This window comes from Phacochoerus africanus, chromosome 3 (genome assembly GCF_016906955.1).
Source record: "Phacochoerus africanus isolate WHEZ1 chromosome 3, ROS_Pafr_v1, whole genome shotgun sequence".
NCBI lineage: Eukaryota > Metazoa > Chordata > Mammalia > Artiodactyla > Suidae > Phacochoerus > Phacochoerus africanus.
In genome coordinates, this window is record NC_062546.1 from 102,935,421 (window position 1) to 103,063,223 (window position 127,803).

General features: G+C 41.6%; 1 protein-coding gene and 1 long non-coding RNA gene across 3 annotated transcripts; one reads left to right on the forward strand and one right to left on the reverse strand.

Moving 5' to 3' along the window:
- Positions 1-32,054: 32,054 nt before the first annotated feature.
- LOC125123072 (uncharacterized) lies at positions 32,055-49,062 on the reverse strand. Its single transcript, XR_007133970.1, has 3 exons — positions 48,979-49,062; positions 34,928-35,025; positions 32,055-32,756 (listed from the first exon to the last, which is right to left on the reverse strand). It is a non-coding gene; the product is annotated as an uncharacterized LOC125123072 (long non-coding RNA).
- A 225-nt stretch (positions 49,063-49,287) lies between these two features.
- Positions 49,288-101,457, forward strand: AGPAT5 (1-acylglycerol-3-phosphate O-acyltransferase 5). 2 transcript variants are annotated; one of them, XM_047772252.1, is made up of 8 exons: positions 49,288-49,416; positions 61,827-61,896; positions 68,063-68,178; positions 71,281-71,370; positions 81,235-81,325; positions 91,325-91,486; positions 97,574-97,697; positions 98,901-101,457. In XM_047772252.1, exons 1-8 carry the CDS (start codon positions 49,369-49,371, stop codon positions 99,124-99,126), a joined length of 927 nt encoding a protein of 308 aa, XP_047628208.1. In that variant the 5' UTR covers positions 49,288-49,368; the 3' UTR covers positions 99,127-101,457. The 2 variants fall into 2 exon arrangements, with proteins under 2 accessions (XP_047628208.1, XP_047628207.1); XM_047772251.1 differs by having other exon boundaries at positions 49,345-49,781.
- The last annotated feature ends 26,346 nt before the right edge of the window (positions 101,458-127,803 follow it).

Here is a 127,803-nt window from a genome sequence, read left to right on the forward strand (position 1 = left end):
AAACCCAATTAGTAACCATGAGGATGTGGGTTCGATCTCTGACCTTGTTCAGTAGGTTGGGGATTTGGCATTGCCATGAGCTGTGGTGTAGTTCGCAGACTCGGCTGGGATCCTGCATTGCTGTGGCTGTGGCTGTGGCTGTGGCTGTGGCTGGCAGCTGTAGCTTTGATTCAACCCCTAGCCTGGCAACTTCCATAGGCCATGGGCACAGCCCTAAAAAAAACCAAAAAAGTGAGACTACGTCAAATGAAAAAGCTTCTTCAGCAATGAAAGCCATCAACAAAATGAAATGACAACCTTCTTAATAGGATAAAATATTTGCAAATAATTTATCTGATTAAGGGCTAATATCCAAAATATATAAAGAACTGATAGAACTTAGCTGCAAAAAACAGTGATTATAATATGGGCTGAGGATCTGAGTAGACATTTTCCCAAAAGAGACATAAATATGGCAAACTGATACATGTATCATTAATCATCAAGGAAATGTAAATCAAAAGTACAAGGAGCTATTATTTTACAATCATCAGAATGCCTATTATGAAAAAGACAAAAATATCAACTATTGGTGAGGATGTGGAGAAAAGGAAGCATTTGTGCCCAGTTGGTGGGCATGTATACTAGTGCAGCCTCTATGGAAAACAGTATGGAAGGGCCTCAAAAAACTGAAACTACCAGGGAGTTCTCTTGTGGTGCAGCAAGTTGAGGATCCAGCATTGTCACTGCAGTGGCTTGGGTTGTTGCCACAGTGTGGGTTTGATCCTCTGGCCCAGGAACTTCCACATGCTGCGGACATGGAAAAAAAAAAATTAAACTACTATATTATCCAGCAATGCACTTCTGTGTATTTATCCAAAGAAAGTGAAAATACTAACTCAAAAGTACGTATGCTCCCCCAGGTTCATTGCAGCATTATTTATAATGGCCAGATATGGAAATTAAGTGTTAATAAATGGACTGATAAAGATGCAGTATATATACATATTCACTGGATGATTGTTCAACCATAAAAAAGAATGAAATCTTGCCATTTCCAACAATATGGATGGACTCTGAGGGCATGACGTTAGGTGCAATAAAGTCAGAGAAAGACAAACATGTGAAATCTTAAGAAAAAAAGTACACAGAGAACAGGGAACAGATTGGTAGTTGCCAGAGGTGGGGGTGGGAGAAATGGAGGAAGTGTTTTCTCTTTTTAGTTTAAATAAACTGGAAAAAATGACTTTAGAAAGCTAAGCTATGATGTTAGAAGTTAGGCTAGTGGTTATTGTGTGGAGGCAGTAAATGAAAGCAATTGAGGGCTGGTAATTCTGCCTTATTTTCTGGGTATTGATTTACACAGAATTGGTTAGTTTGTGGAAACTTACCAGCTGTATGCTTATGATGTGTGTACTTTTCCGTACGTATATTCTAACTCAGAAAAAATTGTTCAGTGCTGAAAAAAATAACAGAATCTTCTGGTTGGTGAACACATGGAGGTGCTGAGAGGGTGGTACCCCTAGAAAGGGCGTGCAAGCTCTACACTCCCTCCCCCAGACCTGGCCCTGTGCAATGATTCCTTATGGCACCCCCAGAATTGTATCCTTTGTGTTGAGTGAGTCATCTAGCCCAGCCGGAGACACAGTAAGTTCAGGATGTCAGAGGCTAGGCTGCCTCCCTTGCCAGGGCAATACAGATGTATGGATATGATGACAAGGCCCAGAGGGACCTCCTCAGTGCTGAGGTGTTGACCCAACATGAAGCTAAGTGACAACAAAAAAATTCTCTTTCTCCAAAGTGCAGTCTAAATACTCTTTGCTGGCAAAGACAATACTGTTTCTAGAACCTTCTCCCCATGAAAAGAAAACTTAGAGAGCTTCAAAAGCACCTAGTGGAGGTTTGATGATCTGCATGTTTAAAGTCTAATGGTGGTTTCTCAGAAAGCTAAACAGAAAACTACCATAGAACCCAGCAATCCCACTCCTGGGCATATATCCTGACTAACTATCATTCAAAAAGATACATGGGAGTTCCCATTGTGGCTCAGTGGTTAATGAATCCGACTAGGAACCAAGAGGTTGCGGGTTTGATTCCTGGTTTCGCTCAGTGGGTTAAGGATCTGGTGTTGCTGTGAGCTGTGATGTAGGTCACAGACACAGCTTGGCTCCTGCGTTGCTGTGGCTCTGGCATAGGCCGGTGACTACAGCTCTGATTAGACCCCTAGCCTGGGAACCTCCATATACTGTGGGTGTAGCCCTGGAAGAGACAAAAAAAAAAAAAAAAAGATACATGCACTCCTGTGTTCACTGCAGCACTATTCACAATAGCCAAGACATGGAAACAACCTAAATGTCCATTGACAGATGAATGGATTAAGAAGATGTGATACATGTATACAATGGAATATTGCTCAGCCATAAAAAGGAATGAAATAATGTCATTTGCAGCAACATAGATGGAACTAGAGATTCTCACACTAAGTGAAGTAAGTCAGGAAGAGTAAGACAAACACCATATGCTTTCACTTGCATGTGAAATCTTAAATACAGCACAAACGAACCTATCTGCAGGGCATAGAGAACAGACTTGTGGTTGCCAAGGGAGAGGGGGAGGGAGTGGGATGGACGGGAGTATGGAGTAGATGCAAACTATTACATTTAAAATGGATAAGCAATGAGGTTCTGCTATATAGCATGGGGAATTAGATCTAGTCTCTTGGGATAGAACATGATGGAAGACAATATGAGAAAAAATCATATATACATATGACTGGGTCACTATGCTGTACAGTAGAAACTGATACAACACTATGAATCAACTATAATTTTAAAAATCAAAGAATTGCTAACATCTGAAAAAAAAAAAAAAAAGAAAGTCTAGTAGGAAAAAAAAGGACTAATGGTGGAATTGGGAGAGAGACCCAAATCTTTCCTACATCCATGGAGCAGCACCTTCAGATACAAACTTGGACCTGAATGGCACCATCCAGCATCCAAGGAGCCATCTTTGATTCAAGATGGCAATTGTAAGGGGGTCTGGACCCCACTTCTCCCAGAGATACACTGAATCTACAGCTACATATGGAACAGTTTCCTCTGGAAAAAAGCCTACAAAGTTGCTGAGCAATGACTACACACTGAGCAAATGAGAAGAAAACAGCAATGAATAGAGTAGGAGAGGCTGAGACATGATCTTGCCACAAACCCGTACCCCAGCATGGAAATCCACAGCTGGGAGGGAGCTCATCACCCTAAACTTCTCCATGCAGAGCAATGGGTTTGATCCTCACATCAGACCCCCCAACTTTTTCTTTTTTGGCCACACCAGCAGCAGTATATGATAGTTCCCAGGCTAGGGGTTGAATGGGAGCTGCAGCTGCCAGCCTATACCACAGCCACAGCAACATCAGATCTGAGCTGCCTCTATGACCTATGCTGCAGCTTGTGCATCCTTAACCCACTGAGCAAGGCCAGGGATCGAACCCACATCCTCATTGATACTAGTCAGGTTCTTAACCTGCTGAGCCACAATGGGAACTCTAGGCCCTCCAACTTTTAAGATCTAGTGCTGAGAAATAAGCCCCCCAAACCTCCAATTTTGAAAAACCAAAGGAGCTGCCATCCATGAGACCCACAGGCTATAACAATCTGAAAAATGGCCCTTATTAAGGGCCCAGCACAGAAGTAGCCAATCATACTCAGGCTTTATGTGAAAAATGCTCACTTGCTGGCCTTAAAGCACTGCCTTGAGTGGCAGGCATCTAACTTAATGTACATCTAAAGGCCTGCAGGGGTACCAGGAACAGAGGTTAGCAGGGACCATCTACACCTGCCATCTTTCCCCCCTCCCCCAAACTCAAGCTTCTTTTCCCCCCACCTGATATTTGCCATCTTTATACTGCCCCTCTCCCATGCTCCATTGTTTTAAAATTCTAGGCCTTTGTTTTTGTTCCCCCCATGCCAGCAGGCATCAGGCACCATCTTTGCTCCCTCACTGGGCAGCACCCCAGAGCACAAGCATCTTCCCAGTGTTGGGGAAACTTTCACTCACATCCATGACCCTGATTTTATGTCTGGTGCTACAGTTTTGTAAAACGCCTTGATTTTTCTGGCTCTGGAGGTCAGGGGGGCTTGCATTACTGGGTTCCACTGGACTGTAACAATCAGAGAGACAGTTCTTGGCAGGCTACCCACCCCATAGGCACTGCACAGACAGCAGACTGAAACACGTCAACTAGTCTTTCTGAGAAAGAGGCCTATTTGTTTGTGTAGGAGCTCCGGCCTGGGGGGCAGGCTGCTGGCTAGGCATACACCTAGGGGCCCACAGGGTTGCCCTCAGGAAATGGGGCCAGCGATGCAAACTTCCTACTCTCCCTCTGCCTCACCCCCAACTTCCAGCATCCCAGAAAGGAACTTATACCCTTGCGTAACACTATGGTTTTTGTGACCACCACCAGGGGACAGCTCTACATCACCTGGCTCTTGTGACCAAGTGACTCATGGGTATAGGTCCCACAGGACTGTAACTGATGAAGAACAGGTTCTCAAACAGCTACCAGACTCAGGGCACAGCAAGAGAAACAGACCCAAGAGCTCATTCTTTCTTATTCAGCCATAAAAAAGATCAAAACAATGTCTCTTAAAGCAACATGTATGGACCTAGAGATGACCATACTAAATGATGTAAGTCAGAGAGAGAAAGACAAATATGATATCACATATGTGGAATCTAATAAAAATGATACAAAGAATTTGTTTACAAAACAAACTCACAGATTTCAAAATCAAACTTATGGTTATCAAAGGGGAAACATGGGGGAGGATAAATTAGGAGTTTGGAACTGATGTATACACAATGCTATATGTAAAATAGATAACCATTAAGGACCTCCTGTAAAGCACAGGGAAATCTCAATATTCAGTAATAACCTAAATGGGAAAAGAATCTGAAAAAGAATGGATATATGTACAACTGACTTTGCTGTACACCTGAAACTAACAACATTGTAAGTCTCCTATACTAAATAAAAAAATAACCTAAATAAAATAAAATAAAGGGACGCAGGAACTCAATCTTTGGGACTGAGAGACCAATTCATTTATCATCTTAGCTGCAGCCTGAGGGGCTGGCTTAAAATGAAACACACATCCTGGGCTGACTGTAATCCTTTTGAGAGCCCAGAGGGTGGTCACCTTTTTCTCCCTTCACCATGCTGTAGAGCACCAGTATCTCTTAGATGGCAGCTCTTACAAGTGTTTGGTGTCCCAGTTTCTGCAGCTACCCCCCAGGTGATGTCCCTTGATCACTTAGTTCTGGTGGCCAGGGAGGATTGCTCCTGGATGCCATGAGATTGTCACAGTTAGAGAGAAAATTTGGAGAAGGCTACCACCCTGAGGCCAATGCAGGTCAGCAGCAGACTGAAACACACTCCCAGTGTTTCAGTGAAAGTGGCCTATTTGCTTATTGTGGAGCTCCTGCCTACAGGGCAGGCTCTAGCTTTGGCACACATGCAGGGCCCTATAGAGGAACTCTCAGGAAATATAGGCTGGTGGACACCATCTTTGAGCTCTTCCTCTGTTTTGCTATAGCCCACTGGCATGTCCTAGGGGAGTGTTTATACACACTTGATTTTTGCGATGGTCCTCCAGATCACCTTGGTCTAATGACCAGTGGCACTAACACTTGCAGATCCAAGGACTGTGTATGTTTGCTTACTTTAAAAGCTGCTGCAAGTGGGTCTGGCTTCCAATCAGCCTGAATCCAGGAGCTGATGGAGCTTCTCCCCTCTGGGACACTGGCAGGTCTCAACACACCCTCAACAAGTGGGAGCTATTCCAAATAAAATAGACTACTTCCATAACAAATAAGGTCTGGGAGACAACCAAGAGGTAGTGAACATGGTTGAACAATAGGTTTCACTCCCTAAACGATGACACTCCTCCAAAACTGAGAGAGATGTCCATTTCATCTAACCCAAAGAAATCAATGCTGAGTTTCAAGTAAAGTGAAGAAATGAAAGATGATATTCCAAACAAAAGATTCAGATGAAACTGAACTTTAGTAATTTCCTTGATAAGAAGTTCAATGTCATGGTCATAAAGATGCTCAATAAACTTGGGAGAAGATTGGATGAATAGAGAACTTTGACAAAGAGACAGAGAATATGTGAATGTACTTAACAGAAGTCACAGTGATGGAGAACACAATAACTGGACTGAAAAATACCCCAGAGGAGTTTAAAAACAAACTAGATTAGGCAGAAAAAAAGACTCAACTATTAGATAAAGCAGTGGCGCTCACACAACCATAGCAGAAAAAAGGATGAAAAAGAGTGAAACATGGGATAGAAGTGTACTAACATTCCCATTACAGGGGTCCCAGTAGGAGAAGAGAGAAAAAGGGGGCAGAAATGATTTTTGAAGAAATAATGGCTGAAAACTTGTCTAACCTGGGAAAGGAAATAGACATCCAGATCCAGGAAGTCCAGAGAATTTCAAATGAAAGGAACAATGACACATCATAATAAAAATGTCAAAAAGTTAAAAACAAAGAGAATATTAAAAGCGGTAAGAGAAGAACTTGCTATACACAAGGGAATGCCCATAGGACTATAAGCAGATTTTTCAACAGAAACTTTGACTATGTTCACTCTCATGCGGCCTGCAAAGTGCTGAAAGAAAACCAAAAACCAAAACTTTCGACCAAGAATACTCTATCCAGCAAAGTTATCATACAGAACTGAAGGTGAGATAAAGAGTTTTCCACACAAGCAATAGTTGAACACCACTGGATCATCCTTACAAGAAATGTTAAAGGAACCCCTGTAAGCTAAAAAGAAATGGCATTAAAGGGGTAACAAGAAAACACATGAGTGTATAAATCTTACTGGCAATTTAAAGTACATAAAGAGGAAGTGGTTTCAGAGTGCCCTTCATGGCTTAGTGGTTAATGAACCCAACAAGGATCCATGAAGATGTGGGTTCAATCCCTGGCCTCAGTCAGTGGGTTAAGGATCCAGCATTGCCATGGGCTCTGCTGTGGCTGTGGCATAGGCCAGCAGCTGTAGCTCTGATTCGACCCCTAGCCTAGGAACTTCCATATGTTGTACCTGCAGCCCTAAAAATAAAACAGCAACAACAATAAAGACAATAAAAAAAGAAATATGTTTGTATATGGGGAAATTGGGGAAAACAAGTCCTATAAAAATGATTTCAGCTCTACAGAGAAACAAATATTACCCTTCCAAGTTTTTTTAAGATTTAATGGTGCCTGTCCCTCTTGCTGAGCAGGAGATGGTGAATTATGTCATCCACGCTATGATGAATTTTATTTCCCTCAGGTATAGCCAACTGTAGTGCCACTTCACCCTGAAATATTTCCCTTCAAGTTTCTGAGAGAAGGGAGAATGTCCTGATGTTTGAAGCTTCACAAATGATTATTTGAAAAATAAAATCTTTCCAGGCAATTGTCCAAACCCAAGATCTTAAATTGAAATGCTCATTTTGAGAATTTCTCGTGTAATTCCCCATTTGGATTGGAGGTAGAGAGATCTTTTCTTGCCTAATCATGGGACAAAGGGTAATGGATGCTTCTGAAATTCCAGACCAAGTTAGAATCAAGGACACTTAGCAAAGATGAGTGGTACTACTATGGCTCTCAGGAAGAGGCAGAACGGCAAGACCTAGCTTTGTTTATTCGATCAGTGAATCCATTCTGTAAGGTTATGTTCATTACAGTGCTTTGTCACTAATCAGATCAGAGAAACAATTAACGTGATTGCCAATATTACTTTTCATAATGAACCACACAATATATATACACAGTTACAATGAATAATTGTTGGATGTAAAATACCATGAACTATAGTTACAATTTGTTTTTCAATGATGGAGCTAATAAACAATGCAAATAAAAAATTTCACAATCCTTAAAAAATATAAAATAGAAGTATAGAATACATTTAAACTTATGTTGTTAATTAGCTTAAAATAGGCTCTTATAAATATAAGTTGTTATACATAAGCCTCATCGTAACCACAGGCAAAAAACTATAAGAGGTACACAAAAGATTGTGAGAAAAGTATCAATACATACTACTAAACAAGACCATCAAACCACAAAGGAAGAGAGCAAAAGAGAGGAATTACAGAACAGTCAGAAAACAATTAAAATGCTAAGTAACTACCTATCGATAATTACTTCAAATGTAAATGAATAAATTCCTAAAAGTGTAGCTGAATGGTTAAAAAAACAAGACCCATCTATATGTTGCCATCAAGAGATTCCCTTCAGCTTTAAGCACACACACACACACACACACACACAGAAAGTAAAGGGATGGGGAAAGATATTCCATACAAAGGGAAACCAAAAGAGAGCTAAGTAGCTTTACATAAAAAGGGATAGTAATATGAGACAAAGGAGGACAGTTCATAATGATAAAGCAATCATTCCAACAAGAAGGTAGAACATTTGTAAAGATTTATATGCTCAAAGGAGCACATAAATATATAAAATATTAACAGAAACAAGGAGACAAATAGCAAAGCAATAATAGTTCAGAAATTTAATATCCCACATGTATTAATGGACAAATTTTCCAGGCAGAAAATCAATAAGGAAACATTGGCCTTAAATGATATGTTAGACCACATACTTAAAGACATACAGAACATTTCATCCAAAATCAATAGAATATGCATTCTTATCAAGTGCATATGGCATATTTTCCAAAGTAAGTCATGTTAAGCCACAAAAAAATCTTAATAAATGAAGAAGATTAAAATCAGATACAGCATTTTTATGACCATAATAGTATAAAACTACAAATTACAATAAGAAAACTGGAAAATTCACAAATATGTGGAGATTACACAATATTCTATGAATGACCAATGGGTCAATGAAGAAACAAAGAAGTTAAAACATACCTGAGGAGTTCCCATTGTGGTGCAGCAGAAAAGAATCTGACTGGGAACCATGAGGTTGCAGGTTCAATCCTGGGCCTGGCTTAGCGGGCTAAGGATCTGGCATTGCCATGAGCTGTGGCATAGGTTGAAGATGCAGCTTGGATCTCATGTTGCGATACCTGTGATGTAGGCTGGCAGCTGTAGCTCCAATTGGACACCTAGCCTAGGAACCTCTACATGCCATGGGTGCAGCCCTAAAAAGCAAGCAAACAAACAAAAAACCCCCATACTTTGAGGAAATAAAACTAAGGTAGTTTTAAAAGGAAACACAAGCAATAAATGCTTACATCTAAAAACAATTTAAGTTTTTTTTTGTCTTTTGTCTTTTGAGGACCATACCTGCGGCATATGGAGGTTCCCAGGCTAGGGGTCTAATCAGAGGTGCACCTGCCATCCTACGCCACAGCCATAGCAACATGGGATCCAAGCTGTGTCTTCAACCTACACCACAGCTCACTGCAATGCCAGATCCTCAACCCACTGAGTGAGGCCAGGGATCAAACCCGCAACCTCATGGTTCCTAGTCAAATTCATTTCCGCTGTGTCATGGGAACTCCAAAAACAACTTAACTTTAAAAGTCAAAACCTGGAAGAAGAATGACAAAGAGAGCCCAAAATTAAAAGGAAGGAAATAAAGAACATAAATGAGTTAAAATTAGACTAAAGAGACAATTAAAAAGATCAAGAAACTAATTTTAAAAAATAAGCAAAATTGAAAACCTTTAGCAAAACTCATAAAAAAAAGAGAGGAAACTCAAAAAATCAGACATGAAAGTGGAAACATTAGGACTAGACTGCTATGTACAACCACAGGACAACAAATTGGACAACCTAGAAAAATGCATCAATTCCTAAAAACAGAGAATTATCAAGTCTGATTCATAAAAAAATAGAAAATCTGAATAATTACTAGTTAAGAGATTCAATTTGTAATGAAAATCTTCCAACAAACAAAAGTAAAGACCCAGACAGCTTCACTGGTGAATTCTAACAGCTATTAAAGAATGAAGGCCAATCCTTATCAACCTCATGCGAAATATTTAAGAGAAGGAAATGTTTCCAAATTCATTTGATGAGGTAAACATTACCTTGATACCAGAACTAGACAACACTAGACAAGAAAATTATAGGCCAATATCCATGATGAACCTAGATGCAAAAAAATCAACAAAATATTAGCAAACTGAGTTACAAAACATTAAAAGGATCTTACACAAAGATTGACATTTCTTCCCAAATTCAAAGATGGTTCAACACTTGCAGAAATCAATCAAGGTGAAATGCCACATTAACAAAATCAAGGATTAAAATCTTATGATCTCAATAGCTGCAAAAAAAAAAGAATCTGGCAAAATTCAAGATTCATTCGTGATAAAAACTCTCAACAAAGTGGGTATAGAGAGACTGTACCTCAACAAGATAAAGATAATACATAACAAAACCATCATATTATACTGAACAGTGAAAAGCTGAAAGCTTTTCCTCTAAGACTAGCAATAAGTCAAGATGTTCACTCTTTACACTTTGATTCAACATAGCTGGAAGTCCTAGCAATAGCAAATAGGTAAGAAAAGGAAATAAAGTCATTCAAATTGGAAAGGAAGAAGTAAAATTATCACTATTATAGATGATCTCACATCATATATATATAATTCTAAAGATTTCATCAAATAACTGTTAGAACAAACAAATTCAGTACAATTGCAGGATTCTAATATACAAACCTATTGCAGTGCAATATACTAATAACAAAGTATCAGAAAGAGGAGTGAAAAAAACAACTCCATAATTACATCAAATAGAATGTCTAGGAATAAATTTAACTAAGGATGTGAAAGACCTGTACACTGATAAAGATATTAATGTAAGATATTGAAGCAGACACAAATAAGTGGAAAGATATTGCTTACTCAGGGCCTGGAAGAATACTGTTAGAATATCCACAGTACCCAAGCAAAAAACAGATATAATGCTATCCCTATCAAAATTACAATGTCATTTTTCACAGAAATGAAACAAACAATTCTAAAATTTGTATAGAACCACAAGAGTTCCTAAATAGCCAAAGCAATCCTGAGAAAGGAAACAAAGATGGAGGAATCAAGCTTCCTGATCTCACATTTACAAAGTTAGAGTAATTGTACTGGGATAAAAATAGACACTGAGATCAATGGAACAGAGAGTCCAGAAATAAACCCACTCATACATTGTCAATTAACTTAAGACAAAGGAGCCAAGAATATACAATGGGGAAAGGACAGTCTGTTCAATAAATCGCAATGAGAAAACTGAACAGCCACATGCAAAAGAATGAAACTCCACAAGAATTAACTCAAAATGGATTAATGACTTGAATGCAAGACTTGAAATCATAAAACTCCAAGAAGAAAGGTTCTTGACATTAGCCTTGCTGATATATTTTTTTAATTGATGCCAAAAGCAAAGGCAACAAAAGCAAAAATAAACAAAAGGGGAGTTCCCCGTCATGGCTCAGTGGTTAATGAATTGGACCAGGAACCATGAGGTTTCAGGTTCGATCCCTGGCCTTGCTCATTGGGTTGGGGATCCGGCGTTGCTGTGAACCATGGTGTAGGTCGCAAACGCAGCTTGGATCCCTCATGGCTGTGGCTCTGGTGTAGGCTGGCGGCTGCAGCTCCGATTCGACCCCTAGCCTGGGAACCTCCATATGCCGCGGGTGCAGCCCTAGAAAAGCCAAAAAAAAAAAAAAAAAGGCAGAGGATCTAAAGACTTTTTTTTAACAATGCACAGATGAGCAACAAGCAAATGAAAATATTCTAAACATCATAATCATCAGGGAAATACAAAACTACAATAAGATATCACCTCACCTCTGTTAGAATGTCTATCATCCAAAAAACAGGAGATAGCAAGTGTTGGTGAGGATGTGGATGAGCAGGAACACTTGTTGATGGGAATGTGAGTTGGTGCAGCCACTGTGAAAAAGTGCATGAAATATCCTCAGAAAAAATTAAAAATTCAACTACTATATGATCCAGCAACTCCACCTCTGGGTATTTATTGAATAATTGGCACAACATTGTAAATCAACTCGAATTTTTAAAAATCTGTAACAAATCATGACATTGTACACCTGACACTAATTTTATATGTCAACTATATCAGAGTAAAAAATAAAAGGTTAACTTCAGATTTCCGTGTGGTATCTCCAGAACGACTCTAGGACGAATGAATCCAGTGCCTTTTAAAACTATCCCCCCTTTTATTCCCTACTATTTCTTTTTTCAGGTAATAGTTTGTGGATTGGTGACTTTTTTTGTTGTTAAAGATTTCTTCTCTCGAAAAATACATTCTTCATTCTAACGACATGAATAGCTTACACATATACTCCCCCAGCCCATATAGGTCTGAAGCTATTCTCTACTTGCGCATGAAGTCCTACTTTATAAACTTGTTAGAAATTCAAAGCATAAGTAAAATGACAGTCTCTGTAATTGATTTTAAGCAGAATGATTTAATTTTGAGCTCATGGACTCTTTATTCACCTATAATTTACACCATGAACTTTGCTGATGTCCATTTTTCAGCTTCTGATCTTCCTTCTAACTGAGCTTCATTCTCCCCTGTGGGGGTAAATGTTTCCTTTATGTTGTGTTTTTCTGGTGATTTTATGCTATGTGGCAGATAATCAATTTCACCCAGCATACTTAGGAGCAAAGGTATCTCTCTACACTGGGGGAGGGGAGGGAGGCAAGGAGTGGTCCTTCAGTCATGCCTTATTTTGAGACAAGTCCAAATGCAAAAGGTTTTTTTTTTTTTTAACCAGCTTATTTATTTATAGTTTTTTTTTTTTTTTTCAGGGCCATACCCACAACATAGCCTGGAGATTCCCAGGCTAGGGGTTGAATCAGAGCTATAGCTGCCAGCCTATGCCACAGCAACTGCCAGATCCAAGCCGTGTCTGTGACCTACACTACAGCTCACGGCAATGCCAGATCCTTAACCTACTGAGCGAGGCCAGGGATCAAACCCACAACCTCATGGTTCCTAGTCGGATTTATTTCTGCTGCACCATGACGGGAACTCCGCAGAAAGTTTTAAAATGAATGTCAGAGGACTATCCAGGCAGTAAATAATGTATAAATAATGACAAATAGGAGAATGAAAGGAAAACCTTTGTCATCTGAGCATCCACTCCAGAAGATATCATGCCTTAGTATTAAGTATTTTAATTTACCGGTGAACTCCAAGTATGGAAAACATCTTCTTTCCAGAAAGTGGTAACTGATTTGTGTATATGCTCCAGGGTACACTGTCACTCAGACTGCCCATCACTCAAGACCAGGTACAGATGAGGGAATCAGGAACTCATTATCAGTATCCTGATGTAACTTTTAACCCATGGCTGTTAGGCACATACATTAAAAAATTACATATATTATGGTTGATTTACATTATTCTAGGCACACACTTTTATTTTATTTTATTTTATTTTAATTTTTAGGCCCACACCCACAGCATGTTTAGGTTCCCAGGCTAGGGGTCCAATTGGAGCTGTAGCCACCTGCCTACACCACAGCAATGCAGGATCCCAGCTGCATCTGCAACCTACACCTCAGCTCACTGGCAATGCTGGATCCTTAACCGACTGAGCAAGGCCAGGGATCAAACCTGTATCCTCATGGATACTAGTCAGATTTGTTAACTACTGAGCCATGGCAGGAACTCCCTAGGCACATGCATTTTAAAACAATGTGATTAAATACTAACAGATAACTGAAAGTTAAAATTATAGATATTCATTTTCTTAACCTTAATTTAGAGGTAGTTTGCATATGTGTGTTCTTTTTGTTGTTGTTGTTGGAATTACTTGAGTCTTTTGTTCATGCTATAAAGCCCAATTTGTTTCTAGAATCAAGGCCTCCAAATAAATAGGAAATCTGTCTTCTAAAAAGATAGCAAGGTGGTAAACATTCCAATTATAAGGCAATTGTTAGAGTGATTTTTTCAAAAAAGCTCAACTATGTACTGTTGATAAGAGACATACTCTAAATATAAAGGCACAGATTGAAATGAAAAGATTTATGAAGATCAGAAAACATGAAGCAAAAGAAAACTGCCATGTCTTTATTAGGCAAGATAGACTTTAAGTCAACTTCCAGAGAGAGAGAGAGATGTCAGAGTAACTAAAGGAGTAAATTCAATGGGTAGATGACAGTTATTTTGACTGCAACTAATACTGTAGCTTCAAGGTATAGAAAACAAAAATGAGAAATAGACACATCTGCAACCATAACTGGACATTTTTACACACATCTCTTATTAAATCATGAATCAAGGAAGAAAAAGAATCAGCTTGGAGATAGACTATTTGACCTGATACCTTTGTTAACCTGATGGACATACATGGAACACGATATCCAACAACTATGGAAGACACATTATTTTTATCATTACTTGGAACATTTATCTAGATATCAGATTATATATCACACCATAAAGTAAATTACAACAGATTCAGAAGATCAATATCATATAGCACATTTTATATGACATAGTAATTAAGATGGAAATCAACAAAAGAAAATAGCTAGAAAATTTCTAAATGGAAATTAAGTAACACAGTTCTAAATTATCCTGGGTGATGAGTGATGTCATTAAGATGGCAGAGTAGGAGATCCCACCTCCATCCTCCTACAAGGAACTGCAATTAGACACAATCCACAAATGAAAATGGCTCTGGAAGAGCTCAGGGATCTACTTAAAAGCTTCATCAAGACAGTGGAGCAAAAACCCTGAGAATAACTGCACAGAAGGGCAATAAGAACAGTTTCACTGGCCTGCATCACCCCATGCCTCAGGCTGTCACCGCTCAGCGCCAAGAGGAGCTCCTGGACTGGGAAGATTCCCCTCTCCAGGAAAGAGAGAGCTGAGTGAGCCACCAGCTTCCTAGATTTGCAGGCCCCTCATGAAGGTCCTGCTTTAGCCTCACGACCTAGAGACTGGCGCAGCCAAGAGGCCTGGAGATGGCCTGGAACAAGGAAGAAGGGAGGGAGTTCTGTTATCAGCCATGTGACATAAGGCATGGAGTTCCCTGCTCTGCAGAAACCCAGTAACTTTCAGTGGCCAGTGGACTCTCTGAAGAGTCCACTGCTCACAGGTTCCCCCATTCTTAGGCTCCAGGTGCCTGAGCTGACCCAGCTAGTGCCACACACCACTAGCCTCAATTTTTGTCATCAGCACTCACCATTATGCACATGTCTACACCTGGCTCCTCCTGCTATGGGGGTGCACACCAACAGCCCAGGCCCCTGAAGCTGCTTTTGTACCTGCAGGTGACCCTGGGCCTTGTCTCTGGACCAGGTCCTCCCCACTGCATATGTGCCAACAGCCCATCCTTGCCACGACAAGGCACCTGCAACTATGCCCCACAGTCGAGCATGCGCACATTGATGCTGCCCGCCTGGCTCCCAAACCACTGGACCCGGAGGTGTCACTGAAACCTCCCCCTTCCCCTACCCAGTGCCTCTGCAGGTACAGCAGACGCCCTATAGCTCTCCATGCCAAGACTCACACAGTTGTTGATGTCATGGACCCCAGTAGCCTGAGCCACTGAGACACCATGTTCACCCCCCAACACAGAGCTGTTGCATGCCTTCCCACTTGTGTCCTGCACCACTAGACACTGGGCCACAGGATGCCAAGGCATGTTGCCACCCACAGAAGGTCTTTCCTTACTAAACTCAGTCCATAACTGAAAGAGGTGACAGCTTCTGGAAGAGGTGACAGCTTCTTCAAATATGCAGACATCTGTGGAAGGCTACAGGGCTCACGAGAGAAACATGACACCAAGGCCCAAAGACACAATAAACCAGCAACTGACCCCCTCAAAAATGGACATGCACATTGATTTAATGAAGCTCAGAAAGCTACAAGATAAAATAGGTAATTCATCTAAATTTTGAAAAACATAGGAATAATAAAAATTTAACAAACAGAAAACAAAACAACTACACAAATTTTGGAGACCAAGAAGGATCTTGTTAGAGGAGGAGGAGCAGCTACATTTGGACCACACCGCCTCTCCTCCAGACTGTTGCAACACTGTGCTCAGAGGGCATCCTTGGCCTGAGGGTTCCCCAGTGGGAAAGAGAAAGCCTGAGTTGGACATCTGGCTTTGTGGGTTGCTGCTCCCCAGGAAGCCTGTTCAGGTCTCACCTCTCAGGGATCATGGGGTGCCCAGTGGGGCTTGACTACTAGAGATCAGATTGTGACAGAAGGGGATGAGCTTTATAGCAAGCGGCTCTCAGGTCTTCAGAGAACAAGGACCTATTCACTGCATCCAAGTAATCATCTCAGCCAGCAGCTTTGCACATCCACTGAGCCAAGATGGTCTGGCCAGGGACCTTAGCTTCTGCCTGACTAAAGACCCCAAATGGCTAACCTTGCCAGCCTTGGAGTCTGTCCTGCTGACTTTCCTGGCAGGGAAACATAACTCACAGCCCCATTCACTGCTGAGTATACCCTCCCTGTCCTGCATAACCAGGAGGTCTGGTTGGAGCACCTGAGAGGCTGTATACCCCAGTGTGCTCAAACTAAGAACCTGACCAGCATCTCTGCAGAGTAGCAAAGCCAAGGCAGTGGCCCTGTCTGGCAAGGGACCCTGGAGCACAGTTCTGCCTGATCTGAGACATTAAACAATGGGCACCGCCAGCCTTGGAGCATGTTCACGGGCACTGTTGTCTTGGGATCTGTTCTATACTCCCACCCACCCCAGGCAGGAAAGTTCATTCATGGCCCAGCTTATTGCTCACCTCTGTCCCCAGACCTGCCTGACATGGAAACCTAACCAGTGCACCCAGGAAGCTGAGGAGCCTATCCTTCAGCCCCCATTTAAAGTAGCAAATGAACAGAGACCAGCCAGCAGCTATGCCTGTCGGCAGAGCAAAGCTGATAGACCCATCTGGTCAGGGAACTCAGTGTGCAGCTCACCCACATCCAAGTCCCCAAACAATGAGCCATGCTGACCTTGGGGCTTATTCTGCCACCCTCCCTCCCAAAACTGTGGCACTAATTCATATTCTGCCTATTGGTGAGTTTTAGCACGCAGCCTCACCCAACCAGGAAGCCTGACCAGAGAATCCAGGCAACTGCAAAGCCCCGCCTATAGATCTGTGTGGGCAGAGAACCAAACCAGCAGTGCTACCCAGCTGTTCACAGGCAGCACCCCCCCCACCCCCCACTGGACCACAGAGCTCAGGCAGCAGCTTCACCTAAAAATTGATCCCAATATCAAGCCTCACATGCCCAAGGATACTACCAGCTGACCAGTCAAAAAACATGCACAGAGTGGACCGGCGAAGAACTGTCTCTGCCAGAGTAAACCTGTGTATCTGGAAGAGATCAATTATTCAAATGCTTAGACACCAATGTAAGGAATCAAGAAACACACACAGAAATATCAGGTCAAGGTGACACCACCAAATTAAACTAACAATGCTCCTATCACTAGCCCTAAGGAAATGGAGATCTATGAACTATCTGACAAATAACTCAGGATAAACGTCTGAAAAAAAGGTTAATGAAATACAATAGACACATACAAATAAAAGAAATTAAACAGTGCATGAACAAAATAAGAAGTTTAACAATGAAATAGAAACAAAATCAAAATGAGAAATTCTAGTGGTGGAGTTCGCATCATGGCGCAACAGAGACAAATCCAACTAGGGACTGTGAGGTTGCAGGTTTGATCCTTGGCCTCGCTCAGTGGGTTAAGAATCTGGTGTTACCATGAGCTGTGGTGCAGGTTGCAGATACAGCTTGGATCTGGTGCAGGCCGGCAGCTGCAGCTCTGATTAAACCCCTAGCCTGGGAAACTCCGTATGCCAAGGGTGCAGCCCCCAAAAAAAAGAAATTCTAGTGATGAAGAATTCAATAACCAATAGAGAGCTTCAAGAGAAGATTCAACCAAGCAGGAAACAGAATTGAACGAGAATGTATGTCATGTAAATTTGTTTAGTCAGAAGAGCAAAATGAAAAAAAATAGAGTGAAGAAAGCCTATGGAGGAGTTCCCATTGTGGCACAGTGGTTAACGAATCTGACTAGAAACCATGAGGTTGCGGATCCGATCCCTGGCCTTGCTTAGTGGGTTAAGGACCCGACAGTGCCGTGAGCTGTGGTGTAGGTCACAGACGTGGCTCGGATCCTGCATTGCTGTGGCTCTGGCATAGGCCAGCAGCTACAGCTCCAATTTGACCCCAGCCTGGGAACCTCCATGTGCCGCGGGAGCGGCCCTAGAAAAGGCAAAAAGACAAAAAAAAAAGAAAGACAGATAGAAAGATAGCCTATGGAGAGAATAAGAGAAAAGAGCAGAAAGCATATTTAAAGCAATCATGGATGTTGGAAAACATCCCAAACCTGGGGGGAGAAATGGACATCCAGATACATCTAGCCTAGAAGATACCAAATAAACTATACCTGAAAAGGGCTACGACAAACTGATGGAGTTTATTACCACTAGACCTGCTTTACAAAAAATGTTAAAGGGAGTTCAACAAACAGAAATAAAAGGAAACTAATTAACATAATAAAATATGAATTTAGGTATAAAACTCACCAATAAAAAACGGAGTTCCCATCGTGGCTCAGTGGTAACGAACCTGACTAGTATCCATGAGGATGAGGGTTCAATCCCTGACCTTGCTCAGTAGGTTAAGGACCAGCATTGCCATGAGCTGTGGTATAGATCACAGACTCAGCTCAAATCTGGCACTGCTGTGGCTATGGCGTAGGCAGGCAGCTATAGCTCTGATTCCACCCCATATGCCACAGGTGCAGTCCTAAAAAGACAAAAAAAAAAAACCAAAAAAACAAGAAACCAAAAAAACACCTCTCTGATAAAGTTATAGATTCAAAGTCAGATTCTCTAATATTGTAATGGTAGTGTGTAATTTAATTACAACTGTTAAAGTAAAATACTATGTCAAAAATAACCATAATTACAATGATTTGTTACTGAACATGTAATATAAAATTTGTAAATTGTAATGTCAATAATCTAAAATGTGGGGGGAAGAGGGAGTAAAATGTTAAGTTTAGAAATGCTATAAAAGGTAGTTGTTAATTGCTTAAAATTAGGATGTTATAAATATATTTTAGGAATCCTCATTGGTAACAACAAAGGAAAAAATCCATAGTAATCGCACAAAAGTTTACAATAAAGAAGTCAAGAATACCACTACAAAAGGTTGTCAAATAACAAAACACTGAAAGAAGTAACAATACATATTATAAAACATTGGGAAATCAATTAATAACATGGCAATACTACATCTATATCTTTCAATAATTATGTTAAAAATAAGTGAATTAATTGAGTTCCCATTGTGGTGCAGTGGAAACGAACCCAACTAGGAACCATGAGGTTGCGGGTTCGATCCCTGGCCTCGCTCAGTGGGTTAAGGATCCGGTTTTACCACGAGCTGTGGTATAGTTGGCAGATATGGCTCGGATCTGGCATTGCTGTGGCTGTGGAGTAGGCTGGAAGCTGTAGCTCCAATTAGACCCCCAGCCTGGGACCCTCCATATGCCATAAGTGTGGCCCTAAAAAAAAAACCAAAAAATAAAAATAAAAAAATAAAAACATAAGTGAATTAAATCCTTCAAACAAAAGACATAGAATGACTGAATAAATAAACAAGAATCAACAATATGCTGCCTACAAGAGATTCACTTTAAAGACATATATAGACGAGACTGAAGGGATGATATTTTAAGCAAATGATAACCAAAAGAAAGCAGGAGTAGCTATATGTATCAGAGAAAATAGACTTCAAGACAAAAATGTTAAGAATGGATAAAGAAAGTCTTTATATAAAGGGACTGATACATTAAGAAGATACAACATATACATGCACCCAACATTGGGGAATCAAACTATATTAAGCAAATACTAAAATATCTAAAGAGAGAAATAGGTATATTATGCCATATATATCATATACATATATATCTTTCCATATACATATATATATATATATCATTCCATCCAACAGCAGCAGGATACACACTCTTCCTGTAAAGTGCATAGACTATTCTCTAGAACAGATCATTATGATAGGAGACACAAATCTCAGCAAATTTAAGAAAACTGAAATCATACCAAGTACATTTTCTGACCTCAATAGTACAAACTGGAAATCAACAATGAAAGAACTGGACCGTTCACAAGTAAGAGGAGATTAAACAACAAACTCTTGAATAACCAATAGATAAAAGAAGCAATTACGAGGGAAATTAAAAAGTATCTCAAGACAAAGAAAAATGGAAACACAACATGCCAAAACTTATGGGATGCAGAAAAAGCAGTTCTAAGAGGGAATTTCATAGCTGTAAACACCCACCTCAAGAAAACAGAAAGAGGAATTCCTATTGTGGCTCAGTGGCTCACAAGCCCAATTAGTATCCATGAGGACATGAGTTCGATCCCTGGCCTTTTTCAGTGGATTAAGGATCCAGCATTACTGTGAGCTGTAGGTTGCAGACTAGGGTTGGATCCTGCATTGCTGTGGCTGTGGTGTAGGCCAGCAGCTACAGCTCTGATTCCACCCCTAGCCTGGGAACTACCATATGCGGCCCTAAAAAGCAAAAAATTTAGAAAAATTTAAAAAAAGAAAAGAAAATAGAAATATCTCCAATAAACAACCTAACTTTACACTAAAAGGAGCTAGAAAAGAACTAACAAAGCCCAAAGTTAGTAGAAGGAAATAATGAAAATCAGAGCAGGGATAAATGAAATAGACCAGAAAAACAATTCAAAAAAGATTTTTTAAAAACCTAAGAGCTGATTCTTTAAAAAAATTAATAACCCTTTAGCTAATCTAACCAAGAAAAAAAAAAAGGGAGAATAACATCAACATAACGGCAGTGAGATGCTTTTTCCCCTTCTTTGATTTATACCTAATTGTCCATCCATATCTGAAGAAAAGTGCTTCTGCACAGTACCAAAGGCTACTCAGAAGACTAACACCCATCCATCTAAAAGTGGGTATATAGGACCTTGCAGGGGACTAGAGACCCAAGGGAGTTGGAGAGTCTGCCCCCTCCCTACTTGCCACAACTGGGGAAAAGGTACCTGGAGAGTGCAACTGGGAGACAGAGAATTGTGGAAGTTCTGTCAGCCTGGTGGAGACCTGGCAGGCCATCAAATGGGACAGAAGTGAGTTTGGAAGAGAGGAGAGGGAGGAACATGACCAGGTGACCCCTTACCCAGAGCAACCTTGCACCATGGTAGGCTTTTGATGAGGAGATAGAGAGTACAAGTAATGAGTGGCAGACTGTGTGCCTCTGATGGTTGCAGCTGGAGGTACCCGTCTCTCTTCAGCAGCACCCAGAACCTAAGACCTCTGTGACTAGGGGAAGGGAGAGGGAAAAAAAGGCAACAGACAAGAATATTGAAGAGCACTGAAGGAATAATATTCCTGCTCTCTGCTTTGGGATTTCATCAGCAGGACTGCCCATGGACTTCTAAGACTCTGCCTCCTCAACAAGGACCCCTCTGCTGGGCCATAGGCACATCTAAAGACCCGGGGCTAAGCCCACACCTATCCCCTCTCTGCCACAAGCTCTTTTTGCATCCTCATGCATATAGTTGCAAGAGCCAGCACCAGTAGGAGAAAATAAAAATTAAGCTCCAACACCATGTTCTGGAGAGTTTTCTAATTGCCAGCCTGTTGAACTGTAAGAGCCAAAGTAAACAATTCTTTAACTAAGAAAAATGTTTGCTATGGCAAATGTGATAACAGAGGTAAACTGTGCCAAACACTGTGAAAAAACATAGTATTATGTTACCATAAAAAGAAAATGATAATTCTATAGTAACTGAACCAAAAGGCACAGAATGTCAAGATCTAACTGGTATTCAAACTAGCTATTATGAATGAATTTAACAAGTTACAAGAAACTCAGAAACACAACTCAATGAATTAAAAAATAAATAACCAAAGACATTAAAATTATAAAAATAAACCAACAGAGGTTCCCATGTGGCTCAGCGGGTTACAAACCTGACATAGTGTCCCTGAGGATGCAGGTTCAAACCCTGACCTCGTTCAGTGGGTTAAGGATCTGGCATTGCCGTAAGCTGCAGCATAGGTCGTAGATGTGGCTGGGATCTAGTGTTGCTGTGGGCTGTTACGTAGGTTGCAGATTTGGCTTGGATCTGGTGTTGCTGTGGCTGGCAGCTGTAGCTCCAATTTGACCCCTATCCGCAGGTATATCCCTTAAAAAAAAAAATTCTGGAGCTGAAGAAATCAATGAATGAAGACTGCATTAGACAGCATATTATTAAGGCGGACCAGATGGGAAAAAAATAAGAGATTTGGAGGTTGGGAATTTAGAAGTGATTCAGTTGGAAGAAAAATATAACTAAACATTTTTTTTTAAAGAAAACCTGTGAGAGTAATTGGATTCAATCAGAAAAGCAAATATAAGAATAATTGATGTACCAGAAGGAGAAGGTGGGCAAAGAGCTTGTTGTTGTGGCTCTGGTGTAGGCCAGCAGCTACAGTTCCAATTAGACCCCTAGCCTGGGAACCTCCATATGCTGCAGGTGCAGCCCTAGAAAAGAAAAAAAAAAAAGTCTACCACTTTTATGGCACAGCAAGAATCAACAGACCCAGGTGCTCAGTCTTCCTGTGAAAGAAGCTTATTAACTTATCATCAGAGATGCATTAATTAATTAAACACATATCTAACTATAATCCTTCCCAGACACCTCAGAGGGCTGCTGCTATCTTGACACTCTCTCACAGAGCACCAAAGGATCACCCAAAGGGGAGCATATCCACCAATATGGCGCCCTGGCTTTTATGTCTGTTGCCCTAGTCTGTACAACTGATACCCAGAGGATGCCCCAGCATCTTTTGGCTCTCTTGGCAAGCAGGGCTTGTGGCCCTGGCTCCCATGGGACTGTCACAATCTGAGAGAGAGTTCTTGGCAGCCACCACCAAGGCACTGCACAAGGGCACTGCATAAAAACCAGACTGAAACACATCCTCAGTCTCTCTTTAAAAGAGGCCTATTTGCTTATCTTGGAGCCTCTGAATATGAGATAGGCCTCCAGTTTGACACATCTAGGGCATGTGCTCTCAGGGGCTGTGGACCACTGAATGCCACCTATGCACTATCCCTCACACAGCTCATTGGAATACCCCAGACCAGAGCTCTGATTTTTGTGACTGCTGCCCAGCGGGCACTTCTAGTTCACCAGGCACTGGTGGCCAGAGTTGTGGTCCCATAGTACTGTATATATCTGCATATTTAAAAAAAAAAAACTGCTGCCACATGGTCTGGCTTACAATCAGCCTGAATCTGGTGCTGAGATCCTGGGATCTTGGCACAACCTCATATGAAAATGAAATATAGTGAACCATTAAAAATATAAGAGTTGGAGTTCCTGCTGTGGCACAATGGGATCAGGTGTGCCTCTGTAATACCAAGGATGCAGGTTTGATCCCTGGCTTGGCACAGTGGGTTAAAGGATCTGGCATTGCTACAGCTACAGCATGGATCATAACTGACTCCAATCTGATCCCTGGCCTGGCTAAAAAAATAATAAATAAATAATAAATATTGAGCAAAGAAAAGGTTTGATAGACAATCAAGAGTGATGGTATTTTTGAATGACAAATTGTATCATTTACATGAGGCTACTCTTGAGACTTGGAGAGGTAGCTGTTTTCTCTAATGTGCAGAAACCAAAACAGAGAGTCAAGAAAATGAAGAAACACAGAGTGTGTTCCAAGCAAAAGAACATGATAAAATCTCATTAGAGAAAAAAAAGCTTAATGAAATGGAGATAAATTTATCTGATAAAGAGTTCAAAATAATGGTCATAGAGATGCTCAAATTTTGGAGAAGAATGGATGACCACAGTGAGAACTTCAACAAAAAGAAAATATAAGAAAGTACAAAACAGATGTCAAAGAGCTGAAAAATATAACTATACTGAAAAATATATTAGAGGGGTTTAGCAGCAGACTAGAGGATGCAGAAGGAAAGATCAGTGAACTCAAAGACAAGGTAGTGGAAATCAATCAGAGCAACAAGAAGAATGAAAAAAAGTGAAGATGGCTTAACGGACTTTTGAGAGAAGATCAAATGGATCAACCTTGTTGGGGTCCCACAAGGACAAGAGAGAAAGAGGCAGAAAACTTACTTGAAAATATGATGGATGAAAACTTTCCTAACCTGGAAAAGGAAATACATCCAGACCAAGGAAGCCTACAGAATTTCAAATAAGATAAACCCAGTGAGACCCATATCAAGACACATTATAATTAAACTATCAAAGTTAAAGACAAGGAGATAATCAAGAGAAAAACAATTTGTTACATACAAGAAAACTCCTTCTAAACATATAGTAAACTTCAGAATAATCCAATGTATTAAAGGTGATAGATTAATGATTTACAAAGCTAGTATGAAGGTTAAAAGACAAAAGTAGTAAAAATAACTATAACTAGAATAATTTGTTATTGAAAAACAGGATAAAAATATATGAATTATGACATTAAAATGAAAGGAGCAAGTCAAAATGTAGAGCTTTCAGAGCATTGAAACAAGTTATTATTGATTTAAAAAATAAGTTTTTATATGTAAACTCTTGGTTACCAAAAACCAAAAGCCAATGTAGATACACAAACAATAAAGGAATTTAAGCATACTGCCAAAGAACATGACCAAATCACAGATAAATAGAGCAAGAGAAGACAGGAACAGAGAGAAACTATAAAACAACCAGAAAATAATTAAAATGGTAATCTGTACATAACTATAAATAATTATTTTAAATGTAAATGGATGAAATCCTCCTATCAAAAGACATAGAGTGGCTAAATGGGTTAAAAATAAAAAACAAGACTCTCTACACTGACTGCAAGAGACTTCAAATGTAAGAACATACAAACTGAAAATAAAGACAGAAAAAGATATTCCATTCAAATGGAAACCAGAACATAGCTGAGGTAGCTATGCTTATATCAAATAAAATAAACTTTCAAATAAAAACTATAATAAAAGACAAAGAAGGGCATTACAAAATAATACAAGGGTTAATCCAATAAGAGGATTATAACTGTGTAAATATTATGTACCAAAGAGAGGAGCATCTAAATATATAAAGCAAATATTAACATACCAGAAGGCAGAAACAGATAGTAATACACTAATAATGGTGAGTTTAATGCCCCACTTTCATCAGTGGAGAGATTATTCATACAGAAAGTCAATAAGAAACATTGGCCCTTGGGATCCTGCTGCGTAGCACTGGGAACTCTGTGTAGTCACTTATGATGGAACACCTAATGTGAGAAAAAAGAATGTATACATGTATGTGTAACTGGGTCACCATGCTGTACAGTAGAAAAAATATATATAAATAAATGATTAAAAAAAAAAAAAGAAACATTGGCCTTAAATGACACAATAAAGCAGATGACTTACAGATAAAGAACAGCCCATCCAAAATGAGTAGAATACACATTCTTCTCAAGTGCACATGGGACATTCTTCAGGATAGAGCATATGTTTGGCAACAAAGCAGTCTTTTTTTTTTTTTTGCTTTTTAGTGCTGTCCCCACAGCATATGGAGGTTCCCAGGCTAGGGGTTGAATCAGAGCTACAGCTGCAGGCCTACGCCACAGCCACAGCAACGCCAGATCTGAGCTGCTCTGTGACCTACTCCACAGCTCACAGCAACGCCAGATCCTTAACCCATGGAGCAAGGCCAGGGATCGAACCAGCAACTTCATGGTTCCTAGTTGGATTCGTTTCCACTGTGCCATGACAGGAACTACCAACAAACCAGTCTTAATACATGTAAGAAGAGTGATATATCAAGAATCTCTTCTAACTACAATGGTATAAAACTGGAAATCAATTATGAAAAGAAACAGGAAAATTCACAAGTATGTGATTATACAACAAGCTCCTAAATCTCCAATGGGCCAAAGAAGAATCAAAAGAAAAATTTAAAAATACCCTGAGACAAATTAAAAGAGAAATACAGCATTCCAAAACTTTTGCAGGCAGTCATTCTAAGATGAATGTTCATAGCAAAAATACCTACATCAAGAAACAATTTGAAGTAATTTTATACTTTAAGACCAAAGAAAAAAGATTAAACAAAACCCGAAATTAAAAGAAATAAAGATTAGAGAAGACATGAATGAAACAGTTTTTAAAAAGACAATAGAGGAGTTTCTGTTGTGGCTCAGCAGTAACAAACTTGACTAGTAACCATGAGGATGTGGGTTCGATCCCTGGCCTTGCTCATGGGGTTAAGGATCTAGCATTGCCATAAGCTGTGGTGTACGCTGCAGACGCTGCTCAGATCTGGCATTGCTGTGGCTACAGTGTAGGCTGGCAGCTACAGCTCTGTTTTGACCCCTAGCCTGGGAACCTCTATATGCTGTGGGTGTGGCCTTAAAAAGACACACACACACACACACACAAGAAAGGAGAAAAAATAGAAAAGATAAATGAAACTGAGAGCTTGTTCCTTGAAAAGATAAAATTGACAAAAAACTAAGAAAAAAGGGAGAACTCAAGTAAAAAAAAAAATTGGACATAATACAGGAAATGTTACTACTGGTAACACAGAAATGCAAAAGATTTTAGAGACTACTATAAACAATTATGTAAACACATTTGAGATCTAGAAGAAACAGAAAAACTCCTAGAAATATACAACTTACCAAGACTAAATTAGAAAGTAATAGAAAACATGACTATCACTAGTAAAGATATTGAATCAGTAACAAAACCTCCCGACAAAATACAGCTTTTAGGAGTTCCCATCATGGCCCGGTGGAATCCGACTAGGAACCATGAGGTTGTGGGTTCAATCCTTGGCCTTGCTCCCAGTGGGTTAAAGATCTGACATTGCCGTGAGCTGTGGTATAGGTCACAGAGGTGGCTCGGATCTGTCCTTGTCGTGGCTCCGTTGTAGGCTGGCAGCAATAGCTCCGATTAGACTCCTAGCCTGGGAACCTCCATATGCCGCAGGTATGGCCCTAAAAGGACAAAAGACAAAAATAATAATAATAATAATAATACAGCCTTCACTTGTGAATTCTACCAAATATTTTAAAAAGGATTAATACCAATCTTCTTAAATTTATCCAAAAAACAGAAGAGAAAGGGACACTTCTAAACACATTTTCAAGGCCATTATAACCCGGATACCAAAACCAGACAAGGATGACATAGCAAATTTCAAGGCCAATATCCCTGATAAACAAAGTTGGTAAAATCCTCAACAAAATATTACGAAAATTAACTCAACAATACATTAAGAGGATCACACCATGATCAGTGTGATTTATTTGAGGGATGCAAAGATGGTTCAATACCTGTGAAATCAATGTGACATACCACTTCATTAACAAAATGAAGGATAAAAATTCTAAGATCAACATGATTTAGAAGATGAATGTAAAGTGATACAATCACTATGGAAAACAGTAAGGAGTTTTCCTCAAAAAAATTAAAAATAGAACTACCACATGATCCAGCAACTCCATTTCTAGGTTTTTACTGAACAAAAACACAAACACTAATTTGAAAAGATACATGTCCCCTTATGCTCACTGCATTATTTGTAATAGCCAAGATATGGAAGCAACTTAAAGTGTCCATCAATAGATGAGTGGATAAATATGTATATATGTATATGCACATATACAATGCAATATTACACAGCCATGAAAATGAAATTGTCACTTTCAATGACATGGATGGATCTAGAGGGTATTATGTTAAGTGAAGTAAGTCAGAGAAAGACAAATACTGTATGATTTCACTTACATGTAGAATCTAAAAAACAAAAGAGGTAAACAAAACAGAAACAGACTCAAACAGATGGTTTCCAGAGAGGAGTTCAGTGAAATAAGTGAGGGAGATTAAGAGGTAAAAACTTCTAGTTACAAAATAAATGAGTCATGGGGTTATAATGTATGGGTAGAATATAGTCAACAATAATATAAAAATGTTTGTACGGGGACAGCTGGTAACTAATTGTGATAATTTTGCAGTGTATAGAGATACCAAATCACCATGTTGTACACTAGAGAAAAGTCACATGATCATTTTAATAGTTGCAGAAAAGCATTTGACAAAATTCAACATCCATTTATAATAATGAGTCTTGACAAGTAGGTACTGAGGGACTGTAACATAATAAATCCATACATTAAAAACCCATAGCTAACACCATACATAATGGTGAAATGCTGAAAGCTTTTCCTCTAAGATCAGGAATAAGACAAGGATGCCCACTCCCACCACTCCTATTCATCATAGTACTGGAAGTCCTATCCAGAGAAATAAGGTAAGAAAAAAAAAATAATAAAATGCATCAGAATTGGTAAGAAAGAATTTAAAATCTCTATTTATTATACACATATACATATGACATACACACACAAACACAATTAAAATAAATCTAACCAACTTGGTGAAAGATGTATACACTGAAAACTCTAAGACACTGATAAAAGAATTGGAAGACACAAATAAATGGAAAGGTATCCTGTATTCATGGACTGGAAGAACACTGTTGTAATGTCTGTACTGCCTCCAAGCCATTTATAGATTCAATGCCATTCCTACTAAGATTTCAATGCCATTGTTTTCTATGGAAATTGGAAAAAAAAAAAAAGTCCTAAAATAGAGAGCCACAAAGGTTACACCCTGTATAGCCAAAGCTATCTTGAGAAAGAATAACACAGCTTCAGACATCACATTTCCTAACTTCAAATTATGATAAAAATCTATAGTTATCATTTATGTGGAAAGGTTCCTTTGTGCCATATATTAGATTCCAGGGGTAAATAGATGCAGAATGTTACCTTTGGAATGGATTAGCAATGGGATCCTGCTGTGTAGCACTGGGAACTCTGTCTAGTCAGTTATGATGGAACATGTAATGTGAGAAACAAGAATGTATACATGTATGTGTAACTGGGTCACCATGCTGTGAAGTACAAAATATATATATATATGTATATATATATATGAAGAAATTAAAAAAAAATCTATAGTTATCAGAGTTCCTATTGTGGTTCAGTGGGTTAAGAACACAACAAGTATCCATGAAGATACGGGTTTGATCCCTGGCCTTGCTCAGTGGGTTAACAATCCAGTGTACCGTCAGCTGTGGTGTAGGTCACCAACATGTCTCAGATTCCATGTTGCTGTGGCATAGGCATGCACCTGTAGCTCTGATTCTACTCCTAGCCTGGGAACTTCCATATGCCACAGATGCGGCCCTAAAAAGGGGCAAAAAAAATTTATTAAAAAAATCTATAGTTATCTAAACAGTATGTACTACCATAAAAACTGACATATAAACCAATGGTACAGAATTGAGAGCCCAGAAACAAACACTTGCATATATGATTAATATTTGACAATGGTGCCAAGAATTCTAAATAGAACAAAGACAGTCTCTTTAATGAGTGGTGCTGGAGAAATTCGATATTTTAATACAAAAGAATGAAACTAGGAGTTCCCATCATGGCTCAGCAGTTCATAAACCCAACTAGTATCCATGAGAATGCAGGTTCCATCCTGGCCTTACTCAGTGGGTTAAGGATCCCACGTGTGTGTGAGCTGTGGTGTAGTTCGCAGACACAGCTTGGTTCTGGCATTGCCGTGCTGTAGGCCAGCAGCTGCAGCTCTGATTCAACACCTAGCCTGGGAACATCCATGTGCCGCAGGTGTGGCCCTAAAAAGGCGGAAAAAAAAAATCATGAAAAAAGAATGAAACTTGAACCCTATCCTATACTATTCATAAAAATTAACTCCAAATGGATTAAAGAGTTAAGTGTAAGATTTGAAACCATAAATCTTTTAAGAAAAAATTAGAGATTTTTAACATGGGAGTTGGCAATGATTTTTTGCGTATGATACCTAAAGCACAGCAACTAAATAACAAAATAAACAAGTGAGACCTCATCAACCTAAAAAGCTTCTGTATAGCAAGAAGTGATTAACAAAATGAAAAGAGTTCCTACAGAATGAGATAAACTATTTGCAAACAACACATTTCATAGGGGGTTAATAACAAAAATACATAAGAAATTCATACAACTCAATAACAAAACAAAAAATGATCCAATTAAAAATGGGCATAGGACTCAAACAGATGTTTTCCCAAAGAAAATATTCTAATGGCCAAGAGGTACATGAAAATATGCTCAGCACCCCTAAGTATTTGGGAAGTCCAAATCAAAACCAGAGGTATTACCTCAGAACTGTTGGATGACTATCTCCAAAAAGATAAGAGACAACTAACTAAAGCAGAAACATAGATCAATGGAACAGGATAGAAAGCCCAGAAATATACCGATGACTTCTTGTCAACTAATCTATGACAAAGGAGATAAGAATATACAATGGAGAAAAGATAGTCTTCAGTAAGCGGTGCTGCAAAACTGGACAGCTACATGTAAAAGAATGAAATTAGAATACTCTCTAACACAGTACCCAAAAATAAACTCAAAATGCATTAAAGACCTAAATATAAGACTGGATACTTACAAAACTCTTAGAGGAAAACATAGGCAGAACACTCTTTGACATAAATCACAGCAGTATATTTTTCGATCCACCTCCTAGAGTAATGATTAAATGAAAATAAACAAATGGAACCTAATTAAACCTAAAAGCTTTTAAACAGCAAAGGAAACCATAAAAAAAGGACAACCCATAGAATAGAAGAAAATATTTTCAAATGAAACTACCAACAAGGGATTAATCTCCAAAATATACAAACATCTCATGCAACTCAATATAAAAAAAAAACCCAATTAAAAAATAGGAAGATCTAAATAGACATTTCTCCAAAGAAGACAGATGGCAAAAAAAAAAAACACATAAAAAGATGCTCAATGTTGCAAACTATTAGAGAAATGCAAATCAAAACTACAGTGAGCTACACCAGTCAGAATGGTCATCATCAAAGAGTCTACAAACAATAAACATTGGAGAGGATTAGGAGAAAGAGAACCCTGCTACACTGTTGGTGTGGATGTCAACTTGCACAGCCACTTTGGAAAACAGTATGGAGGATTACTCAAAAAACTATAAAATAGAACTATGATATGATCCAGCAATCCCACTCCTGGGCATCTACTCAGAGAAAATCATAATTCAAAAAACATAGATGCACCCTAATGTTCATTGCAGCATTATTTACAATAGCCAAGACATGGAAGCAGGAGTTCCTGTCATGGCTCAGTGGCTAACAAGCCAACTGGCATCCATGAGGACATGGGTTTGATCCCTGTCTCGCTCAGTGGGTTAAGGATCCAGCATTGCAGTGAGCTGTGGTGTAGGTCACCGACGCAGCTGGGATCTGGCATTGATGTGGCTGTGGCACACACTGGCAGCTGTAGCTCTGATTAGACCCCCTAGCCTGAAAACCTCCACCTGGTTCTGGTGTGGCCCCAAAAAAGCGAAAAAAAAAAAAAAAAAAGGAGAAAGGAATGGATAAAGAAGATGTGGTAAATATACACAATGAAATATTACTCACCCATAAAAAGGAAATAATGCCATTGCAGCAATGTGGATGGATGGACCTAGAGATTGTCATAAGAGAAATAAGTCAAAGAAAGACAAACACCATATGATATCACTTACATGTGGAAACTAAAAAAAGGATAAAAATGAACTCATTTGCAGAACAGAAACCGATTCACAGACTTTTCCTTTGTAAAGGGAACAGATGTGGGGGAGGGATGGATTGTGGGGTTGGGATTGGTATATGCACACTACTGTATATGGAATGAATGGTCAACAAGGATGTTCTGTATAGCATAAGGAACTCTACCCAATATTCTGTGACAACATATATGGGAAAAGAATATGAAAAAGAATAGATGTATGTATATGTATAACTGAATCACACTTTTGTAAATAGCAGAAATGATCACAACATTGTAAATCAACTATACTTTAATAAAACTTTAAAAAATAGAAAAAAAGACATAATTGAGATCATAAAGATAAGAGATACATGCTAGTAAGAATATGGAGAAAAGGGAACATTTGTTTTCTACTTGGGGGAATGTAAATTGGGACAGCCACTACGGAGGACAAAATATGCAGTTTCCTTAAAAAATTATTCTGGTTAAAAATGGTCATATAGGAGACTTCTGAACTCCCCTTCTCCCATGGACAGACTGAATTTATAGCTGCAAATGAGAAGAATTTCCTCTGAAAGACATCCAGCTGAGCAATTCCTACTCATTGAGCAAATGAGAAAACCACCCACATTGAAATAGGTAGGAGGGGCTGAAACACAGTCTCAGCACAAACCCCACCCCCTAGCACGATGACATACATTCAGGAGGAACAACTCCCAGCTTCTCCCTGAAGAGGGAAGGGTTTGAACTCAAAACCTAGCACCCCAACTTTTAAACTTCCACCCAAGATACAGGCCCCCAAACACCTAGCACTAACGGCCACCAGGGCTTGCATCCACAAGACCCACAAAGTATAAGAAACAATGGGCTCATAGGACTCACGGTGGCCATCCCCCTCAAGGCACAGCACAGAATCAGCAGGCTGACATGCCCATCTCAGACTTTCCATGATATAGGCCTATTTGTGTATCTTAAAATCTTCAGTCTGATGGTCAGGCTTCTAGTTTAACACACATGTAGGGGCTGACTGGGATCTTCTCTGCAGGCCAGCAAGGTTGGTTGGCCCCATCTTTCCATTCTCCTTCTGCCCCATGCCAGGTCACCAGTACTTCCCTGAAAGGAGATGTGTGTATGTCTGATTCTCTGACTTCTTCACCTGCCACCCTGGGGTCACATTCCCTGGCTCTGGTGGCCAACAGAGCCTATACCCACCAGTCCCTAACAAACCAACCATTCTCAACGGGGTATTCCCCACAGCTCAGGCCAGGGGGGTAGGGAACAGAAATGCCCATTTCTAGGTCTTTCCCTAAAAGAGGTCTATTTGCATTCTTTAAAAGTTGTTGTTGCCGTGAGCTGTGGTGTAAGTTGCAGATGCGGCTCCAATCCCGCATTGCTATGGCTCTGACAGAGGCCAGCAGCTACAGCTCTGATTCGTCCCCTAGCCTGGGAACCTCCATATGCCATGGGAGCGGCCAAAGAAATGGCAAAAAGACAAAAGATAATAATAAAAAAATAAAAGTTGTTGCCTAAGAGTATGGCTTCTAATCAGCCTGCATTCATGTGGACAGAGAGCCTCTCCTTTGGGACACTGATGGTTCTTAGTGTGTGCTCAACTACTGGGAGCCAAAACCAACCACTACACCCCCTCACCCACACACAGGTGGAGGCTTGGTCAATCACAATGTTATGAAAGACTCAAGAGGTAAGGTTGGGTTGAAGGGTAAGTTTCACCTCTTAGACAAGACCACTCCCTTGAGGAAAGGTGGCTGTTTATCTAATGCACAGAAACCAAAACAAGAGTCAAGAAAATGAAAGAACCAGGAATATGTTCCAAACAAAAGAATAAGATAAAACTCCAGACACAGTACTTAATGAAGAAGAGATGAGTGATTTACCTGATAAAGAAATGGCCTAAGCCACACATTACTACATTGCAATAGAAAAAAAACGCCAATTTGCAGAATGAGAATGTCCCCACCAGAAGAACAAAATATCTACGATGTCTATGTGCAGGGTGCCTACTCTGGCTGCTCCCAATCTGGCAGCACAGAGGAATTTGGAGAAGGGATCCTCCCCCACCATAGGTCTGTGCCTCCATCTCTCAGGAACCAAAGGACCTCTGATTTTGACCAGAGTTTTAGAAAGTCTCTCACTAAAAAGATTAGCTTCTGAAAGAATTCTAACTTTGAGGACTCAACCTACTTCAGATATCAGATGGCAAATAGATGTCAAACCATCCCCTCGATAGACCTTAATCTTCTCAAGGTCACCAAAGCTGGTTAAAGCCTCCAGCTTCCAATAACATCCTTTTTTTCTCTGGGTTAGGATTAGCTTTGGCCATGATTTTCATACACACATGCATTCAGCAATGGCTCTAGAAGCTCCAAGGTCCCAGTTCTTTCCATCAATTCCCGTCATATATCCCTAAGTAGCTTTCCAAGCTTTAGGCATCATTTTTCATTCCATCACCCAGGAGAGAAGGGAAGCACCCCTTCCTTATAAGACACTTCCCAGAGATCTCACAACACCTCTGTTTCTATTTCATTGACCAAAATGTAGTCAGCATGGCCAAACCTGGCCACAGGGGTAAGTTAGGAAAGGCAGTCATTGAGGTGCATGGCAGTCTTCCCAGATTAATTTTGGATTCTTCCAACAGAGAAGGGAATCTCTGCCTCTACTTCCAGTTTGAAAATAAATGTTTCCAGGCCTGTCAGTATATGCCAGAAGTTGCCAGCTGCCACTGCCTCTGTGTGTGTGGGGAGGGGGGGGGTGTCTTTCCTCTTCCAGGGTGTGGGAGAAGAAGAATGGCTGTCTACATTAGCAATGTCTAAATCACAGTTTAGCTGGCTTAAGTGCCCAGTGATACCTGGATTTGGCAAGACCATTATAAGGGCCTTCTAGGAGTTCCCTGGTGGCTCAGTGGGTTAAAGATCTGGTCTTGCAGCTGTGGCACAGATTCGATCCCTGGCCAGGGAACCTCTGCATGCCACAGGTATGATGGTGGTGGGGGGGAACTCCAACCAAAACAAGCCTTTTATCAGTCACCTCCTGTGCTGTGCATAGTAATTGTAATCTATGTATATTAAAGGCAATTGTTGCTGATGTTACTTGTTACATGTTTATTATTGTTACATATTATTGTTATTCTCTGGTATTAAATGTAAAGCTGACTTGTTCTTCTCTGTACCATGAGCACAGAAAGCTGAGTGCTCATTTCAGGATAAGACTGTGGCCTCTCCCTGAAGAGGTTGGCATGGCACTGACCTCACCTTTCCATCACATACCCATTTCTCCTCAATGTTCTCTTTGGACTGCTTATTTATTCTGCAGGCATCATTGTAAGTTACTGAAGCGTTTACTTGCAACAATCCGAAACCTACAACTAACAAAAACAAGTTATCACCATATGTCAAGCTTAAGTATTTCACAAAGACAAAATCAGAAAGGAAGAGTCACAACTGAAGGGTGCTGCCAAGATCCCGAGTCACACCTAAAGCAGTTTGTGGGAGAAACAGGTGCTGGATATTACTATCTGCAGACCAGCTGCTGCTTGCAGGGTGGCTGGAAAGCAGATGTAGGTCAGGCCAGGACTTCGTGGCTGCCGCACTTGAATGGTACTTGGCACAGCCTTGGAGCAAGTGTGGCCTGACTGTGAAAAGACTTGGAGACCACGAAGTGAGTGTGATTTTAACCTTAGAAGAGAGAAGCCGTTGAAGGGTTTTCAGAGGAAGAAAAGCAAGATCAGAAAGGTGGCACTGGCAGCAGCATGGCAAGGATGTGAACTAGAACAATGGCCCAGGTGAGAGGAGTTCAAGGGCTCAGTGAAGTCTATAGTACCAGTGGGGAAGAAAGGATAAGTCAAAAAAGCATCTATGAAAGAAAGGAATTTAAACAAAGAAAGGAGTCCAAGCAGTTGGGTAATATATAGGATGGGATATGTGAAGATGAAGCCAAGAAAAGGTTCAAGGGCAACTTCAAGTCCTGTAATACCAAATAGAAGATTCAGGGAGAAGAGCAAGGTGTGGTGTTGGAGATACTTTCTGTTAAGAACATTTAAAATTCTTGCAGAAGTTCCAGGCTCAGGTGTCAAGAAAGCAGATTTTGGAACTCCTGACATGGCATAGCAGAAATGAATACAACTAGGAACCATGAGGTTTCGGGTTCAATCTCTGGCATTGCTCCGTGCATTAAGGATCCGGCCTTGCTGTGAGCTGTGGTATAGGTTTCAGACATGGCTTGATCCTGTGTTGCTGTGGCTGTGGAGTAGGCCAGCAGCTGTAGCTCCAATTAGACCCCTAGCCTGGGACCCTCCATATGCTGCGGGTGCAGCCTGAAAAAGCAAAAAAAAAAAAAAAGCAAGCAGATTTTTGTTTAACGCTTATAGCTCAGGATAAGTCATTTATAGCTTTGGGGGTTGTTAGCAAATAGTAGATTAGTAGATTAGCCAAACTCATAGATTGGAAACAGATTCACTCAAGGACATCTGGGGAACCGGATGGCTGAATGCAGCGGGGGTGTATTTGGTAGGCAAGGACTGATCATAGCCTTAAAATTGCTGAGTGAAGGACTGAACATCTAACATATGGGGCAACAATGGTCTGGACAGAAGCTACAAAGAGGAAGAAACAGCCTCAAAGCACCTTCTCTGGTAAGAAAAACACCAAGAGTATTTCAACAAATTGCAGTAACTTATGGTAGGTTCCCCCTCCCTAGAGGCGTGCTCAGGGTAGGGTTGAAAGACAAGGGCATTTACCATGCCCTGGGAGAGGGGGAGGGGCAAGGTCTGGGGGTGCTTTCAGCAGCAAGGAAACTTGAGCTAGAGCTCAGTGGGCTCTAGTTGCAGAGAATTTTCTCCAGTTACAGAGAAAGAACATTCCAGCAGGAATGACAGTGCTTACGAAATGCCAAGGCACCAAACGGCCTGGCTGTTTTAGACAATGTGTGTGGCTTGCGTGACTTTAGAAGACAGCAAGCAATGGACTCTAGTGGTAAAAAAGCATATCTGTACTGGGCAGGGAAGGGCTTCACAGTCATCCCAAAGGGCAGGAGAGCATATATCCCACAACAGATGTAAGGAGTCTTAGCAAGGTTGTTCTAAAACCAAGAATGCAAGCCTACTCAGTGTATTAGATAGAAGGGAATTTGGCATGAAAAATCAAAGAACTGATTCCAATAACTGAAGCCAGTTGCTGGAAGTCAGCTGGAACTCACAGGAGAGACAGTGGGCAGCTGTGCCTTCCTTCTCCTCCACATCCCCCTTTCTTTGGGGGCACATGGGTGGTGCAAGCTGCCTTTGTCTCTTGGCAAGCTCATTCTTTCAGAGCATCAGCACATGCTTGGGGTTTCCATGGCACCAATTAGGACAGCAATTGCATAAGACTTCTATGCTCTAGTATTTAGTCCTGTCTGTATCTGATGATCTTCACTACCTTGGATCCCCAACAGCAGAAGCTAGAGAGAGGGATTCCCTTGGACAAAGCTGATTCTATGGATCTGCCTCACTTAGGAGTGCCTCTGGGGAACACTGCCAAAGAAGGGAACATGGATTAGGAAAGCACCCCCTATATTTCTACATGGTGGCAGTGTGCTAGGGCTATCCAATAAATCCTGGAGAAAAAAAGTGGCCCATTTTCCTGGAGTGCAAATTTCCTCTTTAATTCATTCAACTTTTCATTATTTCTACATCCTGGATCAATGCTTAGCAAATAAGAGTAAAAAATGAAAAATCCTATCTCTCCAGGAGCCTACATATAGCAAAGGGGAGATAGATAATGCATATTATATCACATAGAAATAAATGTAATATATAATAGTATAAGGAGGAAATAGATTAAGATTAGTTTTGGTTGCAATTAGCAAAAACGTAAAACAAGCTCAAACGAGTTAAAAGTTTTGTTTTGTTGCTTTCAAGAAGTCTTGAGGTAGTAAGTCCAATGTTGATATGATGTTCCATAGCATCAGGAATTCAAGTTATTTTCATATGATTTTTCTGCCTTGTGTGCCTGCCAACTAGGCCACTGGAACTCCAGTCATTACATATGATTTCACCCAAAAAGAAGGCACAGAATGCATCCCATACCCAACATACACCACTTTCTTTTACATTTCATTGGCTAGTCAGACCATCTAGGTGCAAGAAAAGCTGGGAAACAGTATTTTAGGGAGCCATGTGCTTAGGTAAAAATTAAGGATCTAATTATTATAAAATGGAAGTGTAGCTATTGGAGAAAACTAGCAGTGTCTGTTGCAAGGCCAGCAGTAACAAATGGGCACACATGCCTTTTACAATGGTTAAGGAACAGTCTCTTTGGTAACATTTGATAGAGGCTGAGAAAGAAGTGAGGAGAGGAACATTCCAGATTCTGGGAAGGCCTGTCGTGCTCAATGCATAGGAAGGACAGCAACAGGTCAGGATGACTGACTCTTCAAAATGACCAGAGTAACTTAAAGATCAAGCAAAACCAGTTCATTACTGCAGTAAGAATATCATCTAGGTGGGAGAAGAGAGGGCGTTTATGGGGCTCGGAGGTCTGGGTTTGAGTGGTTTTAGGGGAGATCTTTCCATGTGGGGACCTAACTGGGACTGGGCAGTTTGTGGTAGGAGCGCCCGATGGTGGACCCAGCTGGGCGAGGGCTTCTCTCAGCTCAGACCCATGGAGCGACCCACTGTCCTGAGAGGATTTGCCCAGGTGAGCCAGCTGCTGCTATAAGAAGCGGCTGGCCAGGCGGCCTATCATCTACGTCAGTGGGATTTCCAGAGATTTCCAAAGACAACAGGTTACTGGTTTACCACCTTATCTTCCTGGGACAAAAGGAATAAAGTCATGTTGAAGAAGGGTTGGTCCTGACCAGTTGCTGCCCAGCTGAAGCTGGGAGTCTGAGGCCAAGGCTTGGAGCAGGGGATGGGGAGGGGTGTCCGTGAGGCCTGGGGAGGAGGGCAAGGCGGGACTTGATTCAGATTTTACTCTGAGATGGGAGTGCAGTTGACCCCCCCCCTTTTTTTAGGGCCACATACACGGCATATGGAAGTTCCCAGGCTAGGGGTCCTATCAGAGCTACAGCTGCCGGCCTACGCCACAGCCACAGCAATGCCAGATCCGAGCCGTGTCTGCTACCCACACCAAAGCTCGTGGCAGAGCTGGATCCTTAGCCCACTGAGCCAGGCCAGGGATCGAACCCGAAACCTCATGGTTCCTAGTGGGACTCGTTTCCGCTGTGTCAGGACGGGAACTCTGAGTTGACCATTGAACAGCACAAGTGTAAACTGCAGAGGTCCACTTATTCCTGGACTTTTTTCAGTGGTCAATACCACAGCACTGGAGGAACCACCTATACGTTATAGACGGATTTCATTGGCATGGGGCTTCAGTGCTCTTCCCCCAAGTTGTTGGAGGGCCAAATGTCTCAAGCAGAGGATTAACAGATGGATTTAAACACGGTCCTACTGCATAGCACAGAGAACTATATTCAATGTCCTACGATAAACCATAATGGAAAAGGATATTTAAAAGTTGTATATTACTTAAACATGTTCGTTGCTGTACTGCAGAAATCAACACAACATTGTAAATCAACTATACTTCAATTTAAAAAAGCAACACAGAAGGATCACCTTGGCTGCTGCACTCATTTGCTCAGGCTGCCCTAACAAAACTCCACAGACTGAAGGTTTAGATAATAGAAATTGTCCCTCTTTTCTGGGGGCTAGACATCCCCAATCAAGGTGTCTTCAGGGTTTTTGCCAAGGCCCGGGAGGCAGGATCTGTCCCAGGCCCCCTCCTTGGCTTTGGGGACCACATTTCCGGTCTTTCTTCACATCGTCCTTTTTTGTGTTCTGTCCCAATTTCCCCTTCTTACAAGGAGGCCAGCTGTATTAGATGAAGCTCACCCTAAGGACCTCATTTTATCCTAATCACCGCTTTAAGACCTATCTCCAAATAATGTCACGTCCCAAGGTGCAGGGGGTAGTAGGACTTAGTGAATTTTGAAGGGGACAGAGTTTACTCTTAACAGCTGCTGTGCAGGCGATACAGGGGGCTCAGGGGCGAAAAATGGGGAGGAGGGCTACTGCATTTGAACATGCGAGGGAGGATAGCACCTCCTCAGGTGAGAAGGGGAACAGTTCTGAGTGAATGTGATGGTGAAACTAATAGTTTGCAGAGGGATTGGCTGTGGGATGGGGAAGAGTCAAGAATGATGCTTTTAGCCACTGATAGATTAGAACTGCTGCTCCCAGAGCACCTTCCTTCCTGCCTCAGGACCTTTGCACTTGTTTCCTCAGCCCCAAATTCTCTCATCTTCCTTATGCTCACCATTCCAATTTTAGCTTAAATGCCCCCTACCAAGAGGGGCACTTCCTTACCTTGTGATTAAAGGGGCCACACCACAACTCCATCACCCTGTTTTAGTTCTGTGCCTGCCCTTCTTACTTGACCACCTCTCATCACTGCTATGGGAATGACACCGGGACAGGGATCTGATTTGCCTTAGCCATGGCTGTAAAACCAGCTCTTAGACCAGGGCCTGGCCTGTAGCAAGCACTCGGTAAGTGATTGAAGGACCTAGCGCCCAATGGACGTGGCAGCCAGGGTGCAGGGACATAGAACCCCCTTGAGGTTTCCCGCCTGGAGAACTAGGGAGATGAGTAACCCACCTCAGTCTGGCTTTGATAGTCTTGCTCATTTACTGGGAAGCTGAGAGGTGTGCTGCTGAAGCCAGTCAGCTGGGATGCACACCCTAGATTTCGAAGGCTGGTTGTCTTTCTCTGCTCTGCCTTCAGGCTGAGGCTTTCTGGCTGTAGAGTTCCAACTTCATCCCAATATTGAGTCACCAGCCAAAAGAAATGGAGGAGCATTTCTGGGAGCTCCTTTGGCAGAGTGAGCCGCTTTGTTTCCAGACCCCCACCTCCATCTCCACTAGAGTCTCAGAAGCCCTAAGGGAGTTGGTTCATCCCCCAAACTCATTTTTGTGGCAACAGAAGCAGGGCTACTGTGATTGTCCTAGACCAGTGGTTCAGGAACTCTTCACCTGAGGGGTTTTTTAAACCCACGTGATACCTACTCCTATTAACTACATTGGAGATTAAAGTAACAAGTTTAAAATATTCAGTAATTCCTTTTAGAAAATAGTAAGCCCATTATGTACTCTTTAATGAAAAAAATTTCAGAAAGACTTAGGCACTGTTTGTTGTTGTTGTTGTTTTGTCTCCTTTTGCCTTTTCTGGGGCTGCTCCCAAGGCATATGGAGGTTCCCAGGCTAGGTGTCTAATTGGAGCTGTAGCTTCTGGCCTATGCCAGAGCCATAGCAATACAGGATTGAGCTATGTCTGCGACCCACACCACAGCTCATGGCAACGTCGGATCCTTAACCTTCTGAGCAAGGTCAGGGATCGAACCTGCAACCTCATGGTTCCTAGTTGGATCCATTAACCACTGAGCCACGACAGGACTCCAGATTTTTTTTTTTTTTTTTTTTGGTTAAATCTTAGTCTGGCTTGATTGAATACAGTCAGATTCTCTGCATTCAATCTGTTACCCCCGCTTTTTTTGGTTGAAGCAGATGAAGAAAATCCAGCCTCAATCAGATATATGATTGGAAAAGGAAGGAGTTTAACCGTCTTCAGATAATATGATTTCATCATAGTAAAACTCAAGAAACTGGTAGTTTCTTAAAGGTTATTAGCAATGTGGAGTTTGACATATGAAGTTTTTGTACCCTGCTACATTAAAATCCATTGATCTTGCACTTTGAAATAACCACTGACCCATGATTTTTAGACTCCAAACAATGATTTACAAAATACTGATCCACTGACCTAGGCAGATCTTCTAAGTGATGACATACAATATTGAAAAATCAGATGACATACAATATTGAAAAATCAGAATGGTTCGTATCAGCACAGAACACAAAGAAGTACATGTATTGGGAACATGTCAAGTTCATGAGAACAAATTCTAATTTTCATTTAAAGATCCTTGCGTTTTATTATCAGCAGTATTATCAATTCTTTTTCTTAAAGTGACAGATTCCTTTTGTTTGTCTGAGAAAGTATCTACCAGAATAACCATAGCTTATTATTATTTCAAATAAGAATTATGTTCTATAAGAATTATGCTCTATAAAAAAAAAGTAGCTGAGCTCACAAATCAGTTTTCCTCCAGAGAATGACTGCACAATCTGGGCGCATGTGTGTTTCATGCATACTCACCATACAGTCACACAGAATGTTATGATGATGTGTTCCCAGAGGTCAGAATTTAATAGAATTAATGTTTATTGCTTCATCAAGAAAGCTATGTAAAACGAGTGTTTTCTGCCACGAGTCTGTGATAATGAACACGTAGCCACCAGGCACTCTGGTATACCACTGCCTTGATGTTAAGGTGCTAGCAGGCTTACCCACCATGGTCATGGCAAAAGCGGTATTTAACAGAATTAATTTTTTTTATTGCTTTGTTAAGGATTTTAAGTGAAACAAGTGTTTTTCACCTTGAGTCCATGATGATGGGCATATGGCTACCATGTGCTCTCGTGTCACTGCCTTGATGCTAAGGCACTGGCAGGCTTACCCACCATCGTCATGGCAAATTTAAAGCAAATAACATTTCACTGTCATCATGAAACTATTTTTGACTTCAGACCACCCCAAAATAGTCTTGGGGAGCTTCAAAGGTCAAAGTCCACACTTTAAGCCACTGCCTTGAAAGGATCACAGCCTGACTGGGGAGAGCAGAGAATCAACTTCCCCCAGAGCACAGGAACTATGTTGGGGAGGAAAGGCTATCAGGTGTAAATGGAAATCTTAGGGATGGGGGAGCGGCGGATGAAAAAATATCCACTAACACAAGCACACTAACTAGAAAGTTATTACAACCATAACCCCCAAGTCAGATTTGAGACAGATATGAGTAAGAATTCCATATTTAGTTCAGTATTTAAAAGTGTTGTTTAAATCTTTTAGAACAAGACTACCTTCTTGGTTAAGTTTGACTAGTAAACATTAAATAAAAAAATCCAAGCTTGAATGGGGGCTGACCAAACAGAGGTAAAGTACTGGGCCACAGTTCTAAGTTGTCAGTGAAGAGAAGGTATTCCTGTTCCAGATCCTTCCATTCTTTCACACCCAGTTTCCCTTGGCTTCTAAGGGCACTACGTTCAGATAGCACCATCCTGTTACCATATAGGGTAGTCAGTTTACACAGCAGCTGATTAGATTACAGCATTAATTACACGCCACACCCGAGTTCCTGTGGGATCAACTAGGATGCCCTAGGGGCCTCAGACACAGTCAGACCTCAAAGCATTCAGCAGGAATGTTCTGCAGTTAACAAAATTTTAAGTTTGACACAATTAATGTTACTCAACTCTGCTCTGTTAGATTGCTCTGTGGAAATTTCAAAACCTCTTGAGAATTAATACTTTATTTTAGCATCATGCCAAGTAAAATTTAGTGAAGATTATAAAATTATTATCCTGTATTTTTTCTAGTATGCTCATTTTTACTTTTTTAGATTAACTGGTATGCTTCAATCCTCCTTTCTGGCTTTTTTGGTGTAAGTGGTCATGTTTGTTTACATTTTCCCCTAATACGCAGGTGTACCAACACTTTTTTTTTTTTTTTAGATAAATTCCCTCTTTCCCCTCAGATTTTAAATGCCACTTTCATGAGACACAACACAAAATACACATACACAGTACCTGGGTTTCTGGACTCACTGAGCCATCTGCTTCCTTACTAGCAACATACTTTTACGATAGTTTTACCGTGTGTTGTGGTACCTTGGAAAAATCCCTCAGTGTTTTAGTTTCCTATTGTTGCCATACACATTACCACATACTTAGGAACTTAAAAAATCAATATAGCTTACGGTTCAGAGGTCAGAAGTCCACAACGGGTCTCACTGGAGGAGCTAAGGTACCAAAAGCAGGGCTGTGTCTTTCTCCTGGGGCACTGGGGACAGTTGCACCCTCGACTTTGCTGGGCTCTCCTGCCTGCCCTGCTTCCTTGGCCCCGGCCCCTTCCTCCAGCTTGGAAGCAGGAGGGTGAGAGGAGCTTTCCTTAGGCACCACACTGCCCTCCTTCCCTGCTGCCTCTTCCACTTTTAAGGGCCCTGGCGACTACACTAGGCCTACCAGGACAAGCCAGGCTCTTGCTTTAAGGTGATCTGATTAGCAATCCCAATTCCACCTGTGCCCTGTATGCACCTTTGCCATGCAAATTAGTAATCATAGGTTCTAGAAATTATACGGAGGTCTTTGGATGGACAGCATTCCATCTGCCATATTCAGGATTCCACCTTCTCAAACATTTTTTGAGTAGTTTTGCTACATGAATTTTAGAAGGTATTGGATGAGGTCCCACTGTACTCTCCCTCACTTCTCCCCCATCAAAAAACAAACATATTTAACGTTTGAGTATGTGTTAAAGTCAGCATGTGATGCTGAATATTTTATTCATCCTAATCATCAAGGATAAAGTTTCCATTTACCATGTGAGAGGAAGGACAATTACTTTCCTACAGAAAATATAAAATGGTTTTCATATCAAAAGAAAGGTATACTTTTATCACCAATCTACAATTGTTACCTGAGAATATTTTACTTTTGTGGTTAGGTCAGCTTGCATTTATATGGTCAACAAAAATTTTTTCTCATTATAAATAAATATTCATGTTCAAATCCCATTTTCTGCTTGTAACCATGTGTTCTTAAAGGGCTTTCCACTGGAGTTCCCGTCGTGGCGCAGTCGTTAACGAATCCGGCTATGAACCATGAGGTTGCGGGTTCGGTCTCTGCCCTTGTTCAGTGGGTTAACGATCCGGTGTTGCCGAGAGCTGTGGTGTAGGTTGCAGACGCGGCACGGATCCAGCGTTGCTGTGGCTCTGGCATAGGCCAGTGGCTACAGCTCCGATTTGACCCCTAGCCTGGGAACCTCCATATGCCGCGAGAGCAGCCCAAAGAAATAGCAAAAAGACAAAAAAAAAAAAAAAAAGGGGGGGCTTTCCACTGCACCAGCTGAGGCAGGTCTATGCCCCACAGCACCTGTTTCCACCCCACCTTAGATTAAACCAAATTCTACCTGGTTACCCAAGCCTGAAGCTGGGAGGCATTCTTCACCCTGCCCTCCCCTACCTTATCACCAAGGTCAAGTGACTCCCATGGATCTCACCTTCCAGCTATCTCCTGCCAAAGTCACCTCTTTTGCTTATTTTTCTCCTTTATTTATGTTCGTCTGTGTGTAAGTAAATCCCACTGCCCACCCCAGGCAGCAAGGGTCATGACCTCAGGGCCTTTACCTGTTCTTTATCTCTGACACCCAGCAGGTGGGATCTGTAACACTGGATACATATTTGCTGAATCCATACTTCTTTATAAAAACTTGCAACAATACAGGAAGTCCAGCTGACTTTTATCTGATTATACTTCCCCTTCCCTGAGAAAACCACTCATCAGTAGTTTCTAGATATTTACATTTAGAAATATACTGCCATGAGCTGTGGTGTAGGCCAGCAGCTGTAGCCCTGATTCAACCCCTAGCCTGGGAACCTCCATGTGCTGCAGGTGTGGCCCTAAAAGCAAAAAACAAAACAAAAAAGAGAAATATATTGTTTTATTTACAGAAATGGGAAAATAGGGTATCTATTATCCAGCAACTTGCCTTTTCACGTAACGTGGAGATCTATGACAATACACATGGGTTTACATGTTCCGTTTTAACTGCCGCAAAGCACTTCACGTCTCAGCTTTGGGTACTTACGTATCCACTGTGCTACTGACATTCATTTAAGGAGATTTATTGATTCAAGGTACTGTCCATTTTTAGTCAATACTGCCCAATTCCCCCCCAAAAAGGCTGTCCATGGTAAGTCATTTCTTGTCCCGATATGATACATAGTCACTACCAAAGTCTAAACCACCACTATCTCTAGCTGGGGGTTTAGCAACAATCTCTAAAGTGCCTCCAACACACTCTTCACATTGCCTGAAATAATCTTTTTTTTTTTTAAATCAAATTTTATCATGTCACTTCCCTCTGTAAAATATTTCAGTGGCTTATCAGGATCTTTGGGATAGAGTCTTCCCTTTCCTGACTCAACCCCCATTATCCCTGGCTCCTCCCCCAACCACTTACTTTCTCTACCAGTAACATTCAAGTTGGGCCATGGGTATCCCTGATAATAGGAATGAGGAGATTTAAGGGACTCAATTGTCAGACGCTCAGCTTTCCTAAGTTTCTCAGGTCTGCCTGAGAAGACTCCTGGAGTCCAGACCTACCTTGCATTTCACAATGGCCCCACCCACTGGCCCACCCCAGTCTTACTAGCCATCTGCACAGAGGTGAGAAGGTGTGATAAACTCAGGGCACCAAAGGATAATCTGACAATTTCTCTTAATTAAAGAACCCATAAGACAGGTGTTTCCAATAAAACTTTACCTTTGTTTACATCAATTATCAGCTTATGTGATATACATTCATTAAATTGTATATTGCTCACAATAGTCATAGCTCATTCCAGAAGAAATTTAACTCTTAGGACCTTGATGACAAAGTGTGATCAATATAAGACTTGGAAATATAAAATATATTCCATTAAGATAAACTATGTGGTGGAAAGGAATGAAAACATGTTTTCAAGGAGACAAAGGATCAATGTAAAATCCTAATTGATAAAAATCTTAAGTATTGTTTTTTTGGCTGTGCCCTGGCCAGGAAGTTCCTGGGCCAGGAATCAAACCCAAGCCACAATAGCAACCCAAGCCACTGCAGTGACAACGTTGGATCCTTAAATCACTGGACCAGAGGGGAACTCCAAATCCTAAGTATTTTTTTTAAATGGAGGATGGTGGTATTAAATTACTATGGTATTTATAACCCGTAGAGACCATTTAAAAGACTTCTGTAAACACTTTATTTTAAAATTTTATCTACAACTATCAGAACTTATTTCTTTTGTAACTAATTAAACTTAGGATAAAAATAATTTTAGGAATTCCTCTCCTGGCACAGTGGAAATGAATCCAACTAGGAACCATGAGGTTGCAGATTCGATCCCTGGCCTCGTTCAGTGGGTTAAGGATCTGGCATTGCCGTGAGCTGTGGTGTAGGTCGCAGATGCAGCTGGGATCTGGCATTGCTGTGACTGTGGCGTAGGCTGGCAGCAATAGCTCCCATTAGACCCCTAGCCTGGGAACCTCCATATGCTACAGGTGCAGTCCTCAAAGGATAATAATAATAACAATAATTTTAGGCATTAGCTTAAAAATGTGTGAAGGAACTCCCATATGTGGCAGGTGTGGCCCTAAAAAGAAAAAAAAACAATTAAAATGTGTGAGGAAAATACACAACATACTTTTAGGAGGCATACGAGTAACAAAGACCATTGTGGCTCATTACCTTGCTCCACACAGGTCTCTTAGCCCTGAGAGCCTGTGGGCTCCTAGCTTCGGTCTTTCAGATGCACTTGGAAGGCTTGTCCTTACCACCTCCAGCTCTAGCATACCTAATTCCACCCTCAAGTTTCATTTCAAATATCACCCTACCTTAGAAGCCTTCTATGTGCCCAGACTAGATGAGCTCTCCTTAGTAGGTATGGAGTAACACCATGCAGTTCCCCTTTTCTTCAATATCATCCCACAGCTAACTGTTGGCTGAATGCAATCATCTTTTTACTGCTACACTCCGGTGCCACTGTTTGCAGACTAGGTTACGTGTGCACTTTGAAAGGAACTGTTTCAGTAGAGTGGAGGAAAAGGAAGTAAGATGGCAAGGGGTTCAAAATGTATGAGGTAAGGAAGTAGAGGCAGAGTGTGGGCTGATTATAGTTAAGAGGAGGGCAGGCAGAAAGGGTAAATCTGTGATTGTAGGTAGGGACAGAGCAAAGGGGTAACTATAGGTAGGGGCTGGGTTTGGATATAAGCAGGAAACAAGAGTGGCTCAAGTTCTCAGTGTCTGCATGCCAGAACATGGCACAAAACTTCACAACCTTCAGTAACTCACAGAAGGCAACATATTACACATATCACACATTCACCAGCTTCATGTGTACAGGTCAAAACCGGAACACTCAATCAACTTTCTCTTCAAACATTTTTCTAACCATAGAGATGTCTGGTCTCAATGAAAGGAAGTGTGAGCAGCATGGGCTGTACATACTGTCCACACCCAGGACTTTTCCCCTCCCAAATGAAATCAGTTCTCACAGCACAGGCATTCATTACTTTCTGCAGAAAGAGAGGAATCCCTGTTGACAACCTTTCAACATGTGTCCAGTTGGCAATTTATCTGTTCAAATACTTGTTCCTTGAGCAATCTCTATTCGCTTGGTTTTGTTCCTCAAGGTCACATGACATCATGTCAATCATGTACAGATAGTCAAAAAAAGTAGCCACCATCCTAGCCCTGATTAGAATGTTCCACTAATATATATGCCTTCCTGCATAAAATTACACCATGGGCTTGCATTCAAAAAAAAAATTTTTTTTTTTTTTTACTTAAACCATACTCACTGTAGCCAAAGTGCAGTAGGATTAACAGGGCCTCTGGGTCTGCTGTTTTTGTTTGTTTTGTTTAATTAGAGTATAGTGGGATTTTAAAAGTTTCTTCAGTTTCTGTTGTGGATCTGTTTTACATCAACAAAACAACTGCCCTGACTCCCTAGATTTTTGTTAAGGTCACAAAAGTAGGTCAGTTCTTTATGCCACATGTCCACACAAGCACTTTCAAGGACTACACAAAAAAACAAAGTTCCTCATAAACTATCAAAAAGAAGTCAAAGAGCCAGGCCCTGAGGACGTCAAGCAAGAGTGAACTTGGTAAGTTCTGATAAAACTGTGTAGAGTACCTTGTAAAAAGGATGCCCAGCTATGCGTAAACTTAGAGTGATGGAAGGATGGGGCCTGATTCAGAAGCACCCTAAGGGTGAGTGCAGGGATGGAGCGGGAGTCCTGTGCACCTGCTGCAGAGGAGGAAGCCTGGAAGGAGGTGTGGGGTGGAGTGAGGTAGAGAGGAAGACACCTTTAAAAAGAAGGTAAGCCTGGTCTGATGACCCAAGGCTGGCGCTCAGACAGCGCTTATGTCACTAGTGAAAGGGCCCGGATCATGTCCCGTCAGCCTTCCCACAGCAGGCCTGACAGGAGACCTCTTAGCGGGGAAGCCAAGGTCTGCAGCACCCCGTGTCACCTAAGTCGCTTTGAGAGCGCATTCCGGGGCACAGGGACCCTCAGGTACGGAAGCAGGAGGTGGAGCGTTCCCTCAGGCCAACCAGCACCCAGAATCCGACCGGGGTAGGGGAGGGGGGCGCAGAGCCGCCCACTCCCCTCAACCAGCACCCACCTTCACCCTGCTCCGCCGGGCAGTTGCCACCTCCCATCCTGCCTCGGGGCATGCGCAGTAGCCAGAGCCGGGCAGTCCACGCTTTCGGGCGGCAGTTGCGCTTCAACCGTCAGCCGCAATCGACCAATCCAGAGACGAGTTCTTGCCGCAGAGCCCTCCCCGCCCCCGACAGGGGACTATGGTAACGGGAAGCCAATCAGGAGGAACTTTGTTGGCGCGAAGTCCCGCCCCCGGCAGGGGCAGAGGGTGACGGGCGAGGGTCATGGGGTGTAAGTGATCCTGAGCAACCCTGTGCCCTAGGGCCGCGACATCCCCTTGTCCCGCGGCCGCTACCAACGTGCCGGGACCCTCACTCGCCCGTCCGTTCAACCTCCGGCGGCGGCACGGCCCATGAGGCTGGGGGCGGAGGCCGGATCCGGCGCGGGCTGGGTGTTTCAGGTGCGGCCGGCGGCCTGGGGAGGTGAGGGGGCGGTGGCTGGGCCGGGCCCGGCCCGGTGATTGGCCGCCGCTGAGGGCAGCGGGGCGACCCGAGGCTGCCCGGCTGGGAGGAGCCCGCAGAGCATTCCGCGCGCGGAGCTGGGAAGATGCTGCTGTCCCTGGTGCTCCACATGTACTCGATGCGCTGCGTGCTACCGGGCGCCGTGCTCCTGGGCACAGCCCCCACCTATGTGCTGGCCTGGGGGGCCTGGCGGCTGCTCTCTGCCTTCCTGCCTTCCCGCTTCTACCAGGCGGTGGACGACCGGCTCTACTGCATCTATCAGAGCATGGTGCTCTTCTTCTTCGAGAACTACACTGGGGTGCAGGTGAGGCACTGCCTGCCCTATGCGCGCCCTCCTTCCACACCTGCCGCCCCCTCCCTTGATCTTGATTCCTTCGGGGGCTCAGGCGTATCTTCCAGCTTGGAACCACCCAGCGTTCCCAGTTCGTGTAGGATTGTTCCGCCTTGTCGGACAGGTCGGCCCCCGGAACACGTGCTATGACCCATCCTCCCACTGTGGGGGAAATTTGATGTTCTTTAGTGTTTGGCCGGACGCTTCCTTGCAGGTACTCAGTAGGTAGTCTCAGTAGCGTTGTTTTGAGGCTACAATTGGAATCAGCCGTCCGCTCTTCCCCTCCTTTAACTGTCTTGGTGCTTAGCGAGGTAGCTGCAGATGAACATTTAAGTAGGGCGAGCAGTTGACAGTTTCTGGCATTTGGTCTAAGGCGTTTATGTTGGAACTCAAAAGTGCGCTTTTAAAAATTGGAGACCATCTCTTGAAACAGACTGATGTTACTATTTGAACAAGAAGTACAACTTTGTTTTGTATTCTTCCCCAGTGTAAGTGAAAGCTGGGGAAGGAAATTAATACTTTTGTTACAGTAGAAGCCTTACGGTAGATAAAGTTCTTGCAAACTTTGACTAGGCTTAAATGTGTGGCTGATCTTTTGTATGATTACTTCGTTTCTTTCTTTGTAGAGATTGGATTTGTAGACTAACTTTGTAAAACAAACAAAAGTAGAAGGCCCTTTTAACTTTAGTTATTTGAAGTCTTTTACACAAAAATGTCAGTTGTGAATTTTCCTTTTATTTCTCAATTTGGAAAAAAAAAGAGCTTGATTCTTGGTTATTCCTTATATCCAGTTAGTACTTATTTTTCCCTTTTCTTGGTGGGGGTGGGGTCGAGTGACTGGGATGGCATTGTTTTGTCTTTTTGTCACCCCCACCCCCACCCCGCCGGCCGCACCCCAGCAGCTGCTTTCACCCTGTTGTCCTCCAGCTCCTATTTTGAATTTGCAGTTGCTTTGCAGAATTAGATCCTGGATAACTCTGAATTTGCCCCAGTTGGAGGTTTGGGGGAAGAGAACTAGGGGAAGGCAGGGCCTCCATTTAAATCAGTATCTGTGTTTCCTAGGAAAGAAAGAAAGACCTCTCTTCCAGATAATGGTTTCCTGGTAAATTGACTTTTACAAAGAGCCTCCTTTAAAACTTTAATCAATTCAGACCAGTCATTTGCACACTCTGTTCTTACTTCATCCCTTTTGTCTAAATGTGGGTTTTTATCATACTAAGTATTTAATTTCACATCATACAACAGCTGACCTGGGCTAAGATACAGATTCAGAACATATGACACAGTCATTTACTTCTTAGAAAAATAATTCTACTTTTGGTGGGTCATTTTATTTTAGTTGAAAGCATATAACATGTCCCATGCAATAAAACACATATACCATTGGACAGATTTGTGTTTAGCAAATTTCTTATCTTAAAATAACTATTATAAAATATAGGTGTTTCTGAAATTGTATATCCTACCTTACAGTACAGTATAGACTTCCAGGTTATGATCTGAGCTCTCAGCACAAGGTTTTTAAAAAGTTTAATCTCTTGATCACTGGGCACTCAGTTCTAGGATTCCTAACAAACTTCATCAAGGGACCTGAATTAAATAAAACTTTGAATTATGCTTGAGAACCATCAGACATCCTTTTATAAATACATGAAGAACCAGTATCCAGTAATAATGAGGATTTGTTTTCCTTTGTTTATTCAAAAAAAAATTTTTTTTTTGGTTGCTCTTCCCCTCCTATTGTAATATAACAAAATTGATCATTGATCTTTGCAGGCCAAAATGTCTGGTGATATGAAACATGTCTGCTCATTAATACCTTCTAAGTATTTTGTCACCACTTTCTCCCTGCCTGGTAACAACCGATTTACTTTAAAATATGTTTTACACTAAGAGCTCTGCTGCTATCCCCTCTTCCCCAAATGCTAACACACAATACATTGTAGCAATCAAATATGAAATGTCATATAAAATAAATTCAGTTTTATTTAGTTTTTCAGTTGAGCTGCTCTAAGTATAAAATAGTTCAGATAACACTAGAAGCAAGATAGAATTTAAGTCAACCATTTAATGTTTATATAATGTGTTCAGTTAGAATACTCTTAACCTCTCTAATCATACATTTACTTGAAAGATTGTTTCAAGTTCCTCAGAAACCCTCTAGACCTTTGTATCTAGAGGCGGTTTATAACTGATTCTTTCTTTTGGTAGCACTGTTTCCTCAAAAATATTCCTAAACTCTTAATTAGTTAAATTTGTATTCTGTATCTTGCCGTAAAAGCAAACATGTTTATTTAGAATCAGAGAAGGGACCACATAAGGCCAACCCCCTTCCCTTTTTAAATCACATCTGGATTCTTTCTGCATTTCTGCTACAATGTCAGGAGTCTTCTCAAATATCAGTAGTCCTAAATAGAATGTAAACTGTTGCTGTATTCTTTATTTTTTTCCTTCTTATTATTCATGTGAAGACCTTTAAAGAAGATTGCTTCCTTCAGTTTAGCTGGGAGTAACAGAGCCAGGCAGATTTGGATGTGCCTCTGCCTTTGCTTAAGTAGAATGACACAAAACAAACCTTTGACAGAGGAAGTTAAACATTTCTCAATCAAGTATGATTCTAGTTTAATGCAATTTTAGTCTGGAATAGACCTAAGAAAATCTTAGCGAAGTGTAATTCGTTTTTAGTACTTTCTATAAAAATAAATCTTGGACTGTGAGCAAGACAGTTATTTTTGGATGCATCTGAGTAAGATTTTTTAAAGTATTTTTCTGTTATAAGTTACAGGTGCAATAAAATATCCAAACACTGCCAAAATATTTTGATAAAGTTAAGTTTTCCCTTCCCTACATACACCTTTCCCAGGCATACAACATTTTGGTGTGTATGACTTTAGATTTCTGCCAAGAGCTTTTACATAGATGTATGAATTGTGGGAAGACTGTCTTCATTAAATTAACTTTTGGATGTGTTTAATAGTAGCACTAAATATACCCATAACCTCTGTGCCATTATGATGAAAAGCAAAAGAAAATATGACTCTATACACAACTTACTTTCCCTTTTTCAGTTATTTTCTAATTTTGTAGAAGTCAGTACACTGAGAAATGGCTCTTCTTAATGGAATTATAAGTTAATTTTTCCTTTGATATTTTTCTCATTTTAGTATGGTTTCTAAAACAGAGTATTAACATTCATAGTCAGGTAACCCAAAACTAAGTAGTGACATCTTAGAACCCTCTCTTAATTCATTCATCTGATACTCAAGTGTGCCCCACACTCCAGGTCTTGTGCTGGACTCTGTGGGATAGAGAGGAATAAAAAAACATGGACAAGGTCCCTGCCCTTATGGAGCTCACATTCTAGTGGGACACAGACCTACACACATAATAAGACAGTTAAAATGTACTGTACTCTGTGACTTTGTTAACCTGGTTGGGGGTTTGGGGAAACTTCCCTTATGTGTTGAGCTCTGCAGAAGGCCAGTTTGGGAAGTATATTAGTAGTGTAGGTGAGAGTAGACAGACAGGGTAGTGAAAAGAGTGGGCATGCAGAGAACAGAAGGCATCCCAGATGTGTTTTAGAGGTAGCTGCTAGGGCTTTGCAATTGGATATGGTGTGGAAAGGAGGGGTGGGGTTCGCAGTGGACCTGGCATTTAGTGAGTATCGCCTTGTGCCAGGTCCTGCCATGTCTTCCCATTTTACAAGAGAGAGAACTAGGGCATGTGGAGTTCACAGTGGTAGTAGGCAAGCCGGGATTTAGTCCAAGGCAGTCTTGCTATAGGGTCCATTTTCCAAAGATACTACTAGGTGGCATGGTTATGTTGGTTGAAATAATATCCCCTCTCTCAAGTTATTCATATTATTCATACCAGGAAAAACACTGGCAAACAATCACACTAGAGGATAATGCTGAAAGTGGAGTGTTTGTATTTATTAGCTTTGTAACACAAAGATAATGTGACTTTTCTGGGTTATTCCAGAAGGCTGTCTCAATTGTTAGGAACCACTCTGAGTGTTTACTTCAAGCAGGAGTAACATGTGTGTCTAGGGAAAAGAGATTCTCAATTGATAAGTGAATAAAAATGAAGACTCCTAGGCATGGCATTCGAGGATGTCCAAATTCTGCCCTGGCCATCTTTTCCATTAACTAATTTCACTGTAGTCCAAATACTCCTTCCTCCCCAGTGTCACCCCCCAAATTACCAGCACATTCTCAACAACGTGCCTTTGCACTGCTCTTCTTTGTATACTTTATTCCCACTTGGGCCTCTGCTTTTCCTCATCTGTCATGATCTCACCCCATCTCAATGTCAGGATCACATATATAACATCAACATGTAATATTAACATAGCATTGGCATATTTTAATGTATGTAATGACCCTTGACAAAACTGTAGCCCCTTGGAGGTGGCAATAAAGGGGAGAGTGACTTGATTGTTCCCTTTTGACATTAGGGAATAGCACTCTGCAGAGGGTACTGATCTGTGTTCCAGTGGAAATGTGGTTGCTCTCTCTCTTTTTTTGGTCTTTTTAAGGCTGCACCCATGGCATATGGAGGTTCCCAGGCTAGGGGTGGAATCAGAGCTGTAGCTGCTGGCCTACAGCACAGCCACAGCAATGTGAGATCCAAGCCTCGTCTTTGACCTAGGCCACAGCTCATGACAACACCCAATCCTTAACCCACTGAATGAATCCAGGAATTGAACCTGCGTATTCATGGATGCTAGTCAGATTCATTTCCGCTGAGCCACGACGGGAACTCCGGATGCTCTCATTTTTAAGGGTGGCCCTTGAATGGCCTCAGTAGGAAACACGTTTTGATCTAACAGGGTCAACAGATGTGGTGCGTCAGTTTGTTTTATTTCTTTTTTGCTTTTTAGGCCTGCACCCACGCATATGGAGGTTCCCAGGCTAGGGGTGGAATCAGAGCTATAGCTGCCAGCCACAGCCACTCGGGATCCTTAACCCATTGATCAAGGCCAGGGATCAAACCTGCGATCTCACAGATACTAGTCGGATTCATTTCCATTTGGCCACAACGGAACTCTAGTTCCTTTTCTTAATAGATAAAGGAGCTTGAAGAAACATGTGCTCCATCTCAGAGACCCTGTTAAAGAGGGAACACAGGCACAGCCAGCAGAAGCACAGAGGAACCTTTGTTTACTTGTCAATAAAAACCTGTACTTTTTTCAGTTTTTAAAGATAAACTGTTCTGCTAGTTTCATTTTGTTTCTTCTGCTTCTTTGTATGAACTAGCAGTGAAAACTCCACATAAGCAAGTTGTGAGAGGATTTAGAAGGTTGTATGTATGTGTAAGTGATGGTTGGAAGCGGGAAGAAGTCAGGGGAGTGGTACCTGGAAAGGAGAATCATGGTAAGTGCTGACCACATGCTAGGCACAGTGTTTCCATTGATAAGATAGCCTATCCTCTCTACACACAATTTGACAGTTAGAAATAAGTCAGTTTTCTTTTAAAAAAACTGAGTTATAACGAGATGTTATGAAATAACAAAATGAACAGAGTTGAGGAAATACAGGAGTACCGCAACTGAACACTGTGGTGACTTAACTGGGGGAAGTATGCATCTATGAGGGGGTCATTCATCCACGTTAGCTGCATCTTCATGTACTTAATTACTGCTTTGCTCCCATTCTTTTTTTTAAAAAAAATATTTTATTTTTTCTGGTGGCGCCAATGGCATGTAGAAGTTCCCAGGCCAGGGATGGAACCTGAGCCATAGCAGTGACCCTGTCTGCTGCAGTGACAATGCTGGGTCCTTATCCTGCTGCACCACCAGGGAATTACTCTTTGCTCCCATTCTTAATTTGTGTTTCTGTAAGAAAATGTATTGTGTCAGTTTAAATTTTTTCTCACGAGTTTCTTATCTCCTTGTGGTTAATGCTCAAAGTGAAAAAAAATTACATAAACTTCTAATGTATGGGAAGCCTTTTCACTTGATTTTTTTTTTATCTTGAATCTTTGCAGATAATAGTTTTGTTACAGTCAAAAGATGTTTGGATCTTGGGTGAGAAACCTGGATGTAATTCCTAGTTCTTTGCCACACTCTGTCAACTTGAATAAGTCATTTTCTCAACTCAGTAGTCTCATTTTTAAACAAAACACTATTGTCACATTATTTGGAAGACTAGATGAGATACTATGTGAAGCTGCTTGGGTCAATGACTGGTACATCATAAATACTCAGGAAAGGCACACTTGTAAATAAGGACAGTACCCAGGGACATACATGACAAACTATAATAAGAGCTTTGTGATTTGTAAGGCTCTATTTAAATGTTGCATGATAATTATTTTTGCATACTGATTATTAGACAAATGACTATGGTTATATTTTAACCTTATTCCAGAGGGGCATCATAATTTTCCTACTCAGTGAGATGTTTCAAATTGGGCAGAAAAAGGCCATAGTTTTTGTGTGGATTACAGTAGAAATCTTGTACTTGATCTTGAAATGATGTATTTCATTGGCATAGAAATACATTTACAAATTAATTTCAAATGATTTTAAATATAGAGTGTAATTATATATGTCATCTTATTTATGCTGATATTCTTTATAGGTGCATTTGTATATAGAGACCTTTTTTAGGGAAGATAAACTAGATAGCTCTTTCTCTTACCCATCAATCATTTAACACAGTTTAGAATAAATGATTTCACTTCATTGGATAATAATAACAACACAACAGTTACCATTTGGGGGGATAGTTACTATGATCCAGGAATTGTGTGAAGTACTTTACATAGTCTCATGTACTTCACCACAATCTGGGGGGAGTAGTTACTATTTTACAGGTGAAAAAAAAAAAATGGCATGGAGAGGTTAGGTACTTTTCTTCAAGCTCACATATAAGGTGATGGGATAGGATTCAAATCCAAGTCTTAATTTAAATTGTCTACTTCTGCCTGTCTTTAGTCTTCTTAGTGACTATTATGTTGTGCTGTGAAGGAGGTAAAACTTTCTGTAGCTGGGCCTGCAAATTAACAAAAGCCAGATTCACAGGAGAGAAGGCCTACAGATTTCAGTGATGTCAATATTGTAAAAATATGTTAATATTTTACATGTTAATACTTTTACTGAAGCCTCCAACTACCTTTAACAGAGGTAGTTGGACTCGGCCTGGGGCTTATATATGACTTTAACAAAGGGCAGTGAACATGGAGATAGGTCTAGAGAAAGGAAAGGTGGGTTTGGGCCCCTGGGGCTGGTAAATTTTGGGACGGTCACTAGGAAGTGTATGGCAGATAAGAGCTGTTTAGGAAGGTTTGCTGACTCATCTCAGTGCTGTCTGTGATCTTCCTGGCACTCTTGAAAGGAATACCTTTATGAGTGGAGTTTAATGGCACCTTCATGAAGGGAAGTTTAGGCCTCCTTTAGGGGCAGAGAGCTTGTGTGTGTGCTGTTTCTCAGTTGTCTTTAGCTCAAAATATTCCTCATGCCCAAGTGGCATGTTTGGGTGTGGCATGTTCTGGTCCCCTTCAACAGCATCACCTGTATCTAAGGACAGTGGGAGAAATTTTTTTAAAAATTGTATTTCATTTCACATGCAGAAAGAAAATGGGTATTCCTGAGATAAATGAAGAATTTTTTTCCAGAGAAAGAATTCTGTACTTCATTATGTCCCCTTGGTATTGTTGGTTGGATATTCTACTGTGTTAGACATGAGATTACTTTAGATTCCATCTTACCACCTCTTTTCAGGATCCAAAAGAACGAATCTTCAAGTAATTTACATATCATGGGAGCAAATTAGAAAGCAAGTGGAGAAGCCATCCATGCAAGATGACAGTAGGACATCTAAATCCAGGTCTTCTGAGAGCCGGTTTGTGCAAGAACAAACTTGTTTGACTAAAGCAGAATTGTAACTAGTGTGTTAGTTGCAACAAAGATAATATTTCAAAGAGCATTTTTATTGTCTGTGTCTAAATAAAATGAAAAGAGAACATTGCTATTTTTCTCTAAAGAGATTTTACATGAGTTTTTTAAAAAATGGATGAACCCTAAATTGGACAATAATGATGACCCTAAAATTACCCACAGAACTAGGAAAAAAACCAAAAAAGCCATGTTTTTTATGTGCCTTGTTTGAAGGAACAGATTACCTGCCCCAAAAGTGATTATAATTTGAAATACACACACTGAAAGATTCACAGAATGATGCCTTTAAAAAGTCACAGATGAATTTATTTAATTTAATTTAATTTTATAAATTATTTTTAACCAAAATTAGGAGGTGTAGGCCAGGGAGTTGAAGGGAAAACGTGAAAATAAGTTTGCTTTATTATTATACATAGTAAAAAGATATTGTCTCTAAAGAAATAAAGGGCTAAGGGTATTATATATCTACAATTATTCAAGTAACCACAAAACAAAACACTAAATTTCCTAAGATCAGATGAATCATCAACAATATAAAATAAGGATCACAGACTGAAATACTTTTTTGTTGTTGTTGTCTTTTTAGGGCCGCACCCATGGTGGCATATGGAGGTTCCCAGGCTAGGGGTTGAATCAGATGCATTTAAAGTATTTATTCCCACACTCTTTACTGCTGAAACTGAAGTATAGCTTTATCCTCTTATGAAAAATAAAAGTCCAACTTACTGATTCAGTGAACATCTGTTGAAAAGCATCTGGGTGCTGGGCTCTGGGTAGAACAGGGATAAGGCCCCTGCCTCTGAAGAGCTTATGGGCCTTGAGGGGGATGTAATGTGACTTGTAAATAAGGATGCATGGGGGACTAGATTTGTTGTGTTGTAAGGGCATTGCTTAATCCTGGGTCTGAGTTAGAAGGCAGGGGCTTCTATGAGGAGGTAAATAGATGGTGCCAGAAAGCTGATTTAAGATGGCTACAATGAGCAGGTGCAGGTGGCTTTTAAGTAATCGAGTCATTTAATTAGTCCTATGTATAGGTATTTTGTAAGTTCTTAGAAATTTTTTAAAATTTAGAGAACATTGCAGTTAATCAAATGCTTGTTAGTAAGATAGTAATGATTGTCTTATTAAGTATTTTGAGATTCTGCACACTTAAAGGAGAACTTTTACTTCCCTTCCATGTTAGGAAATTTACACACAGATAACCTTTCTACTTCAATGAACAGAAGACATTTGATAATTTTAAGTTGTAGTGAAATGCTTTTTCTTTGAAGCCTGGTAAATCAAATGGAAGATCTTAGAAATTGCACTATATTTGGTACGTAAACATTGTAATCATGCATTCCTTTCTTTGGCTAATCAGTGTTTATTTGAAGATCTTAGTGGTTCACATCGATTGGAATAAGATTTGCAGTTCATTTCACTTATTTTGCTTTTAGAGCTTTTAGATTTGCAGTTCATTTCACTTATTTTGCTTTTAGAGCTTTTAAAGTTTTAAATATGAATGGCTATTCTTTTTAATATTTCTATTTCTGTTGAATGCCAAACAATTTAGAGTGACACAAATCTTAAGAAGCAGTCAATCCAGATATTTACTTTGAGATCCTAATTTATGTTTTGTCAGAGGCTTACCATCTTCTTTTGAAATGAAATAGCTTTTATTTCAGTGAGATGCATGGTGAAGAAGAATCTTTAAAAGTATGAACTATATATTTATTTCCCTGCCAGTGGCTGTGAATTAAGATTTTGTTCCTTTCCTGTTTCCCCCATCTGTTTGCCCACCTGAATTCATTACTTATTTTCCTTTCTCTAGATCCCACTAGATATCTGTTTTTAAATACTGAGTATGTTTAACTTTTTATTGAGATAATCAGGATAAATATTGAAAAAGTCAGTTGCTGTGAAGCCATTCAGGGGTGGGGAAAGTTAGTCTTGTAGGGTGGCAGGGGTGGCTTTCCAGCCAAGCTTTTCTGTTTATGTTTGTGTCTATAAGCAAAAGTAGAAAGCTGGCGTTTTAAGGCCAGTATGGTCTAGAGTATGTGCACTAAGCCCAAATAGCTGAGGTTTGGGGTCTTCCTAAGCCGGTGGTGCTGTTACCTGCTCATGGGTTCTTGAACATGGCAACTGGGTTGTTAACACGTCTCCTCCTCAAAAAGTGCGAAACCAGGGAGCTGGCCCAGATAGTGGGTGATGGTTGTCCTAGCACCAGCACATGTATTGATTATGTTCACTACTGGGAATAGTTTATCATGACATTATGATTGGGCTTGTTTTTGTGATCTCCTTTTCACCTTCAGCATGCTTGTTTTATTTAAAATGGGATATAGTTTAGTTTTATAGAAATAAAATTTGCAGTGCTGTTTTCTGTATGATTGATGCCATAATCCTGTGAAAATGCCTATTATTTAAATCTTGTATTTATTTTTGACAAAAATTATACATATTTAAGGTGTAGTGTGATGTTTTGGGGTAGGTGAAATGATGACCACAATCAAACTGAAAAATGCCTTTAATCGCTTGTTTGCCACCTACTTTCAAAGGCTGTAGTCTTCTAATCAAGCTTACAGCAAGAAAGATGAGTCTTTTGGGTGGTTCAAGTACCACTTTGGGGGCAGGTAGGTCTCCAAAGAGTGGTATTCAGATTGAATCAGTTAAACCACAACCTGTCTTTGTGAATATCCTATCCAAGGAAGTTAAGCCAGAAGCACTGTGTCTGTAGCTGCAGTATGTTGAACCCAGCATGTCAAACCAATGGTCTCAAAGCAATTCTGGCTCCTTGGTAAGAATGGGAATTGCTCACCAACCAGGATCCTACTTTTCAACCCTGTATAGATCCGTTTACTGGTTTTGGGTTTTTGTTTTGGCACTAATAAACTTGGATTAATACAAAAATTATTGGGCAGATATTTAAACACCTATTACCTGCGTAGCACTGTGCTGTTTTCTGAGGAAGATAAAAGAAATTTCAGTTGGGTCCCTGGCTTCCAGAACTTAGTCCATTTATGTACAGAGATAGTTCCATTTATGTACAGGGATACTGGCTTAATGTCCTTCTCTTTGTTCTGTTAACATATGAATGAGTAGGGTCGTGATCAAAATATAATCTCTGTGGATATCTGAAAAGATAGATCTAAAAAGCCATAGCTAATTCATAATTGTGAATAAGCCATGATGACAACAGAAACCAAAATGCTCTGAATAAAAACATACCACTGTTAGCAGTCATTTCCTTTGAAGTCTTTAAAAATACACTCCCAATTTCTTAAATCTATTATGAACTCTTTCAGACCTAGAAAACTTCAGAAAGACTCATGGAAGGAGCACCTGTGTACCCACCACCAGTTAAAGGAATACAACATGACTGCTAGAGTCGAAACCTACTGTGTATCGCCCCACCCCACCTTGCAGCTTGCCCTATCCTAGAAATCATTTACCCGAACTCCCTTTGTTCTGTATAGAGATACAAAGGGTCCTAATCATGGAACAATCTTTCCCCATTACTTACAGAATCAGGATTTAATCTTTGGCATGGTGTTCAGAAGACTTCATATTCTGGGTCAGAGTTCCCTCTGCTCTGCCTGCACTAGCTCCCCAACTCTGCAGGCAGCCTTCGGTTGGCCTTGACACTGCCAGTCCTTAGCAGGACTCAGATGTTACCACTTCCATAACTTTGTTCATCTCATCTGCTGATGTCACACCTAACAAATCTGCTCTGCAGCTGATAGTTCTTTAAAGTGAGATATACTGTATTTTTGTAGTATTTGCATTATGCCTCATAACAGCTATTGTATACACTCCTGTTTCTTCCACTGCACTGTATGTAGGCTCTTTGAAGGACAGTGTATCTTATGAAAGGTGTTTCAGATATTGTTAGCAGTCAGGAAGATCTCATGAGGATATTGATCATTCTGCTTTACTCTTAGGACCATTAACCTGCCCTATACTCAACTGCTTTATAAACATGTGGTTTCTGAGGCTCCTAAGTCTAGTACTTGTCAGTCATGGAGGGCATATTCATGACATTATGTATTTGTCAATTTCTTGACTTTGTCATATTTTGTATGTCACAGTAGTACATGTTTTAAAATATCAAAGTAATGTTTCTTTTTATCTTTTAGATATTGCTATACGGAGATTTGCCAAAAAATAAGGAAAATATAATATATTTAGCAAATCATCAAAGCACAGGTTTGTATTTCATTTGCATGAAACTTAGGTTTCTTTGCCCAAAGTAGAGAAATTATTTATCTATTTATTTACTGTCTTTTTAGGGCTGCACCATGACACATGGAGGTTCCCAGACTGGGGGTCTAATTGGAGCTGTAGCCACTGGCCTACCACAGCCACAGCAATGCTAGATCCAAGTCTTGTCTGAGACCTACACCACAGCTCACTGAAATGCCAGATCCTTAACCCACTGAGCGAGCCCAGGGATTGAACCTGCATCCTCATGGATCCTAGTCAGATTTGTTTCCCATGAGCCACAACAGGAACTCCATAGAGAAGTAATTTAAAGTAATGTTCTGATATATTTTAATGGATTGTTTTTGTTGTTAAAACATGAATTTTCGGTGATGATATTATATGTGACCTTGTATTTTTGTGATTTTATTTTTTTTGAAAGTCAGTAATGTTAAAGCTATGAATTTTCCTAAACTCACCTTTTCTCTCTGCTGGGTGTGTATAAGGTATAGTTCTTTCCCTTTTCCTCTTTCTTTGACTGTCTCTTTAAATGGTCTGTGTATTCTTCCTTTGTAAGTTATGTTTTCTGGAATTGGAATTTGTGGATCATATTGTACAAGCATTTTATGGTTTTGATTGTTAAGCTGCAGAAAGGTCGTAATGATCTGTGAGTATTCATTTCCTAAACACAGTATTAATTTCTAATGTCTACAGGTTCTTTTACTTCGTCAAATGTTTTGGTTTAGTTATAGCGTGCTGTTCTGTCAGAGGCATCACAGAAGACTTTGGTCTGCAATATAGGGCAGTATATACTTAAACTAGGTCAAGGTACTTTTAAAAATTGTTTGATATTGAAATAATTATAGATTCTCAGGGATGTGCAAAAATAGTACATAGAATCCCATGACCCCTTCAAGATTCTCCCAGCATCTTATATAACCGGGGGGGGGGCGGGGGGGTTGGAGTGCTGCCCTCCCCACAGGGGATGCACCTGTCAGGCCTAGGCCCCCTGCAGCTGGCTAGAAAGGTGCAGCTACCAAGACTGGGGGTGGAGAGTGGGGGGTGGTCAACAGCCCACAGCCAAGTGTGATGAGCCAGCTCGAGTGTGACAATGCATCAGGGTTAGCAAAAATCAACCTCATCTGTGGTGGACATGGCAGTCCAGTCTCCAAGTCTGCCTGCCACTGCCCCGCCCCTGTAGTACAGATGAGTAAACTGAGACCGACAGAGGGGTAGGGCTGCTGGGTGGTATGACCCCTCACCCCAGGCACACCTAAGGTACTGTCAAAACTAAGACTTAACAGTGGTTATAAGGTACCTTTTAGTTCTCCAAAAGACATCCCACTTCGTGTTTTTTCAAAGCTGTAACTGCTTTTGAAACACTTTTGCCCACCTCCTAAATTCCATTTGTATTACTTTAAAAAAATGTAGTACCCAGAAAGAAGTTCAAAGCTAAAAGCGAGCTGACCAATGATCACACCTGATTGGGAAACTGATAATGCCTGTGACCATCGTTTATCTTCCTCCCTCAGCTGTGTTTCTTCATGGTTACTTTTATGCCTGCCTATGCCTTAGGGAAGGTGAAGAAGTTGAAATGCGTCTTTCTCAACTCAGTTTGTTAATGATTACTCTCAGTTTTCTAGGTCAAGAGTTGATGCTGCAGAGGGTGAATAGGAATTTGATGTATCTTTGTATTTGCCTAACTATATTGTTGTGACTGCTAGGACTGATTTAATTACGTTTGACTTCAGCAAGACTTTAGTGAGGGTTTGCTTCTAACTCTGGCTTAGAAAGCAGTCTGACTTCTGCCTTTATTTTGAGTGTTTCTTCAGTCTTACTGGACTTTTTACCACTAACACAAGCTTATTGTTCTTGTCTTGCTGATGGTGTTTTTTCTTCCAGAGTCCAGTATCCAGATAACAAGGATTTGTGGTTCTAGGGCAGGGAGTGGCTCATGATAGTCCAATTTCCTTTATGGTGAGCTCCTGGTTAATTTCATTTAGAATTTTCTTTCTGTTTAAAAGGATTCTCTGTCAAAATTTCTGTTCAGGTTCCCTGCCAACCTCTCTTTTTTCCAGATTTCAATGGAAATAGTGTTCTTTTAACAGAGCTTTGGTACAAGCACAAACATGTAGAATAAGTACTCTGAACATTCCTGGAGGTGCTAATAAAGAAATCACAGCCACTGCTGTCATTTGTGTGCTTCCTATATGTTGACCTTAATATGAATTACTTTATTTTTTTATTTTATTTTTTTATTACTCAGATGAATTTATCACATCTGTAGTTGTATAGTGATCATAACAATCTGATTTCACAGGGTTTCCATCCCACAGCCCAAGCACATCCCCCCATACCCCATATGCATTACTTTAGAGTGAAGTCTTCTAGGAAAACATTTTGAAAAAGACAGATTTTTAAAAATTCTGTGTTTGGGAGTTCCCGTCGTGGTGCAGTGGTTAACGAATCCGACTAGGAACCATGAGGTTGCAGGTTCGGTCCCTGCCCTCGCTCAGTGGGTTAACGATCCGGCGTTGCCGTGAGCTGTGGTGTAGGTCGCAGACACGGCTCGGATCCCGCGTTGCTGTGGCTCTGGCGTAGGCCAGTGGCTACAGCTCCGTTTTGACCCCTAGCCTGGGAACCTCCATATGCTGTGGAAGCGGCCCAAAGAAATTGCAAAAAGACAAAAAAAAAAAAAATCTGTGTTTGGAACTGTAAGGGTAAGTGGGAAGTTTGAGCCACATAGTCAGCCTGCAGCTGACCTGAAAAGGTTTCCTTTCTCCTCACCCATCCCCCCCCAATCACCTGACCAGTCTGTCTCTAGGATTTGAGAAGACTACTTTTGAATGCTTTTTAAAAATCCATAATTTAGGAACATAACTAGACAGTGATTTTCACTTACCTTAGAACTGTAGACTCCAGTGAGAATATGGTAGAAGATATGTAGCCTTTTTCCAGAAAAAAACGGGCACATAAAAATTTGCCTGTAGTTTGAGGTTCCAGAGGCCCAAAAGCTTATCCAGGTTGTTGGCCTGTTATGTGTAGGTGCCTTTTTAAAAACCCTTTCGAGATTAAAGATCACAACTGAGTAATCTAGAAATGCCAGTAGCAGAGAGAATATTTCAAGGAGAATATTTCAGCTTAGACTCTTAGCCTCGATGCAGCCTGCCAGCATACAAGTCTTTTCTTGACCTGGCATTCCAAAGAACTGGCATTTTAATTAGTCCCTCTCCTCTGTTGTTTTCACTTGATGTGCCCTGCTGTCTCTACATTTTTGGTGTCTTGTTAACTTATTTCTGTCCAGAGGCAGCAAGGCTGTGTTGGCCATTATTCCTCTCAGCCTTCATTAACTATTTGCTTTGGACACTGTGTACTTTTTATTTATTTTATTTTTGTCTTTCTTTTAGGGCTGCACCTGTGGCATATGGAGGTTCCCAGGCTAGGGGTCCAATCGGAGGTGCAGCTGCCGGCCTACACCACAGCCACAGCACTGCCAGATCCGACCTGCGTCTGCGACCTACACCACAGCTCATGGCAACACCGGATCCTTGACCCACTGAGCGAGGCCAGGGATTGAACCCGCAACCTCGTGGTTCCTAGTCGGATTCATTTCTACTGCGCCACAACGGGAACTCCTGTGTACTTTTTAATATCATGAAATTTTCCCTTTTCTTGGTTTATTTTTTTCTGGGCTAACGTGTGTGGTGAGCAGACTTTCATAAACAGGCCTGGGCTGTGGAGTCAGACCCTGGTTCATATGCTCTTCTGCAGTGAGCTCTGTAACTATAGGCCAGTCACTTAGCTTCTCTGAGCTAAGGTATGAGTAATGTCTACTGATTAGGGTGTTTAGACATTTTAGGTAGCCTAGGTCATAATCTCCTGGAGATCCTGGCTCCAAGGGGCATCTGGGAGTGGGAGTGGAGGTGGTAACAGCTAGTCACAGGGGAGGGCCGGATCCGAGTTAGGCAAGTGCATCACATGCAACATCTTCAGTTGTACATACCCTGATGAAGTGGGGAGTGCTGCTTCATAATCACATAGGTGAGAAAGCCTTGCTTTTCTTGAGGCCTGTCTTCACAGCCCTTCCGTCTTCTCTTCTCAATTAATGGGAACAATGGCACTGGATCACCGTGAAAGAATTCTAATACAACCATGTTTCTTGAAAACTTAATTTAAGTTGTTCATGCCCCAACACGAAATATATATAATTACTATAAAGGTAACATGTTAGTGTCCCAGCCTTTGTCTAGTGTCTCTCATCTGCAACCTAGCTGAAAATTTTAAAAAGTGGAAAAGATAATTGAGGGGCAAAAATTGATGGCACAAAGCTTGTCTTTTGACTGCTTAAGTTAGTTCTTCACATTGTTCCACTAAAATTTTCAAAAGTTTAAGGGCATAGCCCAGGACAGTTCATTACAAACATGACATATTTTGTAAATTTTACACTTTCTCTTGAAAGTTCTTAGAAGATGTACCCCAGGTACATGGTTAACACACATAATTAACCATGTGTGTTTTCATATAAAAATGCGTTTTTCAAATTCTTCCAATTAAAATTGATTATCCAGGAAAAGATACCAAAATCTTATTTTTAGCCTTGGACCCCAAATATGTTCCAGGATGTACTTTAGCCTGGGAACAAAATACTTAGTTCTCAGAATTTATTCTGAGTTGATTTACTTTTACATTATGTGTACTTAGAACAATTGTGCTTGATTTTTTGGTTTCCAAGACATGGTTAGAAAGAGCTGTTTATCAGAAAATTTTTGCATGTTTCTATTTGAAGGGAGCCATGATAGAATTTATATATATAATAATTGTAACTCTTAAGTCATCAAGAAAGAGTTAATTTTTGAATGGTAAAACATTAAAAAAAGATTTATAGTAATTAATAAAATATTTTTCCAAAAGGATAATTTTGAGTGTTTAAGTTCGCTAAATCTTCTTTGGTATATTCTATCCAGTATGATGTCTTGCCTAAAGGGTTTCACACAGCTGAGAGTTATTCTGTAATCCTGTGGAAAACTGTCTCCTTTGGTTAAAACTTTACTGTAACTCCTTTATTTTCTTGGCTTTTATTTCCCAGGGTTTTGTTTGTTTTGTTTTTATAGCATTTTCCTCCTCAAATGTACTCCTTTTGTTTTCATTTCCCTTGCCCTGAATACACTTCTCATCCTAGGTCTCTACTCCTTTCACAGGTTCTTACCCTTTTTTTTTTTTCAAGTATTCCATCTTATTAGAAAGCTCTTGCTCCCATTTCGTGTTTATCATTTTCATTCATAGGAAGAAACAGGGTAGTTTGCAGCCACTGATTTTCAAGTCTGGCTCTCCGGTCTTCAAGACCCTTTACCATTTGCCTTCTGAATTTCATTTTATTTCCTCTTCATCTCCCTAAACCATCTCTTTTGTTTACCATCTTGAACACAGTTTGGTGATTCCTGTCTCTTTGCTTTGCCAAGGAAGGGCTGGTCGCTCTGTTTGAAGTTTGTTCTGCTTGAAAGATCAATTAACAGCCTATTCTATTTCTTCCTATAGGATTTTTGTTCTTGTATTCAACTCATCTGTGCCTTCTTAGTTTTGTTTTTGACCCTTTGGTAATAACATATCTACGTAATTAGAGTTATTAGAAGCCTGGCTCTATATCCTTGGGTATGTAAAGAACACACGTGTGCCTGGCATACTTGTAAGCTTGGAGAGATCTTTGTTTTTCATTCCATTATAACCTATTATTGTGTCCTGAAACTCACCATTAAAGATAAGCATCCTTGCCTTTGGTCGAATGTATGAGTTTATATAGAATATTTAGTTGATAGTTTCATTTAGCCATTTTTTGCTTATTATTTCTTCATGTTTTCTAGACTTGGAGAATTAGAGAAGCTTGTTTTGTTCTTTGTTCATGCTGCTGGTTTACTTGGATGGTTTGTGACTTTTGCATTTTATCCCTAAAATAAGAGGCTTTTCAAGAAATGCAAAAACAAAAAACAGCAAAAAACAAAAACCCACATAATTTATATTTTTCAAATACCTGGGGTTGATTTTTAAAAGTCTAATCCTAATATTTTCAATGCATATTCTGCATCCAGTCTTGTGAAGAAGCCTTTTCTGTTTCTGTGAAGGGAATGCTGAGTTCACATAGGGGTCACTTAGGCACTAATTGGTTCTGTCTTTGCAGTTGACTGGATTATTGCTGATATTCTGGCCATCAGGCAGAATGCTCTTGGACACGTGCGCTATGTGCTGAAAGATGGGCTAAAATGGCTTCCGTTGTATGGGTGTTATTTTTCTCAGGTAACTTTTTCCCATACTTCTTTCTTTATATATGCATATGAAAAATTTAGTTTTAAAATTTAACTTTATGTAAATTACTTTTTAAAATTTATATTTACGAGTTTAACAGCCAATTCTAAATTGAAGTAATTTTATTTAGCACTTTTAATGATGTGTATTTATATATGTGTCTGATTACCCAAATCATTAAATTAAGTAGCAAAAACACAAATGCTCAAAAATCAAATAGAAAAATTTAAAGGGGAGATCCCCTCATGGCTTAGCGGTTAATGAACCCGACTAGCATCCATGAGGACCCTGGTTCCATCCTTGGCGTCACTCAGTGGGTTAAAGATCGTCATTGCTGTGAGCTGTGTCATAGACTGGTGGCTATAACTCCGATTGGACCCCTAGCCTGGGAACCTCCATATGCCACAGGTACAGCCCTAAAAAAGACAAAAGAAAAAAGAAAAATTTAAAGGTGTAGAATTTGATAGACAGTTACTTTAAAAACTAATAAAAGTAATTATGATCTGTAGGATATAAAAAACAGTGAGCTACATTTGTAAAATGCTTAGCATGAATGTCAGATATGTAATAAATAGTCAATATATGTTATTTTACAAAATATACTTTAAAATTACATAACCATCAGGTCATGAAACTATATAACAGGCTCTCTTAATATTCAGAAGGGAATTAGTAGCATTTTTTAAATGCCTTTTCTGGGTAAATTATCTGATACGTAATTGTCTAAATATTGAGAATGAAACTTGTATGGAAGACATGCTTGTTAGAAAGACTTTAGTAGTCGTTTAAAGAGGAGGGGCTCAAGTTACTATAAGCTCTGAGCATAGGTGAATCTAAAAGTCATCTCCTGGACCAAAGTTGGCAGCACCAGTGGCCGTGCAGCCCTAATCCAGCAATCAGTATTCCTCTGGTTTTAGAAGTGCTAGGGCTTCCTGCCCACTTCCTCCTTCCTCTTTCCCCAAGTCTTTGAAAGGAGAATAAAATTCACTTTGTACTTTGATGAAAAGTATTTTAAACTACTTAGGTACAAACATAAGTGAATAAATTAATAAGTAGTGGACTTTATACCAGGAAATAAATTTTTCTTTTAAAAGGACTTGTTTTTCAGAATTTATATGAAGCAGGAATTATGCTATTCAAAACGTTATTTACAATTAAAATATGAGTAAAGAGACATTCAAGTTTTGTATTTTTTATAATTATTGTATTCATAAAATATTAAATATTTTATATGCATGGAAAATATATATTAATATATAGATATCAGAAAACTAAACATTTCCACTCTGCTAGCTTGTGAACATTGTAAGGTGTGGTTTAACTTTAGAATTGATCATGAAGTTCTGCTTGCTCACTTTTGCAAGCAAAAGTAGGTGTCTTGGGAACCTTACTGTTGTGTTAAGTTTAAAAAAAAAAAGTGCAATAAAGAGCTTTTGCTCACTAAAGCCCTGTGTGTATAACTAGAGATGGGTATGACAGCTGTGCCTGACCTGGCATTCAATCACTGTTTATGACTGTGTATCTTTATATATTCTTGGGTGATATTTTAAGTAGATCAAAATAGCTAGGTATTAATGTATGACTCAAAATGTCACTTTTGTGTTCATCGAAAGAGATGCTTTTCTCCTAGTGGTTATATTTTTACATTTTTGCTTATATTTATTACTTCTTCCTTTATTTTTATTTTTATTTTTTTTTGTCTTTTGTCTTTTTGTTGTTGTTGTTGTTGCTATTTCTTGGGCCGCTCCCTGGGCATATGGAGGTTCCCAGGCTAGGGGTTGAATCAGAGCTGTAGCCACCGGCCTACGCCAGAGCCACAGCAACCCGGGGTCCAAGCCGCGTCTGCAACCTACACCACAGCTCACGGCAATGCCGGATCGTTAACCCACTGAGCAAGGGCAGGGACCAAACCTGCAACCTCATGGTTCCTAGTCGGATTCGTTAACCACTGTGCCATGACGGGAACTCCTCTTTATTGTTTTAAACACAAAAGTCACTATTATACTTCGGTAACATTTAAAACAGTATTTTGGACTTAAATTAGTCCTTCCCATGAAATGATGAACATACTGTTAAAGCTTAAATGATTTTAAATGTGATTATCAAGCAAATCAAATTGCTTGATAATTAAGGCAAGTTATAGGAGTCTTGAAATTCAGAAGTCACAGAGGAAAGAAATATGGTTTGTCTGAGGTGTTTGTTGTTTAGTTCCATGACCAGGATTCCCAGTGGGGTAGAGTTTTTTTTTATGTGGAAAGAAGAATACTTATGAATAGATTCTATAATGTTTTGGAATTTTAAAAGAATAGGAGGTCAAGGCACCTTTTGAATAAAAAGACAATTTATACCCCAGATTCCCAATGAGGAGCTCTGTGTCTCAATTTCCTTTTTTCTTTCATTTCCATTTTGCTAGGATCCTTTGTCTCTCTTCCTCTCCTTGACTGGTTTTTTAAAAAGATCCTAGAAGACAGCATTTATTAAAATTTTAAGGTCATTTTTTAGTTGTTCCATAATAAGTCAGTGAGGGAGTTCCCGTTGTGGTGCAGTGGTTAACGAATCCTACTAGGAACCATGAGGTTGTGGGTTCGATCCCTGGCCTTGCTCAGTGTGTTAAAGATCCAGCGTTGCTGTGAGCTGTGGTGTAGGTTGCAGACGCGGTTCGGATCCCACATTGCTATGGATCTGGCATAGGCCGGTGGCTTCAGCTCTGATTCAACCCCTAGCCTGGGAACCACCATATGCCTTGGGAGCAGCCCAAGCAATGGCAAAAAGACAAAAAAAAAAAAAAAAGTCAGTGAGCAAATTGAAAGCTAAGATCCATTTGATTGAGTTTTTGATTTAAAAAAAAGTATTTTTAAGAAAGAAAGCATTTTTACCAACAAAACTAAAGGTCTATATATTTTTCTTAAAATGTGGCACAAGGTTTTATTTGAATTTTATTGAAGCAGGAGAATTTTCAGCTGATGTTCTTTAGATGCTAATATTTGAATCTATTAAAAATTTACTCTTTGGGAGTAAAGTCACCCTTTTGATGACCAGCCATGGCTCTGTTACTGATAAATACTTTTTCCTCTTGTTTCTTTTACATGGCAGCATGGAGGGATCTATGTGAAGAGAAGTGCCAAATTCAATGAAAAGGAAATGAGGAAAAAGCTACAGAGCTACGTGAATGCAGGGACTCCGGTAAGATTATGCTCCTTTTTATTTTATTTTTTTTCCCTAGCCATTCTCATATTGTAATTTAAGAATTAACTTAGAAATTAAGAACTGTTTTGTGAAGATATTATTATCCCATGTGTCATAAATAATTCAGAGTTTTGTTGAGGCCATGAGAACCTTCTAAATATAGGGAAGCAGTTCTTTTTGGCTGTCAGAGAGGTTGCTGCAGATGATTTGATCCTCTGCTGGTGGTTGTCAATATTGATCTTAAAGAGGAGTAATGGGAACACTTGGTGTCTTTAGTCTATAAATAACAAACAGAAGTGTGCTTGAAACCTTACACTTCAGCCACTTAGAGTTCCTCTAAGCACCTCTTTAGTATCAGATGGGGTTTTAGAAGGAACAACTGTTTTCTGTCAGTATAAATTTGGATTTCTTGTACATATTGAGCTATTGGAAAAGTCATAAGAAGTAATCATAGACAAAGTGGAATATATTTATCTATCGAGTCAACTTAAATATAGCTTAATAGTCCTCACAGGCATGTATGATTAATGATTAAATCAGCTCCTGTCATTCACTCTTAGTATAATATGAAAGACTGCAGAATTTTTTTTCCAAAAAATATATCTGGGAGTTCCTGTCATGGCTCAGTGGTTAACAAACCTGACAGTATCCATGAGGACGTGGGTTTGACCCCTGGCCTCACTCAGTGGGTTGAGGATCCGGTGTTGCCATGAGCTGTGGTGTTGGTTACAGACTCAGCTCGGATCCCATGTTGCTGTGCCTGTGGTATAGGCCAGTAGCTGTAGCTCCAATTCAACCCCTAGCCTGGGAACTTCTATATGCTGCAGCCCTAAAAACAAACAAACAAATAAACCTGAATTATTAATTACTAAAATACACTTTTTTTTTTTATGTCTTTTGTCCTTTTAGGGCCACACCTGCGGCATATTGAGGTTCCCAAGCTAGGAATCTAATTGGAGCTGTAGCCACCAGCCTGCTCCAGAGCCACAGCAATGCCAGATCCGAGCTGAGTCTGCGACCTACACCACAGCTTATGGCAACACTGGATCCCTAACCCATTGAGCGAGGCCAGGGATGGAACCCACAACCTCATCGTTCCTAGTCGGATTTGTTTCTGCTGCGCCATGACGGGAACTCCAAGATATACGTCTTCTCAATAACTATTGCTAATATAATATTTTCATAAGTTAACTTAATCAGTTGTGGGTACGAATGAACACGTATGATAAAAATATTTCCTCTATAGAGGTCATTTAGTTAGCATTGGAGATGCACAATTTATAGCACAAATATGAAATCTTGTGCTTTGTTTTTTACCAAATTTAACTCAAATTCCTTTCCAAATGGAAGGCAACCTAGTGGATATTTGAGTATTGACTTTGAAATCAGATTTAGGATTTAAATCCTAGATCTGCCTTGTAAACTTTGTTACTTCTCTAAGCTTTAGTTTCCTTATATGTTAAATCTGTTAATAATTACTTAATTTGGTAGGTAGGATTAAATAACATGTTTGAAATTTATGCTTACTGTAACAGATTACCACAACCTTACTGGCTTAAAATAATGTAAATTTGGGATATAACAGCAAAGCACAGGTAAGAAAAGCAAAGATAAACAAATGGGACATCATCAAACTTAAAATTTTCTGTACTGCAAAGGAAATAATCAATAGCATGAAAGAGCAGCCTCCAGAATGAGAGAGAGTATTCGCAAACCACATGTCCTATCCAATAAAGTGTTAATTTCCAAAATATATGAGTAACTCATGCAACTCACTAGCAAAAAACCAAATAACTCAATTAAAAATGGGCAAGGGATTTGAAAAGACAATTCTCCAAAGAAGACATACAGATGGCCAGTAGGTAGGTGAGAGGTGCTCAGCATCATTAATTGTCAGGGGAATGCCAGTCACAGCCACAGGGAGCTAGTACCCGACATCTGTTAGAACAGCTGTTATCAAAAAGTCAGAAGAGAGAAGTGTTTGTGAGGATATAGAGAAGTTAACCCTTATTGGTGGGAATATAAATTGGTACAATTATTATGGAAGACAGAATGGAGTTGCCTCAAATACCATATGAACCAGCAGTTCCACTCCTGGGTATATTTCCCCAAAAATAAACTTACTGTCTTGAAGGGATATCTGCATTCCCATGTTCATTCATAGTAGCCAAGGTATGGAAACAACTGAAATGTTCTTTGACAGATGAGTGGATAAATGTATGTACACACACACACACACACAAACACACACAATGGAATTTTTTCAGCCTTAAAAAAAGAAGGAACTATCATTTGACATACGTGGCTGAACCTTCAGGGCACTGTACTAAGTGAAATAAGCTTGACACAGAAGGAAATAGTGCACAGTGTCACTTATATGTGGCAACTATAAAAGTTGAGCTCATAGAACCAGAGTGTAGAATGGTGATCCCCAGGGCTGGGAGTTGGGGGAAATGGGGAGGTATTGGTCAAAGGGTACAAAACTTCAGTTTTAAGATGAATAAATATAATAAGTATGATGACTGTACTTAGTATACTATAGACTTGAAATTTGCTGAAAAAGTATGTTTCAAGTTTCCGTACCATAATAAAAACATGGTAACTATGTGAGGTTATGGCCATATAAATTAATTTGATTGTAATAATCATTTCAGTTTATATGTTTATTAAAACATCATATTATACACCTTACATATACACATATTTTATACGTCAATCATACCTCAATAAAGCTGGAAAACATAGTAACACTAAATTATTATCTAAATCCTTTTGGAGGCCAGCAATGAAAACTAGGTGTCACTGGACTAAAATCCAGATGTCAGTCACTAAGGTCCTTTCTGGAGATTCTAAGAGAATCCATTTTCTTGCCTTTTCCACCTTCTGGAGATTGTCTGCCCTCCTCCATCTTCAAAGCCAGCAATGCGAGTTCCTGTCATGGCACAGCGGAAATGAATCCAACTAGAAACCGTGAGGTTGTAGGTTCAATCCCTGGCCTCACTCAGTGGATTAAGGATCCGGCGTTGGTGTGAGCTGTGGTGTAGGTCGCAGACATGGCTTGGATCTGGTGGTGGTGTGGCTCTGGTATGGGCTGGTGGCCACAGCTGCAAATGGACTCCTAGCCTGGGGTCTTCCATATGCCGCAGGTGCGGCCCTAAAAAGCCCCCCCCCCAAAAAAAGGCCAGCAATAGTTGGTCTTTTTTTTTTTTTTTTTTTCTGGCTGCCATCTCTTTGGTTTTGACTCTTCTACTTCCATTCCTGATTAAGAACAGTGTGGTTACACTGGTGCCACATGACATTCTAAGATAATCTCATCACCCTGAGGCCCAGTGGCCAGCAGTCTTAAGCCCCCCTTGCCATAACCAAACCTACTCACAGGTTAAGATCTGGACCTCTGCGGGAGGGACCACCATTCTTCCTGCCACACTCTGTGCATTTGTGTGATTTTATCATCATTTTCTGATCAGACAGAGCACTTTCATAATTAAATCATACACTCTTTGAGGAAAGAAATGGTTACTTTGTATCCTCCACATTTTTGCATTCTTTCCTCTGTAAATGTATAATGGAACTTTTAATGAGTGGAATGTTTCTGATTATAATTGTAGAAAAAATTTTAAAGAAGTTGTGCTTTGCTAAATTAGATTATTTTGGGGAGTTGAAGGAAGAGACGAACTATCTTGTTTATATTCTGGCATCTCATTATGAAATAGCTTGTTATTTAAAGAGAAAGCAGTAATTAAAAGATGTCTAGCTAATCAAATTTTATTACATTCTGAGATATTATTTCTATATAAATGTTCCTTCCGTGGAACTGGTTAGTAAACTAGGTAAATTTTTTAAAAACCAGCGGGAAAGGAAACTTAATAAGATTTAAGAGCCTGCCTCGTAGTATTTTCACATACTTCCTTTAATCCTCACAGCAACCCTGAGTCTTCATTTGGGAATGAGAAACCAAGACCCAGTTAAAAAGTAAATTAACTTTTCCAGTGCATGGAGAAAAGTCTATTTTTAATAGAAAGTCATCAGTTCAATAGTTGGTTGCAATTTGAATATATTTAAAACTCTTAAACAGCTCTTTTCTTTTTGAATAGACCGTTAATGTAAACTAGCCTGCTAATTTGCCATTAGCGGGTGAAGTACATGTGTTTAAAAAATGGTATATCACATCTTGAATATAGATTTTCTTACGTGGAAGATTGTCACTAAAGAAAACAGAATCTCTGGTTCCTTCCAAGTGAAAACTTAGCAGAATAAAAGATTTATATGAACAGTCACAGAAATCTTGTTCATAATTGGATTTGTTTGTGACAGCTTGTCCATTTTTTCTTGTCGTTTTTATTGCTGCCCTGCCCTTGAGCAGGTATTCCACTTATGTTTTCCATTATGGAGAAGCAGGCCCAGAAATGTCTGATGCCCTGTGGGAATTCTTCTCTTTCCTCTACACTCCAATTGTGGTCTTTCCCTTCCTCTCTTGCCACCTTCTCTATTTCCCGCGGAACTACAGAAGGTATCAGCCTTTTTGTCAGCAGTTTGAGAACAACAGCAAGGAAGTTGAGAAGCCCCCATGGTGTGGGTTCTCATGGTATGGATTCTCGCTCCAGAAGGGCCTAGAACTGCTTGGTTCTCGTGGCCTAAGGAGGCAGCTGCTCTTAAGACACATCATCTCCAATTTCTAAAGCAGGTCTCTTTTAACTGGAAGAGCACATGCAACATTGTTGGGCACCATGCGCTGTAGTAAGTAGATTATATGAATTATCACCTTTCATCGTTATCAGCTTTCATCGTTAGCTCAGTGAGGCATTAGTACCAGGTTATTTTGTTTTACAGATGAGGGAGCTTAAGGGGCAGAGAGTTCAGGAAGGTTATCCCGGGACTTGAGGGCCTCCAGGGGAGAGTCTGGTATGCTGTTCCTCTCGTTATAGTCCTTGTAAATATGCTCTCCTGGAGAAGACCACCTCCTTTGTGCAGTAATGGCCATAAAATAACTTCATTTAGTGTTTGCCAATGACTTTAATAATTTAATAATCATTCATTATATGATTGCCAAATTGTATTTTACTTTTTTTTTTTTCCTTTTTAGGGCCACAACACCTATAGCATATGGAGGTTCCCGGGATAGGAGTCAAACTGCAGCTGCAGCTGCTGGCCTACACCATAGCCACAACCACAACAACATGGGATCCAATCCTCATCTGCTACTACACCACAGCTCATGGCAACACCAATCTTTTAACCCACTGAGCAAGGCCAGGGATCGGACCCACATCCTCAGTTGGGTTCGTAATGCGCTAAGCCACAAGAAGAACTCCCTGTATTTTACTTTTTCAATGTAACTTCTATTCTGTGTAGTAATTAGTTTCTTTTAAAATTTGAAACCTATACATTGACTTGTAGGGGATAGCTTTGGGTTATTTATTCATTGAGTTATAATCTCATGCTATATAATTCACTATCCTAAAGCATATACTTCTGTGGTTTTCCATATATTTGCCAAGTTGTGCAGCCATCATCATTATCTAATTCCAGAACATATCTATTACCCCAAAAGGGAAGTCTGTACCCATTAGTGGTTACTCCCTCCTTCCCTCTTCACATCCTGTGCCTAGAAAATCTGTAAAATTTCTTGTTTTATCTTGCTAATTTTTTTATGCGCTGGCTTCTTAGTCCTGCAGCGCCCCAAGCACTTACCCACTGGAGAACCTTGCATACAAGTGATCTTCTGTCTGGGGACTCCTGCTCTTTGTTTCATTGAAGTATCTTAGTGAGTGTGATTGCCGTGCAGTGAACTGCAGGTGGTTACTGTGTGGAATTTGATGTGTTGCAGTATACCCATGAAACCAAGGTCACAGTCGAGGGACTGAACATACCCATAACCTCCAGAAGTTTTCCTTGTGCCTCTTCTGTCCCAAGGCTACCACTGCTTTGCTCTCTATCACTGTGGGTCAGTTCGTGTTCTCTAGAATTTTATAGAAACATAATTGTACAGTTTGTATTCTTTTGGGGGGAATGAGTTTGGCTTCTTCGACTTAGCACAGTTATTTTGAGATTCCTCCAAATTACTGTGTTTATCAATACTTCATTTCTTTTTACTGCTGAGTAGCATGTCACTGTGTGGATTTACCACAACCTGTTCCAACTGAGGGCTATTAAAAATAGAACTCCTAATAATATTCCTGTGCAAATCATTGCATATATGACTTGCCTTTTCATATTCATAACAGTGTCTTGAAGAACAAAAGTTTTTAATTTTGCTTAAGTCCAATTTATTGATTTTTTTTTTCCTCTCATAATTTCTGCTGTGTTTTATTTTAGAAGTCTTTACCAAACTAAAAGGTTACTAAGATCTTCTCCTATGTTTTCTTCTGGAAGTTTTTTTTGTTTTTGTTTTGTCTTTTTGTCTTTTCCAGGTCCACATCTGTGGCATATGGAGGTTCCCAGGCTAGGGGTCAAATCGGAGCTGCAGCTGCCGGCCTATGCCAGAGCCACAGCAATTTGGGATCTGAGCCATGTCTGTGACCTACACCACAGCTCACGGCAATGCCGGGTCCTTAACCCACTGAGCAAGGCCAGAGATCAAACCTGCAACCTCATGGTTCCTAGTGCCATGATGGGAACTCCTGGAAGTTTTATAGTTTTAGTCCTACATTTAGGTCTGTGATCCGTTTTGAATAGTGTAAGGCCAAGGCTCATATTTATTTTGTTTTGTTTTGCTTTCTTTAGGCCAGCACGTGTGGCATATGGAAGTTCCCTGGCCAGGGGTCGAATCACACTTGCAGCTGTCAACAATGCCAGATCCGAGCCTTGTCTTCGACCTACACCACGGATCACGACAATCCAGATCCTTAACCCACTGAGCGAGGCCAGGGGTCGAACCACATCCTCAAGGATGCTAGTTGGATTCCTTTCTGCTGAGCCATACTGAGAATTTTGAGCTTTGTAGTAAGTGTTGAAATCAGGAATGACTTAAGTCTTGCAAGCTTGTTCTTTTGTTTTGTTTTGTTTCTGGCTGCACCTGTGGCATGTGGAAGTTCCCAGGCCAGGGATCAAACCTGTGCTATAGCAGCAATCTGGGCTGCTGCAGCAACAACACCAGATACTCAACCTATTGCACCTCAAGGGAAATTCCTACATTTTTTGACTACTCTGGAAAGATAACCAAACACAGTCTACTAACTTCTAAATTAGGCAAAGATAGTAGGTTCTAAAAATTATATACATGGATGGATGAAAAGCTTATGTATTTGCTTGGAGGCTGAAAATGCAAAATTGCAGAGCCACCATTACATCAACTTTTCAGATGGAACTTTGGACGAGATTGATCATATGTTTGTCTACTAAAAAGATTCAGATTTGCACATGGTTCATTTCGTAGGGATTCTGCACTCATTGATCATTCAGGTAAAGGGATTCTTCTGTACTAGATGTCTAGATGGATGGTATTACCTGGGATCTGGTAAGAATGGATAAAATGAACACACTCTTCTCCTATTAGCTTCTTCTGTCTTCTTGTTTTCTGTATTCTGCTTATATTTGAAAAAATTTGATACGAATGTCTTATTTTTATCTTTTTTTCCATGAAAGTAACTATATTCTTCAAACAAGGGTGGCAGTGTTTTATATTTATGCAATTCAGTTTTCCGTAATATATGCCTTAATACAAGGCAGCTGGATTTTTATCTTTTGCATTCAAAGTTGGCTATGTTACTTATAATTTTTTGTAATTTTATGATGATTTTCTGGAAAATACTAGTGAGTCAGTTGTATAAATCTTCCAAATTTTGGCCCAGATCATTATACATTATCTAAAGTCATACTCATGCTAATATTCTCACTTATTTAAACAAAAACAACACCAAGGATAGTACTGATAGCCTCTTGCTAGTAGATAGATATTTCCCCAGAATTCTATATTTTCACTTCCAAGTTTGAATTTTATCATTGACAACAACTGTTGTCAGTTGTTTTCCTTGAAAGTCTCACTTCCTTCATATTTGAAAAAATGTCTGCCAAATAGCCAACTGTGACAATCAAAATTTGACAATGTTTCAAGTAAAATTAGTGTTGCAAGAAAATAGGAGCTAAATCAGCTTGCAACTCAACTGTCTTGAGTGTTTTTTCCTGAGACAACCATTATACTTTAACATGTAAAATACCACACACAAACTTTCCATTTCATCACGCATATGTGTATTATGTACTCAGGGCCCAGAGTTAATCAAATAATCTGTTTTCATAAGGCCATTCTTAAGTGAAACTCTCACCCCCTATACTGCAAATGGATGGCAGAAAATGACTGCTGGTTTGGTGCCGTTGTCTTTCTTTCTGTCAAGTCCTGGCAGTTTTACCCACCTTTGCGTTTCACCATTAGTGAATTATTTTTATCTTTTGGTTGTCAGTTGAACATGTTGGTGTCACAGTTTCCTCGTGGTGCAGCGGGCTAAGGATCCAGTGCTGTCACTGCAGTGGTTCGTGTTGCTGCTGTGGCACGAGTTTGAGCCCTAGCCTGGGAACTTCCACATACCAAAAAAGAAAACAACAGCAACAGAAAGAAAAGATGTTGGTGTCATTTTTTTTTTAACTCAGTTCTGAAGTTAGGAGTTTTTCACTGTAGAGTAAGAATACTGTATGAATCTTTTGAAATAGGAACACTTGTTACCTTTTACATTGTGGAAATTTGTGAATTTATATATGGTTTTCCTCAAATGAGATACTTTTAGTATTGATATTAGGGACCCTGATGTCTAAACTTTAAACCTTTTGAAAGTCATTTGGCATGGGAGTTCCTGTCATGGCGCAGCAGAAACAAATCCCAGTAGGAACCATGAGGTGGCAGGTTCGATCCCTGGCCTCGCTGAGTGGGTTAATGATCTGGTATTGTCATGAGCTGTGGTATACGTTGCATACTCGGCTCGGATCTGGCATAGGCCAGCAGCTGTAGCTCCAATCAATTAGACACCTAGCCTGGGAACCTCCATATGCTGTGGGTGTGGCCCTAAAAAGCCAAAAAAAAAGGTCATTTTGCAGAACCTTAGGGGAGAAAAAAGCTCTTTCATTAATGAATTGAGGCTTTGTATCAGGTTTTTTTTAAGCTACTTTTATTTTTATGATTTTTATTTTTTCCATTACAGTTGATTTACAGTGTTCCGTCAATTTCTACTATAGAGCAAAGTGACCCAGTCATATGTACATATTTATTATTTTTCTCACATTATCCTCCATTATGTTCTATCACAAGCGACTAGATATGGTTCTCTCTGCTGGCCACCTTTTAAAATTAGTGAATGTGGAGTTCCCGTCATGGCGCAGTGGTTAACGAATCCGACTAGGAACCATGAGGTTGCGGGTTCGGTCCCTGCCCTTGCTCAGTGGGTTAACGATCCGGCATTGCCGTGAGCTGTGGTGCAGGTTGCAGACGCGGCTCGGGTCTGGCGTTGCTGTGGCTCTGGCGTAGGCCAGTGGCTACAGCTCCGATTTGACCCCTAGCCTGGGAACCTCCATATGCCGCGAGAGCGGCCCAAAGAAATAGCAAAAAAAAAAGACAAAAAAAAATAAATAAATTAAAAAATAAAATAAAATTAGTGAATGTTAGCATGTAATTAGAAATATTGTTAGATTCTTAATGCCTCACCTACCAGTGAAGGTAGGACTCCTTTTTAAATATAGTCTGTGTTATGTTCAGACTTAATTGAATTTGTGTATCTTGGTTGTTTTGCTTGAAATGAAGGTCATAGGTAATTGAATATACATTTTTTTCCCACCATAGAAAATACTCTCAGCATTAATAGGATTAGCGCTGGTAAGTTAATAGCAACAGCAGAAACACATAAAACAAACCAAATTTTCTTTATGGCTTCACAGATGTATCTTGTGATTTTTCCAGAGGGAACAAGGTATAATCCAGAACTAACAAAAGTCCTTTCAGCTAGTCAAGCATTTGCTGCTCAAAAAGGTAAGCAAAAAATGAACTATATTTGAAAAAATAATTTTTAAAATAACCTTATAAATTTTTGTTCCTAGAGAAGATTTTTATGTCTTACAAGTGTTGAATGCATGTTTTTATTCCTTGAATTAATGTATTATCTCTCAGGAAATGAAGTTTCTTCTCATTAATTCATATGTATGTTATTTCAGATATCTGAGGTGTTAAATTCAAGTGCTTGCTACAATACATGTTCTAGTACCATGGATTTAGGTAAAATCTATCTAGGTGTGTGATTATGTATGTGGTACCTTTTTCTGCATGTGAGTTCTGTGTGATGGGCAGAGTTTCTGTTCTGTAGGTTGACAGACCTAGATTGGAATCCAAATTCTGACATTTTTTTCAGCCATAAGGTTACTGAGCATCAGTCTTCTCATCTCTTAAAAAAAACATAGTCACCCCCCCCCAAATCTATGGATTCTGCCTCCATGGATTTAGTCAACCACTGACGGAAAGTTTTTTTTTTTTTTAATTTTGAGATGTGTCAAAAAGCAAAACTTGAAGTTACTGTGCTGGCAACTATTTTCATAGCGTTTACATTGTATTTACAACCATTTACAAAGCACTTGCATTGTGATAGTATTTTTTGAGCCTTTAAAATAAAACTTTTGCAAACAACAACAGCAAGCATTTATTGTCTCACTGTCTGTGTGGGTCTGATGTGGTTTAGCTGGCAGCTCCTCGCTCAGGGTCGGCCACAGGCTGCAGTCAAGGTGTCTGCTATAGTCAGATCCTGGTCCCCCCAGGAAAATCCACTTCCCTGCACTCACATAGCTGTCGACAGGCCTGGGGTCCTCGCTGGCTGTTGGCCGCAGGGTCAGTTTCTTGGCACTTGAGCCTCACAGCATGATGACTTGGTTCCCTGGAGCTATGACCAGAAAGGGGCCGAGGAGAGAAAAGGGGGAAGGTCATGACAGCGAGGAAAAAGGGGAAGGGGATGACAGCAAGGACAAAGGGGAAGGTCATGACAGCGAGAGCATAGCATAGTGGTGAGCAGGGCAGAAGTCAATCTTCTCATAGCTTTGCCACATTCTGTTTGTTAGAAACAATTCACTGGGTCGAGCCCACAATCAAGGGCACAAGGGTGTGAATACTAGCAGGTGCAATTATTAAGGACCATTTGTGATATTTACACAAGCAGTTCCATCAAGCTAGAATATGCTAAGAATGAGCAAAGTTCCCTTTAGGTGATACCATTCCCGGATGCAGGTTCAGCAAGGAGGAAGCACTTTGGGTGGGCTGTAAAGTTTCACTGGAAGAGGTGTTGGTTGTGGGGATGGGGGTGGGGGCTGCCTTCCAGTGGGAAAAGATGGCAGAGCATGGACATGGGGAAGGAACCTGTATCAAGGTATTGACTAGTGAGAGCCTCTCTCTTCTCTCAAAAGAACAGTCACTATAAGGGGGAGGCAGACACTAAGGGTGTGCCTGGTTACCAGCAGGGCCTGAGCAAGACTCACCAAGAGCGGCCATTTAAGATACACCTTCTGCTTCACAGCAGTGATCAGATTTCCAAAAATTGTAGAACGCTGTTTTTCAACAACTTTGCTTCTTACAGCCCGTTTATAATGTGTGATGGACTAATTCATTAATTTAAATATATTAAGCAAGACAAAATTAGCCCTGGACATTCTGGCCAAATCACTAGTTATTTGTTGTTTTTAGTAAGTTTGCATGATGGAATGAGTGTAACCCCAGAGTATTGTTTCTGTGAAGAGTCATAGAAATATTGTGTTCTAGCTTTGAAGGACTTCTGATTTCTTTTGTAAAATTTACATGTGTATGTGTGTGTGTATATTCCTATTTAAGTATTGGCATACTTCTTTCCATTGGGTCAAACAAATGTTAATCTGCAAATAGGTTTATTTACTATGTTATATTTATTCAGTAATTTCATTCCAGGTTTTAGGGTCTGTATTAGTCACCTCAGGCTGCCAGAACAAGATACTACAGACTGTGGGGCTTAGGCAGCAGACATTTATCCTCTCACAGCTGGGGAGGCTGGAGGTCCAAGGTCAAGGTGCTGTCAGGGCTGGTTTCTCTGGAGGCCTCCTTCTCTCTGTGTCTTCATGTGGCCTTTCCTCTGTGTGCTCACAGAGAGAGGTCTTGGGTGCCTCTTCCTCTTTTTATGAGAATATCAATCCTATTGGCTTAGACCCCACACTTATGACCTCATTTAACTTGAATTACCTCCCTAAAGGCCTTCTGAGGTTAGGGCTTCAAATAAATTAGTGGGGACTGGCACTTCAGTCCCTTACAGGGCCTTAAATTATTTCTATGTGTAATTACACTTAATACTAATATTTCTTAATTTCTTTTTAAAAACAATTTAGGATGATTATTTACCTTATATGAATATTAACATTATATAAATATTTACTTATATAAATTTAGTAGCTTATTTATAGCTACTAAAATATACATATTTTTAAAAATCCACACTAATTCTGTGATACTAAACAAGTACTTTTAAGTAATTCTTAAAATAGTATAATAATGATATATTCTAGCTTTTTAAATCTGATAATACCCTAGTTACCCGTAATTGACCATTATTAGTCTGTCATTTTTCTGTGAGTTGTAATTCTTTCTCAAAGTTACCAAAAGTGGGGAAAAATGCATAATTTGTCTTAATGGATATAATTTTTAACTGCTAACTGTTCTTTCTTTAAATTCTATAACTGGGAAAACTTGCTATCTATTAGAACTGTATTTTCTTGTGACTATAAAGGTAATTATTTCCCACCAGACACAAAGGAAATTGATTTGTGAACAGTATAGCTAGAAAAAGAGTTTCCTGTTTTCTTTCCTCTTAGGTCACAACTAAATGAGATTACTTGAAAATAAAAACAAATGAACTCATTTTTCCATCTGTTAAGCTAATTTTTCTTCAAGAAAATTGAAATCTAATAGCACTTGTTAGTCTGAGATATGTTTTGCCTCAAAACATTATTAATTTTGTTCCTAAAGTAAACCTTCATTTGAATCTGACCTAATAAACAAATAGAAAAACAAACCAATACCAAGCTTTTAAATTTAGATTTTAAAAATTTGATCTTGTTTACATGTTCAAGTCATTATGATGCTATATATCACTGATAGTGGCATGGCCTGGTTTAAGAGGTAGGAGTGGGTATGGGTGTGTCTGTCTGTCCTAATCTTAAATGTTTCAAGGCCCTGGTTGTCATTATGTCATGGAAGTGTTTGACTTCAAAAAATATTAGCCACAAAATATGTACATTCATCTTTAGAGGAGTTCCTGTTGTGGCAACAGCAGAAACAAATCTGACTAGTATCCATGAGGATGCAGGTTCAATCCCTGGCCTTGTTCAGTGGCTTAAGGATCCAGCGTTGCTGTGAACTGTGGTGTAGGTCACAGAAGAGGCTCAGATCCGAGTTGCTGTAGTTGTGGTGTAGGCCAGCAGCTACAGCTCCGATTTGACTCCAGTGCAGCCCTAAGAAGCAAAAAAACAAAAGAAAACAAAACCAAACAGAAAAAGCTTTTGGGATTGTTATTGAAGGTGTATGTCTGTGTTAGTGTGTCATGAATTCTTAATACTGTCTACCTCAAAGGTTGTCATATTAATGATCTCTGAATTACCTTCTCATTTGAAACTGTTAGTCATTACTTTTAAAAAGACAATTCATATTTCCAAATAAATCAGTCAAGATTTTGTCTAACTAAAACCTCTCCAGGACAAAAATTAAGATTTCAAGAGGTCTGAGATATAGGTAAATTCTTCAAGCAACTATTAAGCAAGTTATATATTGAAGACTGCTCAATTTTATGATACATTTAGGGAAAAGAGAAGTGTATTTTCAGAAATGCTAACATGAAAGTTATCATTTAAGAAAATGATGGTTACATTCAGTAAGGAAAGCTTCAACATAGTATGTAAATACAATAGAATTATATGGTATAGTGGTAATATATAAATGTAAATAAAATAGTATACATATATAAATACAATAGTACTATATAATATAATAATATTAAATAAATATAAAGAAAATAGTATGGTAGGTAAAAATGATCCTTTTCGAAGTTGTGTTCCTAAAATGCTTGTTTTTTTAAAGCAGCCAGTTAGATTATTTTGTATCCAACAAACCTATCTCAGAGTGACTTTCCCTTCTGACTTCCCAGGGCAGTTCATTTGTGGCCAGTTGTTGAGTAATTATTGCTGTGTTGTGTTGTCTGTCAGGTGTCTGTTAATCTTTGTAGTGATTTGTGGAGTGGTGCAGAATGCTACGTGTTCCTAGTAAGGCCACGAATCTCATGGGTCTCGATTACTATTGAGTCAAAGTTCCTAGGTGGTTCAGGATATAAAAAGAGAAGAGAATTATATTGGATAGGTCTGCTCAAACCTTATATTCCTAGTCTAGGTTGTTTTATATGCCATATCTGAAAATGAACAGAAATGAATAAAGGGATAGAGGAAGCTTTTGAGTTATATTTATAGTGATACTCGAGACCTGTTTTTTTCACTTTGTGTATCAACTTCTCCATCAGCATCCAAATTGCAGCTGTCTTTCGTTTCTCAGTCCTTTGGCCTCTTCCTTCCTTTTTCTGTTGTGGCTCCAGCTGGCACTCTGGCCAGGTCACAGCTTTAGGGATGGCACAGCCAGGAGAGCACTCGTAGATCTGGAGGAGCCGAGGGGAAGCCCAGGCTCCTGTCACAACACTACTGTTCAGAGGTTCTGAGGGCTTTGTTTGATCTCTTCGAGGTCATTTCTATACCATTAAAATTTTTTACCAGAAGAAATATTACTGTTTCTTCCTCCTGCCTTTTCACACTCCTTTCAGCTCCCCTTTGTGAATTCCTGATCCGCTCAAGCCTGGTCTAAACTCTGAATCAGTGGTTCTCTAATTGGTGCCTGAAGCAGCAGCAGCAGCACTATCCTGTAAACATTCAGGTACCACTTTCATAATTTAAATTATAATTTCTCATCAGTTATGTGAAGTGTTTCATTTTAACTCATTTTCCGTAGAAGCATTTTAGATGTTTTGCTTTCCAGCAGTTACTAGAAAATTGGAACCTCATGTATCTTAACTTTCTTTCTCCATAGTGGTTTTTTACCACAGCAGCCAGCAGGATGATAGACTTAAACTTTTATAACTCCAGTAGTGGAAGGCAGGAATTTTAGTGACAAACCTAGAGTGGCAAACCACAGACCTAGAATTTTCATGTTATTCGAGCGAGTTATATTATAGAGCATGATTTTTGTAGTTTTAAAACTCTTTAGGATTTGTGGAATTTAGCTTTCATCCTTTAAGTAACACTGGCTATTGTATAAGTTTAAGTGTCCTTTCAAAACATAAAGACAGAGAGTTCTTGTCCTGACCCAGTGGAAACAAATCTGATTAATATCCATGAGGATGCGGTTTCGATCCCTGGCTTCGGTCAGTTGGTTGGGGATCTGAAGTTGCTGTGAGCTGTGGTGTAGGTTGCAGATGCGGCTTGGATACTGAGTTGCTGTGGCTGTGGTGTAGGTGGGCAGCTACAACCCCAATTTGGCCCCTAGCCTGGGAACTTCCATATGCCATAGGTGCGAACCTAAAAAGCCAAAACAAACAAAAAACATAAAAACAGAAGGATTGTTTTTTCTTTGCACACTTCCCTGAATAAAAGTTATTATATCTGAAACATGTAAACAGATTTAAGTGGCAAATGGCAAGCTAATAATATTTGCAATGTATGACGTTTTAATAAACTCATTATAGAAGGAGTTCCTGCTGCTTAGTAAGAAAAAGCCATAAATAAGAAAAATGGCAGAAAGGACATGAATAGGAAATGCATTCGATATAAATGAGCCATGCCTGTGAACAAATGTCCTTTGTCCCTGGTAATCAGAGAAATACAAATTCATTGAGCACTCTGAAACCAGCTTTTGAAAGTCAACCTGGCAAACATTGCTAAAGAAAGTTACTACCCAGTATTGGCCCAGGTTTAGTGGACAAGACAAACTTATCTTTCTCCTGGGAGCTAAAATGTCCTCTTTGTTCCCCATGGGGTGTAACCCATGATTATAGACTTGGTATCTTGAAAGGGGAGATGTGTCCTCTTACAGTTCAGGAAGCCTGAAGGCTGAATGGTCTGAGATCAAGGTGCAGGCATAGCCTGGTTCCATTTGTAGGCTCTCAGGGAAAATCTCTTTTCTTGCACTGGCTCCTGGTGCTGGCTTAATGCTCTGCTTTTACAGTCTTGAAATCGCACTGGGTCCTGCAGAATCTGCAGCCGGTTCTGCCTCTCCCTCCTCCTTGCCCTTCCTTCCTCTGAACCTGTCTATTTAGCTTCACTTGGACCCCTCTTTCCTCAGCCCTCCCCACTGTCGAGGCCTTACCACTCTCCTGTGCCTCCCATCTCCAGGTCCCTGCCCACTCCTGGCCTCGACATGACATTCCTTAGCCCTCTGTAACCTGAGCAATCTGGTTGTTTTCTCCCTTCTGTAGCAATTGGAACATGATAAAAATCTATGCTGATTGCTTTCTGCAGCCAATCTGCACTGTGTGATCTCAGCTGAACCAATAATGCTGTGTTTAGCAATTCTTTATGTTTCTTTTTTTCTCTTTTCTGTTTTTCAGATTTTTCCCTTCACATCTCATAGTTTCTTTGCCTTGAAGAAGTTATGTTTCTCTGTCAGGATTGTATCATACAGTCATACTTTATTTCAAAATCTTAATTCTGTTGCTTCAGTAATTTCTTTTTGCTTCCGTCACCTCCACACACTTCTCTGCTAGGTTTTTCCCCAGTTTACAAATACAGTATAATTCTCACCTAGGGTGTGTGTGTGTGTGTGTGTGTGTGTGTGTGTGTGTGTGTGTGTCTACCCCCTTACAGTCTAATTCTCACGCAGGGTGTCTGTGTGTGTGTGTGTGTCTACCCCCTTACAGTCTAATTCTCACGCAGGGTGTGTGTGTGTATACCCCCTTAAGGATTGCCTGTTTTCTCTCTTTCTCTTTGGTGCTGAAGAAGAAGTCTGGGCCCTTCTCGTTCTCACATGTTCTCCATCCATTCTCATAGTTTAATCCCAATGACACCCAATTTACCAAAGTACTGCATCACCTCTCTTGGTTCTCAGAGTCGTTAGTCATTATTGCCTTTTCATCTCTGCCCTTCAGTATTCTCAGTCACTGCCATTGCTTCAATGATGGTGTCCATATGCAAATGACCCCTAAATGTTAGTACTAGGTAGAAGCTCAGGAGATCTGGAGGTGGAAACAAAGCAAAGCAGTTTCTAAAACAAAGATTGGTCACTGACCAGGAAGGATTCCTCTACTGTTAGGGCTCAAGGGTTTTCCATAGTTCTCTAGAGGCAGGGGTGCAGTGTGATGTCAGTGTGACGGGCGCAAGCTGAGCAGGTGATTGTGGATTCCTATTATCTGACTGTCCGTGTAATGAAATTCTAATTGGTCTCTATAGTATTATTAGGAGATTGGTTTTACAATAATGACCCAAGGTTTGAGGAGACTGAGAGTCCTCTTCTCTGCTGAGAGTTGAAGACAACCTGCTCAGAGATGTAAATTGTCCCCTCTGTGAACTGGATTTAGGATTGTCTAGTGGCTGCTGACCATCTGAGAAAGCCCAGATACTATTTGTTGTAATGGTAAGGGAATCTTGTATTATTCTAAGCCTTGGAAAATTGATAGACTGTGTCTTACTAAGTACATGTGGGAAAGAAGGAGCTGTTTTTGTCACTTCCTGCGTTCATATCTCACTTCACCTGCTCTCTGTACCTCCATTCCAACCACCCTTGAAAACACTGGTCCAGGTAACACTCCGTTGGGCCAGGTGGTTATATCTCAGTTCTGGACCTTTCAGTGTTTCCCAGTGAGCATTGTCTCCTTGCTTCTCCTTGAGACATTTTCTTCTCTGTGCATCTCTGTCACCCCAGTCGCCTTGTGTTTTCTCTTCCTCGTCAACTCTTTCTTTCCAAGAGCCAGAACATTAAAAAAGAATGTTTACAACTGAGTCGCTTTGCTGTACAGAAGAAATTGGCACAACATTGTAAATCAACTAAAGTTTATTTTAAAAAGCTAAGTGATAAAAGCTGGAACGTGCCAGATAGGAACTGGATCTAGACAATGTGCTGTAGTACAGTTCCTGGCGAGAGGACTTTCTCTTTGCTTGGTTTACATACTAGTAACGGCCATTTCTTACTCATCCGCCACAAAGTTGATTTTTCTAAACCTTCACTGTAACTCATTTCTAGGAAAATACTACTTTTCTGTCTTCTTACTAACTTACTTCGATTCTAATAATTCATTGTTCTTACCAAACATCATAGAGTGATTCTGTGGAGCTATCGATTTAATAAAGTTGAATCCAATAGCAAAGAAGGAAGTGTTAACTAATTTAATTGACAAATAAATGTTTCCCAGCTTGATATACTATGTAGATTTCTGTTATAAGTTTGTGAATAAATTAAACTGCTTCTGCCCTAGGGATTTAAGTCAGATCCGTGGTTGTGGGAATCTCTTTCTTTCCCACACGACTCTACATTTTAAGAATTCTTCAGCAGGAAGATCCCAACATACTATAGCTGTTCTTTCTTATGCGGCTAATTTTCCCTCGAGAGAGGCAGTAGAAAATCCAAGTCAGTTTTTTTCCTAGTCTGTTTCCATGTCACTTCTTCAGGGCTACCCTTCTCTGTTAAATCGTCAGTAAATATTCTAATCTAGGAAAGGGGGGCAGTAGGAGATAGGAAGTAGAAAGAACAAATTCTTAGTACTAGCAGGAGCACAAATAAATATGTGATTAATTATTCTCTATACATTGCAATATTTTCTCACTTAAAGAAGCTTCTGAAAGTGTGTGGGGATATGTGTGTGTGTGTGTGTGTGTGTGTGTGTATATATACCCAAGAGAATTGAAACTGTATGTTTACACCAAAACTTGTTCATATGCAGCATCGATACACAGTTTGTGTGAATGTTCATAGCAGCACTGTTCGTAAGAACCAGAGGGAGGAGAGAACCAGTGTCTGTCAGCTAGTTGGCCAGTTAACAAAATGTGGTATAGCCATACAGTGGACCATTACTCAGCCATAAAAGCTGAGGAAGTACTGATGTGTGCTGCCACATGGAAGAACCTCGAAAACACGATGCTAAATGAAAGAAGCCAAACACAAAAGTCCATGTGCTGTGATTTCATTTATGTGAAATGTCTATAATTGGGGAATCTCTGAAAGTAGACCCATGGTCGCAGGGGCAGGGGTGTGTGTGGAAGATGGTGTGCAGTGTCTGCAAAGGGTGAGGGTGTCTTTGGAGTGATGAAAATGGTCTGGAGTTTGATAGTGGTCATGAGTGAATAAACTAAAACTCATTGAATTGTCTGCTCTCCAGGGTGAATTCTATGGTATATGAACCAGATTCCAAATTTTTAAAAAGTTTACCAAGAAACTAGATTCTTCAGTTACCCTAGAAGTTTCAGGCCAGAATTTTGTGTTACATGGACCACCTCAGTCATGAGTTCAAGTATTGAACACAGTGGGGGTCATTTAGGTCATCCCACCCTATCAATCTTTGGACAGAAGTAGAACAGAAAGAATCACAGAGTTGGAGTCAGAAATAGGAATTGTGCTCCTGAATCTTTAGTGACCACAGGTAAGATGCTACCACCTTTATTCTGTTGCCAGAAAGGAGGATCATATGTTTGCTCTTGTCAAAGTTTTCCAAATCAAAGGGTTTCTGAGAGGCCATGAGCTTCTTGAGGGTGGATTCTCTAACAGGTTTTCATTGGTGTCTTGTATGTGTAGATGTTTCATATATGTGTATTGAATGTTGATTTAAATTGAGAAAGTCACATAAGTGCAGTTTAAACTTTCTTAACGTCCTATAGATATGAGATTATTGCATCAATGCATTCTGGTCTGTCTATTAGTGGAAACTTAAAGTCAATTTAGAAGTTATGTTCTATTGCAGAGGTGTTTTCCAACTAATTTATGACCGCACTGAATCAATTTCTTTTCTAGGCCTTCCAGTATTAAAACACGTGCTAACACCAAGAATAAAGGCAACCCATGTTGCTTTTGATTCTATGAAGAGTTATTTAGATGCAGTTTACGATGTTACAGTGGCTTTCGAAGGGACCATGGATGATAAAGGGCAGAGGAAAGAAGCACCATCCATGGTTGGTAAGTTTGTTTTCAAGTAATTCATAGATATTTACCAATGTCTGATTTATTTTAAAAAATAGTTTAATGTACTCTATTTCATTTACTTGATGTGTCTTCCAAGTATATATACTTCATGCATTTTTCATGTATTTTTTTATAAATCTATAACAGATTAACTCTCATTAGTCCTGCTAAGTTTGGTACTGGTTAGCTGTCACAGTCCTGACTTTCCCATTATCATTAACTTGGCCTCTTTCAACCTAAGGTTCACACATAAAAATGGGAAGCTACATGGATCACATTTAGGAGTGAGGAGAGAGTGCTGACCAAGCAAAACCAAGGTGTGCACGCTGGTCAGTGTTCATCTTTGTGTGTATTTTTCATATAGTGTTTGTGAAATCTGGTATCATTGCGAGAAAGAAGTTAAAGGTGACTTTCCTTTTTTAAACGTGCTGGGTATCAGGGATCTTTGAGCAGTTGTTTATGTGTATGTCAGAGTAATAAGACAAAACAATTGTAAGTGAGCAGAATATTCTAGTTATACATAGCCAAGGACACTCTGGATTGTCAGAGGAGCTTGGACATGGGAGTGGCCACAGGGCAGCGTGTGGAGGTGCCGCCCCCTTTCAGAGAACCCATTGTCCTGGACTCCGTATTTCACCTTATCCTCTGTTGGATGTGGAACAAACATGCTTGTCAGAGTGCTTCTGTCAGCGGATCTCGAAGGCCACTGTTCAGAACATGCTCAGAGGGCGGGGAGAGCAGCTCCCTCAGCAGGAAGTTGGGGAGGGAGGACAGGTGGCTGAGGCACAAAGGGGTGAATGGTATAAAATTGGTCATGGTGGGAGGAAGTGAGTGCCTGCTCTCTTGATTGCCTCTAACACAGTAAACACAAAGCGAAAGCCTGCTTTTTCATTTTAAAAGTAAATTTTATATATATATATATATATATATAAATATAAAATATATTAAATTAGTATATATATTTTTAGTGTGTGTGTATACATATATATATATATCTCAAACAGTTTAAAAATCGAACTATATAAAGTGTACAGTGAAACAGCTTGCTTTCCACCCTGTCCGCTTCTACCTGGTCCCCTTCCCAGAGTGACCACTTTTCTTCATTTCTTGTGTGTCATGCCTACAAATTTAATTTACTCCACTGTCCCTCCCTCTTGTAGAAGAGGCGGCATAGAATGCTTTTTTTCCATTTTAACCATTGAAAGAGCCACTGACCTCATTTTGCATTTGAATACAGACATGCATTTAGTTACTCAGCAATATTTATAGTTACTCAAACATTGTTGGAAAAATAAGATTAAATGCTTTTATTGTTTATGAAAACCAGATATAATTCCCATGATGACCTTTTAAAGTGCTGCTCTTGTCGTGTCACTATCCTGGTCATAAGAACTCATTGGCTTGGCAGTGTCCATAGGATAAACACCTGTGTCTTAGCCATCCAGCCTGGGACTCTGCATTCTGGCCCTGACCTCCTCCCTCACGCTGCTCCTTCCTGCTCTGTGCTACCCGTGGAACGGGTTTACCTATTGTTGCTGAAATCCTCCTGGCCCCATGTGGGTTCTGAAACGGAGGCAGTGTTAGGCCAGGCTGCTTTCCCCTTCCTTGTCCTCTTCCAACTCTGCAGCTTTGTCCCCTATGTGCTTTCTAGCTCACAAAACTTCTCTGGCTTTTGCACACATTGCATAGTTAGCACCTGACATGTGGCAACCCTGTCTCCTCCCAGTTAGATTGGAAGGGCTTTGGTGGCAGACCATCATAGGTGGTGTGACCTGACCACCCAGCACTTGTTCCACTGCTAACTAATGGTGACTTTGAGTATTCATTACCAATGTCTGATTCCGAAAATGTTGGCTTTTCTAAGTCACACTCAGAAGCCATATAGAAAACAAAATGTATCATTTCCATCAAGTAAGAATAAATATTTCTTCAAGAAAAAAAGACGCCAGAGTAAAACAAAAAGACTGAAGACAAATGAAACTTAAATCTTCGAAAGAAGGCTAATTTCCTTAATGTACAAAGTGTTCCTATAAATTGATATGATCAGTAACTCAGTAGAAAAATGGTAAAGGGTAAGAACAGACAGTTCATAGAAAAAAATTGTTCAACCTCGTTTGTAATTAGAAAAATTCAAATTGAAGCGTACAGTGAGATACCATTTTTTACTATCGGGTTGGCAGAAATCACAATTAATAGGATAGAGAACAGGCCCTGTGCTTGAGACTAAAGTATGACAGGGACTTTATACTTTGCTGTAGGTGTACAATACAGTCAGTCTCAGGACACGCTGTCAGACAGTATCCATCAAAGTTACAAAAGCATTTACACCCCCACGGCTGAGACTTTATTCTACAACACATTTCTGCAGGTACGGGACATCTGCTGTGTGTTGTGAATTGAGGGCTATAGCTTGAAAAACTCCTCTCATTATTATATAACTTGATTAATGTTTTGCTCTATTTAGTTCAGTATAGAGATTCCCTTTAAACTTAAATGATAAGTTGGGTTAGGTATAAAATTCCATTGCTTGGAATATTGTAGGTACCTCGTGGTCAAATTTAATTAGTATTAAATATTATCTCCATACTTATTGGGCTGTCAGTTAATATTCATATTTTATAGCCCAATTTAAAAAACACTTCTTTCTATGAAGTTGCTAGATTGTTCCTTTATAGGCCATAGGCAGGTGTTTCTCAGAGCACTGTAGGAGGATTTTCCCATCAGAATTCCTCATGGCTGACCGTGTGGGTCTTAGCCCACTGCAGGCTGCTGGCAGGCCTGTCCCGAGGTGGCAGCTGTGGGCTGAGGGCTCTGTGGGGCCTCTCTTGGTGCAGAATGTTGGAGCTGGGCCTTAGGAGGCCTCACGGGAGAGGCAGCACTTTCTGCCTGAGGCCTTCCCACTGCATGGTTGGTTTCATTGGAAGGTAGGTATGGCTCGAAGCCCCCCCTGGTCCTCTCGTGAGTCATCAGGTCTTTTCAGTGGAGTCGGTGCTTCCAAGGACAGTGGCCATTGGGCAGAGGTGAGACAGGGTGGTTTGACTGTAATTGATGTATACATCCTGCTTCTGAAGTGGGAGGGATACCATAAGAAATCATGAGCTTCAGGACACAATTGATATTCTATCTAAGCATTTCATATGAATCTAAGTGGCTTTTTCTATTAATATTTTCTTATATGAAAATGACACATACTTGGAATGGAAACTACAGGTAACTCACAAAAGGAAAAAACTCCACAAATTCACCTGTCCAGATCCAACCCCACTTAACAGTTGTGATGTTTTCCTCACAACTTTCTTTTTTATGATGTCTATATGTTGGAGTATGTGCCTTTATGTATTTTAAAAATGCGATTACATATGTGTACCTTCATATCCTGCTTTTTTTGCTTAATGATGTGTCATGAACATCTGTACATGTTAGTATATGTACATATATGTAATTTTTGTAAAAGGCTACATAGTGTTTGTTCATCAGTGTGAATATAAACCAATATATCTACCCAGTTTTCTGTTGCATTTAGGCCATGTTATTCCTTTTTTTTTTTTCCAAGAGAGGGCTCGGTGTGTGGAGGCTCACTGCTCAGCACACAGATGTCCTGTGCCCTGCCTTTCTTGCCGGGCTTCCCAGGCATAGGGTACCCGAGACTTCCCCAGAGACTAGACCTTGTGACATGTGTGAACGCCTGGAAGACTTTCTCTGTCACCCTAGCAGATCAATATACTCTAGGGACCTGCTGGAAAAGTTACAGTTAGAAGAAAATTACACCTGCATTAGAATACTTGGTGCTAAATATTATGGGATAATTTTTGCTCATGCCGTAATATGCCCCAACTAAAATAGTTTTTACTAATGTGGGTACAAGAACTTTATCAAATGTTGAGGAAACATTGATGTCATTGCCCTTGTGGGAGAAGATCCTGAATGCCATTTAGAGCTGCTCTGGTGCTTGCATGGTCTGTATGTGGATGCCTGATCACATCCTGAATGCCATTTAGAGCTGCTCTGGGCCTGAGCTCCTTCACCCACACAAGGAGGTGAGAGTACTTGCCTGAGTAGATGCGGAAAGGTCCAATGAAAAGATGGATGTGAAAGTGTGTTGTTAATACTAAAGTACTGTGTAAATTTTAGGTGGAAAAAAACCTAAAAGCACCCAAGCGAATTTCAGGGTCCTTTTCTCAGTGCTGCCTCCCTCAGCTGCCTCTTACTAGAGGCCTTGCTGATGTATTCTAAACGCTTTCATTCCCAAGCATTCGAAGTGCCGTTGGTTTCATTTCCTTATAGACTCTGTATCTGCGCAACAGGACTTGAAATATCAAGGATGAATGCAGTGGCAATTAGATGACTCCTTAATGAGTGGAAATGTTGAGGGGCAGATGTAGACAATTAAGTGAAGGTGGGAAAGTTGGTATTGGCATCTGTGTTTTTATCTATGAGAAAAAAATAGTCCTGTGCAGCTAACACACCTGCCATTGCTAACACACCACGCCGTGTGCAAGGTCCTGCCCTGTGTGCTCGAAACATCCTCCCAGCAACCTCTCAGAAGGGACAAATGCTGCCCCTCTCTTGTACAGACTCAGAACAGCACAGAGGCTAACAGATCTGCCCGGGTTGACAAGGGATCAAAAGCCAGGCCTCTTGACTCACTGTCTGTGCTCTTAACTGAAATACAACTCTGCCTCAAAAAGCACTTCTGAAGCAGTTCTTTGATTTAAATGAAAATGGAACTAGAGGAAATTAAGACTAAAATACTTTAAAAGTAAAATCTTCCCTATTGCAGTGTTTTTGCATATTTATCATCAAAGCCAATTCACTCCTCAATGTATATAAAAATTAAGATAATTTTTGATGATGGAAATGCAGCATGCTGCTAAGGCTTGACACCCTCTCAGTGGAGAAGAGCAGTGTAGCAAGTACTTAGCAAAATGGGATGTGGGTCCAAAGAGTGGAGACTTCTTTAAGGGTTAGCTTAGTCTTCCTCAGATTGCAGCACAGTCACTGATTACTAGAACATGTCTTTGAACACATTTTACCTTGAGATAAAGGTAAAATGCATGGGTATAAAAAGGTACCACAGAGGTAAAAGGGTGGGCATGCAGGTAGGAGGTCTCAGCCCCCTATTTGCATTCTCCCCACCACCACACACCAAACATGGTCTTCTCTTAAGTCTCTTAGGACTATTTCCTTGTTTTCCAGAAATTTAAATATGTTAATATGCTCATGTCTGCAGAAAGCCATCTACATCAAAGGGAATTTCCAGGCTCACAGTTCTTTCTTACCTTAGAATAAATCCTGACCTTACCCCTTTGTGCCACCCAGACTGAAAAAAGGACTGTCTGCTTTTCTCAAGTTAGCATGTTTTAGGAATTATACTTATTTAAGGGCTCATGACTGTTCCACAAAAAGAAATTTGGTTCCTGAACCAATTAGAATTTGTTAAAATACGCAAGGATCAGAAAAGCAAGGAGGACCAGTGGGTAGAAACCACCAGCAAGTCATAGAGGAGGAGAGGGGAGCCCTCTGGCTGCAGAGTCATGGCTGGAGGCCCTTGGCCAGCTCAGCACAAAAGATGAAGGGGTTACATGCCTCTGTGCCCATAGTGCTCTGCCAGGCACCCCCCACCCTGTCCTTGAGGGCTCACTGCCCCAGGGGAGCAGTAGTGACAACTCGTGACAAGTACTAGGCTTGGGAACGGGGGACTGATGGTCCCATGAAGGTGACTGGTGGGCCTGATCGGTTGGCATCTGGGAATCCCTTCAGTGCAGGGGGCACGTATTTCTAGTAGAGTCCAGGTTCCCTCCTGGGCTGCCTGAAGAACTCAAGGTTGTTGTATGAAAAGTAACATTTGGTGCTGTGGATTTAACTACTGACCTCGTAATTGTGAGGACTTCAGAATTATACTGCTTTAGCTTGAAACCCTAAACTGCCAGTTTATAATCTTTATTTTCTTCTAATTTTTTTGACTAAAAAAAAAAATCTCTATTTCGTCATCATTTTTAAACTTTTCTTTACCTCCTTTTCATTGTTATGTAACTGTGAGTTTCAAAATAATAAAAATGAAATATTTTTGTTTCTTGTTAGAATTTCTCTGCAAAGAATGTCCAAAAATTCATATTCACCTTGATCGTATAGAGAAAAAAGATGTCCCAGAAGAGCAAGTATATATGAAAAGATGGCTTCATGAACGTTTTGAAATAAAAGATAAGTGAGTGGCAATAGTTCCAGCACTTCAAAAACTTTGGTTTTCAACTAAATCCCTGTACAGTGTAAAATGAACGTAAAGTCTTATTCTCTTAAGAATGCTTTCTGTAAACTCTAGTCAAATTGCATTCAATACCTCAGTGTTCATGTTTTAGACTTGACTGTGGTAAATCACTGTGAAAGGCTTAGTATGGGAGGCTGGCCATTGTTAGTACCACGTTTCAAGAATTTGTATAGGTAGGAAATTTTTTTAAAAAATAGACACACAGGAGTTCCCGTCATGGCACAGTAGTTAACAAATCCGACTAGAAACCATGAGGTTGAGGGTTCGGTCCCTGGCCTTGCTCAGTGGGTTAAGGATCTGGCGTTGCCATGAGCTGTGGTGTAGGTTGCAGACATGGCTCGGATCCTTTGTTGCCGTGGCTCTGGCGTAGGCCGGCGGCTACAGCTCCAATTAGACCCCTAGCCTGGGAACCTCCATATGCCGAGGGAGCAGCCCTAGAAAAGGCAAAAAGACAAAAAAAAGAGAGAGAGACACACAAAAAGCTTCCTACTGTCTGCTCTCCCCGCGTAGGTGGTGGGGGGTGCACCAGCTGAGGACAGGCTGTTGCAGGGAAGATGGGGCTGCAGGGTGAGGGCTGGGGCCCCCATGTATTGACACTATGTGTTTGTAGGAAGAGGAGGGGGCAGTTGGCATTTTCATGACTAAAATGCTTTTTTGCTGTTAGTATTTTGGGGCCCAGACAGTTTCTGAGGTTGACCTTGTGTTTCTCCTGCTAATAACGTGACTTTGGAGCAAGTGCCATGTTGACCCATGCCTAGAGTTACCTGTGAGAAGGTTTGTGGCTGCACCCATGGTATATGGAAGTTCCCTGGCCACCGATTGAACTGGTGCCACAGCAGTGACCCCGGCCACAGCAGCAGCAATGCCAGATCCTTAACCTGATGAGCCATCAGAAAATCCAAAACCATCTGTTTTTAAACATTAGACATAATATAATTCATATCCACTAATCATAGAACATAGTAAAGATATTTTTAAGGCCTAGAGACTCCCATTAAATCAAGTCCCTGGGTGTTTCCATATAAGGACCTATATAACTTCTCCAGCATACAAGAGGCACCCAATAGGTATTTGTTGAATTAAAATAGTAAAATGAATCAAGCTGAAAGTTAAAACTTTTTTTTTCCCCCATTCTGGCCATAGATTGCTTATAGAATTCTATGATTCACCGGATCCAGAAAGAAGAAACAAATTTCCTGGAGAAAGTGTTAGTTCTAAACTAAGTCTCAAGAAGACCTTACCATCATTCTTGATCTTAAGTGGTTTGACTGCTGGTATGCTTATGACTGAGGCTGGAAGGAAACTGTATGTAAAAACGTGGGTTTACGGAACCTTAATTGGCTGCTTGTGGGTTAGCATTAAAGCATAAACAAGTAGCCTTCTCCAAGGGCAGTGGGATGTGCTACCTTGTTATTTTTGGTGGCTGCACCTTACACCTGATTGTTCCTGAAATTAATATGAGGTGTAAATAAAGCCTTGTTGATTGGACATTGGATAAAATAGAATTTCTGACTAAAGGCGACATGCAGTTGGTCTTGGGGAAACATAAACAGTTTTTCAACTTTAGTACAGAAGCTGCTGGAAAAGGAAAAGATAAACCAAGTTTATGTTATACTTGGCATTTCCTATAAACTGATGTCAACCTCAGAAGATCATTAGGATTGTATAATTTGTTATTGTCTTGTAATTCAGATAGCTGTATTCATAAACATTAATTTGCAGTATATTGCACTGTATTTGTTATTTTCAGTTTTTTTACAACTTGACTGGTCCAAACTCTTTATCACTCAAGTATTTAGTATCTTGCAGTTGTGTAATATTTTGCTTTCTGCTTAATTTCTCCAAGTCAGTGACAGAAATTACAGTTACATATCAAGAAGGACATGAGGGGAGGGCCCAGAAGTGTTTGTGGGGAAAAGCTCTTGCTAGCGTGTGCTTTTATTGTATTGTGTTCTTAGCTGATTCCACTTTATATTTGCAAAATAATTAACATTTCTAATATTTATTGAAACAGCTTAATTTGCACACCCTGTACTCTATACAAAAGAATAAATAAGGTATAAAATATGAGAATTAAGTTTAAGTTAAAATTGTGACCCTGGTTCACTGTAGCAGAACTTAAAATTGCTCAGCTTTTTGAAGATTTAAGCTAAGCTTCTACTACTTCACCACGTTTGTGCCATAAGTACTTCAAAACCTTAAGGTTTCCTGTTCTTTTTTATATCAAAATAATCAGTGTGAACCTTTGTCAGACCAGAGTCCACAGATATTTGAGATGATGGAAGCTTCTCAAACATCTGATTTGATTTACTAGCATGTGCCTTTTGCCTGTTACTTTTGGGTTTGACAAAATATTTAACTCCAAAATCCTCTTTCCTGTCATCATGGTCAATTTCCACTGTTTTTGAGTTCTTTTCCTTCAAATCGCTGGCAGTGGTGCCCTGGGGGCTGGCCTGATGGCTCCACTGTGTAGCCGGCCAGCCTCTGCCTGGTCGCAGCCTTGAACCATCCATGCTCTTAGGAGCCAGCTCACCATCTTCGGCAAAGGCACTTTGCATTCGTATTAGGTCAGGAAATCAGCTTCCTTGAGCCAGTGAAATACAGACTTTATCCATCCGGACGGAGTGATCTCACTTCATAAGTATGAACAAGGCCACACAATCTGTTTCACCTCAAAAGAAGAGCTGTGTTTTAGGAACCAAATCCCACACTTTCAGTCCTAGAGCAATAGAGGCCCTGGAAAAGGACCTTTTAAAAGTGTTGTGATCCTGCTCTATTTTTATGTTACAATTCAAACTTACATAACATTTCTGCTTATCGGTAATGGATTTTTGCTGCAGAATTGTATCAGTGTCCCAGATGAAACACACCAATTAAATCATCATAACAAGATGGAAATAATAATTAAAGGAAATTTTACCTGATTTTCCAGAACCAGAGTAAACCATTTCAAGCAACCCCTCTGAAGAGCTGGGTAATATCAGTTGGGGTGTGTGTGTGTGTGTGCGCGCGCGCACGCGCGCATGCACACACATTCCCACAGGATACAATTGGCCTAATTTTCAATGGGGTGCAGGTAAAACTTTTGAGACGTGTTCTCATGCCAAATTGTTGTTTTCTCCTACTTATTAAAGTGCAATTTAGATCAGTTCCATGTCTTATTAGTTATTTTAACAGTCCTAAAGTTGGAGCCTACTTCTAATTAGATCAAAATAATGTAAGTTGTATAACTTACTTTGAATGTCATGGGTATGTTCTACATTTAAGTTTTAAGAAGCAGTAGTACCGTGGGAATTATGTTGATTATATGTGATTTGAAGAAGTCAAAATGAACTGCGTTAAGATCATTTGAACATCATGCTTCTTATAACTATCCTTGTATTCTTTTCACGAGGTCTATAAAATATTTGTTTAAAAGTGTTTTTTTTGTATCAAAATACTTGGACAAGTAGAAGCTTCTTTTTAACATGTATTGATATGACTTGAATTATTATTTTCTAGAATTAAGAGCCCTATATCTACCTGTAAATCTTTTTGCATAATATCAGTTAAGCTTTTGTTTCTGTTATTCTTGATTTACAGCTTAGTTATCCCTTGGTTTTTCTTTCAAAGGAAGCAATCAATGTGCATGCTTTTATGTTTTTCACAAGAGGGTGTGTTTGGATGAAAGTAAAAGAAAAAAATAAAATCTTTCATTGTCTCTAATGTCTGTGCTATTTAACATTTCATGACCCCAAAATTTACCAACAGTCCCCTATTACATAGAATAGGCTTCATGGTTCACCCTGCATTCCAAGTATATAAAACTACAATAGTTTTTCTTCAATATTGAGCAAGTGTTTTAAGAAGTACATGAAAACCTTCAAAAGTGTGAAGCAATGTATTAGTTTTTCTATTTAAACTCATCTGTATATAAACTCATCCGTGTCAGATGCCTCTAATTATCCCCAGTGGTGAGTAAAGTGTGACTGAATAATCTTCACCTCACACATACTAGTGATTTCTTGTATATGTTTCATTTCCATGTGATTTTTTTTTTCATTTAGAGTGGTACCGATTTTCCTTTATATCCAGATTACATAAACCTCTTGCTTTGTAATATTACATGGTTTATACTTACATTCACCGAATAGATTTATGTCAGTAAATTGATTTAAATAAATTGACCATTGCCCCTTTCTTCTAACCTGTCTCCCAGCTAAAGTGGGGGCCACCACCCAGCTCTTGGTGGGCAAGGATCCCAGACCATTGAGTGGGCGCCATCTAGTGGTGAACAGAGAAATGACTGGCTGCTTGAGGCTGAGGCTGTGCCTGGACAGAAGGACTGGGCCCGAATCCAGATATTTAATGTGATGAATTTAAATAGGAAGATTCCACGAGGAAAAACCACAGCAGTAACAGTAAGACATCCCGTAACACGAAGGGAAGGGATGCTGTAGCTGCCCTGCAGCCAGACCCAGGTCTTGGGTTCTTTCCTAGGCCCTGGCTTGCTCCCAGGGTGATTTGGTAGGTTATGCACCTTGCTTCTCACCTGCTTCCCAACTTTAAGAGGACAGGCCTGAACTTCTCCATCCGCTCTGCCTTCTGTAGGAGAATAGCTCCCCAGCGCTTACAGCTGGTATTAGTCACCCCTGTGTGAAATAAAATTCAGATTTTATGGCAATGCAAGAAAAACAACAAAGTCTTCTCTGCCCTTTGGCCTCCTCGCAGTGTGGTGTATCTGCATTATGCATCCACCAAACCTCCCCATCGGCAGAAATGCTGAAACTGAGCAGGGACCTGTGGGGCTCCTGGGCACACAAGCATTTCTGTGTCCCCCATTTCTTGTTTGGGGGAATGGGCTTCAGAATTCCATGAATTTACCTGAGTTCCAAAAAAGCTCAAACAGTTGCTAATCAGGGAAGGGAGGGGATGCAGAGACCAGGGAGGAGAAGTCAAGAGACAATAGTGCAGCCTGGGGGCAGGGTCCTGGTCCCTCCTCAAGGAATATAGATAATGTCTTTGAATTCTTCAACCCCCAACAAATGGAAGATGTTAATGAAGTGGTCTTAATTCCAGAAAGAAGGATCACCACCTTTGAAAAACACTGAAAACTTGCTGTTTACACTGATCTTTATCTGCAGCCCTATTTTTCTCCCCCAAACTATAAAAACCATCTTCCAGTCTCTTCCAAGAGGGGCATAGTCTTCAGGGTCTTAGCCTGCTGTGACCCTCCTTTGCCTGGCAAAGCAATAAAGCTATTTTTTTTTTTTCTCCTTCACCCAAAACTTTGTCTCTGTGTTTCTATTCTATACCAGTGAGCAGAGGCTGGGTTTTAGCAACAATACCTGCTCAGCCATGAAGAGCAATGTCCTCCCAGCATCAATAAGACCACTCCTTAAAGATAAACTTTCTTCTTGATCTTATAAGGCACTTCAGGGCATTTAGATCTGGATTGTGTAAACTGTCAATAATTTTTGTCATTTGATGATAAGCAGACCTGTCCTCCAAAACCTACACAACCATGCCTTGACTTTGAAAGGGCAAGACAGTTCTGGGAGCTTTCTAAAATGCTCTTCCCAGTTTATAATCCTTAAATCTGGCTTGAATAAAATTTTCCATTTCTTTCTTAGATTGACTGGTAAATTTTCTATTGACATCTGCCTCATGGTGTAGGGAAAGATGGGCTGAGTGACCCCTGGGGCCTGGTCCTTAAATGGCCTATCCTCCAGAAGCTGAGTTGGTAGGTCTGAGAGGAGCTCAGGACACTTTTTAAATGACCTGTCAGGTGATTCTGGCACAGGAGGTGTTTGGATGTAATAATGAGGCCCGTATGAAACCGAAAATACCTCTGACTCGAACCCAGCCAGAAGCCAGATTAGAAATTGAACCTATGGCTTTTTAGTTAGAATCACTCACTTGGAGTCTGGACTCACTGAGGTTCAAATTCTTTGTGTCTCAGTGCAGAAGAAATTCAGCAAGAGACAGAGTGATAGGCAAGAAATAGATTTATTAAGATAGGACACTTGTGAGAGATACAAGCAGGCAGGCAAGGAGGCTTTGCCTCTATGACTAAGTGGGTCACATTTTTATAATCCAAAGAAAGTGAGGAAGGGGAAAAGCCTCTTTCTTACTCATTCCTTGATTATATGTCAGGCTTACATCACTAGCTCTTCCTTGGTATCTGGTAAGAGAGTATCTGATCCTATGAGGTCAAACTAAGACTATATAGCAGTTATTCAAATCAGAAGAAGGCTGGTAACATCTGCTAAAATATGTTGATTTATCTCAGGTTTCCATATAATGAGGGTCTCCTAATTTGGAAAGTCATCTTTCCCTTGAACTCCTGTCCTTGGTTCTAAGGATCATTATCTTGCAGAACTTGAGTGCAGGCCTCATTGTATCTTTCACTTAATGACCTGAGGCATATCTCTTACTTTTAGTTATGGTTTTATATTTAAGTAAGCCTGCTTCATTCCGAGATGTCCTAATGGCTTTTTTGAGTGATTATTATCTTCCAGTGGGCTCCCAAATTTCCCTAAGTTTCCTTCTCTAGCCATGGTCCCCTACTGGGACGTCTACAACTACCTGTGTCACTGTCCAACTCCATCCCTATCGTGTGGAGGAGGGGAGAGGGCACAGATGGTAAATGCTGGTGATGGATGATAACCTGTGTGCCGCTGACCTCACACTGGGCCCGGGCCTCCCACTTTCATAGTCTCACACCCTGTAACTTAAGGCTGGCTTTTCCAGCTAGGATACAATGCTGCCTTTGGGTGACTGAGGGCTTCCTTCTCTTAGGAAGAGCCTAGGTGTTGCTGGACTATGGGTGGAGGCCACACTGATGTGGGCTGGAGAGGCTGGTTCTCCCTCTCTGCAAAATACCTAGAAATAGAGATTTCTGCTTTCTCTTCGGACACCAGGGGAAAGATATCCACTGTAAGCCTAAAGCAAGAGGACAGTTTCCAAGAGTTGCAGAGAGGGAACCCACAGAGGTCTAGCCTGGGAGACCTGTGCTACCCGGGGATTTCAGACACTAGGAGACACAGAGGAAACACCCCTTCCGTGGACTAGTGGGAAACTGTGCCCCTAAATGCATAGGACAAGGTCTGAAGACAGTCTTGGGAAGAAATGCATTGTAGGAATTCATTAAAATTGTTAGGGTCCCATGTACCTACAACAGATCCTCATTCTTGGAGTTACTATTAAAATGTGTTCCTTTAAGTTCCCATCGTGGCTCAGCAGGTTAAGAACCTGACTACTATCCATGAGGATGTGGGTTTGATCCCCGGCCTTGCTCAGTGGGTTGGGGATCCAGCGTTGTCATGAGCCATGGTATGGGTTGCAGGCGTGGCTCGGATCCGGAGCTGCTGTGGCTGTGGTGTAGGCTGGTAGCTGTAGCTCCAATGGGACCCCTAGCCCGGGAATTTCCATATGCCACACCTGTGGCCCTAAAAAGCAAAAAAATAAAAAAGAAATAAAATGTGTTTCTTCCCAGACTGAACAGGAAAGGTCTGGCACAGACAGGAGGGTGATGGAGTTTGAGGGGGGAGGATTGCTCCCATGTCCTGTGGTCCTGTGAGCGTGGGCCCTCTCCCCTTACTGAGTGGCTCCTGGCAGGCATCTGAGTCCTGGTTTCATCATTTGCAATCTGCAAGCAGGTCACAGTTCCTTCCTGGTTGAGGTGTTGGGAGAATCAGCTAGAACACTGCATCATGTCTGGCTCAGACATGCTTGATGAATGTTTGTTGTTATGACCTGAAGACAATACAAGTCATTCAAAAAAGTCCAAGGAAATCAAAGTAAGTTTCAAGCTGGTATATTTTTCTGTGACTGAGAAGCTATTATCTTCATGCTAAAAAAAAAAAAAAGAACATTTTTTTGTTGTTGTTATTGTTGTTTGCTTTTTCATGAAAAGAAAGAAAGGAAGGAAGAAAGAAAGAAAAAACGAACCTAACTCTCCCAAAACTTAAATGAGCTAAAGGAAATTCACAGCTGAGGGGCATCATTTCATGTCAAGGCCTCCCTGGGGGCCAGGGAGAAGCGGTTGCTCCATTGCTCCAGCCCTGGAATCATTCAAGAACGCCCTTCCCGGGCTTGGACAGAAGGATGTAGGCCCATTTTCCATGGGTGATGTCTGAGTGCTGGGAGGATGGTTCCCACTGGTCACTGACCAATCTGAGGCCTGTGACTAGGTGACGGCTTTCTTTCCACATGGAAAAACTACATTTGCTGGGAGAGAGCATGGGTGGGGACTCCTCTGCCTCACACCATGGGCAGAAGTGTTTCCTAGTCCTTTTCCCTGGAGGCTGACCCTGTTGAAAACACAAGTCCCTCTAACCTAACCAGAATGGTCCCCGAAGTGCAGCCATCCGCTCAGGTTACAAAGCACCGTGAGCACTACCAGCATCATGCTGCTGTCCAGTGGATGGATGGGAATGGCTTTTGCACAGACATGTTCAAAGAGGACTGGACCCAGAAAATCCAGTCTTTAATCCTAACAGTTACAGTTGCATACAAACTCTGTGATCTTGAGAAATTCTCCTCTTTCAGCTCTATCAAACAGGATTCCTGGGAAGAATAAAATGGAGGAATGTGACATTTTGGTTTACAATGCTTGGTGCCTAGAGACTCATTGAACACCTGTGGATGGAGGGGAGAGTTGACGCGTTGCTAAGGTTCAGGTTATCAAGAGACTATGGAAACCACAAGAAAGAGCTTTCACAACACCTGTAATTGTAAGTCAAAGGCTTTCATTTATTCAGTAAGACCAGTTGACACCAGGTGACAACATCAGTGTGGGTTCTGGAGGAGTGAGACTCTCCTGGGGACTTCCAGGAAAGTCTCTAAACTTTAGATGCTTGTTACTGTTTTGAGAATGGTGACATCAACTGCTTCCCCCCAGCAGAGCTATTTAAGGGTCACCATGTGTAATGAGAGAGCTCCAGGAGTCCACAGCACAGGGATGAAGGATGGGGCAACTGGCTGCATGGGAATGAAGGATGGGGCGGCTGGCAGCCACTCGTAAGCCAGACCTAGAAAGAGGAGGCCATCTGGGTTAAGTGGACTTTGCAGATTGAGTTTCTCTTAGGTGGAAACTAAAATGAAAGCCTAAAAAAGATTAAGTCTGCATGACTAATCAACCCACCCAGACCCAGACCTGCAAGTCTCCACTTTATTGGACCTCCACAGGCTCTGAGTGTCTCTGACTTGGGGCTCCTGGCCACTCTGCTAGACAATAAACCTGGCTTGAGATCTCACTGCTCTGGGCAACTGTCTTTCTTTCCCCGGCACTCTAACAGTTTCCATTGGGTCCACCATATCTGATGGCAGCAAACAGCCTATTGAATCTCCTCCCTGGGAATGTATAAAACGCAGGTGAACACTGAGAAGCAGGCAGCTGGAGTTTGGCTGTGTCCTGGGTTGTGTCTGTGTCCCCCCTAAGAGTGGGGGACCCAGAATGCCCACCCCCGCCGACCTTCCAAGGGCCCTTTCCAGAGGGTGACTTCTGCGTCTCTGTCCCTTGCAGCCTTTATACTCAGATCAGCACGCTCTTGTGTTCTGAGCTCTAAATGCGACCACAGATGTTTTGTTTAACAGAAGTCAGAATTGGAGACATGAATCACAAAACGTAAATTCAACACGTTGTCTAGGAAGAAGGGAGAATTTTGAGGCATGGGAGAGCGAGATGGTAGGAAATCTGGTGTTTTTCTTGTTACCAAGAGGCTGGCATAACTGCCACCAGTGGCCCCACTGAGATCACTAGGTGAGGTCCACACCCTTTTTTATACATCAAATACAAAAGCAGTAGCACAGGAAAATTTTCTCCAACTAGTAGTTTTCCAGATTGGCTGGGAGGTGAGGTATAAACGGTAGGAGTCACTGACGGACTTGGCTGAAGTTCCCCTACTTTTGATTCAGGAAATGACCCCCCACCCCCAGCCCCCAGCTGGTGGGCAGGAGCGAACGGTGGGGTGGGGTGGGGAGGGATGAGGTTCCTCCCTCCTGAGCTGTCTCTCTCCCTTGGCGGCCACTGTGCTTTTCCGAGGCTCAGCTGAGCCTCCAGGCTCCAGGCAGCACAGGCTGGGTCCCACCCCTGCAAACCCCAGGACCACTCCCTTCTCTGTCAGCTCTGGAGGGCGGCCTCTCGGCACACTGATGACCACGCCCTGAGTGCCTGCACGGCCCCGCCTTCTCCCGGTCCCATTCTCCACTCTTACAGTGATCTTGGCCTCAGGGCCAGGGGCAGTGCTGGGAGGAGCACATGGTCTCCAGCCCTATTCTCTGTGGCCAATCGGCAGGTGCAAAGCTGGTAGGCTCTTACTCTACGGTGCCGCCCTCTTTGCCTTCCTGACGACGTCCCATCACTCTTAACAGCTCAGGGCCTGCCTCCCCTGGGCTCTGTGACTTTCAGGTGTTCGTGGGCTGTTACCACACGCCCCTCCCACTTGGTCCCAATTGAGCGGAACTCTGCAGATGTAGCCAGCTCCGTCTTCCTTCAAAAATCATTCCCTCTTGGAGTTCCCTGGTGGTGAAGTGAGTTAAGGATCTGGCCTTGTCACTGCTAAGCACAGGTTCAGTCTCTGGCCCAGGGACTTGCCCAACCAGCAAAAAAAAAAAAAAAAAAAAAAAAAAATCAGTCCCTCCTGTTCATGCATCACTGGGCTGTCCTGTCTTTACCAGGCATACTCACACACACTCACACTCACTCACACCCACATACTCATACACACACATGCACACATACACTCTTGCACTCATATACACACACACTCACCCTCACATTCATTCACACACACATACACACACTCAAACACACTCTAACACGTACTAATACGCATCCTCCCACACTGGCTCATGCTCACCTGTACTCACACACCTTCTCACTCTCACACCTGGGTGTGTGCACTGTTGAATCTCTCTCTCCATCACACACTCTTCTCTCTGTGGCTCAGAGTCTGCACAGGAGTCAACACAGGCCCCCCACAAGCAAAGGAAACTATGATTAGACCCATCCCTCTGCCCTTGATTTCTTCTTCTTGTCAGGCAGACTTTTAAAACCACAATTGATTCCAATGCCTTAACTCCTTTATGCTCAAAGAGGCTATTGTCGATAGGATGAAATAATTCTTTTTTTTTTTTTGCCTGCACCCTTGGCACATGGAATTCCTAGGCCAGAGATGCTGCAGCTGCGATCTGCACCACTGAAGAGACAACACCAGATCCATAACCTACTGTGCCAGGCCAGGAATCAAACCTTCATCCCAGTGCTCCAGAGACACTGACAACCCCTTTGTGCCACAGTGGGAAGTCCTCCTTGGTAATCATTTTAAGTGTACAGTTCAGGGGCTTTAAGTGCATTCACATCGTTCTACATCTATTATCGTGTCCATCTCCAGACTTCTCCCCCTTTTTAATAGACTTTACATTTTAGAGCAGTTTAGGTTCACAGAAAAACTAAGGGGAACGTACAGAGAGTTTCCACACGGCCCCGACCCCTGTTCTCAGCTCAGAGTGTTGCTGCTGACCAGCTCCTGCCCTAAGGGTTTTTTTTTAAAAAGAAATGTTATTGTGGTAGTTCCTGCTGTGGCACATCGGGTTAAGGATCCGAGGTTGTCTCTGCAGTAGGTTCGATCCCTGGCCCAGCACAGTGGGGGCGTTGCTAAAGCTGTGGGGTAGGTCTCAGCTGTGTTAGAACCGATCCCTGGCCCGGTAAATTTCACATGCCACAGGTGCAGCCCAAAACAAAACAAAATGTGTTTTTTTGGGGTATATACAATGTTGTATGAGCTTCAGGTTTACAGCACAGTGACTCAGTTACGCATGTACACACAGCCATTCTTTTTTTGCCAGGTAGGTTGATACAGAGCAGCAGGGGTACCTCCCAGTGCTGTACCGTAGGTCCTTGTTAGTCATCTATTTTACACAGGGCTGCTTTTTGTTGTTTGTTTGTTTTGCTTTTTAGGGCTGCACTTGCAGCATATGGAGTTTCCCAGGCTAGGGGTCGAATCAGAGCTATAGCTGTCGGCCTACACCACAGCCACACCAATGCAGGATCCAAGCTGCGTCTGTAACCTACACCGCAGCTCACAGCAATGTCAAATGCTGGATACTTAACCCACTGAGCAAGGCCAGGGATCCAACCCGCAACCTCATGGTTCCTAGTCAGGTTCATTTCTACTGTGCCACAACAGGAACTCCACATAAATAGGGTTTAACCAGGGCCCCAACAGTGCCTCCAGCTGCATCGTCCTCCCTAGAAACTGTCTTGGGTCCAGCTAACACAGGCCGTGGTCTACCGGGTGCCCAGACCTCCACCAGCAGGAACTTTTAGTTAGGTTTGTAAGAGGAATTCCAAGGCCTGTGTGTGTGGTATCTGGCAAAGATCCCAGGCCCGCCAGGGGTCTTTTAAACTGGGAACCTGGTGGGAAGTGAGGCCCTGGAAGCCATTACTGACCTGCAGAGGGTGAGACACGTTGATGAGGGAACTGAATAGACAAATCCATTTAGGCTGAATCTTGATCCTGACCTGCATGTGGGGCGGTAGGCATCAGCATGGCCGGGTGCCAGGTGTCATCATGGAAGCTGTATTTTGCAGTAGGTGCCACTGTGGGGAGAGACAAGACAAGCCCAAACCCAACCAGCTGGGGGGAACTTTTCCTGTCACATAGGAGGGAGCTGGTGGTGGCTCAAATCTGAGGGCCTGCCCTGCCGTGAGGATGGGAGACAGAGAAGCGAGTTAAGGGCTGATGATCTAGAGCAGGGAAGTAACTCACATCATGGAGCTTTACTGCTGCAGCATTTCAGTTTTGTTTCTGTCTTTCTTCCTTTCCTTGATAACTCATATTTATTGTAAGTCTAACATGCCACACACCATACACTTTCATACATATTCCCTGTGTGACCTCGAAACTGCTTATGACCCCCCTGCGTGATGGCCGCTGGAATTCGGCCCCCTTCCTGGATGGGGGAACCAAGGCGTGAGGCAGGAAACCTGGCCAGGGTCACAGCGGGCCCGCAGGGCTAGAAAACCAAGCACTCCTCTTTGCATTTGCCTGGCCCTCATGGAGGTCAAGGGTGTGCTGCTCAACAATGCATTTATTTTCCACCCTGAGTTTACAGACATTGTGTACATTTCCAGATAAAAATAGAATCTTTCTGTGAGATGGCCAGAGCATGACGAGAAAGTATCTTGAAAATTGCCAAGTGTCACAAAGATAATATTTTAAACAACCTCATTATACGTTATTGCACAGTGTAATATTTTTTTATTAGGATGCAGTGAACGTGTCCTAGAATTACCTTTTTCTTTTTTTGCATAAGGACTGACTTGGGAATTATGAGTAAAGGGAAAGGAAAAACGATTCCTCTGGCCGGGTCCCCAGGGAGAGGATGTCTAAGTCTTATACAATAGGTATCTATGCTGCGTCCAAATACAAATAAAACTCATTGAAAGAACTTGCTTTTTTAAAGCAAAAAGTGGCATGAGTATCTTGACCCTAGAGTTCCCTGGTGGCTCAGTAGGTTAAGGATCCGGCATTGTCATTGCTGTGGCTCAGGTCACTGCTGTGGCGCAGTTCAATCCCTGGCCCTGGAACTTCTGCATGCTGCAGAAGTGGAATCTTAGCAGTAGCATCTAGAGAGAGAGTGAGGATCCTGATGGAAGAAGGTCGTGAGAAAGCGGGAAGGGATGAAGAGGGCTGGGTGGGAGGTGGGACTTTGTAAGGAAGAGGACAGCTGGTGGAAGAGAGGATGCACAAAACCCCAGCCTTTGCAATGGGACATTAAAGGGGTCTCCCTCGAAGGCAATCCCTCTTCCCAGCTCAGTCAGGGTCAAGCACAGAGCGGAGTGTCGGGGTCAAAGCCCTGGGTGACATCTCACAAGGAAAGGACAATGAGTCAAGAATTTCCAAAGAATCACGAAGAAACCCACCCAGAGCCAAGAGGGCAAATTTAGAGAGAAGCTGGTTTCCTGCTTTGTGGCTTCTCTCCTGGAGCCTAGATCAGGCTTATCACTGATTGTGAGTCAAAGCTGCCACCAGATCCCTCTATTTTCTGAGTCACAGGCTGGCCTGTGGGAGTCTGGGTGAGTTGGAGGGGGGGCTGGGTCCCTCAGCAGCATTCTCTTGGGTGGGGGGGTGGTGAAGCACAGGGGAGCCTCAAGCAGCGGCTTTTCATGGGCTTTCTCCTTGGGCTCACCTTCCCAGACCAGATGATAAAGGGGCCTTGGGGACCAGCAGTAGCAAGGGTACCAGAGGCAGCCTTTTTGAGACTAGTGCCCGAGACCCCTTGGTCTGGTCTGGACCAGTGCCACCTGGGCCAGGAGCTGGAATGGTCAGGGGTTGGGAATGCAGCAGGGGCCACATGGATTTACCAGTTTTCCTCTGATCCTGCTGGGCACCCCACCTCCCCCGGCCTCTAAATCTGGAGGCTGTGCTCTCTGGGGTGACTCCCAGGAGACCCAGCTTTCTCCCAGGGCCAGAGGACCTTCCTCGCTGTGATGCTGAAAATGTTCCAGCCAAGGCAGGAGGAGGTCCTGGGCCCTGTTCCTCCTCCCTGTCCCATGGAGAGGGTGGCCCAGGTCATGCCTGCCACTTGGGCCCAGCAGCCCTTGAGCAAGGCAGAAGAGCCGTCTGCAGTGCTCAAGCAGGACAACGCATTTCCTGTGCGCTTGGCTGGGCATGTTCTGTGAGGCTGGTTTGTGTTCAGAGGGTATTTTCTTTGGCCTGTCACCAAAACACAGCTTGCCAGGAGGTGGAGGAAACCAATTTGTTAACAATTCTCAGGAAAAAAAAAAAAAAAAAAAGAGGCCAGGGCGGCTAGCAAGGAGAATCTAGAGGCCACAATCCCAGGGCAAAGACCACAGCCAAGTGGTCTAGACCCTGCTTGTGCCATGCCTTCAAGGCCTCCTCCACCAGGAAGCCTTCATGCTGGTCTCTACCTTATGACCAGCACTCGTGGCTGTACAGGGTGATTCCTCCACAGTAATGTGGTTTGTCAGTTTTTTGGGGTTTTTTTTTGGTCTTTTTAGGGCCACATGTGCTGCATATGGAAGTTTCCAGGGTAGGGGCTGAAATGGACCTGCAGCTGCTGGCCTACACCATAGCCACTGCAATGCAGGATCCAAGCCTCATCTGCCACCTACACCAAAGCTCAGAGCAATGCCAGATCCTTAACCCATGGAGAGGTGCCAGGAATTGAACCCATATCCTTATGGATACTTGTCAGGTTGGTAACCCGCTCAGCCACAGCAGGAACTCCAGGTTGGTCATTTTGATTTGCTTGTATGCTTGTTAAGATGGTGCAGGTGCCTGCTCTCCGGCCATTGGGGACAATGTTTCCTCAGTCCAGGGCATCTTTGACTGTTTTTTTCCTTAAAAGTCTTTATTTTTTAAAGAGCAGTTTTAGGCTCACAGCAAAACTGAGCGGAAGGTGCAGACATTCTCCGTATAGATCCTGACTCCTTTACATACAGCCTCTTCCACCAACCCCATTCCGAACCAGGTGGTACATTTGTTTCAATCAATGAACCTCTGTTGACACGTCATTGTTACCCAGAACCCACAGTTTACATTGAGGTTCACTCTTGGTGTTGTACATTCTGTGAATTTGGACCCATGAATGATGACACGTATCCACAATCAGAGCATCATACAGAGTCATTTCATTGCCCTAAAAATCCCCTGTGGTTCATCTCTTTATCCTTTCCCTCCCCCCAGCCTCTGAAGACCACTGATCTTTACTGTCTCTGTAGTTTTGCCTTTTCCACAATGTCATAGCCCTGGAATCATACAGTATGTAGCCTTTTCAGATGGGCTTCTTTCACTTTGTCACATGCATTTCAGGTTCCCCTATGCCTTTCCATGGCTTGATAGCTCAGTTCTCTTTTTTAAAAAAGTTTTATTGGGGTAGAGTTGATGATAGCTCATTTCTTTTTGTCACTGAATAATATGCTACTGTCTGGATGGACCACAGTTACTGGATGGACCACTCACATACTGAGAGACATCTTCTTTGCTTCCAAGTTTGGGCAAGTGTGAATAAAGCTGATAGAAACATCCTTGTGCAGATTTTTGTGTGGACATAAGTTTTCAACTCTTTTGGTTAAATACCAAGGTGTGTGACTACTGGATTGTGTGGTAAAGCTATGTTTAATTTGTAAGAAATCGCCAAAGTGGTTGTCCCATTTTGTAGTCCCACCAGCAATGAACAAGAGTTCCTGCTCTTCCACATTCTCACCAGCATTCGGCAATGTCAGTATCTGAATCTGGTCATTTTCACAGGTGTCTGGGGTATCCGATTGCTGATTCAACTGGCATTTCTCTGATGATATACGATGTGTGGAGTATATTCTTTCATGTGCTTATTTGCCATCAGAGCATCTTTTTTCCCTATGCAATGACCGTGTTGTGCTGGGCATGTGAGTACTAGCCTTGCCCTCATGTGCCTTACGCATGAAATTAGGAAGAGAGCTTACTGGGGTCAGGGATTGTGTCTCCTAGGTCAGAGCTTGACCCTGAGGAACCTGGGCACTGCAGGGCGAGTCAGAGCATGTCTTCTTGTATGATCAGAGAGAGAGGCTACCTCACCCACCTGAGCCTCAAGCCTGTCATCTGTGAAATGGGGAGAAGACTAGGATCTTCTTTAGAGGGTTGTTTCCAGCGGTAAATGTGCTGATGTGTATAAAACACATAAGCTGCCCTTGATAAAGACTACTGGATGCCGACAATAATCATTTGGTTTGCATTTTGGTGGAAAGGCCATATTCCATCAGTCCAAAGAATAACTGAGCTGGGACGGGGGGCCAAAACCATTCTCTGACACCAGGAAATCTGAAGCCAGCAACCAGGGTGCCTTCTTGTGTTGTTTCATTATAAATATTTTTTTCTAAAATGGATGCCTGGTGGCTTTGGGGTGATGAATAGATAGAAAAGTTTAAGACAAAGCAACCATGCCATGGTGGCAGCTTAGTAAACTCTGACTCCTGAAATGAGTATTTGATTGAAGAACTAAACTTAGAGATTAAGAGGAGTTCCTGTTGTGGCTCAGTGGGTTAAGAATCTGACTAGTACCCATGAGGATGCAGGTTCAATCCCTGGCTTCACTCAGTGGGTTAAGGATCCGGCCTTGCTGCAAGCTGCAGCGTAGGTCTCAGATGCGGCTCGGATGTGGCATTGCTGTGGCGGTGGGGCCAGCAGCTGCAGCTCTGATTCAGCCCCTAGCCTGGGAACTTCCATATGCTGCCTTTGGAAGGTGCAGCCTTAAAAAGAAAAAAAATATATATATATTAAGAGAAATTACCTAATTTGGGGACTTCATCCAGGGGTCAAGCTCAAATATCGGTAAGGGGTCAGCTGGTTAATAGAAAACTAGTTCCTGTGTCACTTTCTCACTTTCTTGACTCCAGCCAAGGCCAGTCCTGGCCTGGCCTCTTTCCTCACACCATTTACACACACAATTAATGAAAAGCTGGAACAAGCCCAGACAAAAAACTTGTTTAGAACACTTCCTCCCCCACTTCACCAGCACAAACATCTATTCTGGGTCTGGGCTATTTTCCAAGTCAGGTTACATGATAATAAACAAGTTATTTTTTTTTTTTTTTCCTGGTGAGTGCAATTTTAACCGGGCACTTTGCAAAACACAATTTAAAAAATTATTTGTAGAAACTATTAAGTGGAAAAGTTAAGAGACATAAAGAATTGCATGTGGTTATAAAAATGTTTTCCTCTAAGCTCTGTTTATTCCTTGGCATTTGGAGAGAACTGCTTGGACCATTTCTGACCAGTAATATGTGTTTCCCATAGATGTTGGAACTTTCTTATATAGATGATCCATAATTATCAATCTTCTTTTAAGGATAAAGAAGGGAAGTGAAAAGTCCCAGAAATCGATCAGCTGGCTCAAATTTGCTGAGAAATTTCAGAATTCACGACTGAAATTTACAAAGTAAATCAACACCCTGCGAAGAAGTAAATTAACCCAGAAGGACAAAGTGAAATGATAGTTCCCATGTAACCTCATAAATTTCCTGCTCGATGCATTTCAAGTCTCTAATTTCTAATAAAATTCTCATGAGAACATCGTATTGCTCCATAAAAACTCCTGAACTCTCCCCATGAGAACCGGCTGGTTTATAAGGGCACATGGGTTCACTGCTGTGGTTTATTTATTAAAAATTTCTCAGTAAATATATCATGGTCTGCTGAAGAGGGCCTGCGATTAGGGGGAAGCCCTGTGTCATTTCTGCTGTCCCCAAGTATGAAGAAAAACAAGAAGAAGCACGTCAAAAACTCTGAACTAGGGAAAACTGTAATTTTTTTTTTTCCTAAAGAGAGATTTATGTGAGCTGTTCCCGGCCTCTACCTTTGGCCCAAAAGACCTCGTAGGAGTTGCACCTTCACCTTATGAAAGTCTGAATGGTTGTCAGTGAGCCTGCAAGACAGGGAATGGAGTCCAGGTATCTTTTCCCTGCCATGGACCACCCTCCTGTGTCACCCCTCCTGAATCACCCTCCTGGGCCACTCCTCCTGGGTTACCCCTCCTGTCACCCTTCCTGGGCCACTCCTCCTGGGCTACCCCTCCTGGACCACCTCTCCTGTGTTACCCCTCCGGGGACATCCTTCCTGAAGAGCACAAGGCAGACAAAGTGTGTACTGATCACTTTGAGGGATTTCAAAGTCTCAGAGAAAAGATGTGTATTCAAATGTACAATTCATGAAGACCATGAGTTCATTGCTTACTCAGCTCCTCATATGCTTCCCACCTGGAAGGTAATCTCCAGTAACCTGGTTATTTTTAGTCTGCACCAAATGCTTGGCAAACAGCTTTATGAGTCTTAACGCACTCAATTCTACACCCAACCCTATAACACAGGGTACCACCCCCCTTGTTTCAGAGAGGAGACTTCACACAGAAAGGTCAAGTCCAGGAAAAACAGAGTTCATGCAGGTGGCAGCAGGAACTTGAAACTCGGTAGGCTGATGGAGATGCTGACCACTGACCACCAGACTGGACTTGGAGCGGGTGCTCACCAAGGAGGTGGCATGACTCCCAGAAGCCTTTCCAGGTTTTATTCTACTCACCCAAGATCCTCTTTAAACAGATTCACAGCTTCACATCTAACATCTGCAAAGCACCTGCAATGGGTGAAAAGTTGCGCTGACCCATTGACAGTGGGCTGCATCTGACCCTCACAGCCAACTTGCGAAGGGGACAAGCCCTCTGCCTTTTGTATGGACATTTTTGCCTGACTCCGATACTCAAGATCTGGACCTTGTTCTTCCAACCTTTGGTGGAAGGCTTGGCACAGACAGGTGTGGCTGAATCTGTGGCATACAGAAGTTTCTGGGCTAGAGGTCCAATCAGAGCTGCAGCTGTTGGCCTACACCACAGCCATGGTAATGCTGGGCCCAAGCCACATCTTTGAAGCTTGCAGCAATGCTGGATTCTTAACCCACAGAGCGAGGCCAGGGATGCAACCGTCATCCTCAATTACACCGGGTTCGTAATCCATTGAGCCACAACAGGAACTCTCGACAGGGGCTTACTTAAGCATTTTAAGGGATAAAATAGGTTTTGGTTCATGACTGAGAAAATGGAATAATTAAGAATTTAAAAAAAGTAGACCTCTTTTAAAAACCAGTTTTAGATTCACAGCAAAATTGTGATGACAGTATAGAGATTTTTCCTCTACACCCTGTCCTCAGCCTCCCCCATTAGCAGCATCCCCACCAGCTGGTCCATTTGTTACAACTGATGAACCTCCATGAACACATCACCATCGCCCAGAGTCCATGGTTTACATTTGGTGTCACTCTTGGCGTTGGACATTCTATGGGTTTGGACACATGTATAGTGACATGTATCCATAGTTATAGTATCATACAGGGTAGTTTCCCTGCCTTACAAAGCCTTTCTGTGCCTCTCTTCATTCCCCTACCAACTCCTAGAAACTGCTAACCTTTTCACTGTCTCCACAGTTTTGCCTTCTCCAGAATGTCACAAAGTTGGGATCACATGGTATGTATGTAGTCTTTTCAGAATGGCTTCTTTCACTTGGTCTTGTGCATTTAAGTGTCCTTCCTGTCTCTGCGTGGCGTGGTAGCTCATTTCTCTTTAGCGCCAAATAGTAGTCCATTGTCTGATAAAAGCATCATTTTTGCCTCATAGAAATGAAGAGCCCTTTCTAGGTCCAAGGGACTAGCTTGAACATAGGAGGGGACACCATCCAACATGTGGCACATTCTGCAATTCACTGTCCCTAAAGAGACAGAGAAAGGAATTTTTTCTTTTTCTTTTTCTGCTTTTTAGGGCCGCATGTGCGGCATATGGCAGTTCCCAGGCTAGGGGTGGGATCAGAGCTGCAGCTGCTGGCCTACACCATGGCCCCGCAATGCGGGATCCACAGCTCATGGCAACACCAGATCCTTAACCCCACTGAGCAAGGCCAGGGATCAAACCCCTGTCCTCAGGCATACCAGTCAGGTTAATTACAGCTGAGCTACGATGGGAACTCAAGGAATTTCTTCTTAATGACAGTGGGTCACAAAGGTCATGGAGAGGAACCATCTCACCCAAGGCACAGGTCCCTTTGGCCCTGTTATCCAAAATGCAGACGAGGAATTGTGCATGTCCATCCCACAAATGAACTCCGTGAATAAGGCATTTCCTAAATACCGACTTCAAATTTAAGGGCACTTGCTATTGACAAGGGACATTCTCTGTCCTCCTACCCCTGGGACACGGCTCCGCCCAACACCCAACTATCTCAAACTCTTAAGCCCACGACCATCACTGTGGCAGGCCATCCGCTGGTGGGAAAATGCGGAGGTCCTGCAGAGATCTTCAGAGCTGGTGGTACTGTCCACGCGAGGCGTGTGTGTGGGGGGGGGGGGCGGGGAGTGACGGAAAGCAAGCAATTAAGAAATCAACCAACCAAAGCTTACAGGAATGAGATGGAGCATGAAAGAGAACAGGGGCTCCAAACCTGGCTGCGGGCTGTTGGAGGGGTGAGGGCGCCACCTACCGATCGCACACGGCCCTGCAGGTGGGAGAGCCAGGGCGTAGCTGGAAAGAACAAGTCGTCTGTTCCCTGTGTCGTCTTCTCCATAGTGGGGAATTATGTGAGATTACAATAGCATTCATTCTTAAAAACCTGGATGTAAAGTATGCTTAGCTCCATAATGTACGTCTATGGACATAGGCCGGCACAGCGTCTCTTAATTACAAAAGTCAGCAAGATCTAGGGCTGCTTCATGCATTACCAGATCAGTGCCATGTTGATCTCTACAGGGAACCTGCTTTTTGCAACTTAGAATTATGGCTAAAAGTTGTCATGAATTAAGCGAGAGGAGAAGGCGGTTGGCCATTTATTTCCAACCCAAGTCAAAACTAAGCCAGAGTAAGCTTTTAGCTGATGGTTATTTAAAATAAATGACTCAAAATCCTGAAGATTTTTATAACCTTACCAAAGCCAGCTTGTACCTTTGTCCTCCTAACTCCATTGCTTAGAGGCATTGCATTGCTTCCTGACTGCTGGGGGAAAAAAAAAATGACTTCCAAATTCTTCAGACCTTTGAGAAAGTAAAGTGGGGTCTGAATATCCAAGGAAAACTTTATCATTCACTTTTTTGTTTTGTTTTGTTTGTCTTTTCTAAGGCCATACCCACGGCATATGGAGGTTCCCAGGCTAGGGGGATCCAATCTGAGCTGTAGCCGCCGGCCTATGCCAGAGCCACAGCAAAGTGGGATCCGAGCCCCCTCTGCGAGCTACACCACAGCTCACGGCAGTGCCGAATTCCCAACCCACTGGGCGAGGCCAAGGATAGAACCTGCAATCTCATGGTTACTAGTCGGGTTTGTTAACCACTGAGCCACAACAGGAACTCCCATCATTCACTTTGTAATGGCTGTGATTTAAGGCAAACTCTTGCTCCATCAGAATAAGTCTCTCTCTTGTCCTGAAGTATTCCTAGAAGTTCTGGGGTTATAAGAGGGGAAGGCCTGCAACTGAGCATTTTTGGAATTCCTCTTTGGTTTGTTACTTGTTTCATAAGGGCATTTTTATCATTGCCCTGTGAGCCCAGAAGCCCTGAGAAGAGTCTCTGCTCCCACCCCGCAGGGCACTGTGGAGGAGGGTTTTGTCCCCTGTGCCTCCTGTGGTCACAAGACCATGGCAAGATGCCCCAGAATGAGTTTATGGCTTTAGAGCAACTACCACAAAACTTTTCAGTAAAAACCAGCCTCAGTCACCACCCAGATTTAGGATGCATTTGCTCCGGGATAAGTCAGCATTCTGGGTGGGGGGGGGGGTGGTTGGCTTTCTTCCAGGGTCTCAGGAACTGGGGCCCCCCAACCGCACAGGGTGACTTAGGCCCCACCCTTGCTGGAGGGTGGCTGAGACCCTCGGCCTGGGAAACGGGATGTAAAGAGGGACCCTGTGCCTTGAGTGAGATGCTTCACCTCCATGGCCTTTGTGACCCACACAAGAGCTGTGTAAGTTAGCCAGACCCTGAACAGAATCCCAGACTCACAGAGGAAACTGAGGCTCAGAAGGAAGAAGTGATTTCCATACAGTCAGAGCATTTGTTGGAAAAAGAGCTGAGAGGGAGCCCAGGTCCACCTCCTACATGCGCTCCCCCGCCCCCAGCACTTCCCTCAAAGGCACAGGGAGCCAAAGCTGGTCTTTTCCACTGTTGACCAAATTTCAGGTATAAGAAAAAAAAAAAAAAAAGCAATTCTCTGTTGTTGTTGTTTTATTCAAAAGTTCTATCTTTTAAAGTAAATTAAAGGCAAAATATTGCCTTTATAGCCAAAATCCTCAGGTCTGCATGACATCCTTGTCTGACTGACCTCAATTGGTTATTTTTTTGCTGGCCTAGGTTCTCTTAGTTTCAGTCGAAAGGACATGCTAAGAACAGAAATCTATATTGTTTATTCTGGTCCCCTCCTACCCTCCTCCCTCCCCCAGCCTTGCCAATTTGTAAACAAATCAGAAAAATCCCCAGTGGGCTGGAAACCTGTCCATGGTTTGCTCCAGCTGGAAAAAATTGTGTTCCACCAAGATTTAGACCCCATTTATAATGGAAACCCTGACGGGCGGTGTTGTAATTACAGTCTTGCCATAATGAATGTATCGCTGTGGTCAAAGTCGTGGGTTTTTCCATGTATTTTTCCATGGGAGATTTCCTTCCTGAGAGATGTGAACTTAAAATCTGGATTATAGCTTTGACTTCAGAGTGGGCTCTGTCCTGACATTGGTAGAGCTTAAGGTTGACCATTATATTGGCTTTGGTAGTCATGATTAACAAGGGGGACATTGGTCAAATTGATTTTTGCAAGATTAATGGGGGGTAGTGGATAGGGGTTTGGGGCTGTTGGAGCTTATTTCAGGAAACTTACATTGTTGCCCAGATTTTTAACCAGGGAACATTTTCTCTGCCTTCTGATAGGATGGCTACATAAAGTAGAAAAGTGGCTAGAGTAGACCAAATAAAACCTCAGATGGTCCTGATTGGCCTGGGACTCTCTGTTTTTTGCCCTAAAATCTCACCTCCCAGGAAACCCCTAGTCTTAGGGGGTTTCTTAAGGTTGTCACCTTAAAAAGTACAGAAAATTGAATCAAATTCTGGGGAACAGAAAAGCTAACAGTCTACCTGAAAGAGAACAACGAGAGTGAGTTTTAAAGTAAAATCCTTCCTCGGTGCTTAAAAAAAACTTTTAGTGTCATTAGGCTTTTGCTTGAGAATGGATTCAGTGGAGGACTCCAAAGGAAGGTAGAAAGCTCACACTTGGCCCAGCAGAATATAACATGAAAAATAAAAGACACCACTGCTCTGCCTCACACTTTCCTAGGTTAATCTATCCTCTGGTCTGGAGATGTGAATAGAACAAGGCAGTTCTGGGGATGCAGGCCATCTCAGGGTCCCCTCCTACAAGCCTGTCCTGAAGGCCCCTGACTGCTCTATAAGCTCTCTTCTTTCTGCTGGAAGAGGAATGGGATGCAGGCGAGAAGGAGCTGGGGCCCAGGCGGGAGCCGGACTTTCCCCTCTGGGCCCCCTACAAGGACCAGCTCTGGGGGCCAGCTCTCTGGGTCTTCCACTAGGGCATCTTAACGGCCTTTCCAAGGATGGTGAAAACCTCCGACTTTTAGGAACTGGTGGACTGACTGGGGTCAGAGGAAAGGAAGGAGTATGGAATCAAAACTAAGGCAAAAAATGGCCAATACAATAATACCCCAAAATATTAGACACTTACCTCTGTAGGGCGGTGAGAGGAAATGTGTCAAACCTCTTTTTTGACTTGTGGAAACAGATGTCTCAAGGCGCGAAGATGAAACCCATCTTCGGAGTTATAAATGCCACGTCTTCCGGTACAGAACTTTTGGTATATGTGTTGTTACTCTTCCTGCGGGTGGAGATCCTATAGCTGTTGAGTCCAGAATCCTGATATGTGAGAAACTGGACAGGAGTGAGTGGAGGACTTGGACCTGCCAGGGCAGACAACTGTGCCCCCCGTTGCCCCAGGGAACTTGGGTTTGGCCATGTGACCTGTTGAGGGCATGGAATGTGACCAGGCATAGCAGCGACTATGTCTCACCCACTCCTCTGGGAGTTTCTGGCTGGAGTATCCACTGCCCTCAGCCCCGGTTGTGGAGCACACGTGACCTTAACCTGTAGCCTGAAGAGCAGCCCTTTAGATGACCCACAGATCCAAGTGAAAAATACATGCTTGTTGCTTTAGGCCATTAAGATGTTATGCTGTTTGCTTTGCCCAAAGCCGACAAATATACCTGCTTTTAAAGAAGACACTAAGTAGCTCCCTTACGGTGCAGTTGGTTAAGGATCCTGCATTGTCACTGCTGTGGCTTGGGTTGCTGTGTGGCATGGGTTTGATCCCTGGCCTAGGAACTTCTGCATGCTATGGGTTCGGCCAAAAAAATAAAGTAGGCACTAAGAGAAGTAAGTCAGACAAAGAAGAATATCATTTTAAATCACATATATGTGGAATCCAAAAAAAAGGGTACAAATGAATTTATTTACAAAACAGAAACTGACTTTTTTGAAAACAAAGTTATGGTTACCAAAGGGGAGAGGTTGGGGGAGGGATGGACTGGGGTTTTGAGATTGGCATATGCACACCATTGTACATGGAATGGATGGTCAACAGGGACAGGCTGTACAGCACTGGGAACTCTACTCAGTATTCTGTGATAACCTATATGAATCACTTTGTTGTACAGCAGAAATTACCACAACATTGTAAATCAACTATACTTCATTAAAGTTTTAAGATTCAAAAAAAATAATAATAAAGACGATACCAAGTCTCATTAATTGCATCTGATTCTTTCCGGCTTAATCTTTTCCCCATGTGTGTCACAAAAGGTCTTCAAAGTTGTCTGTGTTTGAGGGTCTCTTCTGATGTCAGAGGAGGGCAGGAGATGTGAAGCTTCCATTCTTATTTTTCTGCTTCTGTTTTTTTTTTTTTTTATTGAGGTATAAGTGACATTTAACATCATATTAGTTTCAGGCGTACAACATAATTCAACACTTGTACGTATTGTGAAATGATCAGAGTGAGTCTAGTTAACATCCATCACCATACAGTTACACATGTTTTCTTTTCTTTTTTTTCCTGCTTCCTAATAGAAGTACTTGCAATAAATTTTGTCACTGTTCCTGCCAAGGCCATAGAAAGGTATTAACCAGTAATCCAGAATCTAGGTAGACGAGATAGATAAAAATGTATTGTTTGATTTCCCTTTTGGGTGAGTGGTGGGGAAAACAGTGAAAACCAGACACATTTAAAATGGCCACATCAGAGTTCCTGCTGTGGCTCAGTGGGTTAAGGACCTGACATATCATTCATGAAGATGTGGATTCGATTCCTGGCCTCGATCAGTGGGTTAAGGATCTGAAATTTGAGGTATAGGTCGAAGATGCGGCTCAGATCTGGCATTGCTGTAGCTGTGGCTCAGGTAGGCAGCTACAGCTCCGATTCAACTCCTAGCCTGAGAACTTCCACAGGCTGTGGGTGCGGCCCTAAAAAGAAAAAAAGAATTAAAAATAAATAAATAAAATGGCCATGTCCCAGCTCGGGGGTGCTGGGTTTAGAGGCAAGTACTCTACAGCCTGTGAAAGATGCTGAGGGCATCGCCATGGGTTATTTTCAGTCCCTGCCTGACTGGCCCACTGGGAGACTTTTGGAGACTGCATGGAGACCCCCACTTTACAGGGGTCCCTGCCCTGGAAGGGAAAGTAGAGACTGGGGACAAGGCCTCCTCCTGTCTGGTCACTGCAGCTTGGCACAGGTCCTTACCAGATACTGGGCCCCACTGCAGCCAGATGCCTCTCCTGGGTCTGGTGGCAGCCCATCTCTTGCCCTGAAGAGCAGTGACAGCAGCTGGGGTGCTCAGTAATCCCTCATTGGGGTTAACAGGGCAAATGCTCCCTTTGTCAGATTGTCCACCCCTCCATGAGCCTGTCAGAGAGGTGGTCGTGTTCCTATGTATCAGAGACCCCTGCTTAAAAGCCAGGCGTGTGCACTTGTTTCACAAAGACCCGCTCCCCAAATGGTTATTACGACGCTTTGCTCATGAGAGGTCAAATTTCTTGTCCTGCAGAAACATCTGGAAATGCAGTTCCCCTGAGGGGTGCTTACTGAGTGTTTGCCACAGGCTGTCCACCAGCCAGGACTCACCAGGCAAATGGCTGAAGAAAACAGCCTGTCACAAAGAGCAAACAATCATTAAGGAAGCATTTATGAAAAGCAGCCTCACTTTCTGAAGGTCCTGGCTGGCCAGTTTCCCCCTTTTGTGGCAATGGCCATGAGGGTGTGTGGGGGGGAACAGTCTGTAGCTTTGAGGGGTACTAGGCATCTTTTTTGTTGCTTCCTATGTAGATTCATGGGAGAAAAAAGGAGGTAGCCTTAAAAATTAAAAATAAAATAAAAGCAGGTGTGACAGCAGATGTAAAAGGCAAATGCCCTTAGAACAAATATGGAAACAACACACATTCAAAGTCCTGGGTGACAGCCACTTACTGAAGTAGTGACATCACCAGGAGAGATCCAATACTTGACACTTAGCCTCAGAAACAGCTATTCAGCTACTACTAACATTGCTCTTCTGAGCTGGAAAGGTGAAGCCCCTACATTTGGACCCTTCTCCGACCTCCCCGCCAGGACATCTGTGCTCTCAGACACAGAGGATGGCACAGAATATCGGCTCGGGATGAGGCCACTCAGAGATAGTGATAGAGGAGATGCAAGGTCGCCTCGAATCCCGAAAGATACCCCAGCCCCTCACACCTAAACCGGCGACAGCTGCTTTGTCACTATATGGGGCTTCCTTCTCACTCTGTACTCCCTCTGCGGGTGGCCCTGATGGTGGTGCCTGGTCACAGAACTGCACTCAATCCAGAGTGAGCCCCACTCCTTGAGGTCCAAATTTACCCACCCTGGACCTGTCCTCCATCAGGCCTGTCCTGAGCCACCTCTTGGGGGACATTCCTCAGTGTGACGAGTCATGAACCCACCGGTTCAACTCCAGGTGGTTCCCAGACAGTATTGGCATTGCTGTTGCCAAATGTCACACTTGTGCTCCTTAGGCCAGGCAAGGAGTCACGCAAAGGGTCCATCCCATAACTGTGTTCTCAGGGCGACAGTGAGAGGCCAGCTCTTGGTTAGAGGAGGGTACAGGCCAGGCATCCTGGCCAGAGAAGGTGCTTCTCCTGTCCTGGGCAGCATCATGGATGCTGTTCTCTGTGCGCTCCTGACAAAGCTTCTCTCCTTGACCAAACACTGCTCAGTCCCCCCGAAGGTTTTAGGTCCACATCTATGGTCCTCTCGGCACTATCCAGTTTCAACAGGAATCCTGCTAAGTTAGTGTAACCAGAATGCCCCTTCCCCCATTATCTGATCAACTTCCATATCTAACCCAGTTCATCAAACCCTCCATCCCCTAGGATGTCTGACCTCCCTGGCCCACCTTCAGCAAGAATCCTGTTAGGTCTGTTTAGCCAGATCCTCCCACCTCTAATGTTCCCTCTTAAAAATCTTCCATCCACTGATCCCCAGCTGCTCCTTGGCTGTAAACCCCACTCAGCTATGCTGAGTTCATAGTTTTATACTGAGGCCTTCTCCCCTACTGCAATAGCTCCTGAGTAAAGTCTATTTTCACCTCCTAAGCTCCTTCCAGCTCTGCTTTTCTTTGACTCTCTTCCCACTGGGCAGAGGTGTAGCTTCATGGATCTTGAAGGGCTGAATGTTCTACATAACTCTGGAGCCTGAATGGTGGGGGCTCTGGGATCATCAGATCCCTCCCAAGATGCCCACTCTGATGCTGTTTCTCTTCCTCAATGGTGGAAGATTCTCTAGAAGAGCCACACTTGGGTTTAAGTCACTGGATTTTCAGCATTTTGTGACAGCAGCCTGAGAGGACTAAGCCTGCATGAAAGCCAAAATTCGCAACTAAATTAATCACTAATTAACTCATCCTCCAGTGTCCCAGGGCCTGCTACTGTGCTGGGCTGTGGAACTACCCTAGTTAGGATTTGCAACCCTTAATTAGTCTTGGTGCAAGGGTCATTCAAGTTCAGGAAGAGATCACCAGAGGGCAGGGAACCTGGGGCAGGAGCAAGGCCAGGGAATGTCTGAGCTGAGTCTAGGAGGAGGATGAAGGGAGGTGTTGGGGGGAGTAGGGGTCTGTTAGGAATCAAGGAGGAGGCCCAGGTTACTGGTTGGGGGAGGGGCTGGGTGGAGGAACCGATAGACTATGAAAACACAGTGAGAGGAGTTCCTGTTGTGGGCACAATGGGATCCATCCATGGCATCTCTAGAGCCCTGGGATGCAGCTTTGACCCCTCACTTGGCGCAGTGGGTTAAGGATCTGGCATTGCTGCAGCTTCGGCTTAGGTCACAACTGCAGCTTGGATCTAATCTCCGGCCGGAAACTTCAAAATGCCTCGGGGGTGGCAAAAACAGAAAAAAAACGGCGAGAGTAATTGCCTAATTGCCGGTGACTTTCTGTTCTGTTACTTAACTCTCTACCTTACATTGCCCTGTAAACAGGCTATAACAGAAGTTCCTGGCCCCTCTTTTGCCATCTTGGATTGGCTTCTGTGCTTGGCAACAGGCACGCTGATAGTCTGAGATCTTACTGCAGAAAATGTCTGCCCTCGCTCTTAACATGTGTGAGCTGAGCTGTTTTTCTCTAGGGCTCAAATGCTGTCCTGAAACCCAGAGGTGTCTGGAAAAAGGTAAAAAGCACCACCACCAAGCAGCCCTCCAGACTGTCTTTCGCTTTAACTGTTTTATGATTGGACTTCTTCAAGCACTATGGATGAAGGCTCGAAAATGACAGAAATATCTATCTACAAAGACCACATTTAAGGTGAAGAGTTAGAAATAAAGAGCAAGGGGAAGGGACATTAATTCTCTTCTTGGAGAAGCTTAAATCATGGACAGTCTCTCCCATTGAGCAGAGGAGAGAGACAAGTTTGGAGATAAAGGAACTAGGGTCTAAAGTTAGTAGTGAAGAGGGTCTAAAGTCAGATAACCATTGGCTGGGCAGCCTGTGGTTAGGACTGGGGATTTAACAGAACAATATCATGTGGAGTTCCCATTGTGGCAATGGGAAATGAATCCGACTAGTATCCATGAAGATGCAGGTTCAATCCCTGGCCTCTCTCAGTGGGTTAAGGATCTGGCATTGTGGTGAGTTATGGTGTTTGTCACAGATGCAGCTTGGATCCAGTGTTGCTGTGGCTGTGGTGTAGGCTGGCAGCTACAGCTCTCATTTGACCCCTAGCCTGGGTGCGGCCATTAAAAAAAGAAAAAAGAAAAAAAAAGAAAAAAAAGAAAAAGAAAAATATAATGTAAGTTCTGCCAAAGAGATAAGGGAACCTCAGAATGACACATGCATTTTTGGTTAGGTTAATGATTATAAGCACACATTTCTCATCTACTTCCAAAGAGGGCTTGCATTATCTTGCCAGATTTCATAAAATAATGCAATTAAAACACTATTTTTTTTCCTTTTTACAGCTGCACCTCCATCATATGG

Bases quoted from the DNA above. Each gene is read 5' to 3' on its own strand.
- AGPAT5 (XM_047772251.1), top strand. From the start codon at position 49,563: ATGCTGCTGTCCCTGGTGCTCCACATGTACTCGATGCGCTGCGTGCTA. The intron at 49,782-61,826 runs GTGAGGCACTGC...TTTATCTTTTAG, and splicing joins AGAACTACACTGGGGTGCAG to ATATTGCTATACGGAGATTT. The intron at 61,897-68,062 runs GTTTGTATTTCA...CTGTCTTTGCAG, and splicing joins AGCAAATCATCAAAGCACAG to TTGACTGGATTATTGCTGAT.